We start from the raw sequence: 144,179 nt of genomic DNA, 5'->3' as shown, positions 1-144,179 counted from the left end.
ACTGAAAATCCAGAGTCAGTGTTTCTCCTGCAACCCGTTCCCTTTGTGCTGGATGAACGAACGTCTCTCCACATGCTCAGTTCTGAGAGATAAGTGTGTGTGACAGCCGTCCTTCACCTAGCTTGAAGGGAACACAAAGTTTCTTTTCAGTTGCAAACTCCACTCCATACATATATATGGGGAGGTACAAGCCCCAACTCGGTTTTACAGAGAAAAACGCAGGCGCTTCAAACCGGGACTAGGAACCCGACTGAGAAACCAGAGTCATTGTTTCTCATGCAACCCGTTCCCTTTGTGCAGGATGAACGAACGTCTCTCCACATGCTCAGTTCTGAGAGATAACTGTGTGTGAAAGCCGTCCTTCACCTAGCTTGAAGGGAACACATAGTTTCTTTTCAGTTGCAAACTCCACTCCATACATATATATGGGTAGGTACAAGCTCCAACTCGGTTTAACAGTGAAAAAGGCAAGCACTTCATACCGGCACTAGGAAATAGACTGGGAAACCAGGGTCAGTGTTTCTACTGCAACCCGTTCCATTTTTGCTGGATGAACGAAAGTCTCTCCACATGCTCAGTTCTGAGAGATAAGTGGGTGTGAAAGTCGTCCTTCATCCTGCTTGAAGGGAACACAAAGTTTCTTTTAAGTTGCAAACCCCAATCCATACATATATATGGGGAGGTACAAGCTCCAACTCGGTTTTACAGTGAAAACGGCAGCGCTTCATACCGGCAATAGGAAACAGACTGAGAAACCAGAGTAAGGGTTTCTCCTGCAACCCGTTCCTTTGTACTGGATGATCGAATGTCTCTCCACATGCTCAGTTCTGAGAGAATATTGTGTGTGAAAGCCATTCTTCAACTATCTTGAAGGGAACTCAAAGTTTCTTTTCAGTTGCAAACTCCACTCCATACATATATACGGGGAGGTAAAAGCTCCAACTCGGTTTTACAGTGAAAACGGCAGGCACTTCAAACCGGCACTAGGAAACAGACTGAGAATCACGAGTCAGTGTATCCCCTGCAACCCGTTCCCTTTGTGCTAGATGAACGAACGTCTCTCCACATGCTCAGTTCTGAGAGATAAGTGTGTGTGAAAGTCGTCCTTCACCTAGCTTGAAGGGAACACAAAGTTTCTTTTCAGTTGCAAATTCCAGTCCATACATATATATGGGGAGGTACAAGCTCCAACTCGGTTTTACAGTGAAAACGGCAGGCACTTCAAACCGGCACTAGGAAACAGACTGAGAAACCAGAGTCAGTGTTTCCCCTGCATCCCGTTCCATTTGTGCTGCATGAACGAACGTCTCTCCACATGCTCAGTTCTGAGACATAAGTGTGTGTGAAAGCCGTCCTTCACCTAGCTTGAAGGGAACACAAAGTTTCTTTTCAGTTGCAAACCCCACTCCATACATATATATGGGGAGGTACAAGCTCCAACTCGGTTTTACAGTGAAAACGGCAGGCACTTCAAACCGGCACTAGGAAACAGACTGAGAAACCAGAGTAAGGGTTTCTCCTGCAACCCGTTCCCTTTGTGCTGGATGAACGAAAGTCTCTCCACATGCTCAGTTCTGAGAGATAAGTGTGTGTGAATGCCGTCTTTCACCTAGCTTGAAGGGAACACAAAGTTTCTTTTCAGTTGCAAACTCCACTCCATACATATATATGGGGAGGTAAAAGCTCCCACTCGGTTTTACAGTGAAAACGGCAGGCACTTCAAACCGGCACTTGGAAACAGACTGAGAATACAGAGTAAGGGTTTCTCCTGCAACACGTTCCCTTTGTGTTGGATGAACGAACGTCTCTCCACATGCTCAGTTCTGAGAGATAAGTGTGTGTGAAAGCCGTCTTTCACCTAGCTTGAAGGGAACACAAAGTTTCTTTTCAGTTGCAAAATCCACTCCATACATATATATGCGGTGGTACAAGCTCCAACTCGGTTTTACAGTGAAAACGGCAGGCACTACAAACCGGCACTAGGAAACAGACTCAGAGACCAGAGTCAGTGTTTCTCCTGCAACACGTTTCCTTTGTGCTGGATGAACGATCGTCTCTCCACATGCTCAGTTCTGAGAGATAAGTGTGTGTGAATGCCGTCCTTCAGCTAGCTTGAAGGGAACACAAAGTTTCTTTTCAGTTGCAAACTCCACTCCATACATATATAGGGGGAGGTACAAGCTCCAACTCGGTTTTACAGTGAAAACGGCAGGCACTTCAAACCGGCACTAGGAAACAGACTTAGAAACCAGAGTAAGGGTTTCTCCTGCAACCAGTTCCCTTTGTGCTGGATGAACGAACGTCTCTCTACATGCTCAGTTCTGAGAGAAAATTGTGTGTGAAAGCCGTCCGTCACCTTGCTTGAAGGGAACACAAAGTTTCTTTAAAGTTGCAAACCCCACTCCATAAATATATATGGGGAGGTACAAGCTCAAACACGGTTTTACAGTGAAAACGGCAGGCACTTCAAACCGGCACTAGGAAACAGACTGAGAAACCAGAGTAAGGGTTTCTCCTGCAACCCGTTCCCTTTGTGCTGGATGAACGAACGTCTCTCCACATGCTCAGTTTTGAGAGATAAGTGTGTGTGAAAACCGTCCTTCACCTAGCTTGAAGGGAACACAAAGTTTCTTTTCAGTTGCAAACTCCACTCCATACATATATATGGGTTGGTAAAAGCTCCAACTCGGTTTTACAGTGAAAACGGCAGGCACTTCAAACAGGCACTAGGAAACAGACTGAGAAACCAGAGTAATGGTTTCTCGTCCAACCCGTTCCCTTTGTGCTGGATGAACGAACGTCTCCCTACAAGCTCAGTACTGAGAGATATGTGTGTGTGAAAGCCGTCCTTCACCTAGCTTGAAGGGAACACAAGGTTTCTTCTCAGTTGCAAACTCCACTCCATACATATATATGGGGAGGTACAAGCTCCAACTCGGTTTAACAGTGAAAAAGGCAAGCACTTCATACCGGCACTAGGAAATAGACTGGGAAACCAGGGTCAGTGTTTCTACTGCAACCCGTTCCATTTTTGCTGGATGAACGAAAGTCTCTCCACATGCTCAGTTCTGAGAGATAAGTGGGTGTGAAAGTCGTCCTTCATCCTGCTTGAAGGGAACACAAAGTTTCTTTTAAGTTGCAAACCCCAATCCATACATATATATGGGGAGGTACAAGCTCCAACTCGGTTTTACAGTGAAAACGGCAGCGCTTCATACCGGCAATAGGAAACAGACTGAGAAACCAGAGTAAGGGTTTCTCCTGCAACCCGTTCCTTTGTACTGGATGATCGAATGTCTCTCCACATGCTCAGTTCTGAGAGAATATTGTGTGTGAAAGCCATTCTTCAACTATCTTGAAGGGAACTCAAAGTTTCTTTTCAGTTGCAAACTCCACTCCATACATATATACGGGGAGGTAAAAGCTCCAACTCGGTTTTACAGTGAAAACGGCAGGCACTTCAAACCGGCACTAGGAAACAGACTGAGAATCACGAGTCAGTGTATCCCCTGCAACCCGTTCCCTTTGTGCTAGATGAACGAACGTCTCTCCACATGCTCAGTTCTGAGAGATAAGTGTGTGTGAAAGTCGTCCTTCACCTAGCTTGAAGGGAACACAAAGTTTCTTTTCAGTTGCAAATTCCAGTCCATACATATATATGGGGAGGTACAAGCTCCAACTCGGTTTTACAGTGAAAACGGCAGGCACTTCAAACCGGCACTAGGAAACAGACTGAGAAACCAGAGTCAGTGTTTCCCCTGCATCCCGTTCCATTTGTGCTGCATGAACGAACGTCTCTCCACATGCTCAGTTCTGAGACATAAGTGTGTGTGAAAGCCGTCCTTCACCTAGCTTGAAGGGAACACAAAGTTTCTTTTCAGTTGCAAACCCCACTCCATACATATATATGGGGAGGTACAAGCTCCAACTCGGTTTTACAGTGAAAACGGCAGGCACTTCAAACCGGCACTAGGAAACAGACTGAGAAACCAGAGTAAGGGTTTCTCCTGCAACCCGTTCCCTTTGTGCTGGATGAACGAAAGTCTCTCCACATGCTCAGTTCTGAGAGATAAGTGTGTGTGAATGCCGTCTTTCACCTAGCTTGAAGGGAACACAAAGTTTCTTTTCAGTTGCAAACTCCACTCCATACATATATATGGGGAGGTAAAAGCTCCCACTCGGTTTTACAGTGAAAACGGCAGGCACTTCAAACCGGCACTTGGAAACAGACTGAGAATACAGAGTAAGGGTTTCTCCTGCAACACGTTCCCTTTGTGTTGGATGAACGAACGTCTCTCCACATGCTCAGTTCTGAGAGATAAGTGTGTGTGAAAGCCGTCTTTCACCTAGCTTGAAGGGAACACAAAGTTTCTTTTCAGTTGCAAAATCCACTCCATACATATATATGCGGTGGTACAAGCTCCAACTCGGTTTTACAGTGAAAACGGCAGGCACTACAAACCGGCACTAGGAAACAGACTCAGAGACCAGAGTCAGTGTTTCTCCTGCAACACGTTTCCTTTGTGCTGGATGAACGATCGTCTCTCCACATGCTCAGTTCTGAGAGATAAGTGTGTGTGAATGCCGTCCTTCAGCTAGCTTGAAGGGAACACAAAGTTTCTTTTCAGTTGCAAACTCCACTCCATACATATATAGGGGGAGGTACAAGCTCCAACTCGGTTTTACAGTGAAAACGGCAGGCACTTCAAACCGGCACTAGGAAACAGACTTAGAAACCAGAGTAAGGGTTTCTCCTGCAACCAGTTCCCTTTGTGCTGGATGAACGAACGTCTCTCTACATGCTCAGTTCTGAGAGAAAATTGTGTGTGAAAGCCGTCCGTCACCTTGCTTGAAGGGAACACAAAGTTTCTTTAAAGTTGCAAACCCCACTCCATAAATATATATGGGGAGGTACAAGCTCAAACACGGTTTTACAGTGAAAACGGCAGGCACTTCAAACCGGCACTAGGAAACAGACTGAGAAACCAGAGTAAGGGTTTCTCCTGCAACCCGTTCCCTTTGTGCTGGATGAACGAACGTCTCTCCACATGCTCAGTTTTGAGAGATAAGTGTGTGTGAAAACCGTCCTTCACCTAGCTTGAAGGGAACACAAAGTTTCTTTTCAGTTGCAAACTCCACTCCATACATATATATGGGTTGGTAAAAGCTCCAACTCGGTTTTACAGTGAAAACGGCAGGCACTTCAAACAGGCACTAGGAAACAGACTGAGAAACCAGAGTAATGGTTTCTCGTCCAACCCGTTCCCTTTGTGCTGGATGAACGAACGTCTCCCTACAAGCTCAGTACTGAGAGATATGTGTGTGTGAAAGCCGTCCTTCACCTAGCTTGAAGGGAACACAAGGTTTCTTCTCAGTTGCAAACTCCACTCCATACATATATATGGGTAGGTACAAGCTCCAACTCGGTTTAACAGTGAAAAAGGCAAGCACTTCATACCGGCACTAGGAAATAGACTGGGAAACCAGGGTCAGTGTTTCTACTGCAACCCGTTCCATTTTTGCTGGATGAACGAAAGTCTCTCCACATGCTCAGTTCTGAGAGATAAGTGGGTGTGAAAGTCGTCCTTCATCCTGCTTGAAGGGAACACAAAGTTTCTTTTAAGTTGCAAACCCCAATCCATACATATATATGGGGAGGTACAAGCTCCAACTCGGTTTTACAGTGAAAACGGCAGCGCTTCATACCGGCAATAGGAAACAGACTGAGAAACCAGAGTAAGGGTTTCTCCTGCAACCCGTTCCTTTGTACTGGATGATCGAATGTCTCTCCACATGCTCAGTTCTGAGAGAATATTGTGTGTGAAAGCCATTCTTCAACTATCTTGAAGGGAACTCAAAGTTTCTTTTCAGTTGCAAACTCCACTCCATACATATATACGGGGAGGTAAAAGCTCCAACTCGGTTTTACAGTGAAAACGGCAGGCACTTCAAACCGGCACTAGGAAACAGACTGAGAATCACGAGTCAGTGTATCCCCTGCAACCCGTTCCCTTTGTGCTAGATGAACGAACGTCTCTCCACATGCTCAGTTCTGAGAGATAAGTGTGTGTGAAAGTCGTCCTTCACCTAGCTTGAAGGGAACACAAAGTTTCTTTTCAGTTGCAAATTCCAGTCCATACATATATATGGGGAGGTACAAGCTCCAACTCGGTTTTACAGTGAAAACGGCAGGCACTTCAAACCGGCACTAGGAAACAGACTGAGAAACCAGAGTCAGTGTTTCCCCTGCATCCCGTTCCATTTGTGCTGCATGAACGAACGTCTCTCCACATGCTCAGTTCTGAGACATAAGTGTGTGTGAAAGCCGTCCTTCACCTAGCTTGAAGGGAACACAAAGTTTCTTTTCAGTTGCAAACCCCACTCCATACATATATATGGGGAGGTACAAGCTCCAACTCGGTTTTACAGTGAAAACGGCAGGCACTTCAAACCGGCACTAGGAAACAGACTGAGAAACCAGAGTAAGGGTTTCTCCTGCAACCCGTTCCCTTTGTGCTGGATGAACGAAAGTCTCTCCACATGCTCAGTTCTGAGAGATAAGTGTGTGTGAATGCCGTCTTTCACCTAGCTTGAAGGGAACACAAAGTTTCTTTTCAGTTGCAAACTCCACTCCATACATATATATGGGGAGGTAAAAGCTCCCACTCGGTTTTACAGTGAAAACGGCAGGCACTTCAAACCGGCACTTGGAAACAGACTGAGAATACAGAGTAAGGGTTTCTCCTGCAACACGTTCCCTTTGTGTTGGATGAACGAACGTCTCTCCACATGCTCAGTTCTGAGAGATAAGTGTGTGTGAAAGCCGTCTTTCACCTAGCTTGAAGGGAACACAAAGTTTCTTTTCAGTTGCAAAATCCACTCCATACATATATATGCGGTGGTACAAGCTCCAACTCGGTTTTACAGTGAAAACGGCAGGCACTACAAACCGGCACTAGGAAACAGACTCAGAGACCAGAGTCAGTGTTTCTCCTGCAACACGTTTCCTTTGTGCTGGATGAACGATCGTCTCTCCACATGCTCAGTTCTGAGAGATAAGTGTGTGTGAATGCCGTCCTTCAGCTAGCTTGAAGGGAACACAAAGTTTCTTTTCAGTTGCAAACTCCACTCCATACATATATAGGGGGAGGTACAAGCTCCAACTCGGTTTTACAGTGAAAACGGCAGGCACTTCAAACCGGCACTAGGAAACAGACTTAGAAACCAGAGTAAGGGTTTCTCCTGCAACCAGTTCCCTTTGTGCTGGATGAACGAACGTCTCTCTACATGCTCAGTTCTGAGAGAAAATTGTGTGTGAAAGCCGTCCGTCACCTTGCTTGAAGGGAACACAAAGTTTCTTTAAAGTTGCAAACCCCACTCCATAAATATATATGGGGAGGTACAAGCTCAAACACGGTTTTACAGTGAAAACGGCAGGCACTTCAAACCGGCACTAGGAAACAGACTGAGAAACCAGAGTAAGGGTTTCTCCTGCAACCCGTTCCCTTTGTGCTGGATGAACGAACGTCTCTCCACATGCTCAGTTTTGAGAGATAAGTGTGTGTGAAAACCGTCCTTCACCTAGCTTGAAGGGAACACAAAGTTTCTTTTCAGTTGCAAACTCCACTCCATACATATATATGGGTTGGTAAAAGCTCCAACTCGGTTTTACAGTGAAAACGGCAGGCACTTCAAACAGGCACTAGGAAACAGACTGAGAAACCAGAGTAATGGTTTCTCGTCCAACCCGTTCCCTTTGTGCTGGATGAACGAACGTCTCCCTACAAGCTCAGTACTGAGAGATATGTGTGTGTGAAAGCCGTCCTTCACCTAGCTTGAAGGGAACACAAGGTTTCTTCTCAGTTGCAAACTCCACTCCATACATATATATGGGGAGGTACAAGCTCCAACTCGGTTTTACAGTGAAAACGGCAGGCACTTCAAACCGGCACTAGGAAACAGACTGAGAATCCAGAGTAAGGGTTTCTCCTGCAACCCGTTCCATTTGTGCTGGATGAACGAACCTCTCTCCACATGCTCAGTTCTGAGAGATAAGTGTGTGTGAAAGCCGTCCTTCACCTAGCTTGAAGGGAACACAAAGTTTCTTTTCAGTTGCAAACTCCACTCCATACATATATATTGGGAGGTACAAGCTCCAACTCGGTTTTACAGTGAAAAAGGCAGGCACTTCAAACCGGCACTAGGAAACAGACTGAGAATACAGAGTAAGGGTTTCTCCTGCAACCCGTTCCCTTTGTGCTGGATGAACGAACGTCTCTCCACATGCTCAGTTCTGAGAGATAAGCGTGTGTGAAAGCCGTCCTTCACCTAGCTTGAAGGGAACACAAAGTTTCTTTTCAGTTTCAAACTCCACTCCATACATATATATGGGGAGGTACAAGCTCCAACTCGGTTTTACAGTGAAAACGGCAGGAACTTCAAACCGGCACTAGGAAACAAACTGAGAAACCAGAGTAAGGGTTTCTCCTGCAACCCGTTCCCTTTGTGCTGGATGAACGAACGTCTCTCCACATGCTCAGTTCTGAGAGAAAATTGTGTGTGAAAGCCGTCCTTCACCTAGCTTGAAGGGAACACAAAGTTTCTTTTCAGTTGCAAAATCCACTCCATACATATATAGGGGGAGGTACAAGCTCCAAGTCGGTTTTACAGTGAAAACGGCAGGCACTTCAAAGCGGCACTAGGAAACAGACTGAGAAACCAGAGTAAGGGTTTCTCCTGCAACCCTTTCCCTTTGTGCTGGATGAACGAACGTCTCTCCACATGCTCAGTTCTGAGAGATAAGTGTGTGTGAAAGCCGTCCTTCACCTATCTTGAAGGGAACACAAAGTTTCTTTTCAGTTGCAAACCCCACTCCATACATATATATGGGGTGGTAAACGCTCTAAATCGATTTTACAGTGAAAACGGCAGGCACTTCAAACCATCACTAGGAAACAGACTGAGAAACCAGAGTAAGGGTTTCTCCTGCACCCGGTTCCCTTTGTGCTGGATGAACGAACGTCTCTCCACATGCTCAGTTCTGAAAGATAAGTGTGTGTGAAAGCCGTCCTTCACCTAGCTTGAAGGGAAAACAAAGTTACTATTCAGTTGCTAACTCCACTCCATACATATATATGGGGAGGTACACGCTCTAACTCGGTTTTACACTGAAAACTGCAGGCACTTCAAACCGGCACTAGGAAACAGACTGAGAAACCAGAGTAAGGGTTTCTCCTGCAACCCGTTCCCTTTGTGCTGGATGAACGAACGTCTCTCCACATGCTCAGTTCTGAGAGATAAGTGTGTGTGAAAGCCGTCCTTCACCTAGCTTGAAGGGAACACAAAGTTTCTTTTCAGTTGCAAACTCCACTCCATACATATATAGGGGAAGGTACAAGGTCCAACTCGGTTTTACAGTGAAAACGGCAGGCACTTCAAACCGTCACTAGGAAACAGACTGAGAAACCAGAGTAAGGGATTCTCCTGCAACCCTTTCCCTTTGTGCAATGGTGAACGAACGTCTCTCCACATGCTCAATTCTGAGATAAAAGTGCGTGTGAAAGCCGTCCTTCACCTAGGTCGAAGGGAACACAAAGTTTCTTTTCAGTTGCAAACTCCACTCCATACATATATATGGGGAAGTACAAGCTCCAACTCGGTTTTACAGTGAAAATGGCAGGCACTTCAAACCGGCACTAGGAAACAGACTGAGAAACCAGAGTAAGGGTTCTCCTGCAACCGGTTCCCTTTGTGCTGGATGAACGAACGTCTCTCCAAATACCCAGTTATGAAAGATAAGTGTGGTTGAAACCCGGCTTTCACCTTGCTCGAGGGGAACACAAATTTTCTTTTCATTTGCAAACTCCAATCCATAGATATATATGGGGATGTACAAGCTCCAACTCCGTTTTACAGTGAAAACGGCAGGCACATCGAACCGGCACTAGGAAACAGACTGAGAAACCAGAGTAAAGGTTTCTCCTGCATCCCGTTCCCATTGTGCTGGATGAACGAACGTCTCTCCACATGCTCAGTTCTGAGAGATATGTGTGTGTGAAAGCCGTCCTTCACCTAGCTTGAAGGGAACACAAAGTTACTTGTCATTTGCAAACCCCACTCCCGACATATATGTGGGGAAGTAAAAGTTCCAACTCGGTTTTACAGTGAAAACGGCAGGCACTTCAATGCGGCACTAGGAAATAGTCTGAGAAACCAGGGTAAGGTTTCACCTGCAACCCGTTCCCTTTGTTATGGATGAACGAACGTCTCTCCACATGCTCAGTTCTGAGAGATAAGTGTGTGTGAAAGCCGTCCTTCACCTAGCTTGAAGGGAACACAAAGTTTCTTTTCAGTTGCAAACTCCACTCCATACATATATATGGGGTGGTAAACACTCTAACTCGGTTTTACAGTGAAAACGACAGGCACTTCAAACCGGCACTAGGAAACAGACTGAGAAACAGAGTAAGGGTTTCTCCTGCAACCCGTTCCCTTTGTGCTGGATGAACGAACGTCTTTCCACATGCTCAGTTCTGAGAGATAAGTGTGTGTGAAAGCCGTCCTTCACATAGCTTGAAGGGAACACAAAGTTTCTTTTCAGTTGCAAACTCCACTCCATACATATATATGGGGAGGTACAAGATCCAACTCGGTTTTACAGTGAAAACGGCAGACACTTCAAACCGGCACTAGGAAACAGACTTAGAAACCAGAGTAAGGGTTTCTCCTGCAACCCGTTCCCTTTGTGCTTGATGAACGAACGTCTCTCCAAATACTCAGTTCTGAGATATAAGTGTGTGTGAAACCCGGCTTTCACCTTGCTCGAGTGGAACACAAAGTTTCTTTTCAGTTGCAAACTCCACTCCATACATATATATGGGGATGTACAAGCTCCAACTCCGTTTTACAGTGAAAACTGCAGGCACATCGAACCGGCACTAGGAAACAGACTGAGAAACCAGAGTAAAGGTTTCTCCTGCAACCCGTTCCCTTTGTGCTGGATGAACGATCGTCTCTCCACATGCTCAGTGCTGAGAGATAAGTGTGTGTGAAAGCCGTCCTTCACCTAGCTTGAAGGGAACACAAAGTTACTTGTCATTTGCAAACTCCACTCCATACATATATATGGGGAATTCAAGCTCCAACTCGAAATTACAGTGCAAACCGCAGGAACTTCAAACCGGCACTAGGAAACAGACTGAGAAACCAGAGTAAGGGTTTCTCCTGCAACCAGTTCCCTTTGTGCTGGATGAACGAACGTCTCTCCACATGCTCAGTTCTGAGAGATAAGTGTGTGTGAAAGCCGTCCTTCACCTAGCTTGAAGGGAACACAAAGTTTCTTTTCAGTTGCAAACTCCAATCCATACATATATATTGGGAGGTACAAGCTCCAACTCGGTTTTACAGTGAAAACGGCAGGCACTTCAAACCGGCACTAGGAAACAGACTGAGAAACCAGAGTAAGGGATTCTCCTGCAACCAGTTCCCTTTGTGCTGGGTGAACGAACGTCTCTCCACATGCTCAGTCCTGAGATAAAAGTGTGTGTGAAAGCCGTCCTTCACCTAGGTCGAAGGGAACACAAAGTTTCTTTTCGGTTGCAAACTCCACTCCATACATATATATGGGGAGGTACAAGCTCCAACTCGGTTTTACAGTGAAAACGGCAGGCACTTCAAACCTGCACTAGGAAACAGACTGAGAAACCAGAGTAAGGGTTTCTCCTGCAACCCGTTCCCTTTGTCCTGGATGAACGAACGTCTCTCCACATGCTCAATTCTGAGAGATAAGTGTGTGTGAATGCCGTCCTTCACCTAGCTTGAAGGGAACACAAAGTTTCTTTTCAGTTGCAAACTCCACTCCATACATATATATGGGGAAGTACACGCTCTAACTCGGTTTTACAGTGAAATCGGCAGGCACTTCAAACCGGCACTAGGAAACAGACTGAGAAACAGAGTAAGGGTTTCTCCTGCAACCCGTTCCCTTTGTGCTGGATGAACGAACGTCTCTCCACATGCTCAGTTCTGAGAGATAAGTGTGTGTGAAAGCCGTCCTTCACCTAGCTTGAAGGGAACACAAAGTTTCTTTAAAGTTGCAAACCCCACTCCATAAATATATATGGGGAGGTACAAGCTCAAACACGGTTTTACAGTGAAAACGGCAGGCACTTCAAACCGGCACTAGGAAACAGACTGAGAAACCAGAGTAAGGGTTTCTCCTGCAACCCGTTCCCTTTGTGCTGGATGAACGAACGTCTCTCCACATGCTCAGTTTTGAGAGATAAGTGTGTGTGAAAACCGTCCTTCACCTAGCTTGAAGGGAACACAAAGTTTCTTTTCAGTTGCAAACTCCACTCCATACATATATATGGGTTGGTAAAAGCTCCAACTCGGTTTTACAGTGAAAACGGCAGGCACTTCAAACAGGCACTAGGAAACAGACTGAGAAACCAGAGTAATGGTTTCTCGTCCAAACCGTTCCCTTTGTGCTGGATGAACGAACGTCTCCCTACAAGCTCAGTACTGAGAGATATGTGTGTGTGAAAGCCGTCCTTCACCTAGCTTGAAGGGAACACAAGGTTTCTTCTCAGTTGCAAACTCCACTCCATACATATATATGGGGAGGTACAAGCTCCAACTCGGTTTTACAGTGAAAACGGCAGGCACTTCAAACCGGCACTAGGAAACAGACTGAGAATCCAGAGTAAGGGTTTCTCCTGCAACCCGTTCCATTTGTGCTGGATGAACGAACCTCTCTCCACATGCTCAGTTCTGAGAGATAAGTGTGTGTGAAAGCCGTCCTTCACCTAGCTTGAAGGGAACACAAAGTTTCTTTTCAGTTGCAAACTCCACTCCATACATATATATTGGGAGGTACAAGCTCCAACTCGGTTTTACAGTGAAAAAGGCAGGCACTTCAAACCGGCACTAGGAAACAGACTGAGAATACAGAGTAAGGGTTTCTCCTGCAACCCGTTCCCTTTGTGCTGGATGAACGAACGTCTCTCCACATGCTCAGTTCTGAGAGATAAGCGTGTGTGAAAGCCGTCCTTCACCTAGCTTGAAGGGAACACAAAGTTTCTTTTCAGTTTCAAACTCCACTCCATACATATATATGGGGAGGTACAAGCTCCAACTCGGTTTTACAGTGAAAACGGCAGGAACTTCAAACCGGCACTAGGAAACAAACTGAGAAACCAGAGTAAGGGTTTCTCCTGCAACCCGTTCCCTTTGTGCTGGATGAACGAACGTCTCTCCACATGCTCAGTTCTGAGAGAAAATTGTGTGTGAAAGCCGTCCTTCACCTAGCTTGAAGGGAACACAAAGTTTCTTTTCAGTTGCAAAATCCACTCCATACATATATAGGGGGAGGTACAAGCTCCAAGTCGGTTTTACAGTGAAAACGGCAGGCACTTCAAAGCGGCACTAGGAAACAGACTGAGAAACCAGAGTAAGGGTTTCTCCTGCAACCCTTTCCCTTTGTGCTGGATGAACGAACGTCTCTCCACATGCTCAGTTCTGAGAGATAAGTGTGTGTGAAAGCCGTCCTTCACCTATCTTGAAGGGAACACAAAGTTTCTTTTCAGTTGCAAACCCCACTCCATACATATATATGGGGTGGTAAACGCTCTAAATCGATTTTACAGTGAAAACGGCAGGCACTTCAAACCATCACTAGGAAACAGACTGAGAAACCAGAGTAAGGGTTTCTCCTGCACCCGGTTCCCTTTGTGCTGGATGAACGAACGTCTCTCCACATGCTCAGTTCTGAAAGATAAGTGTGTGTGAAAGCCGTCCTTCACCTAGCTTGAAGGGAAAACAAAGTTACTATTCAGTTGCTAACTCCACTCCATACATATATATGGGGAGGTACACGCTCTAACTCGGTTTTACACTGAAAACTGCAGGCACTTCAAACCGGCACTAGGAAACAGACTGAGAAACCAGAGTAAGGGTTTCTCCTGCAACCCGTTCCCTTTGTGCTGGATGAACGAACGTCTCTCCACATGCTCAGTTCTGAGAGATAAGTGTGTGTGAAAGCCGTCCTTCACCTAGCTTGAAGGGAACACAAAGTTTCTTTTCAGTTGCAAACTCCACTCCATACATATATAGGGGAAGGTACAAGGTCCAACTCGGTTTTACAGTGAAAACGGCAGGCACTTCAAACCGTCACTAGGAAACAGACTGAGAAACCAGAGTAAGGGATTCTCCTGCAACCCTTTCCCTTTGTGCAATGGTGAACGAACGTCTCTCCACATGCTCAATTCTGAGATAAAAGTGCGTGTGAAAGCCGTCCTTCACCTAGGTCGAAGGGAACACAAAGTTTCTTTTCAGTTGCAAACTCCACTCCATACATATATATGGGGAAGTACAAGCTCCAACTCGGTTTTACAGTGAAAATGGCAGGCACTTCAAACCGGCACTAGGAAACAGACTGAGAAACCAGAGTAAGGGTTCTCCTGCAACCGGTTCCCTTTGTGCTGGATGAACGAACGTCTCTCCAAATACCCAGTTATGAAAGATAAGTGTGGTTGAAACCCGGCTTTCACCTTGCTCGAGGGGAACACAAATTTTCTTTTCATTTGCAAACTCCAATCCATAGATATATATGGGGATGTACAAGCTCCAACTCCGTTTTACAGTGAAAACGGCAGGCACATCGAACCGGCACTAGGAAACAGACTGAGAAACCAGAGTAAAGGTTTCTCCTGCATCCCGTTCCCATTGTGCTGGATGAACGAACGTCTCTCCACATGCTCAGTTCTGAGAGATATGTGTGTGTGAAAGCCGTCCTTCACCTAGCTTGAAGGGAACACAAAGTTACTTGTCATTTGCAAACCCCACTCCCGACATATATGTGGGGAAGTAAAAGTTCCAACTCGGTTTTACAGTGAAAACGGCAGGCACTTCAATGCGGCACTAGGAAATAGTCTGAGAAACCAGGGTAAGGTTTCACCTGCAACCCGTTCCCTTTGTTATGGATGAACGAACGTCTCTCCACATGCTCAGTTCTGAGAGATAAGTGTGTGTGAAAGCCGTCCTTCACCTAGCTTGAAGGGAACACAAAGTTTCTTTTCAGTTGCAAACTCCACTCCATACATATATATGGGGTGGTAAACACTCTAACTCGGTTTTACAGTGAAAACGACAGGCACTTCAAACCGGCACTAGGAAACAGACTGAGAAACAGAGTAAGGGTTTCTCCTGCAACCCGTTCCCTTTGTGCTGGATGAACGAACGTCTTTCCACATGCTCAGTTCTGAGAGATAAGTGTGTGTGAAAGCCGTCCTTCACATAGCTTGAAGGGAACACAAAGTTTCTTTTCAGTTGCAAACTCCACTCCATACATATATATGGGGAGGTACAAGATCCAACTCGGTTTTACAGTGAAAACGGCAGACACTTCAAACCGGCACTAGGAAACAGACTTAGAAACCAGAGTAAGGGTTTCTCCTGCAACCCGTTCCCTTTGTGCTTGATGAACGAACGTCTCTCCAAATACTCAGTTCTGAGATATAAGTGTGTGTGAAACCCGGCTTTCACCTTGCTCGAGTGGAACACAAAGTTTCTTTTCAGTTGCAAACTCCACTCCATACATATATATGGGGATGTACAAGCTCCAACTCCGTTTTACAGTGAAAACTGCAGGCACATCGAACCGGCACTAGGAAACAGACTGAGAAACCAGAGTAAAGGTTTCTCCTGCAACCCGTTCCCTTTGTGCTGGATGAACGATCGTCTCTCCACATGCTCAGTGCTGAGAGATAAGTGTGTGTGAAAGCCGTCCTTCACCTAGCTTGAAGGGAACACAAAGTTACTTGTCATTTGCAAACTCCACTCCATACATATATATGGGGAATTCAAGCTCCAACTCGAAATTACAGTGCAAACCGCAGGAACTTCAAACCGGCACTAGGAAACAGACTGAGAAACCAGAGTAAGGGTTTCTCCTGCAACCAGTTCCCTTTGTGCTGGATGAACGAACGTCTCTCCACATGCTCAGTTCTGAGAGATAAGTGTGTGTGAAAGCCGTCCTTCACCTAGCTTGAAGGGAACACAAAGTTTCTTTTCAGTTGCAAACTCCAATCCATACATATATATTGGGAGGTACAAGCTCCAACTCGGTTTTACAGTGAAAACGGCAGGCACTTCAAACCGGCACTAGGAAACAGACTGAGAAACCAGAGTAAGGGATTCTCCTGCAACCAGTTCCCTTTGTGCTGGGTGAACGAACGTCTCTCCACATGCTCAGTCCTGAGATAAAAGTGTGTGTGAAAGCCGTCCTTCACCTAGGTCGAAGGGAACACAAAGTTTCTTTTCGGTTGCAAACTCCACTCCATACATATATATGGGGAGGTACAAGCTCCAACTCGGTTTTACAGTGAAAACGGCAGGCACTTCAAACCTGCACTAGGAAACAGACTGAGAAACCAGAGTAAGGGTTTCTCCTGCAACCCGTTCCCTTTGTCCTGGATGAACGAACGTCTCTCCACATGCTCAATTCTGAGAGATAAGTGTGTGTGAATGCCGTCCTTCACCTAGCTTGAAGGGAACACAAAGTTTCTTTTCAGTTGCAAACTCCACTCCATACATATATATGGGGAAGTACACGCTCTAACTCGGTTTTACAGTGAAATCGGCAGGCACTTCAAACCGGCACTAGGAAACAGACTGAGAAACAGAGTAAGGGTTTCTCCTGCAACCCGTTCCCTTTGTGCTGGATGAACGAACGTCTCTCCACATGCTCAGTTCTGAGAGATAAGTGTGTGTGAAAGCCGTCCTTCACCTAGCTTGAAGGGAACACAAAGTTTCTTTTCAGTTGCAAACTCCACTCCATACATATATATGGGGAGGTACAAGCTCCAACTCGGTTTTACAGTGAAAACGGCAGACACTTCAAACCGGCACTAGGAAACAGACTGAGAAACCAGAGTAAGGGTTTCTCCTGCAACCCGTTCCCTTTGTGCTGGATGAACGATCGTCTCTCCACATGCTCAGTGCTGAGAGATAAGTGTGTGTGAAAGCCGTCCTTCACCTAGCTTGAAGGGAACACAAAGTTTCTTGTCAGTTGCAAACTCCACTCCATACTTATATATGGGGAGGAACAAGCTCCAACTCGATTTTACAGTTCAAACCGCAGGAACTTCTATCCGGCACTAGGAAGCAGACTGAGAAACCAGAGTAATTGTTTCTCCTGCAACCCGTTCCCTTTCTGCTGGATGAAAGAACGTCTCTCCACATGCTCAGTTTCGAGAGATATGTGTGTGTGAAAGCCGTCCTTCACCTAGCTTGAGGGGAACACAAAGTTACTTGTCATTTGCAAACTCCACTCCATACATATATATGGGGAATTCAAGCTCCAACTCGGATTTACAGTGCAAACCGCAGGAACTTCAAACCGGCACTAGGAAACAGACTGAGAAACCAGAGTAAGGGTTTCTCCTGCAACCCGTTCCCTTTGTGCTGGATGAACGAACGTCTCTCCACATGCTCAGTTCTGAAATTTAAGTATTTATGAAACCCGTCCTTCAACTTGCTTTTTGGGAACACAAACTTTCTTTTCAGTTTAAAGCTACACATTTGGAGTGACTTTCGTACATCTAGCACAGTTGAAACTTTTTTCTGGTGGAACCCTCACCCTGCTTTCTCAGACTTTTTCTTAGTGCCGATTTTAAATTCCTGCGATATTCAATATTAATGTGAGTTGGAGCTTTTACCTCCCCTTATATATGTTTGTAGTCTAGTTTCCAAATGAAAAGCATCTTTTTTCCCACAAAGCTTGGTGTTTTTTTTTTTCACACACACTTCTCTGTAATAATTGAGCATGTTTATTGTCATTCGTCTATCTAGCATTAAGTGAATTTTTGTCAATTTTAACACTTACTCTTTTTCTAATTATGTTTCCAAAACTGCTTAGACGTTCATGCAGTTTTCACTGTTAAATCGATTTCGAGTTATTACCTCCCAATACATATCTATATAGTTTTTTTCCAGTAGAAAAAACTATGTGTTCACAACATGCTTTGTGATTCACGGATTTCACACAAACTTTATTCTCAGAGTTCAGCATTTGAGCAGACGTCCTTTCATCTAACCTAAAGTGACTGGGTTGCAGTTGATTCACTTACTCTGGTTTCTCAGTTTGTTTTTTGTGTCAATTTGAAGTTCATGCAATTTTCACTGTAAAACTGGGTTGAGCTATTTCCCCCATATATATGTATGTAGATTGTTTTCCCAGTGAATTAATCTCTGTGTTCCCTTCAAGCTAGTTTATTGATGGCTTCCACACAGTCTGAACTCTCAGTACTGAGCAAATGGAGTTACGTTTGTTCATATAGGATAAAAAGAATAGGTACCACTAGAAACTCATACTCTGTTGTCGCAGTATATTTAATATTTTTGGTTTGAATTTCATGATGTTTTCACTGTATAACCTAGTTGAAAACTGTAACCTGCCAATGTATATTTATGTAGTGTGTTCCTCACTGTAAACAAACTATTTGATCCCGAGAAGATTTGTGATTTTCGGCTTTCACACACATTCAATTTTTGAAACTGAGTATATGAGGTGGGATTCGTTCATCTAAACTAAACAGAATGGATTCCTGTAAATACACTTACTGTGGGGCCTGAATATGTTTCCTAATTCCGGTTTGAAATTGATGCATTTTTCACTTTAAAACCAATTTGGAGCTAGTACCATCCCGTATATATATATATACAGTGTAGTTTCCTGCTGAATAAAACTTTGTTTTCCCAAAAAACTAGCTAATTGATGACTTTTACACTGACCTAAATCTCAGAATTAACATGTGGAGAGATATTCGTTCATCTAACCTTAAGGGAATGTCTTGCAGTAGATACGCTAACTTGGTTTCTCAGTATGTTTCCTAGTGCCGGTTTTAATTTCATGCAGTTTTCACTGTAAAACCGAGTTGGAAATATTACCTTCCCATATGTATTTATATAGTGTAGTTTTCCAGTGTAAAGAAAGTGTGTGTTCCAAACAAGCTAGTTGGTTGACGGCTTTCACACACACTTAACTCTCAGAATTGAGCATGAGGTGTGAATTTTTTCATCTAACATGAAGGGAATGTGTTGCAGTTGAAACATTTACTCTGGTTTCTCAGTATGTTTCCTATTGCCGTTTTGAAGTTCATACACTTTTCACTTTAGACACGAGTTGGAGCTTGTATCTCCCTATATATATAGAGAGAGAGATTAGTTTCCCACTGGATAGAATCTGAGTGTTCCCAAGTTGCTTGATGATTGACGGCTTTCACACACAATTAATTCTCAGAATTGAGCATGTAGAGAGACGTTCATTCTTTTAGCAAAAAGATAATGGTTTGCAGTAGAAAGAATTACCCTGGTTTCTCAGGATGTTTCCTAGTGTCCTTTTAAAGTTCATATATTTTTCAGTGTAAACCCGAGTTGGAGGTAGTACGCCAATATATATGTATATATGTAGTGTCGTTCTTCACTCTTTAGAAACTATGTTTTCCCTTCAAGCTAAGTGATGTTTTACATTTGCACACATTCATCCCTCATAACTGAGCATGTGTAGACGCTTTCGTTCAATTACGATAAAGGGAATTCTTTGCAATTGAAACACTTACACGGGTTTCTCAGTCTGCTTCCTCATGCCGGTTTGAAGTTCATGCAGTTTTCACTGTAAAACCGTGTTGGGGCTAGTACCTCCCCATATAAAATCATGTCATGTATTTTCCCCATGAAAAAGATTGTGTTTCCCCAACAAGCTAGGTGTTTGACGGCTTTCACACTCACTTACTCTCAGAATTGAGCATGTTAAGATACGTTCTTTCATCTTGCATAAAGAGAAGAGGTAGCACTTGGAATATTTACTCTGTTTTCTCAGTATGTTTCCTAGTGGCGGTTTGAAATTCATGCAGTTTTCAGTGTAAAAACGACTTGGAGCTATTACCTTCCAATATAGATATATGTAGTGTATTTCCCCACTCAAAGGAAACTATGTTTTCCCTACAAGCTAAGTTATAGTTTACATTCACCCTTATTCAACACTCAGAACTGAGCATGTGGAGAGGTATTCTTTCAACTAGCTTAAAGGGAATGATTTGCAGTAGAAACACTTACTTTGTTTTCTCAGTATGTTTCCTAATTCGAGTTTGCAGTTCATGCAGTTTTAACTGTAAAACCAATTTGGAACTAGTACCTCCCCATATATAGGTATTTAGTGTTGTTTCCCACTGAAAAGAATTTGTGTGTTCCCAAAAGTTAGCTTCCTAACGGGTCTCACACTCATTTAACTCTCAGAATTGAGCATGTGTAGAGACGTTCATTCATATAGCATAAAGGGGATAGTTAGTAATAGAAACACTTACTCTGGTTTCTTAGTATATTAACTAGTGCTGGTCTGAACTTCATGCATTTTGCACTTTTGAACCGACTTGGAACTAGTACCTCCTCATTTATATGTATGTAGTGTATTTCCCCAATCAAAAGTAACTGTGTGTTCCCTACAAGCTAAGTGATAGATGGCTTTCGCACAGAGTCTGCTCTCAGAACTGAGCATGGGGTGAAGCGTTAGTTCATCTAGGATGAAGGGAATGGGTTGCAGTTGAACCACTTATCTGGATTCTCAGTTGTTTCCTAGTGCCAGTTTGAAGTTCATTCAGTTTTCATTGTAAAATCGACTTCGGGCTAGTACCTCCCCGTATATATGTATGTAGTTAGTTCGGCACTCAAAAGACACTGTGTTCCCTACAAGCTAAGTGATAGATGGTATTCGCTAGCATTAAACTCAAAACAGAGCATGTGGACAGGCTATCGTTCATCTAGTATAAAGGGAATGGGTTGCACTAGAAATAATTACTCTTGTTTCTTAGTATGTTTCCTAGTGTCGGTAAATTTGCTGCAGGTTTCACGGTGAAACACTTGGACCTAGTACCTCTCCATATATATGAATATATTGTAGTTTTCCACTCAAAAGAATATGTTTGTTTCCAACAAGCTAGGTGACTGTCGGCTTTCACACACACTTAACTCTCAGAATTGAGCATGTGGAGTCTGGTTCGTTCATCTAGCATAAAGGGAATGGGTAGCATAAGAAACACTTACTCTGATTTCTCAGTATGTTTCCTATTGCCGGTTTGAAGTTCATGCAGTTTTCACTGTAAAATCGACTTGGAGCTAGTACCTCCCCATATATATATGTAGTGTAGTTCCCCAGTCAAAAGAAACTGTGTGTTCCCTACGAGACTAGTGATAGATGATTTTGCACACATTCAACCCTCAGAACTGAGCCTGTGGAGAGACGTTCGTTCATCTATGATGAAGGGAATGATTTGCTGTAGAAGCACTTACTGTGGTTTCTCAGTATATTTCCTCGTGCCGGTTTGAATTTCATGCATTTTTAACTGTAAAACAGAGTTGGAGCTAGTACCTCCCCATATATATTTATATAGTGTCATTCCCAACTCAAAAGAAACTGTGTGTTCCCAAAAAGTTAGGTGATTGACGGCATTCACGCACACTTAAGTCTCAGAATAGAGCATTTTAAGATACGTTCATTCATCTACCATAAAGGGAATGGGTTGCATTAGAAAGACTTACTCTGGTTTCTCAGTTTCGTTCCTAGTGCTGGTTTGAATTTCATGCAGTTTTCACTGTAAAGTTGACTTGGAAATATTACCTCCCATATATATGTGTATATTGTTTTTCTCCACTCAAAAGGATCTGTGTGTTCCCTACAAGCTAACCGATAGATGGCTTTTGAACACATTCATCTCTCAGAACTGAGCATGGAGAGAGGCGTTCATTCATCTAGGATGAGGGCAATGGGTTGCAGTAGAATCACTTAGTCTGGTTTCTCATTATTTTTCCTAGGTCCGGTTTGAATTTCATGCAATTTCCACTGTAAAACCAAGTTGGTGCTAGTATCTCACCATATAGATATTGTGTAGTTTCCAATAGAAAAGAAACTGTGTTTTCCCAACAAGCTAGTTGTTTGATGGCTTTCACACACATTCAACTCTCAGAATTGAACATGTGTAGAGGCATTCGTTCATGTAGCATAAATGGATTTTGTAACTTTAGAAACACTGCGATTTGTACGTATGTTTTCTAGTGCTGGTTTGAAGTTCATGCAGTTTTCAGTGTAAAATCGTGTTGGAGCTACTAGCTATCCATATATATATATATATATATATTTAGTTTAGTTCCACACTCTAAAGAAACTGTGTGTTCTCAACAGGATAGGTCATTGACCGATTACACGCACATTCAACTCTCAGAATTGAGCATGTGGAGACGCGTTCGTTAATGTCGCATAAAGGGATTGAGGAGCCATAGAAACACTTAATGTGATTTCTCAGTATGCTTCTTAGTGTGAGTTTCAAGTTCATGCACTTTTCTCTGTTAAACCGAGTTGGAGCTAGTACCTCCCCATATATATTTATGTCGTGTATTTTCCCACTGAAAAGAAACTGTGTGTTCCCAACTAGCTAGGTGATTGACGGCTTTCACACACACTCAGCTGTCAGAATTGAGCATGTGGAGAGGCGTTCGTTCATCTAGCATAAATGGAATTTGAAAGCGATTATAATGACCTATGTTGGTATTAAAACAGTAAAGGGAGGATTAATTTAGAGCCTGTATAGTTATGATCAGCATACATGACAGAATTTTATTTTCAGCATAAATTTCTTTTTTTAACGTTCAGAAAACTTAATTCTTTCCTGTAACTGGATATAGATAGTGAATGTTTTAAAGTCTTTGAGCAACTGCTTTAAACTAGAATTGTTACTTTGCTTCTGGTCTTTAACCTAAGGGAATATCCAGAATTCCAGTGGCAGTTCAAAGCAAGGGCCTGAAACTTGCCTATTACTTGTTTTAAGTACAGTAAGAATAACTGTATACTAGGGTACTGTGGATAACTGAAGGGCTGCTTGGATATGTTATATGTAAGTTATATTTTCAAAAATTATTAATATCATGAAAATCAATCAACCTTGGTGATCTATTTGGTATAATTTAATCTTTAATAATGTAAATTTTGATAGCCCTTTTATTTATGTAACTTATGAAAAATAAGTTGGCTTTATATAACTACTTTTTAAATAAATGATTAAATTTTGGGTTTTTTATCATTTGCTTATTAAAAATAGGATATTAATTACACAATATGTATTTTCCTTCAAGTTCATACATTTTTCCCAAAACTATCTTGACTTGTTTAGATAAGTTAACCCATAGTCTGATTTATTTTAAACACTCAGAATGTTCTTATGTATGTTGCTTTATTAGAGAGCAAGAATTCCTTATTATTTTTAATAAAATATACTTGCAGGAAACTATACTGGGATTCTTTCATTCACAGAGTCAAGCAATGATTCCTGTTTTGTTAGATCAGGTGTCTAGGTCTCTCAACTTCCAAAAGATTACATGGACAAAGTTAAAAACGCCATTAATGATCTACTAAGAAAGTTTATTGTGTTCCTTGATTAAAAGTATAAATATGGGTCAGCCTTAAATTCGGATGTAAAACTGTTATGAATTACATGAGTCTTCTCCAAAATTCTTTTTTTAAACATTTTTTATTGATTTATAATCATTTTACAATGTTGTGTCTAATTCCAGTGTTCAGCACAATTTTTCAGTCATTCATGGACAATAACACACTCATTATCACATTTTTTCTCTGTGAGTTATCATAACATTTTGTGTATATTTCCCTGAAAAATTCTTTAATTTGGGCTTTAAACCCTCCAGTAAAATACTGGTTTGAAGGAAGAAGAAAGTTGAGAAATGATTCAATCCAAATTCTATGGGAATAAACAAAGCTAAATGTTTCAGTCATTATTTGAAGCAGAACAGATATGTTTTCTGCACCATATGATTTTAATATTATTCATCTGAACATACGGTATAGACACCATGAGACCACAAGCCAACAAACAAGATGTCAGGTAAAGCAAGAAAAACAACTGAGGGGATTTTCTACTGCAAAATTTCCCCTAACTCGAACTGTAATAGAGAACAAATCTGACGCCACATTGGATCTGTTCCTTTAGTTTGAAGCACTGTGCCCTGTTTTCCAGGCTTAATCTTGCTGGCTCTGCACCTTTTGTAAAACAACGTTGCCTTTAGCCTAATACCTACAGGAAAGCCTATTCTTGGGGCTCTGACCTTTAATGATGTTAGCACTTCTGCATTTATGCAGGGATGGCAAGTTGCAAAATAGAGAATAACCTTTGTTTTGTTGGAGATTTACAGGGACACCACAGCCTGACACACATGGATGACTGCAAGAACAAAGAATGCCTGCAGCAAGAAGTTTGCACAGCCAACCACACTCCCTCCCCTTTTTAGCTTAAAAGGGGCCTGAATTCTGACTTGGGCAAGATGATTCTCCAGGACATTAGTCCCCCATCTTCTTGGTCTGCCAGCTTTCTGAATAAAGTTACTATACCTTGCTCCAAAACCTTGTCTCCTGATTTATTTTTTTATCGCTGTTGTGTAGCGAGCAGAACAAGTTTGGCCTCGGTAACAGAACCAGCTTTGTCATTTCGTCTGATGTGAAATCTCTCTGGGTGTACACGTGCTTGCCTGGTGGTGGTGGTGGTAGTAGGCAAAAATATTTCACTTCTCCTGATTTCAATAGGCTAAAATTTCCTGCTATTTAAGTCAACTCTAGACTTTTACAGAATCACCTGCAGATGTGCTTCTGGAAGCTAGAAAAATTCCAACAATGAAAATAATTGTATTGTCTCCAGACAAGATACTTTTCCTCAAAACTGAGTAGCTGTGAGACACAATTCAGGAGTACAGATAGATGCAGTGTGCTTCATTTCCCATGTTGTTCCAACACAATTTTCCAGTTATTTCAAAGTAAATTAAAATCAGTCTTCAATAGCAGATGCTCTGGCATGATACAACAATGTCAATTCCACATATTGAGCCAGAGCAGCTTTAGAGTAAATAATTTTATACCAAATCCTGCTTGATGTCCTGTCTTCTCCCTGGTGGCTAATTCCTTCTTCTGTCTTCCTAAAAGTTCTCCTGTTATGGGAAGTTAGCCTTTACTGTGCACATTCAATTGAGAAGACACAAATTAAATATAGGAGGGGATGACATGCATATTTAATTCTTACTTATACATAAATACAAACACACAGGACCTGTGTCTTGGAAGACGTCACTTCCTAATATGGGCAAGAGGATGGTCTATAGTTCAATCAATGATCTAAAAGCAGTTTTCTAGGATATAATAAAGCAATGCCTGAGTTATAAGACAGAACAACCCCTGGATATGAAACAGTGGCACCAATCAGTGGGGGCACATGTGTGCACACACACGCCCATGCACACAGAGCAGCCTTGGAGACACTCCATCTGTGCTGATGGAGCAAAGTCATGCTGGGGAGATGAGGAAAAAGTGCCTAATACAATCAAACCAGGACACCTGAGGAATGGGTCATAGGAGTCAATTAAATTTTCTGGTTAGCTGTAGGTCAAACAAAAACACTTTTAGTTTCAAACGTCATTATTAAAAATTTTGTTAAAGCACAGGAGCCTGTTTTCCTGCCTTGCTTAGTGTCATATGCCATATTAAACATGACAGATTCATGCTTCTCTGACTGTGGAATGGGAAAGGCCTTGCTGTCCTATTCTGAATATTAGTCTATGTTTTGCAGCACAGTGGATACTGAAAATGGGGCAATTTGAGTGAATGGGAATGGACATAACCTAGCAGTCATTGACTGTGTGTGATCTGCCAACTTTCTCCAAAAAGAAGGGGTAGCAAGCAAATCAGATTAATTCAGGGATCTTGGGGTGGGGAGTCGGGTGGGCTGACAGCTGGGTGGTCTCATGTAGCTGTTTTACTGTGTAAAATAGTGACTATGAGCCACAGTGACACATTGTCAAATTCTTGTGCCTGTAGCTGTGATACCTGGCCAAGTCTGTGCAGCCAATTTTATCGATGGTGCATAATGAAAATAACTAACCTTCCCTGAGGACCATCTTATGTGAAATCCATTCATTGTCTCACTGAATTCCCTAAGCACACTTTTTGGTACATAACAGTCTTAAAATATGAAGCAGGGATAAAATGAAGCTCTGAAGTGTTGAAGCCTTGCCCGAAATCATGCAGTTGGGAAGACGCGGTGCTGGGAGCTAAGCTTGAGCCAGACTACAGAACCTGAAGGGCCCAGCAAGTCCCCTCACCCAGGAACCTGGCCCACAGCCACTGCCAGGTCCTGTTCTGTTTCTATGAGTGCTCATGGGAAAGTGCCAGGGACTTAGCGTAAATATGACTTGATTAAGAAATTCAAACTGGGATAGCCTTTTGTTTGGGACTGCAACCTGGGAGTGAAACTGGCAGTGAAGTAAGGGAGGAAACAGCCCTGGTTGTAAGAACATTTCTAGGGAAGAAGGCTCCCTGATGGGCTGGCATGGGAATCGCTGTGGTTGTGAGCCCCCTGTTGCCCTGTGGGGGTGTGGGCAGGGAAGGAGAGAGACTGTTCAAACTGGTCATAGTCACTACAGTTTGTAAACAGCTGAGTTCTGGTCCCTCACAGCTCAGACACATGCAGGACATGAGGCTGCTTAGCTAATGACCAACAGTGGGTAGCAAAGGCCAAGAGTGGGGTAGGGAGGAGAGATGGGACCACCTTCTAGAAGAACCTCTGCCCCAGGGGTCCAGGAATGTAATGAATGATTGGGGATTCACAAAGGGTTTATATGACCTCATCAGGTAGTTCCTACTTTAAACTGAGAGTCTGGAATATATGGTAAAATACAGTGGAATGACTGCTCTTATTTTAGGTTCTGCAAAAACTTAAACAGATGGATTTCTATCTCCATTATACAAGCACTGCTGGGTAACCTTTAGAGCCATGTGAGGATCAAACGAGTGAGTACTTATTAATACTATTACCATGCTTCTACTGAATTAACACTTCTGCAACAGTATAATGGCCACGCTTCTTAACAACTGCCTCTGTAAGAGCTCTTGTAAGTCATAAATAATATTTATAAAGAAAATATATCAAAATAATAACAATTACAGTTACAACAAATATGTTGTTTATAGCGATGTCAGTGTTAGCATCTGCCTCTCATATTAAACAATGCCCAACACTGGATTCCTTAGGAAGTAATGCCAATGCATGTTTGGACTTTTCAAAGTCTTCAGCCCATGAAGACTTTTTACTCACATTGGTCCACCACAGCCAGAATTGCTGTTCCTTGCATGGTGGGCTGCCATGCTGCGATGTCCTGGGCTTTTTCTGGTACCATGCGTCTATACAGGGTAGTCAAGTTTCCACATACCCACTCTGATTTGCAATATATTGTTCTCCAGAGCCAACAGATTGGCCACTGGAAAGAGGCCACAGATAAGGTGGTGAACCCAAACTGAATACCTGTTGAAGGAATGGACACACAACATGGAGTGGTGGATGGATGGAAGGACAGCATCAATTCCTTTACTCCTGTAAAGAGAGAGGGGCAAATGGTGAACTAAATCCCAAAGAGAAAAGACATTCATGATAATAATAATGTTCAACAGTGAAAGAATCCAAACAAAAGGCAAATATAAAATCTCTCGGAAGAAGACACATTACAACCTGTTTCTTTCACGTATATACCCTTAGTAGGAATAACATACTTAAAAATCTTCAACCAATCATAGTTATTTTCTGGTAACAAACTTGGGAATCTTGAAGCATATTATTCACTCTCAGTGTTGAAATAATACAATCTTGGAAGATGATTTGTCATTGAGGATTAAGAAAAAGAATATTGTGGTTGTATATAAGAATTTAAAAAGGAATAAGGAATGTACTTTTGGGAAAGCTCTGCATAGAGAATGTTGGAGGAAATGCACTGAAAATAGGCAAGTGAGCAAGCTCCCTTGAGTCTGGGAAGGTGAGTGCAGCACATTCAGAGAGTCTATGAAGTTATTACAAGTCACAGAAAGGTATGCAATTAAAGTGTCTTCCTAAGTAAAATATCCTTCTTCAGGAATTTTTATCTTGATATTTCTATGGTCTGTGTGGTCACAGGAAGTCAAAGTTATGGTGGTGGCTTAGAAGTTCTTTTCTCTCTGTCTGTAATTTACAGGGCATTGCTACAGATGGGGCAGCAGAGATCTGCGGTAAGCTGTTCCATGGGGTGGGGGAGCAGTTAGAAATGATAAGGCCAGAGATCTAAAAGACTTTTAGACCCTAACTGGCAGACTTTTAAGTAAACTACCACAGGTATGTAACTAAGACAGTGGATGAAAGGCAAGTTTGTAGTCCCTTTAGTGTTACTGCTCAGTCAAGGGATAGGGACCACTCTGGCCAGGAACGGCAAGACCGTGGATTGGGTGGATGAGTAGGAGGAGCTGACATTTGCTTCTGACCTGAGAGGCAGGGGTGTGTTGCCGAAAAACCGACAGTGCTGGAAAGAAGCCTCATGTCCCCAGCCTAAAAGGAGATGTCATATTCAGGGAAGTCACAGAGAAAGAACCAGAGTTAGTGATGCCACAGGGTCAGCAGCGTGGCAGCAGTGATGTCAGTATCTGTTTCCATAACCCACCTAACCCTACATGAACAAGTCTGCCTACAGGGGGCGGGTAAGTATCAGAAAAATGTGGAGTAGGTGCAGCCACTGGCAAATTGGCAAGTGGACATCTTAATGAAATGCACTGCTCACAGTCACCATATTGGAAAGAGGGCCCCACACTGTCAGATCCCTTTCTAATTCAAGAGAAACTAGAAATTAAGACTTCATTAGCAATCATCCCTGTTCAAACCCAGAAAAGATATCATTTATAATGACAACCAAGGCACAGACTATTCAGAAATAAATTAATGAAAAATGTTAAAATGATTCTGATAAATGACTTAAAAAAGAAAAAAAATGATGATTGAATGAACAATAGAATGCACCATCCTCTTCAGTTGGCAGACTCAAATTTGGGGGACATAGAACATTTTTTCTCCAAAATAAATTTAGTATCTGAATGCAAATTTACTTAATAAACCCGAATGGATTTAAGAAAAATTTCTGAAAGGTGATCCTAAATTACTTCCAGAAATATACACAAATATACAAATAAAATAATGAGGAGAGATGTTTGAATTTGTAATATTAGGCACACTCTGGAAAAGGATAAAATAGGACCAACTGTAGGAGATATTAATCTATGGTCATGGAAACAGTATAGAAATAGTGCACTGAGAGTATGAATGAAATAGAATACATTTCAAGAATAGATGTGGATATTTAAGAGATTTTAGTAATATTATAAAACTGACACTTAAAATCAGTGGATTCAGGTACTGGTGTAATTAACTAAATCATTAGAAGGCCTGGTATATTGTCCGCACTTTTGACATTAAAATAAATTCCAGAAAATTTTTTAATTAAAAATAAAACACTAGAAATAACCCAACATGATTTAATCTGTTCAGATAGTCAAGCGAGAAGAACTTTCTAAAAAGCTTTTGGAACAAATACCAACAAGAGCAAAGGCCTAGCAACACAGCAAGGCCAGAAACGCCCCCTGTAAAACAAAACTGACCCTTGCCCAACCCTCTCTCACTGCCCTGTATTGCTCTCTGATACTTTCTATACTTTCTTCTTCCCTTTAAAATCCAGTATCTTGGAGAAGTGCCTGTGATGATGACTCCTCCAGGGCTCAGAGACCTGCATCCCCCACGGCCCTCACCGCGGCACTGAGAAAGGAGTTGCACTGCCTGTGGCTGCGTGTTTCAAACCAGTGGGCATTTTCAGCTCCTGTTTATTTGATTACCAGGTAGCTTTTGCCGTGGACAAATATTTTCCTCTCAGTGGAATGTTTTCCCCCCTTAATTTTTGTTTTAATTAAATAAATATTAAAAGCCCAGGCAGAAAAGTGTGTGTGCACATATGCACACACACAGATACACACAGATCTGTTTTTTAAAAGCTACCTAAGTGTAGTCCTCCTCCGCCTTTTCCTCAGTTTAGACAATTAGAGGTGGGCTTTAGCCCTTGCTTTTATGCCCCACACAACCCCCTTTCTCACTACGCTCCTTTTATTCAGTGTTCAAATCCCTCTTAAGCCAGGTTACAGCCTTCTCTGTGTTGCCTCAACTCGTTTTCTCTCAACTGCACTGCTATTCTTCTTTCTCTTGGTGGACCTCTCTTCTCCCATTTGCCATGTACATGGCCCTTTTCCCCAAGGCCTCGTCTTCAGTCCTCCACCTGGCAGGACTGAATCGCCCCCACAGCCTCACCCACAGCTCCTCTGAGCTCCTGACTGGTGAAACCAGCTTAACAATGGACATCACCCCTTAGATGTCCCATAGACACTTCACACTCCAAATGTCACACACAGAACCATCTCCTCGAAACCAGCTCCTCCCCTTACACTCCCCCTGCAGATCCGCTCTCTGGATGGGTCACTGAAAGTCAACTCAGCAGCTCTGCGGCCCGCCGCCCCGGTCCTGCAGTCCCCACTGCAGCAGTCACCACTTATGCCGCCCATGTCTCTCTCCTTCTGCCCACGGCCTCTCTGCAGGCATGTGCCAATTGTTGTCTGGGTTACCTGGGTTGGTCCCCGAAATATCCTTTCCCCCAAAATATGGGCCTCCCCCCAAAAATAGTATCTTCCATTCTGCTGCCAGAATAACCAGATATTCTGCAACATAAACATTATGCAATTCTCTTACAAATATTCCAATATATCCCTGCTTCCTTAAGGATATATTGAAGTCTAAGCACACAAGGCCCATCGTGACAGAGGCCTTGTGCACCTGATATTCCCACCTATGGATCCTTTGTTCTAGCTCTACTTGTTGTTCTTCAGTCTGGCCAAGCCACTTCATGCTGTGTACACATATATGTCTCTACCTCTCTGCATGAAGTGTCCACTCCCTCTACCACAAAATTGAGAGCTAACTTCCTTTCACCTTTCAAGATTCAGTTCAAATATTTCCAGCTCTAGGAAGTCCAATTTGTGTTCACCTGCTTAGCAATCCATTAACTACTTGCCATGCCTCGCCTGGCCTGGGAAGTGCAGACACCAAGTCTTACCTGTCTTGGTCTCCCCAGCAGTTGATGCAGTGTTTGGCATAGCAGTACTCAATGTTTGTTGGTTGGATAAATGAATGAATCAGTAAAGAGATGAGAGGTCTAAAATCGCCCCCAGTTACTCAGCTGCCATTTTGGAAAGTTTATTCTGCGGAGTTAAGGAAATGTCAGTGCAGGTGGTGGGCAGTCAGAACAGAGGTGAGGGCGTGGGGGAGACAGGCCTGTTCCTGGAGAGCGCAGGAGAGGAGTGGGTGGGAGAGCACTGGAGAGATAGGGAAAGGAGGGGGCGGGTGCAAGGAGATGTTGAAGAACAACTGATATTAAATGCAGTAAATTAAATGGAGAACATAATATATGAAGGGAAGATCAAGTTAACACAGCAAGGGTGGAAAAGGCATTACCAGAGATGCAGAGCTCTCACTTCATCCCTCACAGCATTCCACTTATGGCACCCGCCCTCTGGGAAGGCAGCGTCAAATTCTTGAGAGACTGGTGTTTGTGCTGTGGGTGCTCTAAGTACAAAACGGTATCTTATGGCTTCCAGATTTTAAGACTGATAGATTATTTCTCTTATGTCCCATGTCTGAGTTCTCAGGCAGCAGGATCATTCACTGGTGGGGGGAGAGATATTGTGGTTAACAACTCAGGGTTACTCTAATAATCTCAAAGGACAGTGGGGAATTCATGAAAACAAATAGAAGAGAAATTTCACTCAGAAAAAACCATTTGCCATATAGAACCTTGTGGGGGCATTGGGGGCAATGTTACCGCCACCTCATCTAATAGTTGTATGTGAGTGTGTTGAAACTCCAAGCTCAAGTCACTTAAACACGTAGGAGAACCAGGGTCCAGGCTGTGGTGCTCCAGACATGGACGGGAAGATGAAAATTCTGACTACTGCCTCCGACAGGATCACTACAGTCGGGGAGCACAATGGACATGGACACGATCATGCACCACCAAGACAAGAATCAAGTACAATTCATGCCTAGACAGGAGAGCAGATAATCTCTAAAAAGTGGAGGGGTCCCTGTCAAGGCTTGGCAAGAGTCCTTCCAGGCAGAAAAGCAGAGAAAGGTAATTCAGGCGAAGGAGACTAGGGTTGGTGGCTGCGTGCAAGGCCTAACGAAGCACGGGTGGAGGGCTCCAGGGTCATCTATCAGTAGCTGTTCCCCTTCAGCAGCTAAGAGGCATAACTAAAAGGCAGGTGGGGTGTCATTAATGATCATGGGGAAAACTGGGAGGAGGAAACTGAGGTCAGGAGATCACCACCAAAGGCAATTTATTTTAGAGGAACAAAAATAATTCAAAAAGCACTTGGAAATTCTATCTCCCATGAATGAAAAGAACACAAAATAAGTTTCACTCCAGCATTGAATACAGAATAACAGACTTCCTACTCTCAGAAATGGATTGAATTTTCTAATTCGTCAGGGATTATTTAGATAATAGGAAAACAAATAAATCTGAAAAATCTCTCTAGAATAGCTGTTACTCCATCCTGTTATGTAGGGTAGAGTTAGGCTGAATTATTTAATTGGTATTTTAATGAGACTATAAAGTTCTAAAAGCCCTATCAATTTCTCCCAAAAGCGTACAATTTTTCCTTTCATGACATTTATTTGACTTAATTAGAACAATAACTTTTTTCCAAGGCTTTTTTTGTGTGTGTTAAAATACCTAATGATATGCTGCCCCCAGAATGTTGTTGTTATTATTAATGCTGATAATACCCCCAATAAGACATATTTACCATTATGACTCATTTTGGAATAACAGGTCATTGGCTTAAAGTCCTTTTGAAAATAAGAAGAATAAACGAACATAATTTCTACACCAGGGACAGCAGCTGCACCCTTCATGGAACCTGGTCACTAAACACAGCAAAATCAAAGATGAAACTCAAATCAGACACCAGGCCACAAAGCATAGCTGACTGAAGATGCCACAATATGACCTTTCATTCACCGAGGGAACCAGATGCATTTCTATGTATAATGTATATTTTTAAAAGCAATTATTTTATATATAGAATGTAATTTAGGAAAAAGAAAACTCCATCTGTAGACTTATAAACAGGAAGCACAAAGGGTGCCTTTGCAGACAAGAACCTGCATGCATAAATGCAAAGCCTATTGACAAAAATCCTTTCCTGTCTCCTAAGTTTAAAAAAAAAAAACTACTTCAAGGCAGTGGTGAGCTGAAAGGTTTCAGATACAAAACGTGCACATCAACAGCCTTCTAGTAGATAAAAGTGCACCATGCATAATAGAAAAGATAACGTTTCCTATGGAAATCTATTTTGAGATGCAACAATTTAAAGGCAACTGAGAGCTCAAAACCAAGTTCAACCAAGAGGAACAGAGCCCAAGCAAATGTACGGAAATGGACAAAGACATTGGAGAAGGAGGGGATCTGTGTTCTACCGATACTCCAGATCAGCAAATTCATCCTGAATTCAAGCCAGTGATGTGTCATGAGGTCACTCAAGGAACCAGGCAGAAACCATCAGCCAGAAGAAATAGGAACAATATCAAAGGCAGGTGTGAGATGTGGAAGGGGTGACCCGGTGCACCTTGCTGCAATGAGGCAGGATGCGCTTGCGGGCTTTCTGTACAGGCTGACTGGCTCACATGACTCTGTTTAGAAGGATATCAGCCAACAGCTGTGCCACACGGGCTACAGCCTGAGCTGAGTCACATCTAGTAACGGTTCTGAGTTCATCCTTAGACGACATGACCAGAAGGATCTGAGAATCAATGGTGGAGACATATCTGAATAAGTATTCCATTTCATTCCTTGGCAGTAAATCTTCAGCTTTGTACAACATAAATATTGACAAAGATATACACAGGCACCCTATTTGAAAGCCTGACTGCATAATTGCATCTAATGGAAAAAAGCGGGCTCCGTTTCGGTATGCTAGGACATTGTTTGGCTTGGTAACCGATGCTTCTGAGACCCAAAGCATACTCTAGTATAACCGACAGCACAGAAATCTCCACTGATGACTTACTCATTTCAGGGTATTCATAAAATAACCCCAGTTTGCTCATGGGATACAGATGGTTTTCCCGTTCCCATCGTGGGTTGGTCTGTTCTGCTCCCGAAATTGTGGCATCATTAGATTCATGATCCAGCTGTCAAACAGATCAAATTATAAGGCAGGATATTATCAGACCAAGGTCATAAAAGTATTACTGATATCTCAAGCTGAACACATCATCTTCCCAAGAATTTAATTTCTTGTTTTCAGGATAAATTTCTTTTTATTGCTGCCTCCCTACCCTCAAATATTGTGAAAACTAGTCCTGACTACGTGCCTTGGGTTTACCAAAATTGTAACGACTACTACTACTTTATCTCCTACCTCCTTTTCAGGTGGGCATTTTAGCTTTTAGAAGATGCCTTCCCTCATTTGTCTTTTTTACCCCCACTTTTCTGCTATTATCCACCATGGCCTTTCCAGTCTGAAAATCGTCAGAGAAAATAAGTAAAAGAAAGAAATACAGGTTCTGTGAGCTGGTGATAAGTGCTGTGGAGGAAAATAAAGGAGAGTGAAGAATGTGTGCTAGGGAGGAGTGGGGATGGGGCAGTGACCTTTGAATAAGGCAAAGACGGGAGCAAAGGGGTTTGCAGAGAATGGGCAGAGGAAACAGTGATCACAGGCCTGGAGGTCCCTCACGCTGGACAGACAGCATGGAGACTGGTGTGGGCCACAGTGAATAGGAAATAAGTGGTGGTTTTGGGGGTGGAGCCTTAGAGGCTGCCGTGAGGATGTGGGCATTTTTCCCTTTGAAGGAATTGCGGAGCCCTGGAGGGTCACCGAGCAAAAAAGTGATACTCTAATTTGGATAGAACAGGTCCAAGACCCTAATATAAGCTGAACAAATCAAGGGCCAAAGAAGTGACATGCCACCTCAAATTCAGTGCAGAGCTTGAAAGAAACACAGCCTCGACTCGCAGCCCAATGCTCTGCCCCCTTCTGGATGCTGTCCCACAGAGCTGTCTCTAACGTTATGTTTTTTCCTCACTCAGAGGCTTGTGGGCCAACTGAATGCTTCCCCCTTTTTCAAATGGCAATTTGTCCTGAAAGGAAATCAGAGTTGGCAGTGAAACAAGGCATGGACCTGTAGCCTACAGAGCTGTTGTCTCTGAAAGCAACAGGTGGCACGTGGTTTACTCGTGGAGTTCAGCAGAAGAGACAGAGCAACAACAGACAACTTAGCATCTGGCTGAGCTTCGGCTGACAGCACTGCACGTTTGGATGGATTTCAAATTTGGACAGTGAGGCGGCTTCACACGAAAGGCAGGTGTATACATCATACATGCCCACACGTCTGTATGCATACACACGTAGACACACACAGAGCATATGATGTGACTTGTAAAGAGCTGCCTCTGCTTGGTTTCCCACGGCCTCTAATTTCAGCATTAACCTTTCATTGGCCATGCTCCCAGGTCTGCTACGAGATTTCTTTGCAATGGAACATGCCCTTCGCTTCACAATCTTTCCCCACTTCTTTCAATGACATTAGGGGAAGAGCAGGGAGCCCTGGGAAATGCTGGGGATATGGACTCGAGATACCGCTGAATCTGAATCCACACTTCATGGCTTGTTTGTTATTTAACTTTATTTACATTCAAAATGCAATTGTTGCAGATCTCAGAAGATGATTTACACTCACTGCTATGGCAGAATGTTGCGCTTAGTAGACTCACCACTGGATCCTCTTATTCAACACGTTCTTCCAATATTTCAGATATTACTGTATCACAAATGCCCATTTCTATATTTTGATATCTGCTTTTCAGTATAATTATCTTCCTTCTTTATTCTCTAAATCTTATGGTTTTAAAACATTTTTCTGAGAAGTGTTCCACAGGCACTTTACATATGATAATTTGATAAAGAGATCCTGGAGATCAAAACCACATTTAAATCCTGAGATAAACTCAACTGTGTCATATACATGGCTAGGTTTAGTCTGCTTACTTTGTTACTTTGTTTAGTAATTTTTGTTTCAAACAACAAGATCCTTCTGTATAGCACAGGGATCTACACTCAATAACTTTTAATAGCCTTTAGTGGAAAAGTATATGACAAGGAATATATATATATATAGTCCAAGAATTAAACAAGAATTAACACAATATTGTAAACCAACTATAGTTTCAACAAAAAAAGTTGAAATAAAATTGAGAGATGAAACTTCCACTGCCCAGGCTGCTATGAGGATGAAAAAATTCAAAGCAGGCCAGGTATTAGCAACCCCCCTGACACAGCAAAACCCCATGTGGGGTCTTCCTTTTGAGCAGCACAGGCTAACCGGCTGTGGTCACCTGTAAATAAGGTTGAAGTCACTTAGACCCTTGGCTTGGGATCACCGTGGCCACAGGGGTGGGGGTCACTGTAGCACCTACGAAAATGACGGGGCCAGCCTGCTGCTGAAGCCACTCCCCAGGCTGCAGCCCAGAGCGCTGCAGGCAGGTCTGTGGTCCGGCCGGGGGCGCACAGCTCCACAGCCCCTCGGAGCCCTGCAGTGCGGGTGGCACTGGGACCGCACTCGTCCATTACCCTCCCTGGCACCCAGACTCGGGATTCTCCTGGGGGAATTTTTCTCTGCCTCATACTTCCTGTCTCAGCCACTTGTGGAATCCGGTCCATGCCCCAGGGAAGAAGGGCTTTTACCCTCTGGGACCCAAATCCATCACGGTTTGGATCCAGAATGAAACTTCCATGTTAACTCACCTGGCGCTCCCTTCTTGTGCTGAACTGCCCTCCCCCGTCGATGGCATTAGGTCATATTAGAAGTCCCGACTTGCTTGTCCTTAGCTAAGACTCTGAGCCTCTTGCTCAGTGTTCCTGAGTGGAATCACTCATCTGTGGCAGAAAAGCTTGGGCTGTCGTCTACCCATCATTGTCCACGGTCTTTTGGGCTTTCTGTTGGTTTAAGGTTCTTGTGCAGGGATATCAATTTGCACATGAGAAGCAACTGTAGACATTTTAAAAAATACAGACACTGGATCCTCCCCCCTCTCCTGCCAAGGCTGGAAGCTTTCTCCCTCTAGCAGGGGTTACACAATCATTTGCTTGGGAATTGACCACACATATTGGCATAATCATAGTATATTGCCCTTTACTCTGTGCTTGCCACGTGGCATTTTCTACTTCATGTTGTCTTTGTACCTTCATTATCACATTTAATCCCTGCATTATAGATTATCACCATTTCTGTTGAGGACACTCCTACTTGCTAATCTTGAATACAAGTATCTTTGATTCTCTTAAACTATTTCATTCCTGAGTTTCCTGTTCCTGAATTTAAAGAGTGAATTATGGACGCATGTATTTAAGATTCTCTTATTATATGTATCTGACTCATCCTCTAACCAAATCATATCTGGAGAAGAGAAATTTTCTCTTTTAAACATTTGCTTTTTCTTATTATATAGTAGTGCATACACACAGTGGAAAATGTAGAAACATATAAAGTAAGAAAATTACAGCCATACATTATCTAAACACCAAAGGACTATGCTATGTCATTTTGGGCATTTAACTATTTTTCTTTATATTTTATCATAAAATTTCCCTAGGAAAGTTGCTTAACCCTGGAATTGTACTAGCCTTTTGTCCAGTACAGAATAACATTCCCAGAAATGACCCCAACATCAAAATAGTATGTGAGGCTGGGAAGGCCACAGGGCACTCAGCTTATTGTCTGAGTCCTACAAAGAATGCTGTTAATTCACTGATATTACGCATTCGATGCCTGTGAGTCATTCACTCACTCAGCTGGCTCGGACTGAGACCTACTTTATACCAGGTGCCGATCCAAGTGCTGGGGAGACCCCAGAGGGAGCCTGGATCACGGCATCACTGTCCTTAATTTGCTCCCAGAATCCTACTCAAGAACCCTACATGGGATAGGGGGGGCGGAGGCAGGTGAGATATGGTGAAATTCATTTCATTATGTTCCTTTAGACATATTTAAAAAGCATGAAAATAGTCGCTAATTTTGGTAAGTTTTCTTTTCCTTTCCTATGTATTTTTGAGGATGGGTATAGTTTTGGTGCAGCAAGAGTAATTGATAGATCTTTGGTATGTTAGGATTTTATATGAAAAATTAAGAAGGAAACTGCACTTATACAAAGAGAAGAGGCAGTGAGGAAAAAACAAGCCACCCTCGAACTTGGCTACAATTCAGAATTCCTGGTTTTCAAAAAAGGGAAACATAATTCAAAATAAATTCCCTAAATATTTTAGCCCATAGTAGAAATACATGGAGGGAAAGTTCAGCTCACTGGAACCTAGAACAATGTGCTTACTTAAGCGAAGGTATAAACAGACCACAGATACTATAATGCATCCTTTATTTTAAACTAGTTCATGTGAGCAAGTTTCATTTCACATAATTTGCTAAGTAACAGTTTTGGAAATATATCCTTCTTGATTGGTAAAAATAGCTCACGGATTACCAGATTCAACAAAATTTAGTATTAAATAATTTACTTATTTCCTTCAGGAAATTATTTTGGGTAATCTGAGTTAAGTGTTTCCTCTATCTGATCTATTACTTTTCACAGAGAAAAGTAGTATTATTTGCACATGACCTACTTTTACTCCTCTGGAAATATCTGACTGTGAGCTCAGGTTAAGGGTTGTCTACTGCACAGTAGGGAAAAAAAAGTTTCATTTCACAGCGGAGATCAGAATCATTTTTTTGAGGGGCGTGGTGAGCTGGGGGACAAGGGAAATGCCTTTGTTTCGAGACAGACCCCAGGAATCCACACTGAAGCTGAAAGATGAAGCCCTTGTGAAGAAATGTGGAAGGACACACTGACACGAAAATGTGTTCACTCTGCAAAAACAGAAAGAAAGAAAGAAAAAATAATTTAACTGCCCTATAAAGAGAATGGACAGAAACTTGGTAATAAGGGAGAGAGAAGGAAGGTTAAGAAAGGGAGGAGAAACAATGAAAGGAAACTTGGATGCGGTGGGCAGAATACCAGGTTTCTGGAGCCTACAATGAAGGATGATAAGAAAAAAAGTACAGTTTAAAAAAAGTTACAAAGTTTAAAATAGTTTAAAAATTAAAAAACAAAGTTAAAAAAATAAAATTTTATAGTGGCATGGAAGATTTTAAAATGATGGAGGTTTTTTATTTCAAAATTCAAGTTGTTTGAGTTTCTCCCCCATGCTACAAACAACAATAACACCTGCTTGTGTAAGTGGTTTTGGGGGACACCACAGAGAGGGACGAGCTCTGCAGTTAGGTTGGCCAGGAACATAATGCTGGTGTGGAAGGCAAGACAGAAGAGAGATCAACAGTTTCATGAAAACAGATACTCAAAGCCAGAAATTATCTTAAAAAGGTTAGTGTGGTAGGCAGAAAAATGTTCCCCGCCAATATGTCTATGTCCTCATCCACAGAACATAGGAAGAGGTCAGATTCCCTGGCAAAGGGGCCTATGGTTGCAGATGTGGTTAAGGTTGCTAACCAGTCGACTCTAAGAGAGACCAGCTGGATTATAGATTTGGGCTCAGTGTAATCACCAGGGTCGTTAAAGGAGGAAGAAGGAGGCAGAAGAGGGGAGAGAGGAGAGGAGATCTGACCACAGGTTCAGAGTCAGAGGCACACAACCATGCTGACCTTGAGACAGAGAAAAGAGGTCACAGGCCAAGAGACGCAGGTGGCCTCTGGAAGACAGAAAAGTCAAAGATACAGTTTCCCCTGAGGCCTTCAGAAACAGCCGTGTCAACACTTTGACTTCATCAGGCTTCTGCGTTCAAGAACCCTACAAGGTTAAATTTGTGTTGTTTAGTGGAGACTTTTTCTTTTTCTTCCTACTACCATGATGTTTGGGGATACTAGTTACAACAGCAACAGAAAGCGAATACAGTAAGCTCCTTGAAATGTTCAGAAATTGCAGATAACACTGGACTGTCTACTTTGATGTGGGATTGGGCTTATGTGAAAATCGAAAGGACAGTGTGACCTTTGCTAACATCTGCTTTTCTCATTTTTAGGAAGAGAACAGTAAGTCAAAACCTCTGTTGTTATTAATTTAGACAGTGTCTCTTAAAACATTATGTAACCCTGTGCCTTAGGACCCTAAGAGAGTCTCTGTTCTTAGAAGAACCTGGATTCAGAGAGATAGGGTCTTACATCTGAGTCCCACAGTGGTCTCTTATTGGCAATGAGAGCTTGGGCAAATCAGTTACCCTCTTTAAGCCACAGGATCTTCATTTACAAAAGGAAGATAAGAATAAGGATTGTTTGGGTGATTAAATTGTACACACACACACATGCACACATACATATATGTACAACATTTAATACAGTGACTAGCACATACTAGGCACTCAACAAATTCCTGTTATGGATTTTTAAATGCATATATAAAAGGAGGAGAAATTTGCAGGAAGTTGTAGGAAAACTTAGTTCATGGCCCCAAAAAGGGCTCTGATCAGTCAGTCCCCAGTGCTGTGCTAATAAGCAGAGACTATAGCACTTGAGGATTTATGTTAAACATAAAAAGGAAGGTATTTAAACATAATTATTAAACAGCAGGTACATTTATAATGTTGGCTGGATCATCTTATCTGGAGAGCTTTAATAAGCAGAGAGTCTCCCCTGTTCTAGAGATGGCCACGCAGGAAAATGACGTGGGTGGGTGGGCCGTTCTCACCCCAAGATCACATGACTGAGTACTCACGGAAGTAACACCTCTTGTATGTTATTCCAGATGGACTGTCCTCCCATGATTATTGTCAGCTGTGTCATCAGTTCAAGGAGACAGCCACTTGAGTCACACTGGAATATTAGAAAGAAAATCTCATTTAAATTTTGGATAGCTCTAACATGAAATAAAGCCATTATTTTATGCCTAAAATATCTAAGGAACAGAGAGTAAAGACACTCTTCATTGGGCAACTAAGAGAAAACCTGAAACAGGTTAGACTGTCAGAACACAAAGCTGTATTCACACCTCTTCATTTCTGTATTTTTACAGCCAATACACCAGATCTCACAGATAAGTCACAAATCTGCCCTTAAAGAATGTGTTGTAGAAACACGAGGAGTAGTAGTTGACAAAGTGGAACAAGAACACCTTCATGGCTGGGTTGTTCTCATAGTCAGTCTGATCCTTGGGAGCTCTGCAGCTAGAATAAAGAAAAGTTAAGTCTGCAAAATTGTGAACGGCTTTGAGACCCTAATCAAAGCCACGGACACATGAGTTAACACGCTAAATATGTATATATATATATATATATATATATATATATATATATATATATATATATATATACACACACACACACAATTCACACTGTTTTCATATCAGCTCTTTTGAATTTCTTAACATATCCACTATGTTAATTCCAACTGTACACATTGTTGTAAGAGTTTCTCCCACTAAGAACGAAATATCCCACAAGGCAAAAAAAAAAAGTCACCCGTTCCTTAAAATTTATAAGCACAAAAGTATCTAATGGGCAAGAAATTTCCTTTGTCAGGTGTAATTTGAAAGAAAGCTACTTCTAAACATCCTGCTAAATAATATTCTCTTGTCTCCCTGAATGGCAGTAAGGTAGGACTATTGAAGAAGACAAACAAAACACGGGGCAACTTGCTAGAAGCATTTGGGGAACATAAAACGGGTCATCCTTCTAGTTCAGAATTTGAATTGGTCTTAGTATTTTCAGAAGATGACAACTGAGCAGACCACTGGGAGAACCACCCAGCCACATGCAACGTGTGGGAAGCACTTAACTTAGGCCGCTAAGCCGCTGGGTGGGATACAAGCCAGAGAGAAGAAACATTTATTATAGAAGTCGCAGCTGATGAGAATAGAGCTACACTAACGGGAACAGCATGGGGGGAAGACATATAACAGTGTGATTACTTGTCCTCTCCGTAATGCACAAGCAAATCTGCCACTGGAACCACGACCCTCTTCCACTTATTTGCAATACAGAGACTCTTTACTTTCAACAATAGGGTACATTATCTAATGTAATTGAAATTATTATTAAGCACTGACATATTTACACAGAGTTTGGACATTCTAAAGCTTCCTTTGTCCCTTTTACTAATGCAAAAATGGAGCTAATTCACTTCTCACATAGGCTAGAGAAAATACGTTTACACTTGAAGTTAACTAAAGACTGTAATGTACTGCAATTGAAGTGCTTAAAAGATAGTCTCTGTTTTGACCTGGTTCTAAAACTAGTGTAGAAATTATCTCAGCTGCAGGAGGACCTTACCAGAGTCAGTCATCATGATTGCCACTTTCTCATATATGGCGTTCAGGGTCACCATGATGATAAAACTGATGAGGGAAGCAGTGATGGGTGTGGCCCACCTGCACAGTCAGGTACTTTTGGATTGGGTCTGTTCCATTCAGGTTCTTGGGAAGTTTTGCAGAAAATACAATGAACACTGAAAGTCCTTAGACAATGATCCCAATAACTGAAGCAATGGTCAACAGGACCTGACAACCCAAAAACCCAGCAGCATAAGACTCACTAATGATCGTATTTTTACACAGAAAACTTGCCCCCAACCCAGCTTAAACAGAAAACATGCATGTGTTGTAAACCTCACATAAAAGTGAGAAGTGATATAAATCGCACGTAAATGCCATGAGACGTGAATATCAGGCATGTTAAATTTTAGGGGAGGAGGAATGAAAGATGTCAAAAAGAATGAGTGCATCCAGTAATGTAACATGCTGACAGCAGGAGCAGCTGTGTGCAGGGCATAGGGAATATATGGGAACTCCACTTTCTGTGAATTTTTCTGTAAACCTAAAACTGCACTAAAGAAGGAAGCCTGTTAAGTATATTTTAATGGGTGAAAATGGGGTAACTGGTGGCATGATATTTTGGAGGGAAGTCTGTGATAGCAGAACCAATGAAAGTATCCCTTCTACATCTGTAGAATTACTTAGGTTATGAACTAGTTGTAACCCATGAAGGGGATATGCTTCCTTTCAAGGGAGAACCTATCACTGATTCAGGGGTCAGCAGGTGCTAGCTATCGTCTTCATTCTGAATAAAACCAGTGAAGCTGTGGACATGCCCTGAGGGAAACAGTGGAAGTGACAGCAGGTCTCTGCTGATGAAAGCTTCACATGCTTTTCATACTCCTTGAGATCTTAAAATGGCAGGTATTCCTACTCCCTGCATTTACATAAGTTTTATGTCCCTGATCCCCTGTAGTTCTGACTGTGTGGACCCAAGGGCAGCGGGGGTGTCTGAAGCATAATTTGCACGTGGCTGATAGGGTTTCAGTTCCTCACTTGGCAGGTTTTTTCCTGCCCATTGAAGAATGCACATTAAAGATCCCATTTTTAAACTGTTTTCCTTCCATCTACCTTCTTGGTCATAGTCCAGAAGCATGTACTCAGTGTCCCTGGCTGCTCCTGATGACTGCCCCAGACAGAAAGCTACAAAGAATGTGAATTTCAGGACTAAGTGAACCACATCATGTTATTTACAGTAACAGCGGGTGGCTGGCTTGCACCTGCAGGGGAGAGCAGAGGGAGTGTTTACAAGCCCCCCCTGGAGCCACACTCCTGCATCTGGATCCCAGCTCCGATGCTAGCTGTGAGGACTTGTGGAAATTTCTTAACCTCTAGGGGCTTCAATCTCCTCACCCATATAATGGGAGGATAATAATAGCAATTTATAGGACCATTGTGATGAGTCAATTAGTTACTAATTGTGAAAACAATTGGAACATTAACCGCAGGCATGTGAAAAACTCTACCTAAGTATTAGCTATGAATATGGTGACCAAAGTCTTTTTTTAATTATTATTATTTTTTTTTACATTTTTTATTGATTCATAATCATTTTACAGTGTTGTGTCAAATTCCAGTTTTCAGCACAATTTTTCAGTCATTCATGGACATATACACACTCATTGTCACATTTTTTTCTCTGTGATTTATCATAACATTTTGTGTATATTTCCCTGTGCTATACAATGTTATCTTGTTTATCTATTCTACAATTTTGAAATCCCAGTCTATCCCTTCCCACCCTCTACCCCCCCGTAACCACATGTCTGTATTCTCTGTCCATGAGTCTATTTCTGTCCTGTATTTATGCTTTGTTTTTGTTTGTTTTTGTTTTTTAGATTCCACATATGAGCGATCTCATATGGTATTTTTCTTTCTCTTTCTGGCTTACTTCACTTAGAATGACATTCTCTAGGATCATCCATGTTGCTGCAAATGGCATTATGTTGTCGGTTTTTATGGCTGAGTAGTATTCCATTGTATAAATATACCACATCTTCTTTATCCAGTCACCAGTTGATGGACCAAAGTCTTAAAAAGGCGTTTTTCTTAGTTTTTAAGCCATCAGTTTGTAGAGAAAGCATTTTATTTTCTCCTCTACTCTCTTTCATCATCCTTTCCTTCACAGTTAAGTCTTCATGCTTGTGAAAGGAATAACTTTTTGGTGTGTGTGTGATTAAATGTGAAAATTAGTTAAGGCTGAGAAAAATGTATTATAGAAGGTATATTAAGCCTTCCTCTCTTGTACAGCACATATAGGCCATTTAAATAGTATGCATTTTTTAAAAGTCTGCATAATAATTTTTTAATTATGTATTAAGTAAACATAAAAGTTAAGAATCCTTAAATGCTTACTATTGCCTCAGCACACATCTATTTTTCAAAATCCTCACAATTACCCTGTGGGGAAAGTAATATTATATCTCTTTTACAGATGAGGAAATAGAGCCACGTGGAAATGATGCAATTTACCCCAAATGAAGCAACTTTTATGTGAAAGTACTGAAATACTCAAAGAGCCCAAAGACACACTAGCTGTATAGCACTGTCTCCTACATGGTCTGTAAAATCAATTCTAATTCATTTCAGAACTTTTACAAACTTGAAACATTTCCATTTTTCTTCCAAGCACTTAATGGGTTCAATATTTCTTAAGAAACAGGAAAGCTTTCCATTCTCCTTCCTTAAGTTTCTTATTTATCATCTTTTCTGATCATAAATTTAACATTTGCTCATTAAAGAAAATTTGAAAGCACTCAGTAATGGACAGAGCTTCTGTCCTGTATCTGTCCCCAGTCTTAGAAGAGGACCCAGAACTTGCTTTAGGATAAGTAACCTCCCTTTCGTTTTTAGTCCTGTGATTTAACCTCGATTGACCCACTCTTTCTGAAGCACCAGAAGTAGATCTCAGTTGGTTTAAGACAAATAATACCCCTCATTGTATTGGCCTCGCACATGATTGGAGAATTGGCAAATAACCCAGGAAGAGCCACTATTATGTGAGGAGATATGTGCTGGTGGCCATGTGAATCATAAGCTTCCTCTATCAAGAGAGAAAGGGGCCAAAAGGGACCTGTCTTGGTTTGGATGGATGATCTGGGATGCTGCGTGCCTAGAAGCATCATGCTGAGACATCTTTGGACACAGAATGAAGACAGGACAAAAGCAGCCCTTGACATCATCTGGGCTAGAGTATCTCTCCTTGACTGAAGCCAGACCTCAGACTGGAGGTTTTCATTTACAGGAACCAATAAATCCCATGCATCCCCATTTTTTGGTTGTTATTTAAACACATTGGAGATTGATTTTGTCACCTGCAATCAAAAGACCCCAACTCTGAAAATGAATAAAAAATAAAATAAGAATAATTGCTTCGACCTTTAGACATAATTCCTTCAGAACGGTGCATAGTTTGTATATTACAAATCATTTTATATATTAATTTTATCCTCAAATCTATCATAACACTTTGACATGTCATAAAATATTTTCATGGACACACTTTTTCATGACTGCATACTATTCTACTTTGTGCCGGGTTGGAAGAATATTTTGGCTGAGATTTTATATATATATTTATACACATACATATAAAAGTATGTCTGTGACTTGCATCCATACTGACTTTTCCCTGCCATTTTGAAATAATTCCTGATTAAAAGTTTTTCAAAGCTGAATTAGTGGATTAAAACATATGAGTATTTTTGACTCTTGATATCAACTGCTAGACTGCTTTCTAAGAAGGCTTGAGGAGTACACCAGAATTTAACACAGCATTGTAAATCAACCATACTTCACAAAAATTATCCAGTAACTAGGCATGGTATTGGTGATCACTGGCATTTCATCCTCATAAACAGAGCTGTGTCACTTGAGAGGTGGAAAACTATTTCATTTTGATGTGCACTGAGTGAATTACCATTGAAGTGTGACATCTATTTTTTCCTTTGTGAATGTGTGTTCATCTTTTCGGCCTTCTGCGCTCCTGAGATTTTTTGATGTTACCTTTGAAGTGATCTGAACTCTCTATGTATTGAAGGAATTAGCCCCTGGTCGGATTTGTAAACAAATAACATCCTCTGGTGTTTTGTTTAAAATTAGGATGCTTCTGATGCATGGAAATCTTTGTATACTTTCCTCTGAAACTTACTGTTCATCTAGAGGCTGTATACTCATCCATATTTATTTCTAGTTTTTTTTTTTCTAATTGTGTTACTTTTTAAGTGTTTCTGGAATTTATCACAATATATGGTTCACTGTATGATTTCAATCTTTTCTTTTCCCCCCAAGTAGCTAACAAGTGTTCTATTCACTGAATAACCTTTATTTATCTCCCTGATTTGTAATGCCTTCCATCTCTTATATTAAATTATTATTGATATCAGAGCCCATATCTGGACTTCCTGCCCTATTTTCTAATCTGGCTATTCTTGAACAAGTAAAACTCTCATTATCTTATTAATTATTATATTACTAATATTATTTTATTCACAATAAACCCAAAAGAATTTTATAATTTCTGATACTTTGGAGATATGATCTTTTAATCTAGAATCATGTGATTAAAGCACCTTTTATACCTTTCAGTAGTTTTTACTTTTATTTTTTGATAGTTCCTACTATCCTTTTGTTAGGCTATTTTTGGATATTTTACCTTGGCTGTTACACTTGGAAAATTTTAGAAATCTTAATGCCTCCAACTGGTCTCTTAATCAGACCCTGGAGAATCCTAAACCACTGATCTGATTTGAACAAATGAGGTGAAAAGAATTGGGTGAAGCACTGTGAGCAGAAGAGACTGTGGAACCTCCAGAGTGGCACCCTGCATTGGCTCAGATGTTCTCTGGAAAAAGTTTTCTCTATGAGACTACATAGTTCCCAGCTTGACTTTCAGTTTTCTCAGCATTTCACATTAGATTTTAAAAGTCTGTGGCAGGTTCTTACCCAGAAATAGAGCACTTGCACAAAGGGTTATATGTATACACTTTCCCCAGGTGGTAAAGGGAACACGCTCTTCTTCCTTATTAAAAAAACAAGTTTAGTCAATCAAGGGATTACACCAATGAAATGATATTTTTCCTAACTGGTCACTAAATCCTAAACATAATATAAAAAAATAATAATTTTCAGACATAGCCTCATTGTTTGTAAGTGCATGGGTTTTTTTCTGTTTTTTTTTTCTTTTTCTTTTCTGTTAACGATGTCAAACGCACAACAAAATATGTACAGTGTTCGTTTTAATACTATTTTTTGAAAATTCACATGTGAACAGTAAACTGTTTCCCTGCCATGGTCTGAACACCTGACCAGGCCAAGCTTTAAAGCTCTATTCCTTAGCTTGCCTTTGATTTCAGAAGTGACGGTAGTTACAGCTTAGAGTCTGTGCAGGACAGAAAATATCACAGCTGTCTGCAGCTAACTGGTCTCTACTGTGTGTTTCTTGGTTGAACTTTATGTGTTAATTAGCTACAACTATGAAGTTTAAGAATTTCCATTTTAGAGTTTATATTTAGAATTTTTTAAGAGATGAAATCAGTAAGACTCAAGATTTACCTGGATTATAAAACCAGATATAGCATAATAATAGCTGTAACTAAGTACATGGCCCTTCCTCTCTGCCAGGAGGCCTTCCAAGTAGATTCTGTACATTACTTCGACCCGTCTTTACCACTGTCATGAAGAAGCAACTCTCTTATTCTTATTTTATAGGAAACAATGGCACAGAGAAGTTAAGTTGTCCAAGATCACTCAGGAAGTAAGCTGCTGTGTTCAAATATGAATTTAGGCAACTTCATTCGCAAGATCTCACTACCACGACGCTGGCCTCTCTAAACAATGGAGCATGCTTTCGCAAGTAAAGTAAAATACTTCAAATAAAAAACTAAAAAAAAATAAGGCAATTTTTTAAATAAGGAAGAATGATAAAGTTAAATGAGTCTTCATCTTCAATTTTTCAACAAGCATGTTTCAATGAAAATTTAAACTTATTAGTTGGCAATTTTAAATTTAAACTTGGCAGTTTAAATGACCAAAAAACTTTTCTTCAGTATTTTTTGTATGCTGCCAATATGATAAGTTTTTGTTTTTCAGGACTCAAAAGCATTATGAACATCTAATTTTGTCTTAGTTTCAGCTTTCATCTCTGAATGTACAGTCTTTCACCAACATACGCTTTTACCCACATCTTCAGTTGTAAACAATGGGAACTATTCATAATGGGGATTATTAGAAGCTTATTACATTGTAAAAGACCAATGTCACTTTCTATTGGTAGCTGAACCTCATTTTTGTTCATTTATAAAAAGAGGAGTTTGACCTACTCCCTCCATATCTTTTCAGTGCCAACATTCTGTAGATCTGTGATTCAATTTATTAAATCAATATTTGGAGACATTTTCAGATGATCCTAGTAAAAGCATTTTTTTCCCAAGAGTTATTCATGCTCACAACCTACTGTCCTGTTGCTGCTGACCGCAAGCACCATCAGCTCTAAATTATCTCAGCTGATGGAAAGAAGCAATAATACAGATGACTCAAAAATCATCTTTTCATAGCTCTGGAATGTTGATACAAAGATATATAGTTTTATTTTTTTTAATTTTGCAGCAGGAGTGGCAGCAATAAATTTACATTTCCAATTATGTAAAATGCCTAGCTCAAACACTGCTTAAATACTGATGGCACCTCAACAAATGTTTCCCTGCTTCTTCTACCCTTTCTCTGACTTTAGGATGAGAGTCATGCTTCTTTGTGCACATCCCAATAGGAAGGGGGAGCAGTGACCGGGACTTAGTTCAAGACAAAGGGGCACCTAGTCTACGATGAAAAGGAGGCCGCAATAATGAAGGTGCATGTGAAAAAATGGGAGTCAACTATAAAAACCAATTTGTCTTTCCTTCTACATCTGTGTCATTGCAGCTAATTTATATTTTGCATTTTTTATTGGTGTTATGAAAGGATACAGATCAATGCCTCTTTTCATATACACTTATACCAGTCTTTTTCTTTTCCCCTTTTTTCTGTTATTATGAAGGAAGGACCTCACTTCCCTTCTGTGTCCACCATTCCAGGCAGTGCTCCTTCAACTTGGCTGCACATTAGAATAACCAGAGGAGCTTTAAAAACTTCCCTATGCCAGAATGCACCCCAGGCCACTGAGTACCATCAGAGTTTGCAGTGATGGAATCCAGGCACCAACATTTTTTAAGGTCCCCTGGTGATTCCAACATGCAGCCAAGGCTGACAAGTCCAGAAGTAAACACACTAAAGTGCATCTAAACAGCACCCGCTTTTCCTGGGTAATCTCATCTATCTCCACCTGGGGACAACGTGCCTCCTATTCTGGCCAGACTTGTTCTTCCTGCTCAACCGTGTCCCATTTGTACTCAAGCACTGCCTGGCGCCGATTCCAGAACTCCAGAAGTAAGGTGACTAACAGAGAGAGAGAACAGCAGAATGTGGATCTTCAGTGATGACTGATGCTTCAGAAATCTGTACTTAATATTTATTACACTTAACACTTTGGTAAATGGTTAATAAAATCACATTTTATTTATAGGCGATACTAAAGAGAAAAATGAGTTAATACCTTTTTTTTAAGAAAAAAGAAAATGAAGATAATTTATTGAACTTTTGGAAACAGACAAGCTCTCTAGCTCAAGGGAAAGGTATTAACGTGATGGTCAGAGGCAGGTGACTGTCTGATGCTAAAGTACCTGCTTCCAGCATATTATGCCCACTAAAAACACAAATATCGGGGGGAAGGGTGGGTATATCTCAGTGGTAAAGCACGTTCTAAGCATGCACAAGGTCCTGGGTTCAAGTCCCATTACCTCCATTAAAAAAATTAAAAAAAAGCACAAGTAACTGTCACAATTTAAAAGCAATGCACGGTGCACCCTCCAAGCCTTCTCCTCACATCACTCTGTCTCTTCTGTCCAAAGGATCTGAGGGTGGGGAAGGGGATGAGAATACTTTAGTAACCCCTGCATTTCTATTTTCCACCACCCCAGTCACACAAACTTAAAATAATATTCTTAAATATGGAAAACTGCCATTTTCCTCAATCATCGGTAATTTTTAGAAATCATCATTCTGTTTTAAGACTCGTAATTTTAAATAGTAGACAAAAACAACATGAAATGTTAATTGAAAATGTGGCTTCAGGGTGAATCCCCTAAGCCCTTCTTCCCACCAGACTGTTACCCCTAGGCCCCAACTCTAGAGAAATTGCAGAATAACCACTGTGTCCTCCACCATTGTACCTGAGTCTCTACAATGCTCTGAGAATAAAGAGGAAAAAGACACAGTCCCTGCTTCCGGGAGCTCCTAGGTGCACAGGACTCATTGTGAAATGATGGCTGAGGAGGCGTGTTAAGAGGGCTTGGATAACAGTCAGCAGAGGGTGCTCGGGGCAGGGAGCCGGAACTGTAGCCAAGGCTCTCCCAGAGGAGAGAACCACTGTGGTGAGCTCTGAGATGCCCTAGAATTGATCAGGTGAACTTATAATGTTAAGGCCATTTCTCCCTGGGGAGCTGCACATGCAAAGGAGGGAGGCCAAAGAGAGCCAGGTCCCTTCCAGGAACTGCAAATAGTCTAGAAGCGAGCACAGGGTGTGGGAGGCAGGTGAGGCAACCAGGTGGAGAGATCACAGGGGCACATCACAAAGGGCTCTGTGTGCCTCCAAGGTAGAGGAGACATGCAAAGTGATCTAGAAAGAGACAAGATAGAGGCAGGGAGGACTATTGGCAGGTTCATGTGAAGGCCTGCTGAGGCCCTGCCAGGAGGAGAGAGAAGAAAACATTTCAGCAGGTGGACGGATTGGCCACAGGTGTGATGGAAGGGCAGGAAGGGGACAAAGATGCCGACCAGCTTTCTGGCTTTGGCAGTGTCTAATTTATAATGCCATTCCCTGAAATAAGAAAGGCAGGAACCTCCTAGAGGAAAACATAGGCAAAACATTATCTGACATACATTTCAAAAATTTTCTCCTAGAAGAAATAAAAGCAAGAAAAAACAAATGGGACCTAATGAAACTTACAAGCTTCTGCAGAGCAAAGGAAACCAGAAATAAAACAAGAAGAAAACCTACGGAATGGGAGAAAATTTTTGCAAGTGAAACCGACAAAGGCTTGATCTCCAAAATATATAAGCAGCTCATACGACTCAATAAGAAAAAAATAAACAACCCAATCCAAAAATGAGCAGAAGACCTAAACAAGCAACTCTCCAAGGAAGACATACAAATGATCAAAAAGCACATGAAAAAATGCTCAATATCACTAATTATCAGAGAAATGCAAATCAAAACTACAATGAGGTATCACCTCACACCAGTCAGAATGGCCGTCATTCAAAAATCCAAAAATGACAAATGCTGGAGAGACTGTGGAGAAAGGGGAACCCTCCTACACTGCTGGTGGGAATGCAGTTTGGTGCAGCCACTATGGAAAACAGTGTGGAGATTCCTCAAAAGACTAGGAATAGACTTACCATATGACCCAGGAATCCCACTCCTGGGCTTGTACCCAGAAGGAAATCTACTTCAGGATGACACCTGCACCACAATGTTCATAGCAGCACTGTTTACAATAGCCAAAACATGGAAACAGCCTAAATGTCCATCAACAGGTGACTGGATAAAGAAGACGTGGTATATTTATACAATGGAATACTGCTCAGCCATAAAAACTAACAACATAATGCCATTTGCAGCAACATGGATGCTCCTGGAGAATGTCATTCTAAGTGAAGTAAGCCAGAAAGAGAAAGAAAAATACCATACGAGATCACACATATGTGGAATCTAAAAAACAAAAACAAACAAAAACAAAGCATAAATACAGGACAGAAATAGACTCATGGATAGAGAATACAAACTTGTGGTTACCAGGGGGGTAGACGGTGGGAAGGGATAGACTGGGATTTTAAAATTGTAGAATAGATAAACAAGATTACACTGTATAGCACAGGGAAATATACACAAAATGTTATGATAAATCACAGAGAAATAAATGTGACAATGAGTGTGTATATGTCCATGAATGACTAAAAAATTGTGCTGAACACTGGAATTTGACACAACCTTGTAAAATGATTATAAATGAATAAAAAATGTTAAAAAAAAAGAAGGGCAGGAAGAGGGGCAAGTCATGAGAGGAGACAACTGATTCAGTTCTGGCTGGGTGCCTGTGGGCTCCAGGAGAGATGTGCAGTAGGCAAATAAAAGTCTAGAAATCGGGAGAAAGTTCTAGGCTGAGCCAAGTAGTTTTCCTGTTTCAAGAGGCTAATTGGTGTGAGTGGACAAGCTCACAAGAGGTGTATAGGGATAGCTCTCACCCTCCTGCATATGGGATGCATTTGGGAGCCTTTAAAAAATAGTGCACCACAGCCTGGAGTGGGGCCTTTGTACTGTTTATTATTTTTTAAATACTTCTTTTATTTTTGTGGGGAGTATTGAGCTTTATTTATTTTAATGGAGGTACTGGGAATTGAACCCAGGACCTCTTGCATGCTAAGCATGTGCTCTACCACTAAGCCATACCCTCCCCACCTTTTTTTGTTTTTAGACGTTAGCTCTACCCAGCAGTCAGGGTTGAGAATCAACCTGCAGAGAGCAGAGAGCCTTGGGGTTAGAGAACAAGGAGAAGCTGCCCAGAGCCCTGTAGACCCCACCAGGGGCAGCCGGAGATGCAGGGAGCCTCGGAAGGGCTATGAGGAATGTGAACTCAACACTCCCCAATGGCAAAGACGTCAAACATGTTTCAAGCACCCACTTCCCAGCAGTGTTTGTTCTGACTTTACTAGTATTCCAGTAATACTGAGTGAGAATAGAAATTATCTGGACACAGGGATCAAATTCAAATGCTGATTATGACCATTCTTAGTTGCATGATTACTGATTAAAAATTACTCGTCTGCCACGTGTAAAACAGGGGACCTAGCACAGTGCTCGTGGGCTGCTGTGAGCGTAATGAAATGACATCTATAAAGGCGCTCCTGACTCTCAGAGGTAATTGCTACTATTGTCCCCATTTGGGACACCAAGAAACAGAGGCACAGAAAGCTTCAAACATTTGCCCAAGATGAGGGTTGAGGTCAGGAATCAAGCCAATGACTTCTTGGATCCAGAGCCCAGGATCTTCTTACGAACAACACGGCACTGCCCAGGCTCCCTGCTTCAAAACCAGCCTCCCTTTGGCTCAGTTCCATGGCACCTGCACTGCACAGATGTCCTCACTGCCTGCCTGCCCTCCCGGTGTCTGACCCCAGCACTCCTCCCTCTGTCCCACACAGCGCTTCCTTGGGCACACCATCGCTCACGAGGCCATTGCTGTGGCTACTCGGATGTTTACACGGAAACGCAGGTGGCAGCCCAGCTTTTTGCTATACATGCTGCTGTCAGTGGAGGCAAAGAGCTCACAGTTGGTGGGGGAGGCCACTTGTGGTCTCCTCCTTGGCTGGAGAGCTGGATGAAATCCAGTTTCCCTTTGCAACTTAGACATCCAGCATGAGAGATATGTAAGGCCATCTGGCCTCTCAACATAGAAATGATGCCCCCGCAGTCGTTCTTAACATTGTAATCTCCTGGCTCCACCAGGGAGCACAGGCCATGGCCTGTTGTCCACCAAGTTTTGTTTCCTTGCACAACAGCTACAATGGGGTGAGTTAACACCGGACCAGAAAATCTACAAAGCCCTCGTGTACTATTTCCTGACACTTGCAGGTCACCAAAATACCCCAGATCCTCCAAGTAAACAACTAGTAAGAGGAACTGAGCTGGCTCGTCTGTCAGACCCCTGATGGCAGGACTGATTTGGCCTCTCCTGCTCTCGGGATGATCCGTTCTCCTTCTGTGTGCCCTTCCCCGAGTGAAAGGGACTGTTCTTTGTTTATGGGCTAGGGAGTATTTATGGCTGTCTGACCAGAACCTTCAAAAGTAGAGCTCTTGGTGAGAGTGGAAGCATGGCACCCACGTCTCATGAGCTCAGCTACTCAACAGCCTCATCTAGCCAAGACTGTGGCCAACACCAGGGGTCCATGCTGTTGAGTGTTGGGTCTGGAGAGCAATGCCTTCGCCACTGAGAAGCTGCCCCACCACTTGTGACCTTGTCCCCATTGAGGGGGAGGTGACGCATCCATGGGATGAAAGCCGCGAGGGCACTAGGTGACTGTGGACCAAGCTGTGACTGGCTGGTCCTGCCCCCCATGTGACCCATGTTATCCTCAAGTGCAGAAAATCCCCAAAAAGACCCCTGCTTGAGTGAATGGGTCACCTATAAGCCAACTGTTCTTGAGCCGCCTAAGAAGCAACACAGTATACACAGTGAGCCACCCACTCACTGAAGTCCCCAAGGCTCACAGCTCCCTAATGTGACACCAGGTAATCCCAGCAAACAGAAGACCCTTACTTTATAATTGACTTGAGAATTCTACTACCAACACTGCCTTCCACCTTCCACTTATGAAGTTCTTTCCACTCTATCCCCTGCTCTGCAATTGTGCAATCAGTCCAGAGCTCCTTCATGAGACAGGAGGGAAGGGGGAAGGGCACTGCCATTAAAAGAATGGCACAGCCATTAGCACCGAGACGGTGGAAAAGTCAACTCCCAGTAGATCTTGAGCTTCAATACATACTCACTGAAATACAGCAGGATGCTATATGGCACTCCCACAGGTGCCAGGACAGGTTCAAGGCTGACCATGAAAGGTCAAAGGGTGAGTGGTGGCCCAATTTCTGGTAATCGCAACACCTTCCCCAAAGCGGTTGGAATATTCCTCCCACTTATTAGCATATGAAGATACTGAGGGCATAAAAACTAACAACCACACCTCGTGGCTGCTCTCTCTGCTGAGGGAGACAGCCCACACTCTGTCTGTGGAGTGTGTATCTACTTTTCCTTTAAACTGGAGCACCCAACCCTCACGCCTCATGGCCTTTCTGTTGCCTTCTGAAACAGCCCACTCTGTCTGTGGAGTATATATCTCTCTGAATAAATCTACATTTACTGAATTGTGGCTCTCTCTTGGATTCGTTCCTGTGCAAACCAAGGACCCACACATCACGAGGTGCATCTCAGGGACCCAAATAAGACCTGGGATACGGCCATCCTCTCCCCCACATTTTCCTGTATCATATATTCCTTCCCAAAGGATCTCACCTTGTGCACTCCAAAGTAGACGGCACGCATGTGTCCTGACGTGGATCTGCTTCTGCGTTTATCATTTCTTATGTCCACTAGAACGTCATCTTCATGAGGACAGGGATTTGGTTCTGTTCACAATGGAAGCACCAGCACATGACAGGTGCAGAAGAAGTATTAGCTGAATGAATGAGCTGTGGGAAGTCCTGGGAATTCAACCTGGAACTCCTAGCCACTTGGGCCCCAGCTCACTCCAGTTGCTCCCTCCTACTCATGGCTGACCTCTTGCCACCACTCTCTGCTCTGCCATCACCTGAGCCTGGATGAGCTGAGATGAGCACACACCACGGAGAGCATGGTGAATGGTTCACGTCGTTGCAACACACTCGCCCTCTGACTGCCAGGGGTTACTTAGGATGGACAAACTGAAGGGAGCACCATGTGCACCGCCCTAACCTACAACTCACTTGAAGCACCAGGAATGCACACATGGGAAGCGCAGGCCCTTTCCAACCTAAGGAGAGGGACTATGGGTGAGAAGAGGGTCTCTGTCAACTAACAGTCTCTTTACAAGCCCAGTCTTAGAAAAGCTCTTTAAAGACACTTTTGGTATCTTCCTTGTGTTTTGGTAATCCCTCTAGATTTTGTCATTTTAATCTATGCATCAGAAATACAGATGCTCTTGAAATCTCTATTGATTTTCAATGAAGAAAATCCTCAATTTCCTTCTCTGCTAGGAAAATTACTGCACTTTATATAAAAAAAGGCAGCTTCCTTTCATGAGTTTCTATCTTCAAACACCTAATTTCACAAGAATCAGTGAAGCAGGACATGAAAATCTCGCTGTGCTTTATCACCTACTGGTGGGCAGGAATGAAATGAATGAGTACTGATCTCATGAGATGGGAAGGCTGGGGCTGTCTTATTCCTGCTACAGATGGAAGGGTCCATATCTGTGAAGGGGAGGAAGGACCAAGGATGAGAAACCAACATTTTCTAACCCATTTCTCTTTTTCAGAGTCTCAGACAAAACGCTGTGATTTTATAAACAAAACAAGAACATCTGCACCCTTTTAAAAGCACGCTACAACTTTACTACTACACATGGCACTCTGTCATTGACCTAAAGGCGAATGACAGCCAAGAAATTTGCGGGGATCTTATTCTGTGCTCATCCCTTTTGGTCTTTGGAACCTCAGGAAGTTTGCCTCCTCTCCCTGAGTGTCGTTTTTCTCATCCTTCAAATGGGAGTGTAACAGTCATTCATTTGCTCAGTGTCCATTCGACAACAGGAGACAGCTTATGAAAACAATAATAAAAAAAGCAAAACAGCATTTCTGATCTGTGCTTCTTCCTCCTCCTCCCTGAACATGAACTTACAGGCTAAAATGGCATCTTTCACTAAATCCCGAACGTAAGGAGCAGTTCTGATAAGGAAGTCACAGGACTGCAGGTGTAACCGAGAAATGACCCAGTGAAAAAGAATGAGTTGCCAGCAAATCCTCAAAACCCGTAAGGGTGCAAACCCTGGGAGTTACAGCCATGGGTGGGAGTTCCTTAGTTCCCCATTTCACAAAGCCGAGAACTTTGCAGGGCCCATGAAAGACACAGATAACCCAGTAAAACCACACCATGTTTTGGAGTACACCGGGGCCACATTGCTGCTGACCTGCACTGCTGTGTGTCCCAGAGCAAGAGCCCTCGGCGGGGGTGACTGTGTTTGAGGCTGGACAAGAACTTCCTGTTCTGTCTCTTTTGCTCTCTCTCTTCCTGCAATAAAACAACTGGTAGGACTCTGGTGGGGAGCACTGCACCCACATTCTCTGGGAAACCACACACCAGGCAGCTCTAGCTGATCTGAGAGAGGACACGTCAATGAACATATATACACCAAAGTCAGGCAGAAGGCTGCCTGTGGCCTTGGGAATCCAAACTAGCTTGTCCTGTTAATCAGGATATTACACATCTAAAGAAAGTGTGCACCAGATGAAGACGATGCCTTAGACAGCGTCGGTGGTTATGTCCAGCAGTGTCTAAGGACAAGTCATGCTCTGGTAGATGGGAGCATTTTGGTTGCTTTAAGAGTTTGCTACTGAAGGGCTGGGACATTTCATTGGGACTTGAAACTCCAGACCTCTTTACTCACAAAGGCAGACAAGTTAGGTGAGCCAGGTCAGCCTTTATTCCAACTTCCTAACCAAAAGGCTATGAGGTCGAAAATATATTTCTCAGACTCTTCCGCAACAAGGATTCCAGATGTGGCTTTAAAAATTCCCATCAGAGACTGAGATTTGCAAATATTAACTACTATATATAAAAATAGCTAAAAAAACTAAATTTCTTCTGTATAGCACAGGGAACAATATTTAATATCTTATAATAAACTTTAGTAAAAAAATATGAAAAGGAATTCATACATATATATGTGAATATGAAAGACTGGAACATTGTGCTGTACATCAGAATTTGACACATTGTAACTGACTATACTTCAATTAAAATATATATATATATATATATATATATATATATATATATATATATATATAATGCCCATCAGCAGCATCTGAGTGTCACTGAAAGAAGAAACCCAGATGAATGGACGCTGAGGTGGTGGGATGAGCTACGTTATTTTGCTGGGGTGGATGCAGCCTGCATGGCAGAGATCTAGAAGGAATGCTCACAACAGCCACTCACTGATCTGAAAGTGAGTTAGGTTAACAGCTTTCTGAAATCCTCACTGTCCCTCCTGATGAGCCAAGTGTCTGGCGTTTCTCTGGAAATCACTAGGTGCAATCTGGAACTCAAAGGTAAAAATTAAAAACTGCAGTCAGGTAGCAAAGAGACTGGCAGGACGCGTTGGACAAAAGTAGGTCAGAATCAACAAGGAATGGGGAGGGGATAGAATGTGTGTTGAGGACCCTGAATTCAGGGGTGGATTGTCTATGTTGAGGACTCTGAGTCAGTATGAGTAGATAGATTTGTGTGGACTATGGACTAAAATGGTGGCCATTGTTCAGATAAGTGTGATTTGGAGTATATTTATTTGAGGAGGGTTTTTTTTTTCCCCTTCAACATTGATCATTTCTAGGGAGCAGAATAATACTCTGCCACACAACATCTAAGTGCAAAAGAGATGCTATGGGATGATGGTGGTATGAAAAATTTCAGTACTGCAATTTCAAGCTTTCCTTAATGAGGTGCACAGCAGTAGGTACTTAAAATAAAATAAGGTACTTATATTAAAGACATCATCATATGTACATATCCTTTAAGATACACATATGGTGCTATAAGTGGGCCTGAAATGTGTTCTGCATTCTAAAATCCGATGAAATAAAATCAGTAGTTCAATATGCCTGTCGGCTCTAAAAACATGATGTAGCTCATGATCACAGAAAGCAAGATCAGCTAGGGAATTTGAGATTTGTCATTTCCAGTGTCAAAGTTAATATTTTTTGCTTTACTTAAAAAGCATTTTTTAATTAGGTCTGTCAGCATCCATTGGTATACGGGGTTCAGTAGATGTGTTCAGATATTCCAGACAGTGAATCAGAGCAAAGACTGAGGTTTAGACAGTAGTTAAATGCCTCACCCGTGTGATCAGCATCCACAAACTGCTTTACTGAAAATCCTTAAAAGTGAGAACTTCATTAAAGCAACGATAAGTGAGGGGAAAAAATAGCTACAGACTAGTGGAAGTTTTATAACGTGTAAAAATGACAAAAGGCTATTCATGAGCATATTTTTAAAAACCCCTACACTTTAATAAGAAAAACAACAATCTGACAACAGGTTGTACACTGCTGTAGGAGAATCCATGCAGATGGACTCTTATGTGAATGGGGCTGGAGCTGTAGAATTAGTTAGTCTTGCAAGTAACTCAGTTAAACACAAATGCAAATGGGATACACTTCTAGAATATCTGAGGAAATATCTTGGAAAACTTACTCCTCTATGAAGCAATGACAATGGCAAAATTTGTCAAAATTAACCTCTGTAGAACTCTGGAAATTAAACCAAGACTTCCAGCAATCCGGGGAGTCTTTATTTGAGAAAGAAAAACAGCTAAATCTCCATAAAGATAGTGAGTTTTGAGGCATTGTAACTTGATCTACCCCATCCCTGTATCCTCACCTAAATGGTGGCCTTTATAAGCAATAGTCTCACAATCAAGGTAGGGGCAGAAGTGATTTAAAGTTACCCAAAAAATCAGCCCCCAGAGAGCTGTCACTATGTGACCTGTCACAAACTCATGCTGTGCAAACAGCCTGTCCCCAGAGTGTGTGTGGGAAAAAATCAGCAGTGAGTATCTAACATTACAACTGCCTGAGGCAGTGGGACCAGTAGAGGCTAACTAGTTGCTGACTAGGAAACTTAGAAGGCAAAATTGAGTAATGAGAAGTTCTGGGGGTGAAGGTAGGGTTAAAAAGCTCCAAAAAATTCTGAGAATTGTAGAAGGCAATATACATGTGTGGCACATGGCAAGGAAAGATCTGAGAAAATCCTAAGCCTTCAACACTGGCTGAACTTGAGGTTCTGCATAAGCAAGAACTAAAGGCTACGGAAGAGCTGCTGACTGCATGCTGGTGCTGAGGGCATCCCTCAGCATGTGGACACACAGCCACCTGGCAACAGCTCAAACGATTGGCTCCAGGCATTGAAAGAAATCACTGTCCAATTATTACTACAGTGATGACAACTAGGCTTTCTTCACACACACTGATCTCATGGTCATGCATGATAAAGAAAACAGACTTTAAAGAATTTGTTCAGGAAAGTAACTAAATAAATAGCTGCAGCAGCAATGACAATGGAAGCAACAATAAACCCTTGAGATGAGGAAAATCTGGCTTTCAGATCTGCCACATTGTAATATTTTAAATGTCCAGTTTTCAACAGAAAATTAGAAGATGTACAAAGAAACAGAAAAGTTTGGTCATAACAGATGGGGAAAAAGTAGTCAATAGAAACTCCCTGAGGTAGCCCAGACACTGGACTTACTAGACAAAGATATAAATAAGCAATTACACACATGTTCAAAATACTAACAGAAACCATGCCTAAAGGATTAAATTATGTGCACATCTCATTGTACAGAGAATATCAATAAATAAAATTTATAATAAAAACCAACTAGAAATTCTAGAGATACAAATATGACTAAAATAAAAACTTCAATAAGAGGTTTCTCTGTAGATATGAACTTGTTGGAGAAAAAGTCAGTTAAATTAAAACTACTGAAATTATCCAGTCTGTGGAACAGAAAGAAAAAGGAATAAAAAAAAAATAGAACACTGTGTCAGAGATAGGTGGGACACCATCAACAATATCAATACACACATAATGGGAGTGCCAGAAGGAGGGAGAGAAAAAAAGGGGCAGAAAGAATATATAAAGAAATAATGGCTGAAAACTTCCCAAATTTGATGACAGCATTAATTTGTACATCCCAGCAGTTCAACAAACTCCAAGTGCTATAAACGTAGAGACATCTAAAATAGGCACATCAGATTCAGTGTGTCAAAAGACAAGAATAAAGTATCTTGACAGCTGAAAGAGAAAAGTGGTTCAACATATAGAAAGGCTCCTCAGTAAGACAGTTGATTTCTCATCAAAAACCATGGAGACCAGAAGGCAGTGGATGGTATCGTCAAAGAGATAAAAGGAAAAGACTGTCACCAAGTATTTTATAGCCAGCAAAATGATTCTTTAAAAAAAATTAAAGGAGAAATTAAGACACTCCTACAAAGACAAAATCTGAAAGAATTCATTGCTAGCAGGCCTGCCCTACAAGAAATACTAAGGATAGTCCAGCAGGTGTAAATGAAAGGACACTTGCCTGAAAAATAAAGAGCACTACTACATGAGTAAAAAAATAAAACAGTATAAATCGAGTATTACATGTAAATGTTTTGTTCTATTTGATGTAAAGGACAACTGCATAAAACAATACTTATGAAACTGTGTAGATGAGCTTATAAATGCATAAAGGTGCAATTTGTATGACAGTGACAGCATGAGGAGGGGGAGGGAAAAGACTGATACCAAAGCAAAGTTTTTGTGTACTGTTGAAATTAAGTTGGTATTCATGTCAACTAGATTGCTTTAAAACAAGATGTAAATTATAATCTCCAGGGCAATGGAAGAGAAGGAGGAGGAGGAAGAGGAGGAGGAGAAGAAAAAGATAAAATAAACAAATTAAAATGACACACTTGAAAATGCTTACTTTGTACAAAAATGTGTAGTAATAGAGGAATGGGAAAAAAGACATATAGAAAGTAGACAGCAGTTGTAACTTCAATCTGATAAGAAATTACATTAATGTAAATGAATTAAACATTCTAATCAAAATACTAAAGGCAGAAATAAATGGAATAGACAATAGATGAACAATAGAGAATAATCAACAAAAGGAATAGTTGGTTCTTTGAAAAGTTCAATAAAATTGACAAATTTTATCTAGTACTGAAAAAAAAAGAGAGAAGATTCAAATTACTAAAATGAGAAATGAAAGGAAGGATGTCACTACTGCCCTTACAAAAATAACAAGGAATGTAAGGGAATACCATGGGTAATTATATAGCCAATACATGAGATAATGTAGATGAAATGGATAAATTCCTAGAAGGACATAAATGACTGAAGCTAATTCAAGGAGAAATAGAAAACTCAAATAATCCTACAGTAAGTAGTAACTGAAATAGCAATCCAAAACTTTCACACAAAGAAATGCTAGGCCCATATGGCTTTGTTGGTGAATTCCATCAACTACTTAAAGAAAAAACAAAAACAAAAACAAAAACAAACAAAAAATGCTTCACAAATTCGTCTGAAAATAAAAAGGTGGGCACACTTCCCAATTCATTCAATGAGACTAGTATCACACTGATACGAAAACCAGACAAAGGGATCACAAGAAAACTAAAGACTATCTCTTATGAATATAAATGCAAAAAATCCTCAACAGAATACAAGCAAATCCAAAACAGTAACATATAAAATAGACCACCATTAAGTGGGATGTATCCAGGTATGCAAAGGCAGTACAACATACAAAAGTCAATTCATGTAATACACCATATTAATAGAATAATGGATAAAAACTAGGAATAGAACTTCCTCAACTTGACAGAGAACATCTATGAAAAACCTGAAGCAAAGATCATACATAATGCAGAAGCACTGAATTATTCCCTCCCAAAATCAGCATTGTACTAGAGGTTCTAGTCAAATCAATCAGACAAAGAAAATAAAGCCTCTAGATTAGAAAGAAAGAAATAAAACTGTTTTGATTCCAGATGACATGATATTATATATTGAAATCACAAGGAATCCACAAAGGAAAAATAGAAAAGAAAAAAAAATCCTCTTAGAATTAATAACCCAGTCTGACCAAAATTGTAAGACACAGATGAATATATGAAAAGTGATTACATTTCTATTCAACAGCAGTGAATAATCTAAAAATAAAATGAAGGAAACCTTTTCATTTACAATAGCATCAAAAAGAATAAAATAATTAGTAATATTAAGAAAAAATATGTGGAATACTGAGAAAAATATCTGAAACTTGTATATTGAAAACTAAAATACTACTGATAGAAGTTAAAAATGACCTAAAATAAATGGAAAGCTCTTCTGTGTTCATGGATCAGAAGCCTTATTATTGTTAGGATGGCCATTGTCCTCAAAATGACCTATATATTCAATGCAGCTCTGGCTTTTTGGCAGAAATGAACAAGCTGATCCTAAAACTAATATGTAAATGCAAGATACCCAAAACAGTCAAAACAATCTTGAAAAATAACAAAGTTTTGAAGTTTCCAAATTCAAAACTCACTAACAAAACTGTGATCCATACAGTGTGGTACTTGCAGAAAGGACAGAAAAATAGATTGAGAGAAAAGAACTAAGAGACCATAAACAAAGTCTTACATGCAGCCATTTAATTTTTGACAAAGGTGCCATGACAATCCAATGGGGAAAAATAATCTTTACAAAAATGATGCTGGGACACCTGTACATACACCTGGAAAGAAAGAAAACTGAACTTTTATCTTAACACCATTTATGGAAATTAACTCAAAATAAATCACAGACCTGAAACTATAAAACATTTAGAAAATGAACAATGAGGAAATCTTCAGGACTTTGGATTACAAATACTTGTAATATATGACACCAAAAGCACAAACAACAAAAGAAAAAAATCAAGTAAACTGGACTTCAGTGAAATTAAAAACTTCTGTGCTTCAAAGGACTTCATCAAGAAAGTAAGAAGACAATCCACAGGATGGATGAAAATATTTCCAAAATTTTCCCTGATAAGGGACTTTTATCCAGAATAGACAAAGAAGACTTAAAACATGACAATACAAAGACAAATGTAATTAAAATGGGCAAAGAATTTGAATATATGTTTCTCCAAAGAAGACATACGAATGGGAACTAAGCACATAAAAAGATGTTCAACATCAGTAGGCATTAGGGAAACAGAAATCAAAATCACAATGACATACCACTTCATACCAACTAGGATGACAAATATATATGATATATGATATATAAATATGAATCTATAAACCCAGTAATAAAAAGTGTAGATGAGGATTTGGAGAAACTGGACTCCTCATACATTACTTCTGGACATATACAATGCTTCAGTCACTTTAAAAGCTATATTAGCAATTCCTCAAAATGTTAAAAGCAGAATACATCCCAGCAATTCCATTTTTTGATATATCCTGAAGAGAAGTGAAAATATGTGTTCACACAAAAACTTGTCCATGAGCATTTACAGCAGAATTATTCATCATCAACTGATGGATGGATAAGCAATGTGGTGTATTTATAACTACGGCATATTATTTGAATACAAAAAGGAATTTGGGTATTGATATATGCTACACTATGGATGAGCCTTGACAACGTCACACTAAATGAAAGACGATAATCAAAAATGGCAGCATACTGTATGGTTCTACTTATATGAAATGCCTAGAACAGGCAAACCTGTAGAGGCAGAAAGTAGAGTGGTGGCTGTTGAGGGCTAAGGGAAAGGAAGGTTAGGGACTGACTTACTAAAGGGTACTGGTTCCTTTTGGGGGTGATGGCTACACAACCCTGAAATGTACATAAAACCCTAATGCACACTTTCAAAGGCTGCATTTTACGGTATGTGAATTATATCTCCATAAACCTGTTATTCTTGAAGCTGAGCCCACCTATGGAGCAACTGACACAGCACTGACTGTGGCATCCGAACGGGGAGTGACCCACCCGCCCACCGCGAAGGAGAGCAGCACCTGACCCAGTGTTGGAGGGGTGCAGTCTTCTTGCCAATGGACACTGTGAGCAGCACAGATGAGGGGGCCAACAGAGCAAGCTGAGTTCATGAAACAGGGAGAAGACACAAAGACCTCTCAATAAAACCATTAAGAGCATTCAGTCTCTAGGAGAACACATCTTTGTTTTTAAAATCTTTTTATACCTGTTTTATTTTCTATTAGCTTTTTAATCTTTACTTTTTAAACAGTTCTATATGTTTACAATTCTCATTTCATTTTTAATTCTCTTGGATTTGATCTGTTATTGATTATTCACAGGTTTTAAATATTGTGTTTTGAGTTTTTTCTTCTTTGCATTAAGGTTTTAAAAAGACATCTCAACTCGATTCCTATTCTTCTTCAACTTGCTCTTCTATTATTGATTATACACTGTTTTCAAACCTTCTTTTCCTCCATTCTTTTAAAATTCTATTTCTCTCTCTCATTTTTAAGTTTTATTCCAGCATAGGCCTTAGATAGATAAAGAAATAAACCCCTTTAAGGGCCACAATAGATAACTGATACTCCTTAAGCCACAGTGCCAGAGAGATATGAGCAGTTGAAGAAGCAGAGAAAGTATTCCCAATTAAAAGAGAAAGAGAAATCCCCTGAAAGAATGATCAATGAAATAGATATTAATGGCCTATTAGATCAAGATTTCTAAAAAGAAGTGATTGAATTACTGAAGGAACTAAAAGAGATAGTATTTAGAGACATAAAATATGTCAAAAACAAAATAGTAGCTATAAAGAAGAGCCAAGTAGAATTGGTAAATTCATTGGCTGAAATGAGATCTGACCTAAAGGCAGTACAACTCAGGCTAGATAATGCAGAGGAACGAATAAGTGACCTAGAAGACAGGACAACAGAAAGCACACAATCAGAACAGTTGAGAGAAAAAAATAAAAAACCATGAAAACAATATATGGAACCTATGGGATAATATAAAGCATGCCAATCTATGCATCATAAGAGTTCCAGAAGGGGAAGAAAGAACAAAGGGGATGGAGAAGGTATTTAAAGAAATCATAACTGAAAAATTCCCAAACATAAAGAAAGAATCAGACACCCAAGTACAGGAGGCTCAGAGGTTCCCAAACAGGAAAAGCCTAAAGAGACACACACCAAGACATAACAAAATCAAGATGGCCAGACTGAAGGATAAAGAAATGATCCTAAAGGCAGCAAGAGAAAAACAAAGAGTGAGTTACAAGAGATGGCTCTCAGCTGATTTCTCTACAGAAACACTGTAGGCCAGAAGGGAGTGGAAAGATATATACAAAGTCCTGAATGAAAAAACAGATGCAGCCTAGGATACTTTCTGCAGCAAGGCTATCCTTTAGAACAGAGGGAGAGGTAATGAATTTCACAGAGAAGAAAAACTAAAAGACTTTAGCAACACTAAACCCATGCTAAAAGAAATATTGTAAGGTACACTCTAAATAAAAAAGAAGCAGGATGATACAGAAATGAGAGCTCATAACTGGAAAGGTGATAACTACCATGAATTACAAATAGAATGAACATGAAATTGTAAAAGAAGACATCTAAATCATTGAGTGGGAGAGGGAAGCAAGAAAATATAGAGTATTTTTTCTTTCTTCTTTTTCTTAAATTTTTCGTTCGAGGTAGGATGGGTTAGAGATTGCATTACTATCTGTTTAGTACACACAGTTACAGTAATTGCTTAACAGGCTTACAAAAAAGTGTAACCACAAGCCAAAAACTTACAAGTGAGTAACAAAAACTAAATACAATCCAAGATAACAGAAAGGAAAATTACCATACCACAAAAGGAAGAAGAAAGGAACAAAGAAGAAATATGAAATCAACTGCAAATAAAAGTTCAAATAGCAATAAACACTCATTTATCATTAATTACTCTAAATGATAATGGACTAAATGCTCCAGTCAAAAGACAGAGTGGCAGACTGGATAATAAAGCAAAAAACTTCAATAAACTGCATACAAGAGACACATTTTAGGGAGAAGGACACATATAGATTGAGAGTGAATGGACGGAAAAGGATATTCCATGCAAATGGAAACTCCAAAAAAGCAGGTATAGCAGTTCTGATTTCAGACAAAATAGACTTTAAAACAAGGGCCATAAAGAAAGATAAATAAAGGCATTTTATAATGATTAAAGGAGCAATACAAGATGAGGATATTACAATCATTAATATATATGCATCCAACATGAGCACCTAAGTACATAAAACAACTACTAACAGAGATAAACGGGGAAATTGATGGGAATACAATCATTGTCAGAAGTTTTAACACCACATTAACATCACTAGACAGATCTTCCACACAAAAAATAAATAAGGCAACAGAGAAATTAAATGATACAATAGAAAAATTAGATTTAGTGGATATTTTCAGAGCATTACAACCCCCCAGAATAGGATATACATTCTTTTCAAGTGTGCGTGGAACATTTTCTAGGATTCATCATGTACTTGGTCACAAAAGAAGCCTCAAAAATTTTAAGAAGATAGAAATTATCTCAAGTATCCTTACTGACCACAATGCCATTGAAACTAGAAATCTCTTCAGAGAAACAAAGCATAAAAAAAAGGAAAGCATAGAGATTAAACAACATGCTATTAAAAAAAAAATGGGTCAATGATGAAATCAAAGTTGAAATTAAGGAATACATTGAGACAAATGAAAATGAAAACAACCACAAAAAACTTATGGGACAAAGCAAAAGCAGTGCTAAGAGGAAAGTTTAGGGCGATACAGGCCTTCCTCAAAAATGAAGAACAATTTCAAAAAAAAACAATCTAACCCACCAGTTAAAAGAACTAGATACTGAAGAGTAAAAACACCCAAAAAGTCAACAGAAGGAAGGAAATAATTAAGATCTGGGAGGAAATAAATAAAATAGAGATTAAAGAAATAGAGAAAATAATCAATCAAACCAAAAGCAATTTTTTGAAAGAGTAAATAAAATCGAGAACCTCTGGCCAAACTCACAAAGAAGAAAAAAGAGAGAGCACAAATTTGCAAAATAAGAAAGGAAAATGGAGAAATTACAACAAATAACATAGAAATATAGACTATCATATGAGAATATCATGAAAAACTACATAAAAAAAGGGATAACCTAGAGGAGATGGACACGTTTCTGGAAACATACAGTCCACTAAAACTGAATCAAGAAGAAACTGACCACTTGAACAAAATGACCACTAGGAATGAAATCGAATTAACAATAAAAAAAATCCCTACAAATAAAATCCAGAACTGGACAGCTTCACCAGGGAATTCTACCACACATACAAAGAAGTACTCATACCAGGCCTTCTCAAGCTCTTCCAGAAGATTGAAAAGAAGGAATATTCCCAAACTCATTCTATGAAGCCACAATCACCCTGATACCAAAACCAGGCAAAGACACCACCAAAAAAGAGAATTACAGAACAATATCACTGATGAACACAGATGCAAGAAAAGTCCTTACCAAAATACTAGCAAATAGAATTCTACAGCACATAAAAAAGATTATACAACATGCTCAAATGGGGTTCATCTCAGGGACACAAGGGTGGTTCAACATATGCAAATCAATCAATGTAATACTTCACATCAACAAGAGAAAGGACTAAAACCACATGATCATCTCAATAGATGCATAAAAGCTTTTGATAAAATTCAACACCCATTTATGATAAAAATTCTCACCAAAGTGGGTATTGAGGGAACATAACTCAACATCATGAAAGCTATATATGACAAACCTACAGCCAGCATAGCACTGAACGGTGAAAACCTCAAAAGATTCTCACTAAATTCTGGGACAAGACAAGGATGCCACTATCACCACTCTTATTCAACATAGACTTGGAAGTCCTGACCATAGCAATCAGGCAAGTAAGAGAAGTAAAAGGGGTCTAAATTGGAAAAGAAGAGGTAAAAGTGTTACTACATGCAGATAACATGACACTATATATAGAAAACCCTAAAAGGTCCACACCAAAACTACTAGAGCTGATCGAAGAATTTAGCAAGGTAGCAGGTTACAAGATTAATGTTCAAAAATCAGTTGCATTTCTTTACACTAATGATGAATCAACAGAAAAAGGAAGTAAAGAAATAAAACACTTTAAAATAGCACCCAAAGTAATAAAATTTCTAGGAATAAATCTAACCACAGAGGTGAGAGAATTTTACACAGAAAACTATAAACCATTGGCGAAGGTAATTGAAGAAGACTTTAAAAAATGGAAAGGTATCCCAAGCTCTTGGATTGCAAGAATCAATATTGTTAAAATGGTCACACTGCCCAGGGCAATATACAGATTTAATGCAATCCCTGTAAAATTACCCAAGACATATTTAATAGAACTAGAACAAATCACAATAAAATTTATATGGAACCATCAAAGACATCGAAATTCCAGGGTATTACTGAAGAAAAAAAAGAAAGAGCCTGGAGGAATAACTCTCCCAGACTTCAGACAATACTACAGAGTTACAGTCATCAAGACAGCATGGTATTGGTACAAAAACATACATATAGACCAATGGAACAGAATAGAGAGCCCAGAAATGAACCCAGAAACTTTTGGTCAACTAATCTTCGACAAAGGAGGCAAGAATATACAATGGAATAAAGACAGTCTCTTCAGCAAGATAAACATAAGACAAGATACAATAAACCTCCTAGAAGAAAATACAGGCAAAATATCTGACATACATCTCAGAAATGTTCCCTTAGGGCAGTCTACCCAAGCAATAGAAATAAAAGCAAGAATAAACAAATGGGACCTAAAGAAACTTACAAGATTCTGCACAGCAAAGGACACCATATGTAAAAAAAAAGACAACCTACAGAATGGGAGAATATTTTTGCAAATGAAACTGACAAAGGCTTGATCTCCAGAATATATAAGCAGCTCAAATGACTTAATAAGAAACAACCAAATAACCTAAACCAAAAATGGGCAGAAGACCTAAACAAGCAATTCTCCAAGGAAGACATACAAATGATCAATGGGCACATGAAAAAATGCTCAATGTCACTAATTATCAGAGAAATGCCAATCAAAACTACAATGAGGTATCACCTCAAACCAGTCATAATGGCCATCATTCAAAAATCCACAAATGACAAATGCTAGAGAGGCTGTGGAGAAAGGGGTACCTCCTACACTTCTGGTGGGAATGCAGTGTGGTGCAGCCACTGTGGAAAACAGTATTGAGTTCCCTCAAATGTCTAGGAATAGACTTGCCATATGACCCAGGAATCCTGCTCCTGGGCATGTATCCTGAAGGAACCCTACTTCAGGATGACACCTGCATCCCAATGTTCATAGCAGCACTATTTACAGTAGCCAAGACATGGATACAGCCTAAATGTCCATCAGCAGATGACTGGCTAAAGAAGTGGTATATTTATACAATGGAATACTACTCGGCCATAAAAACTGACAATTTAGGGCCATTTGCAGCAACATGGATGCTCCTGGAGAATGTCATTCTAAGTTAAGTAAGAACGGTAACAAGGAATAAAGACAATTACCCACAGGTACAGTTATTTTGATTAAAATATCCACACAGAAAGCAAGTCACCCCCACGACTGCTGCCAGGAGGAGCATCTGAGTGTAATAGCCCAGCCAAGCAAAGTAGATTCTGAACTTCTCTCCTTAGAATTTCCTGCAGAAAGACAGAAGGAAATTTCAGAAGACACAAATAATCACTCTGTAGCTTCATCCTCATGTTAATTTATTTTTTTCTTTTTTGGGGGGCATAACTAGGTTTATTTATTTGTTTTTAAATGGAGGCATTGGGGATTGAACCCAGGACTTCATGCATGCTAGACATGCACTCTACCACTGAGCTATACCCTCCCTCCATCATATTAATTTCTGATTCTAAATCAAGGGGGCTTTAAGTTTAATCCTCCGACTCAATTCACTCTTAAAACATATGCGTTTTCATAGCAGCCCCCAAATTCTACCGTGAAATAAGAAGTGTTTTATGTATCATAGAAGTACAGATCACTGGCTCACCTGCTGAAGAGAGATAAATGAGAACAGAGCAAAGGAGAGGACGAGGCTGACTCCAGAGCAGATGCAGGGGATCATCACCACTCACTGGACAGTCTGGCACATTCAACAAATCCCCCCAAAAATCATTCTTAACAGGCTTGACACAAGTGGACATCAACAAGTGGCTCAGTCATCTGCTCCTGCCTTATCTCGGGAATGTCCCTGGAGCAAATACATCGTAAACCACAGATAATAAGGAAATGGCTGATAATGATAACAACTGGGAGTGCAATGTCTGTCTGACAAAATATTTATAAAACTCATTGTGGGAATGGGAGAGGGCAGGAGGGATGTGACTGAGGAAGGCACTGCCCTGTATTCTTTGTATCTAGCACGTCTGTTGTTCCTAGGTTTTAAAACCTCTTCTCAGTTAACCTGGAGTAGATGGAACAGGCCAGGGAGGCAAGATTAGAAGAAAGGAGGCAGGGCATTAAGTGGTGCCAGGCTGATCCTAAAAGGGAGACCGACACAGACAGGCAGACACAGAGAGTTTAGGGATGAGGCGGAACAATGAGACGGCGGCTCAGGTGTGTCTTGCTGTTGCTGAACCTTCCCTCAACTGGCTCACTGATGACTCGGCAGTGCTGGGTAAAACCTGTGGATTTCCTCAGCTCTGAGTTCTCTCTGAGGCTTCCGGCTCAGTCTGGAGCTGAGATGAGTTCCGTGGGCTTAGCCTAAGGGGGACTCAGCTCCGAGAATAGCCTGGAATCCTGGAAAACTTCACGCAGGAACCCCGGAGGCTGGACCAGCACTCACAGGGCTGCTGTGAGACCAGCTCCATAGTCAGAGCCCTGGGCATGGACCATTCCATGGGGAAAAGGGCTGAGCCCGATGCCAAATCAGATAGGAGCGAAAAAGTGTGTTCATTCTCATGTGACTGGGCTTTGTGGCCTGGCTCACGGGTGGCAGGCTCAGGATGGTGTCTGGCAGAGAAAACCCTGGCAATGGGTTTGAGATGTCTTGGACTCTTTCTTGTTAAGCTTTTTGTAATACATTCTTATCAACTATCCATCCTGAAAATGCCAAATTCAAAACTGAAAGAATGTTAGAAGTTGCCTGCTCTAACTGCCCAATGGTAAACACACCCTGCTACAGTTAGAGAGCTGGTCAGGCAGCCTCTGCCTGGATATTTACAGTGACGGGGAGTTCATTACTTCCAAAGGTTACAAGTCGGCAGGAAGGTCAGACAGAATTTTTGAACCTTAAACAGATATCTGCCTCCTAGTCCTTGCTGAAAGGCAAGGAATAATGAGGATCCCTTCAAATGTAGTTTTGCCTGATTGTTATCTCTCTCTGTCAAAAGCACCCCAATTTTTTTTTCAAAATTCAGCTTTGATTTCTTTTTATCAAAGTAATGCCATACATTTAATAAAGAGTCAAACAGTTCTCGAACACCGATTGTAAAAAGGAGCAGTTCCCATCAACCGCCCCATTTCCTGGCCAGAAACAACCACGTTCAGCTCCTACTGCTGACTCTTGGAATACTTACTCCCTTTCTCTGACTAATATCCTTGTAACACAGCCTACTGACTTTTTCAGCTTTATGTATCACCTATTTAACTTTCTATTTTGGAAAATGAGGATTCAGCTCTCTTTCAAACCCCATCTCATCTACACACCCAAACCTTCATTCTTCCAACCTTTTGATACAATTACATTATAATTTTCATCAGCTCAGTATCCTTGATTTACATTATTATTACTCTGTACAGACTATTCAAAGCTGTAGCAATTTGTGCTAGTCTTACCTTTTCTTCCCTACTTCGTTTTCCTGGAGTTAATAATTGTCTTGGTTTTTCATAGCTTAGATTTCTGTGCACTTAATAATTCAACCTCAGACCTTCTCTTAACGAACAACTTTCACAATACTTTCCAATACATTGTCTACAAATTTCATCTCCTTGAATAAATCTCTTCAGATCTCCTTCCACATGGATTAACGACATGCTAGTCTTGTCACAGAGCTCATGGGGCCACTAGTGGGAAGTAACATGGGAATACATGGACCAGGATCAGGGAAAAGATCAACATAATTGCCTTAGCAATACATACTTAAAATAGTAGGAAAATTGTTTTCTTTACAAACACAAACACACACACAAACCCCAAAAGCCCATAAAGAATGATTAAAGAGTGGTCAAACCCATTGCCCTGCCTTCAAATTCTGTATAACATAAAACAAAAATAACAGAAGGAAGATATCATATAAATATGAATCTCAAGGGGGATTGGGTACACTCAGTGGCAGAGTGTGTGCTCAGCATGCTTAAGGTCCTAGATTCAATCTTCAGTACCTCCATTAGAAAAAAAAATTAAAAAGAAAAAAAATGATCAATTTTAAATATTTACATATTAACAAATATCCTCCTTTAAAACTGTGTTCTAAAGGATAACCCGGGTTAAGGAGAAAGTACCTCTTCATGACTGTGATCCTGCTGATAATTGAGGGAGGAAATTAGAGTATGACCACATGAAATAAAATTCCTTATGAAATAATGATCCCGGGTGACAATCATTATTGGCTGCTGTCATCACAAAAAAGAGAGTCGAATGTAATATTATGTACCTTATGACAGGAGTACAAAACTTCACATAACAATTATTTTTGCACAAAGTTGAACCTCAATCAGATCAAGCTTTTAGGGGAGGATTAAATCACTTAGCTAAAGCCAATACATAGGATGGAGAAACAAGTCTAACACCATAGGGGAGAATGAAATCAGCCAAACAGGAAATAGAGAAACCCCTCAGCAATTTCAAGGAAAATGAGAAACAGGAAAATTATAGATTAGAACGCACTTGAGAGATATGCTAGCTGCAATGTCTGAATCTTGTCTGGATCTTGATTTCAACCCCAAAACTACTTAAAAGTGTATTTTTGTGACAAGCAGGGAATTATTTTGTAACCCTAAAAAAAAGGAATATTCCAATTTTATTTGAAAGAGACCTTGTCATTTCACTAATGAAAGGTTAAGCTATGTAGGATTGTCTTCAAAATGACCCCATAGTGGGGGAGGGGAGGAGATGGAGATGAAAGATGCAACAACAGTGACTCTGAGTTTATAATTCTGGAGCTGGGTGACTGATAACACCCAGGCAGGCTGGCTGTACTGTTCTCTCTATTTCTGTACATGTTTGAATCTTTCCATAAAATGTGAAACAACAAATAGACTTCAGTGTTTTAAAACCCTCACTTTGAAGGTTAAGAGGTTTGCCCAAGTAGGTGGGCACCTGCATGGGGCACTGAGATAAGAAAGAACAGACACCTGGCTCCAGACCGACCTGGGGCTACCTTGACCCTCCTCTTCTCCTAACCATCCACAGCCAGCCCATAACTGCATCCCGTCAGCCCCACTCCCCAAATGCATTCCTCATTGGCTCCCACCATCTCTCAACTGGCCCAATCCAAGAGCCTCCTACCTGGCCTCCCTGCTTCCTGGGTCCCTGCCATACATTCTCCACATTATCTTTGCAAAATGTGAGTGAGAGAAAATTACTTAAGTGCTTAAGCTATCATGACTGCTTCTCACTGCGCTTAGAGTCTACACTCCTTTCCGTGCTCCTGATGCCCTTCTAAACCTCGCGTCTCATCACTCTCACCAGCGCTGGCTCCAGTGTCTCCACAAACCTGCTGAGCACATTTGTGCCTCGGGGCCAATGGACAAGCTGCCTCTATTCCATGGGTGACTTTTCCCAGATCTTCAAATTCCAGCCTCCTTATCGCCATCTCAGCTCACATGTAACCTACTCAAAGATAGCTTTCTTAACTCACTTCCCCCCAAGTCTCCCATCTCAACACTGTGTTATTTCTTCATTTCAATCTGACATTGTTTCCTTATTTGCACGATTATTTTTGTTTTCTCGGTTGTCCTTGGCCTCCATCCCCCCAGCAGCCTTGCCCAAACAGCATAAGCCCCCGGGGAGCAGCCGGCGCTGGTGCTCTGAGAAGACACAGCCTGAGCGCGACATTACAATCACGTGGTGTAGTGAAACGGTGTCGAACAGCAGATACAGAAAAGCAGTGAGAATTTCTCTCTTATTTTATAATTTAAATGAAATATAACATTTACTCCTATGTAATGAAGAATTTGGTAGGTCTTTGTTCCCAGTTCCTAGGCAGCAACCGCTAAAGCCTCGAAATTTCCCAAGATAAGAGTGTCTTTGCTATTCATGGTGGAACCTTGGATGGCTTGTGTTCATGAGATGACTCAGGATGGGGACTGGCCAGCCAGAGACACCAACCATGTGATTAGAGGAGTGGGGCTTTGAGCTTTGTGACAAGTGAGTGGCCACCAGGAGAGGAAGGGGCTCAAAATTTAGGGCTAAGGAAAGGTTTGACTTACAGTTAGGGTTTGGGTTAGCCATGTCGGTAGTGACCCAATAAATCATGGCTTTGTAATAAAGCCTGCAGTAAAAACTTGGGGCAACGAAGCTCAGAGCTCCTGTGAGCTTCCTGGTTGGTAACACTCTTGGAGGACTGTCACACTCAGATGCCATGAGGACAACCCTGAGCCCTTCCCACTGGGGTGCTCTCCACAACAGCTCACCTGATGAGACCTAAGGGCTGCTGCTTGTCTGTGCTTCGAGGAGGAGCCCATTCCCTGTACAGAAGGCCCTGATCACTGGGGCAGCTGAGGTCCTCTGACGGAGGCTGAAGTGGCACTGGGAATCAGAAGCAAACAGGTGAGCGTCACTGTCACAAAATGTTCACATGTTCTGTTGATAAAATTTGGTGCTAACACTTCATGGTCATTTGTAAATAAGGGGCCCTCACTTGCCAGGAGGGATGGAGGTACCGTATAATTTTTCATAATTCTCACCCAGGATTAATATTAACCCCTTGAGGGTCATTTGCAAACGTGGGTGGAAAGGAACGCTTGGATGTCACAGTCCTGGGACCACCGTGGGTACCTGGTGAGAGCCTTGCAGATGCTTAATATTCTACAACCGGGCCAGTGTTCCACAGCAAAAATCTAGTCCACCCAAGTGCCCAAACTGCTGCAGTGGAGGGACACCTGATGGTCCAGCCCCCTCTTTGGACACCCGGAGGAACTTGGACCCTGACAGGTTAGGGGCAGGGTCAATTCTAAAACCCAGGCATTTTTGTCCCCACAATTCAGTAGTTATTCGGTGACAGCACATGGAATATAAACAACAAAGTAACTTGACATGATGTTATATATTTAGCTTACTCAAGAAACAAAGTTTAAATCCAGTCATTCTCCTTCCCACCTGACCTACTTTCCTTTGTCTTGTACTAGCACCAGATTATTACCCACCCAGCCTTAACAAGGGTCCTGACTCCACTTACCTCCCTCCCAAACACCACATGAGATGATTCCTCAGCCTGGATGTGGGACCAGCAATTACAAGAAGCTTTAGTGGAAAAGAACTGGTTATGCACAGATACCAACTAAACACTGTAGATTCCTGGTGTCCCACAATAGTAATCATGACAGCTGTTTGCAAGTGTCCCCAAAGTTCATTTAAGACTCTCACTGCTAATTTTGCTGGGACATAAATATGAAACATGTGGACTGCTGGGCTGGACTGCTAAGCTGGGTCTCTAATCCAGGAAGCTCAGTGTCTGCTCCCTGCACCCAGCTCCCTGTTCTGTTCATGCATATGCATCAAGAAGCTGTTTAGTGTCCATTTTAATATCTTAAACAGTGCATTTCAATATTGTCTTCATCCACAAATACGTGTACCACATAGTAGTAATGATCAATCTTAGTATTTGCTTTCTTTGGTCTTAGAGAGTCAGATAAATGGATAGCAAAGATAACAAAGTCATAGAGGGCTATAATATAGTATTTCCTTTATTTCAATGACAGGATTTATTTAAAGAGCTTAGATATAACATCCTTGCATTTATGGCATCATTAAGCGTCTGAAGCTGTTACATTATAAAAACTTCATTTCTAGCGAGATGTTATCAGTTAGAGAAGAGCTCCTAAATTTGAGGGGTTGCTGTCATCTCAGACAGAGTCCCTAAAAAATGTCAGCAATCTGCAGTATTGCCATCATGACAAGAACCCAGACAGATGAAATTTGGAAAGCCCTGTGGCTTTCTAGTGTACAGACATAAAATGGTATTTCAGAGGGAAAAGCCTGAATTACAGAAAGTGATAAATGAAATGGTCTAACATGCATTTCCCTTTCAAAGAACTAATATGTCTTTTGTCGATAATAACATCTGTCAGTAATTATGAAAAGAGCTGACAGATGCATAGTACTTAATATAAGCCAGGGCAGTTGTATCACTGACACAGATTCATTAATCCCCATAGCATCTCTACGAGGTGGGTACTACAATTATCCCCATTTTATTGGTGAGGAACTTGATAGACACAGAGGGTAAATGACATTTACAAGGTCGACAGCGAGAAACCAACACAGGTGTTCCAGCTTGAGTCTACGCTCTTGGCCACTTCTCTTTTTTTTTTTTTTTTTGGTGGTGGGGAGATAATAAGGTAATTCTGGTGGGGGGTGGGGAGGTAATTAGGGTTATATGTCTATTTTAGAGGACGTGATGGGGGCTGAACCCAGGACCTTATGCTTGCTAAGCATGTGCCCCATCACTTGAGCTGTGCCCTCCCCTCTAGAGTCTATGCTCTTAGCTGCTAATCCTCACTGTCCCACATGGTAACTGTGGGGGAAGTACAGTTCATTCATTCACTCGTTAAACTCAGCCTTCCCGGTGCCTGAGATTCAGCAGTGAACAAGACAACATGTTTCCTGCCTTAAATGAGCTTGTCGCCTCCTGATATATTATCTTCATTTTACCCAGGAAGAAACAAGGTCAAGAAGATTAGCCTTTTCCTGTTAACACCGGAGGATACATGAGGTGCTTTATTTCAATTCTGCCATTTGACTTACACCATGGGGAGGGAAAGCTGCCTTGCAAATCCTGGAGCTCACAAACCTGTTAATCCTGAATTTTTTTTAACACTGTCCCTTACTTGATACTTGATCTGAGAAAGGATGAAGTAAACCTAAAAATGTTCTAAGAGAGCTTGTGGCTTATACAAGGTAACTAACCAGCCACTGTTTACTATCCTAACAGGAATCTGTAGGCATATTTCTTTTCTTTCTCTTTTTTCCTTTTTATGGGCAGCTTTTAAAAACCAAATCAAACCAACCAAACCAAATCACTGATAATTCAACAGCAGGTTCTAAATCACCCCCAAGACAGCAGCTAAACTCGGTTTAGACTTACAATGCGGTTTCTGGTGGTTGGATTGAAGAATGTATCTCTATCCTGAATATAAAAGTCTTTCATGGAGCTCTTCTCAAATAGGGCAATGAAAAACTCTTGTTCCGGTTGTTGATACTTTCATCCACTTGGAGGACTTTCATCAAACAGCGGAAGTTATCAAAGGCTGAGGACCGGGTTTTCAAATCATTGGGCTTCAGAGGCAATATTATGTGCAGTATCTCAGCGTATGTACAGAACACCTCCCACAGGGGGTGTACTTTTGCAAATACAAGCTTGTCATCCAAAACCTATATTGGGAGAATGAAAACACAAACCAGGAAAATATTTTCACATTTTTAGTATACAGATTTTTCCTACGTTGCTGGTAGTTAAAGCACTTGTGCAAACACACACATATGTCACACTGGTAAAAGTGAAGATATAATAAAAATAGATTTGCAATACATCATACATTTTTGCCTTAAAGATAATTTCTTTGTTGAAATTACTGAAAAGTTTTTTAAATTCCTTACAGTTCCTTTATAAAATAACCAATGTTTTAGATAAAGAAAAGCAAACTTGTTAATTTTTAGTCCAAATTAGTAACTAAAAATAGAAACACCAAAATATTCTTTGCAGTGGTATTGTAATGACAATTTTTTAAATTTCTGAAACCTAGAACTATTTACATATCTGTTCAATATATTGTTAAACAGCCATTAAAAGGGATTTAAAAGATTTATATTTATTGATATGGAATATATAATAAAAGGAGAAAACAAAAAAAAATGTGAAATAATAATTTTCCTTTTTGGAAGGGAAAAATATCTTCATTTGAACAAAAGAAAGTTTAGAAGGATTTTATGATCCTTTATATATAATTAAGGTACAGATGGTTTTTAATTCCACTGTTCTTTCACTTTCAATTTTGGGGGTAACTTTTTATAATAAAAAAATCTTTAAAAAGGTTCTTGCATAAATACATTAATAGATATATTTATGACTATATTCTCTGGCTATTAAAAAAGATCTCCTAGCTGTGGATCTGAAACTTACATTCCATAATGCAGATTCTGACTGACTCGCCTCCCAGCCCACAGCAAAGGCACGGCTAGTGTGACATGTTTCAAATACCATTCCAAGGAACATGCAGGCTCCCAGCCAATGGCTGCAAGGGGACTGACACTGATCTGGTTGCTCCCAGCTGCAGACCATCACAGATGAGGTTAGATCCACAGGCTCATATTTTCTCTGTCAAAAGAAATCAGAAAGTGCTAGGCTTTTACTTACACCAGGGAACAAGAATTTGTTCTTTTATGCAAAAAAATAACAACAAACCAATTTGAACCTGATGAAAAGACATTTACTCAAAACAGCACAGTAGCAATGAAGGTGCTCTGGCAGACAGGGACTTGTTGGATTCCTGTGAGTGCTGGACTCCTCACATGGAATTTCCTTGGCACTCCAGAAGGCCTGTGGTTGTCCTCATGGGTTTGTGGCCATAAGTGGCGCACAAAAGTCTCTGGCTTTGCCACAGTTTCAAAGCCTTTTTGGCTTATGAAAGGTTTTGCCCTCAAATGGAGTTTTCTTGAGTCCAGTCACTGATGTCATTTACCAGAGTTACAGTCCAGATCTGATATTCTAGACTCTTAATATCTTGCAGACATTCAAATGGTTCAGGTTTGGATGTGTATTCACCTCTGCAGGCCTGGACCAAATCCGATAAAGACACCCGGACAAGTTCAGCAAAATACAAAGAAATTTTTCTCTCTGCAAGACTGAAATGTCTGTGAAGCTATAAAAACATCTGCACCTACAAAAATAGGGAACCAACTCATCAATAACATATCTATCCATAATGCATGGACATTCAAAATAAATACTGTATCTACTCCTATTAAATTCTATCTTGCTTTTGCCAAACTGTGTCCTAAACTGAAAGGAAAGTAGGTAAATGTAGAGAATTTTTTACCTTTCAAGAGAAAAAGGAACCCTCCTACTCGGTTGGTGGGAATGTAAATTGGTGCAGCCTCTATGGAGGACAGAAAAGAGGTTCCATAAAAAAATGAAAATAGACTTCCGTGTGATCCAGCAATCCCATTCATGGATATATGTTTGGAGAAAAATTTAATTCAAAAAGACACATGCACCCCAATGTTCACAGCAGCACAATTTAAAATAGCCAAGACACTGAAACAACCCAAATGTTCACTGACAGATGACTGGATAAAGAAGTTGTGGTATATTATATATATATATATATGTATATATACATGTATGCATATATATACACACGCATATATACACATGAACACACACACAAATGGAATACTGTTCAGCCACTAAAAAATAAAATAATGACATTTGCAATAACATGGATGAACCTACAGGGTATTATGCTAAGTGAAATAAGTCAGAGAAAGAAAAACAAATATTCTATGTATTAACTTATATGTATATCTAAAAAATAAAACAAATTAATGACTATAATAAAACAGAAATAGACTCACAGGTACACAGAACAGACTGGTGGTTACCAATGGGGAGAAGGAGAAGAGGGGAGGCAGGAAGGGGTTAGGGGATTGAGAGGTAAAAAGTACTAAGTATAAAATGGATAGGTTACAGGGCTGTATCATACAGCACAGGGAAATATAGCCATTATTTTATGGTGACTTTAAATGGAATATAATCTATAAAAATGTTGAGCCTCTGTTTTGTACACCTGAAACTAATATGATGCAAATCAACTACTCAATTACAAAATTTTTAATCAAAGTTTTCTTTTCATATTATTTGCAATAAGTTAGAAGCCAGCACTGTCAACAGAAACATAGTGCAAGTCACAATTTTCCAGTAATCCCATTTAGAAAATAAAAAGGAACAAGTGAAATTAATTCCAGTAATAATTACATTTATCCCAAAATATCCAATATATTATCATTTCAAAAGTGTGATTGACACTTTTAAAACTTATTAATAATATTTTACATTATTTTTGTTGTACAAAGTCTTGAAAATCTATTATGTATTTTCCACTTATAGAACATCTCAATTCACAATAGCCACATGTGGCTGGTGGCTACCATACTACACAGACCAGATTACACCATTCACACTTCTGATAAATTAACTGCTCTTACTTATTTAAAAAACTTGCAGAAAAGGGTTTAGATATTCCCTCTATCAAACAAAGCAACCTTGACAGGTGGGGATTATTTTCATTATAAAGTGAAAAATAAAGGTAAGAGAGCCATGCTTACATGTATGTTAAGGTAACAATACCTTCTTAATTCATTCAGGACTTTACAATCTTTCTTCATATGCCAAGGATTCACTGTCACTGCGCAATGTTTTTCACTACTATCATCTTTGTGATTGAGAGGCTTCTGATGACCCTGCTTTGTGCTTCTGTACATAAAGTAACAAAACAGAGAAAAAGACCTTATTAAAGATAATTTAGGGGGGAGGGTATAGCTCAAGTGAAAGATCATGTTCTTAGCATGCACAAGGGCCTGGGTTCAATCTCCAGTAATTCTTCTAAAAATAAAATAAATAAATAAAAACCTAATTACCACCCCCCAGCAAAAAATTAATTTATTACTTTAATTAAAAGTTTAAAAAAGATAATTTAGTGCAGGCTTATCAGGCTACAAGAGCTACAATGAATGCCCCCACCCATTAATTTAGAAGAAGTCTCACAGTATTTCTCAACATAAAGGCTAAAATATAATTGAGAACACTTCCTGATGGTCAGCATCATTTTAACAAAAATGTAGATAATTACGTCCCTGTTGTCAAATTTCTGTCAGAGTTGGGCATGGAACATTTAGTTAGTAAAAGTGATTTTGCAGCTCTCTTTGAAAGAAATGCTGAGAAATGATCTTTTCTGTTGGAAATTAGCCTGCTTTTAAATTCTTCAGTAGGCATAAGTGTTTACAAACCAGGCAGGAACTGGATTATATTTTACATATACTTTAGAAACTGATTTGAATTTTGCCCTCTACCTGCAAGGCTATTTCTTAGGTAATAACATAAGCAGGCCACTATACTAAATTTTGTTTCCCTGTTTGCTTAATCCTCACAACAACTCTGTAAGCTGCTATTATTACCCCCATATAACAGATAAAGAGCTTGAGGCAGAAAATAATTTGGGTAACTTGGTAAATGGTGGAGCTGGGTAAGACTGCAGCCAGTCTGACACTCAGGTCCATTCTTCTCACCAATGCCTGATACTGCTACCTACATTCAGCAATGACCGCTAATTTCATATTTAAGTGTGTCATTTCTAAAAGTGCAAAGCTATATTAGTACTGCTGTGTAAATTATCCGTTTGAGATGTGATTGCCAAAAAAAAAAAAAGAAATAAAATCAGGGTGCCACTGAGGGGGGGCAAACTGCATATGGACGGACACAAGGGGACTTTGTGAGGACAAAGTTGCACAAATCTAGAAATAGTTAAAATGGCTGACTTGTACAATTATAATGTGTGAATTTTATGGCCTGTAAATTACACCTTAATACAGATATTAAATTAAGAAACTGGGATACAAAATTAAGACTAAAACACATATATAAATCACACAAAGAACAACAGGCAAATATCATTATTTACTGCACCATTGTCCTTGATGCAGCTTCCTATCCTCACCCATTCCTGAAAGGATGATTCATTTTTAAAATAGTCTTTTAATTTATTCAGCAAATAATTTTTGATTGCCTACTATGTACCCAGGACTAGTCTAGGCAGTTGGAATAGATAAATAAACAATACAAAAGTCCTGTCCTCACGGAGCTTTGTTGGAGTCTAGCTGGGATGGGGGTGGAGATGACAATTCACACAACAGAGCAGCAGAGGAGGTGGCATGTTAGGAAAGAGGAACCATGGAAAAATCAAAAAAGGGCAAGGTAAAGAGAGTTTAGGGTATGGGATGAGGGTGATGTTGTATTAAATACCAGAGCAGGCCACACTGAGGACTGAGGTTAGAACTAAGACTTGGAGGTGAGAAGTCCCAGGTGGACGGAATAACCATCACCGAGGCCAGCGTGCACTTCGCATGTTCCAGAATGTGGGCACGGCTGGAGCTGCGGAGAAGGGTCAGTGCAGATCCTGTATGGCCTTGGAGGACGTTGTAAGGACTGTGGCTTTTACCCAGAGTGAAATGGGGAGGCACTGCAGAAGGACGACACAATCTAACTTAGGTTTTCGAGGCTCACTTGACTGCCAGGTGAGAATAGTCGAAACGGGTCAGAGATGAAAGGAGGGAAGCCTCTGAGAAGGGCTGTGCAGGAGGAGAGGACAGTGGCTCAGGGTAGGGAAGCAGCAGTGGAGGCAGGAACCATGGTGAGAAGTGGCTGGGTTCTGGATATGTTTTAAAGGCAGTGTTAAACCAGATCTATTGACAGAATTCATGTGGTATGTCAGTGAAAGTCAGAATAACTCCAAGTTTTTTGACCCAAGCAGCTGGATGGATTAAGTTTCCACTAACTGAATGGGGGAGGTTGCAGGAAGAACCAGTTTGGGGTGTAGGAGAACAAAGAGCTCAGTTTTTACACATGTTGCTTTTAAGATATCAGAGTTTCAAGTGAAGATGTCAAATCAGCAGAAGATTGTAAGAGTCCAGAGTTGGAGAGAAAAATTCTAGCAGGAGACAGAAATGTGGGAATCATGGGTCACACAGGTGGCACAGGAAGACATGAAACCCAGGTACTCAAACATTAAGATAACCTGGCATTAACCATAGAAGTTGTCCTTGAGGGCCTGCCTACTAGGTGTGGATATCAGTCCTATTTCCTGACCACTCGAGTTTTAAAAAGCAACTTACAAATTAATTCGTGCAAGACACTGCCTCCAGTGGGTGGGTCCAGAGCTGGAGTGGGAGAATTGGATGGTGCACACTACTCCCTACAGTAGAATGTGTGTGTGTGTGTGTGTGTGTACACATGTGTGTGTGCGCAGGGGGATGAGATACACCTGGCTTAAGAAAAAGAGCTAGTAAGTCTAGAAGCTGAAAGATGAAAGAACATCCAGATATGGTAGAGGGAACAGGGGAAACACTGTGTACTGTAAGACATATCCCCATAATGCCATTTCCCACCATCCTTTCATCAGGAACACAGTTGGAAAGGGGGGAATTATGTAGATACGTGTGATGTACACAAACTTTCTGAGTATGTAACACAGAATATCTACATATGTAGCAAGTTAGTGATATTTATATATGCTTCAAGTTTAAAAACAAGTTCACAACAGAGGGAAAATAAAATACTGAGGAGTGGTAGAAGTATCATAGAAGGCCTTTCAATGCTCAGAATGGAAGCAAAAGCAGCTTCACCCAACAAAGAACATCAATAAGAGTCAAGAATGTTTATATTTGCTTAAGAAATTGAGAGTTACAACTTCCTGCTTTAAAGAATTAACATAAGACAGATACCACACTATAAGCAACGCCTATACTTGAGCTTTCTTAAAGCTATTTTAGTTCCTGCTTGTTCTGATGTACTCCAGACACTCTGCAAAGAAAACCTTCTATTCAAAGGCTTAAAGGAATAAAATAAGAAATAACACTGCATTCTTTTCAGTGGTCTCTGTACTGAAAGTCACTTGCAAATGCAGCACCCTGCCACAGGTCCACATTTTTAACAATAAAGACCTTTGCGCAATTTTTCAATTGCTATGTGACTTTGGGTCAGTCTCTCACTAAGAAGCAGAATGGAGTACCAGAAAATGACACATCAGGTCTAAAACTACAGATGTGGGAGATGAACCTACACCAGGAAACAGCTAAGTGGGAGGGTAAGGTTTACCTTTTAAGTTACCGTAAGTGCAGTTACACCTGCTCCCTGCTTCCCCTGTGAAGTGAAGAGCTAGTCTTTTCCAGAAAAGCTCTCATTCTGAGAACTGTCTTCTTTAAAATATTCGGAGATTCTCTTTTAAGGTTCTTGCACTTTTAAGCCTTTCCCCAACTCTACATCCTATAACAAGTGTAAAAATTATCCTATAGCCTATTGTTACAGAACATACTCTACAAAAGCTGAGGTTTCCCAGGGTTTGGATCCCAGAACTCTGCTACCAGATAATCCTAAAGCTTTCCTTCCATAACAGACTCTTCCGCCAATTCCCAGCTGTGGGCAAATTCGGCTTCTCAGATCAGGTAACTTTCTAACTCTGCCTACGAACACTCTGCTGCCAGTAAAGGAACTCTCAGACAGAAAGCACACAATGCCCCTAGTGAGGGTTGCCTCCTTCAATCAATCAAGATGCCATCACCAAGCAAATATTTAAACCTACTGCAAAACCTCTAAAGACATCTTACAAACAATATAGTTTGTATAGATGCATACTATTTGCTCTGGAATAGTGATTTCCAATGGAAGGAACAAAGGACCACATGACCCAAGCAATTTTTTAAAACTGCACATAACCATCCCTCTTCACGTGAGGATTCAGGCAAGACGGTCTTACAGGCCTAGGTGTAACAGAATGACAGCACCTCTAGGAGTAGGTTGAAAAGCAGCGAGGTAGACTTCTAGTGAAAGGGGGTGATGTAATAGGCCCCATCGCCCACTTACCTACCAGCACAGGACAGTCATCTCAGATCGAGAACAAACACTTTGGGAAACAGAGGTTGTTTATATTTTTATGGTATTCTGGTGGAAATAATGCCCTGAGTCATGTGAAGTTGTGGCTGCAAAATTGAACAGGGGACTGGACATTTTCACATTCAGGACAAAAATAGCCCCTGGATAGCCACCATATCTGCTCTCCCCTTTGCCTGTTCACCCCAAAAGCTGCAGGACTCTCCTGCTTGCAATGACACCCACCACTTCTCACAAATTCTTGCCAAGTTCACATCAGCAGCTGGTGGTGTCAAAGTCACCATTTGTACTGCTATGAAGTCCCTCCATTTCTTTATATCCCTTCTATTTTCTCTGTTGTCTTCCTAGCTACACTTGCATTCACAAGATAGTTACCGCACTAACATTGCCTCTGTAATCAGTCCAGGATATAGGAAGTAGAGATTCAACTGTAACCAGTCCCAGAATACTTGTCATGCCACACTAGTGTCCCAAAAAATACTCTGGCATCCCTCATCTCACTCAAAGAACCACTGCATTACTTAGAGGTTGTAAAATTAGAGGGCTTTCTCTACTGGGAAACACTGTGGCTTGTGGTAGAGTTGTGATTTCAGTTTTTGCAACTACTTACAGGCAAAAAGACATGGCCCGCAAATTTTCTTCAAGCGTTTGGTATTTAAACTTTCATTAGATACAGAGCCGGTGGACTAACCGTAATCTATGAACATATGGTCATATTATCAAATAATGTTCATGTCTACCTTACAGACATGTAAGAACTTGGATTACACCTGCAAGCCTCTAGGACTTTAGAATTAGATGTGAAGCATCCTGTGAGATAAAAAACCTCCTATCCAGTCACAGAACACAATTATAGACAACATGACACTAATGTCACTGAATACATTAGTATAGTCCATGTATGGTTAAGTTTCATCTCCAATTTCTCAGAGCTGGAAAGGAGATGTCTAGAAAAGCTGGAAAAGCCCAATTACCAAAACAGCTCAAAAGTTAATGCAGACTCCTGCACCTCCCAGAGCAGAGGGCGGAGGGGGCATTGCCCAACACTCTGTCCTCCCCCAGGATGTGGCATGTGGGGAAGCAGGCAGGAATGGGTGGCTGGGACTCGGAGGTGGAGAGGTGATGAAAGCAAGAGTGGAACTGCTCTGGTCCTAGAACAACAGAGCTGTAAAAAGCTCGGCTTCAGTTCAACCAACTCCCTCTCCCACTTTCCCTCCCACCTACGTGACAAACAGAGCACAGCCAGGCACTTTCTGCCCATGACGGTGACTACTAGTAGGAAAGGGACCAGGATAAAAGCATGTCCTATAAAAGATCAGTCTGATTTCAAGGCTATGTTATAAACAATGAACAGCACTGTCAGAGTGGGACACTTGTGTGGCGCTCAAGTAGGGAGGAGGAGGTTGAGGATCCATTTCCAGCACTTCCATGTCTTTTATCACTCCTATTTCTGACCTTTCCTTTGCCACTTTTTGAAGCACTGCCATCACTGGCAGGTAAAGGGGCAGCAATGTGACTTGGCCGTTTGGCTGATGGGGCTACATTTCCCAGCAGTGGAATGAAAAGGCACTGGAAGAGGATCAGCTGGAAGATGTGAACTGCGGTCCTGGCCTGTGCCAAACACTAACCAGGTGACCCTGGGTTAGGCTCTTAGTCTCTCTGGGCTTCCGGCTGTTTACTTATAAAAGAAGGTTTTGTCATTGCACAAATATATCCAATATGAAATGTAACATGAAAGTCAAACATAATGACATCTCACCTGCTTGCTTCAGGGAACTGTACAAGCACTGAACACTATGTGAATGTAAACACAGTCTTAAGAAAACTATTGAGGTAAAGCACTAAACTGAACATGGAGATAAAGTTTTATGGATTTTCTTGGCTTTCTTTTTTAATTGCAACACTGAATTAATAGTTATTAGCTATAATCCACACCACCACCACTGCGAATAAATAAAGAAGGTAAGCACTGCCTGGATGCCTGTTATTGCCCGATGCTAAGCAGGGTGAGGGGTATAAAGGAGGCTGAACAAGTGAGTCTTCTCCAGTTACCAGCTAAGTGAGGAGACACATTGGAAACCACCCAGGAATGGTACCAAGTCAGTACTCAAATCCAAGATTACAGACTACTGATCATAAACAGTACAGGAATACAAAGAGGAGCTAGAAGTATTTGGAATAAATAGGGAAGACTCTATGAAGGGGATGGGGCTCCAACTAGTTCTCAGGGCAATTCTAAGCTGTTTTAACTGAGGACTGGATAGGAAAAGGCTGGTGACTCCTGGTTTTTAATAAGGCACAGGTTACCCTAGGAGGCTAAGTTACATAATGATTGGAACAAATAAGGTAAGTCCAAAATGATGAAGGGTCGAGACTCCCTGGCTGAGATCTGGTTGTGTTAAGTCTTTGACTTGACTGTAGATGTGGGAGCACCAAAACTGTAGGTTGACTGAAAGGGGGGGAGAGAATATCCAAGAATTCAGCAGAAGGAAAAATTCATGTATCAGGGATGAAAGCTCTTCATCAGAGTATCAGCAATCAGAATAGACACTTGAAACCAAAAACATACAGTTCAAGAAGCTGACAAAATGTGGAGGGTGGTGAGAGAAAGATAAATCAAAGACCACTCCAAGCCTTTGTGTATTCAAGACCGAAAGAATGATTATCCCACTGAATAAGTGGAGACGCTGCAAGAAAAAAGATTATGAAATCAGCTTTAGACATGTTGAATCTGACGTATGAGCTAAGAGTAGGCTTTCTCTAAGAAGCTCAAAATTCAAAACTGAAGCACAGATGTTGAGTACAGGCTTAAGATGCAGATGGACAAGACATGATAAATCTCCTAAAAGAAAACATAGGCAAAACATTATCTGACATAAATCTTAGCAACATTCTCCTAGGGTAATCTACCCAGGCAATGGAAATAAGAGAAAAAATAAAGAAAAGGGACATAATTAAACTCATAAATTTCTTCACAGCAAAGACAACCATAAGTAAAACAAAAGGAAACAACAACCTACGAATGGGAGAAAATATTTGCAAATGATACGACTAACAGAGGCTTAATTTTCAGAATATATATAACAGCTCATACAACTTAATAACAAAAAAACAAACAACTCAATCTTAAAATAGGCAGAAGACCTACACAAGCATTTCTCCAATGAAGACACAAATGGCCAATAGGCACATGAAAGAATGCTCGATATCACTAATAAACTGAGAAATTCAAATCAAAACTATAATTAAGTATCAGCTCCCATCATTCAGAATGGCCATCGCTCAAAAGTTCATGAATGATAAATGCTAGAGAGGCTGTAGAGTGAAGGGTACCCTCTTACACTGCTGGTGGGAATCTAGTTTGGTGTAGTCATTATGGAAAGCATGGAAATCCCTGAAAAAACTAAAAGTAGACTTACCCTATGACCCAGCAATCCCACATCTGGGTATATAACTGGAAAGAACTCCAATGTGAAAAGATACCTGCACACCAGTATTCACAGCACCACTGTATACAAGAGCCGAGACATGGAGGAAAGCTAAATGTAGCAACAGATGACTGGATAAAGAAGTTGTGGCATATTTATACACTGGAATACTACTCTACCATGAATAGGACAAAATAAAACCATTTGCAGCAACATGGATGGAGCTAGAGATCGTCATTCTAAGTGAAAGCAGCCAGAAACAGAAAAATACCAAATGATACCACTCATATGTGCAATGTAAAAAAAGAGAGAAAAAGACACTGTGAACTCATCTACAGAACAGAAACAGACTTGCAGACTTAGTAAACAATCAAGGTTACCAGGGAAAGGGGATAGGAAGGGATAAATTTGGGAGTTCGAGATTTACAAATGTCAGCCACTATATATAAAAAGAGATTTTAAATTAAGTTTCTTCTATATAGCACAGAAACCTATGTTCATTATCTAGCAATAACCTATAATGAAAAAGCTGATACAGCCACCAACTGAGGAAGCAGGAGAAGAAAGGAGAGTTAGTTATGCTGGGCTAGAGCCCACTTCTAAAATCCTTGTCAGCCACTGAGGCTGCCCCGAGTACACTGAGCTTTCCTCCCAGGGACAGGCTGACATGACATGCATCCTGCAAACCTGGGGCAGCAGAGGCCGTCCCCAGGTCTGGCCCTAGGGGAGATGGGAGCAAGTCCACCTGCTCCCCTTGGGGCAGCACCCCTCCCTGCAGCCCCCGCCACCTGACTGCACCACGCCTGCTTCTCAGGAAACCACTGACTTGAAAACAACTGATCCACGAACCTGGGGCAGCGGCAGGGAGATGGGCAGCGACCTGGCAAGCTGGTAGACTTGCCCCCATCTCCCCCATGGCCTGTCCAGGGCTCGGCCTCTGCTGCTCCAGGCACGGTCCGCAGGTCAGCCTGCTCTCGGGAGGAGGGCACGGTGTGGTTGAAGGCAGTGGCGGGTTATGGGGTCTGCCCATGGGAGCCCTTGGATTTGCTTCAAACTCCCCAGCGCATGGCCTGAGCTTGGCCTCTGCTGCCTCAGGTTCGTGGAACTCAGGTTACAGGTCAGCCTGCTCCTGGAAGGCGGGTGCTGTGCTGTCAGGGAAAGGCGGCAGCTGCGATGGCGGGATTGGGGCTACCCTGTGAGAGCGCGGGGGTTGCAACAATTTCCCGCTGCTGCTGCAGCCATCCCAGCACACTCATCGCACCGAGCCCATCTCCCAGGAGCAGACTGACCTGTAACCTGAGTCCCACTAACCTGGGTCTTTAGAGGCCGCCCCCAAGGTCAGGCCGCAGGTAAGATGGGAGCAAATCCATGGGCTCTCATGGGGCAGTCCCCATTCCATCCGAGGCCCCGCGACCGCACCGCACCCACCTGCAAGGAGCAGGCCATCGTCTGAGGGCCAGTCGGAGATGCTCTGGAACCGTCCGGCGCCCTCCCAACTCCCGGGGCTGTACCTGCTCTCCTAAACCCGTGTATAAGCGGCGGCAAAAACACGGTGTTCAGGAACTACTAATACCGGGGTTACCACGAACCTAACGGGACGCGAGGCCGGGACCTCACCTCCGCACCCCTCCCTGGGCGCCTCCTCAGCTGCACAGCCCAGGCGTCCCCCGCTGGCTCCCCGAGCAGCGCGCCCCCACCAGCGCCCTCTTAACTGTCCGGCAGCGGCAGCCGAGCCGCGGGCAAGCGGCGGCCCAGGCCCCAGGCCGTGTTCCTCTTCCAGGAGCTGGTCCAGGAGCAACCGGCTGCCGCCAGCTTCCACGCGTTCTGGGTGGGTTCCGGCGTCCGCGCGTCTGTCCGTCTGCGCGTGCGCGCCCCTCCTCCTCCCGCCCGCAGCGCAAACTGCTCGGGTGGGTCTCCTGCTTTACCGGCCCTGGCCGCTGGGGCCGGGAGGAGCCAGGTGGGGCCCCTCCTGCTTGTCCCGCCGGGTCTCCATCCCCAGAGCCTTCACCCAGCCACCGACTGGGTCCTGGCATTGAACTAGAACCACGACTGCCCTAGGCCAGGCCTCACCCACCCAGCCCCACTTTCCCTGCTCAACTTCCCCTCCCTGTTACTACCCTCCCACCACTGGCCAGGCCCAGTCTCCCACCAGACCTTGAAGACAGGGCTCCTTCTCCTCACACCATGGTCCCTGCCCTGACACTCCATCCTGCTAGGTCCTAACCTATGGCCCCTACACCCACAAGCTTACCCCTCATGCCTCAGCACAGGACACCCAACATCCTGAAATTATCCCCCTCACCTCTCAGCCAGGTCATTTCCACTCTGATCGGGCCCCACACCTCTCAACCTGTACCCCCACACCATGGGATCCCCTTAAATCTGAGTGCACCCCTGCCCTGAGCTCACTCACTCACCCTTCACCCTGTGGTTGGGGTGGGGAAATCCGTGCTCCAGTAATGATGACTACTGCCACCAGTGGGGGATCGAGCCTAGTGTGCACCTTCAGAGTTAATGTCTGAGGCTACAGGGTGAGGCAGGCTGGGATGAAGGTGGTTCCAATTCCTGCCTTGGCACCCTGATCCCCGCAGCCTGTGCCTGAACTGACCTGATGGGTCAGGTTGATCCCAGACTGCCAGCCACTGGCCTTGGGCTTTCGGTGGTTGATGGTCCTGATGGTGATCTGGACTCCTAGGGCGGAGGCACTGGGCACGCGGACCTTTGGGGTGGGGGAGTTCAGAGTATGCACTTAATCCCAGGGTTAGACATCAGATGGTGGGCTGTGTGCATGGGGCTTTGTGCATGGCATGGACTCAGCACAGGTGGGTGCAGGGAACTTGTTCATTCACACCAGGCCAGAGGGAAGAGGGAAGGGAGCTTTTAAAGTGTCAAAGTGAGGAAGCCAAAGCTTTAGAGCAAAGTAGGAAGGTGCACTGGCCAGGCCACCATGGATCTTGCCGCAACGCTTGTCCCTTGCATCAGGGGAGACTGGCAGTTGACTGGCCAATGAGACATCCCCTGCTGTGGTATAGTTTACAGGCAATTGAAGGGATTTTGAAAGGTAATTTTAATCCAATAATTTTCAGTTTCTCTGTGGTAGACTAGGTCCAAAATCATGGTGAATCTGGCAGGGATCCTGCCTGAAATCCAGCCTGGGACAGTGGAGGACCCACCCAGGAATCATCCACTTAGCTCTCACCAAAAGTCACTGTAATAGAGAAGAACCAATCTGACTCCATATTGGATCTGTTCCTTTTCCTTTAACCCTCTGCCGTGTTATCTAGGCTTAGACTTGCAAGCTCTGCACTTTTTGTAAAACAGTGTTGCCTTTAGCCTGAAATAAACAGGAGAGCCTATTCTCAAAAGTCTGAGCTTTAAGGATATTAACACTTTGCACTCCTATAAAGATAACAAGTTGCAGAATAGAAAAAGTTTGTTTTGTTGCAGGTTTTGCAGGAACACCATGATCTGACCCACGTGGACAGCTGCAAAGGATTCCAAGAACAAAGAATTCCTACACCAACAAGTTTGCAACAACCAACCACAGCCCCTCCCCTTTTTAGTAGAAAAGGAGCCTGAAGTTGACATGGGGAAGATGGTTCTCCAAGATATTAGTCCGCCATTATCTTGGTTTATAGCTGTTTACGTAGACCAGGTCATAGTGCCTCTGTAAATCCCCTAACAAAACAAAAGTAGTTTTCTATTCTACAACCTGTTGTCTTTATATAAGTGCAAAAGTGTTAATATCCTTAAAAAATCAAAGCCTTGAAAGTAGGCTCTTCTGTATATTTAAGGCTAAAGGCAACATTGTTTTACAAAAGGTGCAGAGCTAGTAAAACTAAGCCTAGAAAAGAGGGCAAAGGGTTAAAGCCAAAAGGACAGATCTTCTATGGAGTCAGATTTTTTCTTTTCTATTATACTATATTCTATTTTTGTTTTAAGTATATAAGAATAAAGTTTAGCCTTTTCCCATTTTAAATTGTGCAATTTTAAGGAGCATTAATTGCATTCACAGTGCTGTGAGACCAGCACCACTTGTTTCAGACTATTTCCTTCCTCAAAGTAAAAGCTTGTATACAAAGAGCACCCCACGTCCTACCTCCCCTAGCCCATGACAAGCCCTAATCCCCTTTCTCTCTCTATGTCTTTACGTATCCTGGAGGTTCCCTATCAGTGAAATCGTATAAAAGGTGGCTTTTTTTTGGTTTGTCTGCCCACATATCTTAAGTAGGGACGGGTGAATTATTTTTTTTTTTGTTTTCACGTGAATTAGCATTTTTGTATTTTGAGAGGAAAGTCCAGATGGATTAAAGATGAGACGTACCAAATGAAGCCCTTTTAGTAACTCTGTGTATAATCTCGGGGTAGGCACTGCTGTTCTAACTGTGAAACCAGAGCCAGAAGGGAGATGCTTAGCTCTTCTTGTGGCAAAATAAATCCAAACAAAAGCAGAAAACAAAGGCCAAGAAAGACAGCTGGAAAGACAAACCACAGCCTGGAAAAACCTTTCCTCATGACCCAAGATCGGAAAAAAGCTTCACATCCCTGTGGTCCAAAAAGCTCTTGAAGCCCAGTGTTCTGAAAAGAAACAAAACACACAGAGTCAGTTCCAACGAGAGGCAGTGCAGGTGGCCGGTTTGTACTGGAGATGCTTGACCTCTCAGGTGAAGACACAGGCAGACAGACAGACTGCAGAGACAGCATTGGCCACCATCACCCTGGCAGGTCTTTAGCCCGGTGACAACCAGCCCTGGTGACAACGTGAGCAGGCAGAGGCCCCAGGAGGTACCCTGGAAGGAAGAGCAAATGGACGCTCCTCTCCGGCAGAACAAGGTGTAGGATGCATCAAAGTGCCACAGGTGCATCCCTTCCCTAGCAGTGCTGAGCCTTAGAGAAGATCCCACCAAAGTGCTTGCACAATTTTCAAAGATAATGTTTCTTCAGTAACATGAATTCAAAATAATCAATATGTCGTCAAGGGATTTTCAGAAGTGACCTGCCCTGGACCCGTACAATACACACACATAAATACACACATATACACATAAATATATACACACATACATACAGGAAAAGAGACAGACAGACTGAAACACAGAGAAGCAGGGGGAGACAGAGAAACAGAGAGAGAGACAACTCAGAGAGGCACTGAGAGACAGAGACAGCGAGAAGGAACACTGGAGCTGGTAATGAGTGGAACTCACATACATTTTCACAAGTAAGTCTATGTGTCAGAACCTGGTCCCAAAGTCGATCCACCCTCCAGGGGAGGGTGTGGGGATCCCACAAGGGTGTGGGAACAGAAGGCAAAAAATAGGAAGCCATTGTGGGGCCGCCCACCACAGAGGCCGAGATGGGACACTGGGCCTGTATGTCAACATGACAGAATGACCTAGGAGGTTGTATGCCAGAGCGGACGATGTCAGAGTTGTATTTAATTTCAGTCTCACGACTGGGAGCGGGGAAGCAAGCAGCAAGGAAAGTGACTTTCTCCAGACCCCAGGGCAGACCCTGGCCTGTGTGGGGTGTGCTTTGCACTCCACCAGCCCTCTGTGGGTTCCTTCCTTTGCTGAGTCTGTGCACGATCTCCCTGTGATGCCAGCCCGTGGGGGTGACAGATGCAATAGGTGTTTCTAGGTCTAGAGACAGGATGGCTTCTCTAGGAAGCAGGGGCCAGAATGATCCCCACTGTGCTGATGGGGGATTGGGGAGACCCTGAGAGGCACGTGGCTTGTCCAGGATGATAACACTGCTGAGTAGGGGGAGCCAGGTCTGAACCCAGCTGTGTCTTCAGAGTTGCGGCACTGGTTGCATCCAGGACTCCCCAGGGCTATGGGGGGGGCTGAGGTGGTGTCACTGTGTGTGGACATGGCATGGAGTGAGAAATGAGAGATTGGAAGCCCAGAAAGGCCCTTGAGGAGCTTTGTGTCAGGAGGAAGCTTGGAGAAGTGGACCCCAGGAAGTGACCTCACTTCCCTGGCAATAGAGCCCAACAGAACTTGGAACCGAAGTCACCAGGCACCCGCTCTGTAGAGAAGTCCCTACTCAGCTCACCTGGTTGGAGACAGAGGCATGTTCTGCTGCATCCCATTATCCTGAGGCCACAGGCCCCGGAAAGCCCTCAGCGAGGGTCTCTACCAACGCTGCCGGCACTGGGTCAGGTCTCACCCAAGGCGCCTCTGGCCTTTTGGCCAGAGAGACCCAAAGGTAACACAGGGAGGCCCAGGGCAGGCCCCCCAGGCTGGGCCACCACTCAGATCCCATCCAGGTAGCCACACGGCCCCATCCTGCCTGGTGGAGGTGGAGCAGTCATGTTGGGGATGGGTATCTGCCTCAAGAAAGAGCAGGACAGAGGCCTGGGGGCCCGGTCACGTAGACAGCCCAGGACAAAGCTGGCTGGCTGGGATGTGGAGAGCCGGGGAAGGGTCCTGCCGCCCGAGGTGGAGCCCATGCTCTCTGGGTATGCATTTTCCCTCCCGGATGTCTGAGCTGAACAAGGTTCCGGTCTGATCTAGCAGCAGAGGGTAGAGTCTACAGAATCAGGAGTGTTCCTGGCCGGGAAGGACTCTGAGACTTCCATGCTGGGTCAGCTGCTGGTCACTATCATTGCAGAGCCAGATACCACATGTTGAAAAGAAGCTGATGAATAAGAACACCAACGCCCCCTCCCCAAGTGAAGGACTGGTGTGTCACTCTTCTGAGGGCCAGCGCAGACTCCTGGTGGGTCTGGATATGGAGGGGTCCCCACCACCATGGCCCACAAATCAGTGGGGCAGGCCTCCGACCCAGACATCACCCAGGGCTCTCCCAGGGACCTACCCGGGGCTGACGGGTAGCTCAGCACACCCTGGTCTGACCTGGAGCACCGTGCCCACCTCACTGCAAGTCAGGTGGAGGACCAGAAGCCCCCGAAGCAGAGACCAAAGGTCAAAAAAGCAGGGCTGGTGTACGTGTGTAGGTGAGGGTGGGGCGAAGGCTGGGCCACACAGGGAGGTGTCCCTAGAGGCTACTGTTGGGACCAGAAAAAAGAATGGCCTCAGAACACCTGTCTGGAAAAATTCAGTCACAGAATACATCCTGTGGGCACTTTCTGGGTGGGAGCTGTCTGGAAAGCTCTGGGAAGATTTCTGTCCTTGTAGAGGCACATGGAAAGGGAGGCAGGTGCGTAAATTTTTCCTCTGTCACAGCATGAGATCTTCCACAAGACTTAAAACTCTCTCCACTTCCAATAGTTACAGAGGAGGCAGGGGCAGGGGAAGATGTCAGAGACCAAAAATGGGACGAACTGGATCCAGCAGGAGACCTCGAGCTCCCTCCTGCCGCTCCTGCAGCTCCTCCTGAACCTGCGTCTGCAGCTGGACTGCTGGGCAACGGAGAAACAGTTCAGGCATCACCACCACCTGGGGTAGAGCCCCCTCTGCACCCACCCACACCTTCTTCTCCAAAATGTTCTCCAAAATTCCACCGTCAGTCCCCCCACAAACTTGACGTCCCTTCCGCTGGAGATGTTTTTGTTTCATTTTCTTTAGTTTCCTTTGCTTGTTTCACATCATTTATGACATCCTTTATTTTTCTTTTTAGAGTTTCATGTAATAAAATGTAGACTTTTCCCCTTTTAAATTGTGCAATTCAGGAGCATTAGGGGCATTCACAATGTTGTGCGACCATCACTACCATCTAGTTTCACACTATTTCTTTCCTCAAAGTGAAACCTTGGATCCAGAGCATGCACTCCCCTCCCTCCTCACCCAGCCCCTGACAACCCCAAGTCCTCTTTCTCTTTGCGTGTCTTTACCTCTACTGGTTGTTCCCTGCCAATGAAATTTTAAAAAAGGATTTTTTCCTTCCTGCCCACATGTTTTCACCTGGGGCTGAGGATTTTTGTTTGTTTTCACTTGAAACAGCATTTTTATTATTTTCAGGGGATATGCAGGGGGATTAAAGATGTGATGCACAAAATGAAGCCCTTTTGGTAACTCTGTGCATAATCTCAGGGTAGACACTGCTGTTCCCCCTGTGACACCACAGCCAGAAGACACAAGGGAGATGCTTAGCTCTTCCTGTGGCAAAAACAAAACCAAACGAATCAAAAAAATTAGTAAAAGCCCAGAAAAATTGCTTGAAAGGCAAACCACAACCTGGAAAATGCATTCCTCATAACCCAAGGTTGGAGAAATTTTTCCCATTCCTGTAGTCCAAAATCCTTTTGAAACTCAGTGTTCTAAACAGAAACAGAACAGACATGGGCAGTTCCAATGAGAGGCAATGCAGGTGGCCAGTGTGTGTTAGAGATGCTTGACCTCTCAGGTGAGAACAGAGGCAGACGGAAACACTGCAGAGACAGCATTGGTCACCATCACACTGGCGGTTCTTTAGTCAGGTGACAACCAGCCCTGGTGACAATGTAAGCAGGCAGAGGCTCCAGCAGATCCCCTGGAGGGAAGAGTGAAGGGACGCTCCTCTTCAGGAGAACAGGGTGCAGGACGCATCAAAGGGCCACAGATGCATCTCTTCCTCAGAAGATCTGATACTTACAGTTCATCCTGCTAAAATCCTTACACACCTATTCAAAGATGCCTTTTCAAGGGTGTTCATCACAGCACTGGTTGAAACAGTCGGAATTAAAGCAACAATAATATTGATGGAGAGGGGATGGGGTCCATTCGTTCTGGTTCATGTGGATGAATGAATGCTGTTCAGTTGGAAAAGTGGGTGCCTGGTCTCAACCCAATGTCAAGGGAGGCCTCAGGGTGGAAGTATGCAGACCCACTCTCTGCATCCAGGGTCCCATCTGCACGACCACATGTGTGTGAAATCAATATAGATGGAAATTGATCTGATTGTGAGTGTGTGAGAGACAGAGATGGAGAGAGACATACTGAGAGACACAGAGACTGAGACATAAGCACCAAATCATTCATGACAGACACCGCTGTGGGTGGGAATTACAAATCACTTCTTTTTTAGGCAATATTTCAATTTTTTGTACTGTGTCTGTATTACTCTACTAATTCTAAAAGGATTAAAATCCTATGCTAATGTGACCCATTCATTACTCATCTATGGAGTAATTAAAGTACATTAATCCTATTTTTAAAAGAATTTAAAGCCTTCTCAGGACTCAGTTCCATTTCAGCTCAGTGGAAGCAGAGGTTCTCCAGGAGGTCGTGTCTCTTCTGAATCAGCATCCAATACAGGTGAGCAAGAAGTACCCGACTTGGACACTGAAGACTACAATAGATGAGAGAGTCTGTTGAGAGAAATTAAGTCCTAAATTCAAAGAGAATAATCCCATATTCATGGAGCAGAAGGCTTCATTCTACTAAGATGACAAAGGTCCATGAATAGATCTAAGGATTCAAAGAATGCCTACCCAAATCCCAGGTGGTATTTTGCAGGAATTGACAATCAATCTAAAATTCACGTGGAAAATCCAGGGGGTCAGAATACATGAGTGAATCTTGAAAAAGAAGAACAAAGTTCGAGGAATGGAAAGTCAGATGGAACCCACGGTTAATACAAAACCTCTTTAAGCTGAAGATAACTGAGATTCAAAAGATGCAGAAGAAAACCTGTCATGGAAGCCAATTCTCTCCTTTCCCTTTTCCCTATTAAGTTAGGTTGATAAAAAAGCCTTTAACTTTCACCATTTAACATGGTAGGTACTTTTCTGGTTGGCTCCTGCGTGTGTATAAATAAAACGTTTCTCTCGTTCATCTCCTCTTTACTTCTGTGGGCTCTTTGGGAGGGACTCTGGATTATGGGGACCTGCTCTTTTCTCACCTTCTTTAGTGACATCTTTTGCCCATGGTGAAGTTCTTAAAAAAAAGAAAAGTCTCATTGGTTTTGGGTCAGATTTGGAACATGTATACCTTTGGAGACCCCCTGGAGGAACAAGGGGGTTCAATACTGCCTGGAGAATTCACTTGTCAAAATGCCTAACAAGACGCTATTTGCAAGGTTTGTTTTTTTTTTTTAAAGATTCTTACCCTAAAACAAATCCCCTATCTAAACCTCTTGGATGATCAAATATAAAGAAAAAAGGAGAATCATGTCTGGCCTAAGAACACTTGCTTAACAAAACAGAAGGACAGAATCAGTTTCAGAGCAAAAATTAAAATGCATTTATACCATCAACCCTCCCACCCTTTTGTACACTGTCCTCATGTAATCTGCCAGATGGCCCCCTGGAGAAGGCCCTTTGCCCGGAACTCGTGCTCATTTTCAGAGCTCGGCCAAGCGGGAGGTTGGTCCCCAGGGCCTGAGAGGGGCTATGTGTGAAATCTTCTCTGCTGAGACCCAGTGGGCTGAAGGGAACTGTGTTCTCTGAGGGAGAGAGAGCACACCGAGCCTCTGTGGAGGCATCTCTGAGATCCTCCCAAAGGCACACATCTCTAAATCTGGACACGGGAATTTTTGATTAGCATCTTAGTTGGAAATCTCCTCCTGGATAGAAAGAAGCAGATTCAAGATGTTGCAATTGGATGGGCAGGTCGGCCTCTCGAATTAGTCGATGAGGAGGACACGCAATTCTCTGCAGAAGTAGGAACACCCATCCCTGCTCGGCTGACGTCATGTACAGAGAAACAGACGCGACTCTAGGGGGAATTCAAAACCCACCAACCTTTCTTACCGACGTCAACATCCCCACTTTATTCTCCTGTCAGGTCTCTGCACAAAAACTGTGGCTCATCCCCAAATATCACATACCCATCACCCTGTACCACTCTGTGTCTGTGTCCAACTCGAGCATTAAGGCCTGTGACCGTTACTGTTAATTCGTGTCCCCCTTTCTGCCCGTCTCCCGCCATCATCCCAGTCCAACCTCGGTGTCTCTCTCCAGGTCAGCAGTACTCTTCCCACTGGCTTCCCATCAGCTTACCTTGTCCTGCTTCCATTGCTTATTCCCCATACATTACCCACAACGGTCTTATTAAAGTATGAATCAGATCAAGTTGTTCCGCATTGCAAAATACTTTTGTGATTTTCCATTGTATTCAGAAGGATATCCAGAGTCCCTACCAAGGCCCTATGTGATCCGGGCCCTCACCGATCTCTGCAGCCTCAGCTCTCACCGTTCTGCTCCAGCCCATCTTCACCGCCCCGATGGTCCCCACCAGGACAGCTGCGTTTCTAACTCCAAGTCTAGTACTTACACTTCTTCCGGCCTGGGAGGCTTTTCTTGTCTGTTACATACGTGGCTTATTCTTTTGCTTTATTCAGGACTTTGTTCAAATTATTTACCCTCAGAGAGGACTTATCTGACCAGATTATTTAGAATAGCATGCACATATTTCCTATTCAAACATTTTCCCTCCTAAAATGCTTTATGTTTCTTTGTGGCAATTATTAGTACCTGGTAGTACATCATATATTTATTTGCTTACTGGTTTACTGTCTGTCTTTCTTACTAGACCTATATTCATGGAACCACAAATAACTGTTTTAACCAGTAACTTTCAAACCACCTTTAAATGAATTCTTTTATAAGATGAGAATTTCAGAGGCTTCCACGGGTTGCTTAGGGGAAAAAAGAAAAAGGATTCAGGTTGAAATAATTTATTAAAGACCTGAGAGTTGGTTATTTATTTTATACATAGTAGTGTGTACCTGTTAATCCCAAACTCCTAATCTAGCAAAAGACCTAGCTGACTACTATTTTTAAAGGAATTTTTTTTCTTTTTAAACTGGGGTTGTTTGAGATCTCTTTTCTTCTTCATTATTTTTCTTTTTTTAAAGATTTTTTCTTATTTTTTTTTACATTGAGGTTCCACAAATTGAATCCAGCATGTACTCTACCCCTTGAACTATACCATCCCCTCCAAAGACAATTATTTTTATACTTTGACAATACCATATTGAATTAAGATTTTTGTTCCATTTTCCATTCATAGAGTTTATAACTGAGGGAGAGAGTCAGAGGAAGCCCTGGGCCAACCCTTCCTTCTCAGCGGGTCACTACACAGCAGAGGAGCTTGGCTGTCTCCAGGCCCAGCTCACCTTTCTGCTCTGAGGGCCGACTCAGGCCACTTCTCTTAAAAGCGGTGTGTTAGAAGCAGCAGAAAGCCAACTAGCGAGCAACAATGACAAAACTGACCCACCTGCAGTTGGACATCATCTGCTCTGAAACGAACCTCTTAAATTTCTTCTTATTAGTGGATGGTTTTCAAAAATATTCCCAAGGAGATGAATCTCACTCCATTTTTCTGGATTTCTTAGGCCTTCTATGACTTTAACTGCAGGCTTCATTTTCTGCACAACATCTGCAGGGAAGCCAGGCAGAAAACGTGAACAGACCCTGCAGGCCGCGGCTGAGGCCTCCCGTCAAACACCCTTGTTGTGCAGAGCCTACGTTCATGGGACCAGTTTCATTACTGCTGTAATTAGTTCTTGTCCAAGTGTCCCACCGGAAATGTTTCTAGATAGAACGTGGCCTGACGCAGATGAGCAGTGGGGATGTGGGGTGCAGATGACACACAGACTGGAAGGAGAAAAGGGAAATGTTTCTTCAGGCTTCAGTTTGGAAGATTTCTGATTTTTATATGGACATTAAACTTGGTCAGGCTGAAGCACCATTTGCTCTAAGACGGGGTGATGTACACGTATCCCTACAACTTCAAAAAATATGTTGAAGCTGGGCGTAACAGCCTAGGGGACAGACAGCTTTGAGTGACACCTCCGTTCCAGGATGCCTATGATCTAGGGCTCACAAAGAGGAAAAGAATACACATATTTTGCCTCTGTAGTTCTATGTGAAATTATTTTGACCCTTGCCGGATGGTGTAAGATCAGAGAGCATGTAGTCTTTCGTACATCGCAAAGACGACAAGTCTTCTTGATGAGTCAGCAGACTGTTTCCGATGGCCCGGGGTCTATGTCAGACATTAGCTGTCTAGACAAATACCACACAGCCCCCCATCCCTCAAGGAGATCACAGTGTGTCGTGGAAGGGAAAAATTTAAATAGGTTTTCAAAACAATTTGGTAAGAGTCACTTTGCATCATATATACTATATGTTCAGAGGGGCTCTTGCACTGCCTGGGGCTGTGTTCTAGAAGGTAGGGAAGGTGTCAGAGAGGAAATGCTTTCTGCACTGACATCTGACGGATTCCAGCAAATCTCTAGACCAGGAGAGTGCGTGGTGGGGACAGGATTCTCAGCAGCTTGCGTGTCTTGTGCAGACCCCTGGTCATGTCTAAGAGCACTTTGCACTTAGGGAAGGAAGGTCAGTGAGGCTAGAGGCTGTGAGGAACTAACGGAAGCTGAGGCTGAAAAAAAGCAGCAACGAGGTGATGAGAAGGTGTGACGTTAAATCAGAGAGCGTGGACTTCCTCACACACGCAGCGTGGAATTCTTTGCGGTTTTAAGGAGGAGAGTGACACAGATTAGTCATTAAAAGTGAGCAAAGTGGATTGTTCACTCTAAAGTACAGCACTGGGGAGACTAGAAAGGGGTGGGAATTAATGCAGTGGGGAGCGAGGAGCAGGGACTTAGTTGGGGGACATTAAGGAATAGAATTGTAGTACTGATGGGGGTGAGGGAGTGGAAAAGTAAAGGAAAACTCCCAGATGTTTGGCACAGAAAAGAGATGGGACAGTGATGCCATTGTTTGAAAAAGTAAAACTAGTTCTGGGCGAGTGTAAATCCAGACAAACAGAGCTTGAGATTTTTATGTGCTAACCAAATGTGAATGTCTACTTGTCAATTAGAAATATATTTCTGGGACTGAACTGAGATGTCCATGCTGGAAAAGATTTGACAGTTAATCATTGGACAGAGAGCAGTTGAAGCCATGGGAATAAATGCCACCCACTGACAGTTTACCAAAGAAAAGGGAAGGAGGGCACTTCTGGTTCAGAAAATATGGCAGACCAGAATCTTGAAGACCCACTCACTTAAGACACATAAAAACGTAGGACAAAATGCTGCCAGTGTTTTCCTGTTTTTTTTTTTTAAGGGCACGTTTATTGTGGTATGATACCTGTACAATAAAATACACATATTTCACATGTACTACTTGGTGAATTTGATAAATGTCTACACCCAGAAAACCATAACCACGATCAAGATAGCTAACATTTCCATCACTCCCCAAGAGGGGCACTTTTCGAATCCCCATATTTATCCCTTCCCATCCCCTTCTCTCCCTGTGAACCGTAAGTTTGTTTCTCTATGTCTGTGGGTCTGTTTATCTTCTGTATTTAAGTTCATATGTTTCTTTTTTTGATTCCACATATAAGTGATATCATATGGCATTTTTCTCTTTTTCTGGTTTACTTCACTTAGAATGACTATCTCTACGTCCATCCATGTTGCTGCAAGTGACATTATTTGTTTTTTCATGGCTGAGCAGTATTCCATTGTATAAATATACTACTACTTCTTTATCCAGTCACCTGTCAATGGACATTTGGGTTGTTGCCATGTCCTGGCTATTATAAATACTGCTGCTGTGAGCATTGAGGTGCATGTGACTTTTTGAATTAGAGTTTTCTTCTGACATATGCCCGGGAATGGGAAGGCTGGATCATGAGTTAAGTCCATTTTCAGTTTTTAAAGGAACCTCCACACTGACTTCTCTAGTGACAATGCAGCCCATCTTGTGAAAGCAGAGCCATGCTCAGAAAGTAATGGGTATTTCTAAGGGCCAGACATGAAGTGCAGTGAGTGTGGCCTGTTCAAGAATCAGAGGGCAGTCTGCCAGGGCTGGAGGAGAGTGACAAGGGAAGTGTGGTACAGGTAGGAGTTAGACCATGTGGGGACATGGCAGGCTGGGATAAGGAGCCTGGACTTCCAGTAATCCCTTGGTAACCATGGGGCACTGGTTCCAGGACTCACCCTGAAGTCAACATCCATGGATGCTGACGCCTCTTGTATAAAATGACATAGGACCTGCATGGGACTCATGTACATCCCCCCATCTACTTTTATATATATATACAAACTTTTTTTATTGAGTTATAGTCATTTTGCAAAGTTGTATCAAATTCCAGCATACAGCACAAGTTTTCAGTTATACATGAGTATACACATATATTTGTTGTCACTTTCTCTTTCACTGTGTCCTCCTGTGTACTTTAAGTTATCTCTAGATTACTCATGGTATCTAATACAATATGAATGTTATGTAAGTAGTTGCCAGTGTATGGCAAATTCAAGTGTTGCTTTTTGAAACTTTCTGTTTTTTCAACAATATTTTCAATCCACCGTTAGTTGAATCTGCTGGATAGGGAGGCCCTAGATATGGAGAATCCCCAAGCTCCTCCTTCCCACATCCTATATTTTCACTGCAAGCACTGAAGGGGTCCAAACATAGAAGAGACCCATCTACCTGCTGGAAACCCTGAGGAATTCCGTCAGCGTATGTAGAGCAGGAGAGAAGGTTTAGGGCCAACTAGTGGGAAAGGAGGGCCTGCCTGGAGAGGATGGAGGAAGGACAGTAGTGGAAGCCATCACGTACTCTTACTGGAACTAGCTGACAGCAGTGAGGGACGCCAAGGAACTGGGTACACGTCACGTGTGGGGCGATCCTGGCCACCAGGTGCAGGGTTCACATAACTGGGACCCAGTTTGCAAGATCAAAATAACAAGGAGGCAAAGGGGCTGCCTCAGTCCCAGGATCCTGACAACGGCCACAGCGACGTGACCCCAGCTAATGCGGTTCCCCTAGTAAGCCAGAAAAACGAAACTCTGAGCCAAGATATTGCAGATTCCACTGCAGCCACATGGATAACTAGATCTCTAACCTGACAAAATGTAACCACCAGAAACAGGAATCTTTCCTTTTCTCTTCCTTTGGAACTTTGGACAGGGAGTCACAAATCTTTGACGGGAACCACCTATAAACCAATAGAGAGCTCACTTTTTCAGGAATAAGCATGGAGAAAAAGAGTGGGGTGATGGTTTAAAGCAGAAGTCAAAGTTGAAGCCCATCTGAGAAATGGTAAAAACATGTTTCTCAATGAATTCGAGTTATGGCAAAAAGAAGGAGGAAGGTTAAGGAAATCTCTATTAATATCCATTCACCATAAAAGACTAGCCAGCCATAAAAAAGACAACACCTTAAATTAATAATTTTTTTTTTTGGTGATGAAAAACAATGCCTTAATTTAAAACAAGGCTTGGGCCATCAACAACACTCTGAGAATTGTTGACGAGGAGAACATAAATCTGCATATAGATATGTAAGTGTTCCAAGTCCACCACTCAAAAACAATTAGTCAATCATGTGTCCAGTTGATTGGGAGATCCCAATAAGTAAATAACTCAAAAGTGGGAAAGACATGGGATTAAATAGTGGTAGTGAGCAATGAAATCCAAGATGTATATACCTATATTTTCTTTGTTAATGTAACAAACTTAAAGCAACTGTCTAAAAAGTAGTAACTGGAGCACACAAACACACACACACAATTTAGAACAACAGAGAGGTAAAATATGCTAAATTTATCATTATTGAGGAACAGGATCTAATAGATTATTTCATTTTTGAGACTCTTATAGGAATACTGGTCCAATTGCATAAAAATTTATGAACTTAGAGGTGATTTATAAAGATTTAGAGAGAATTTTCTTTAAGAGGCAATATAGCTTCCAAGTCACTGAAGAGAAAATTAACAATAAAAAAATTAATTAATCTAGGTAATATGGAGTAACACTGACCATATTTACCACCCTAAAATAAACCACAAAATGGATAAAATATATGAAGCAATGATTTTTAAGACACGTGGAAACGATCATCCACTAGGACCTTGCCTTGCCACCTCGATACCAAGGCTCCTAGGCCTCCTACTGCCATCACAAAGGATGTCCACCAGGAGGCGACATTTCCTTCCTCTGCTCCTACTGCAGAGCCAGTCCTGAGCAGTCCTTTTCCAGGTGTTGGCAGGCAGCTCCCAGAAGTGCTCTCGTGGGCCTTGGTCCCTTTTGGCCACCAGCAAAGGGATCAAGGATGAGCAGTGAGCCTCCTTCCTCATCCAAGACCTAGGAAACTATCTGACTTCTGAGCAGCCCTTCACTCTTGTCTGCTGTCTGGTACTCTCCACCCGGCTTCCCGAGTCCCCGGCACGGGCAGCCTGCACACTGGCCACAGCCCATCAGAATCTGTTCCCCCGCCAAGAGGCCACGCATGATCATGAGCAGGGCTCCAGGCCTCTGGAGCAGTGCGGCTTGGACTGGGTCCTGGCCCTGGGCGCGCGAGCTCCATGCCCTTGGTTGAGTCAGTCAACATCTCTAAGCTACAGTTTCCTCATCAGTAAAATGAGGACATAATCAATATGGAAAAAAAACAGAATCTGAGGGGGACTAAATTTCTGGTGATTGAAGATAATTTTAATTTTGATTTATACAGCAAAGGACATCATACAATTTTTACTACATCGTATTTCTAAAGGACAGCTTCTACTATTAAAAGTAATGCATGCACGTACACACAAACACACGTGCAGACACACTGGCTCTAGTCCACATACATCCCCACGGGCACACACACATGGAGTCATGTACCACCCACACACCCATAACATACGCACAACCACACACATCCTCAGGCGCACACACACACATAAGATACAGAACCACATACATCCCCAGGTGCACGTGAGCACACACAAACACACAGTCATGTACAACACACGTCCCCAGGTGCGCGCGTGCACACACACACGTCTTACACACTTTGGCGTTATTCTAAATCAATTTACAATTGAGGGTCACAGTGTCCATTGTTTTATCCACTCAGAAGGTCCTGACTTTGGAGCGTGAAGCAGGAGCTCTCCTCTCTGGAGATGGTCTTTACCAATTACAGTCTCAGTAGAGCCAACATAACTGCTCTGGACCTTTGGAAGTGCAGGCCAGAGCATACCTGGGAGCTCACATCCTGTACATGTAAACATGTTAAGTGCAGTAGGTTCTAAAGTCCTGCCTTTACAAATATACGTTCATTATAAGGGGGAAGACCAGGTTCAAATTTAGAATTCCAAGACACAGGGGAGTCCGGCAAAGAAAGTGAGCGTGTGGGGAGAGCTGATTCCCAGTCTCTGACCACTAGCCTGATCCTTTTCTTCCCAATGCTGGGTCCATCCCTTGCCACAAGTGGCCTTGGATGTTCACAGGGGGACACTCAAAACTCACATTCGGGATCTGCTCATACCCTCCATACATACAGCTGCCCTTTGGCCTCTCTGTGAGTCCTGGGAATCTGAGCTTCCGGGAGAGCCGGTGCAGGCACTAGGAATGGGTCAGGGGCTGCTGAGACAGGGCATCTGGGGTCCTGGGCTTCTAGAGCATGGGATGGAGCCAATGACCCTGCCCCCTTGGCCCTGCTGACTCCACCCCATGGAGGGCGTGGCCAGAGGAAGTGTCAGGGCCAGAGGGACCCTCTGCAGTGCAGGACCCAGGGCAGCGGGCCCCCTTGCCAGGGTCTAAGAGCAGAAGGCCTAAGGAAAGGTCTGAAGAGGCTGTAAGGTATCTTCATTCCCATTAATTAAACAAAAATAAAAGCATACCACAGGCGTGAGTGGAAAGGGATTTGTTAGAACAAGGGAAGGCACTTGCCAAGGTCTGGCCATAGAGGGCTGGTGGGTTTGTCAGGTTGATGAGGAACCAAGAGGCTGTTAGTCCCTTCTGGGTCTAAACACCTCTTGAATTCCTCCGGGTGACACTGAAATGCAGTGAGACACGGAACTCTCTTAAGTTGTTAAAATCTTCATGGTGAACCATTCAACTCTCTCCTCATTCTTGGCTGCGAAAGCACAATAAACACAGGCCAGAAACTCATCAGCCTGTTGGTTGGTTCACTATCCGTCTGGCGCCTCCTCTTGTAGGAGCCTTTATCACATCACCCAGGGCTGACCCGGCTCAGGATTATAGCTGATTTTCCGCAGGTGGCATCACTTGCTAGTGACATGAAGCAGGCACATTAGCCACCTCCCAAACACTGAGGCTCCTCCTGGGAGGAGCCTTCAGACCCCCAATCCAGCCTCTGCACCACGATGTTCCTTAGTGTCACTACCGGTTTGCTGCCTTGGCCTCTAGCTTTGACCAGATCCTCGCCAGATTGTCGATAAATATCACCCATATACCACATCTAAGCTTGCGGTCCAGATGTGACCATGGTTCTTATTTTCTTCCCATCGATGGATTGTTTGATCTTTGTGTAATCATGTCGACAGCAAGGCCAGTCAGCCCTCTTGAGGCCTCCCCGAGCCGCCTCTGTGTATAACTGTCCTAGCACCCCAGGGGATCGGGTCTGAAGCCTGGCACTCAGACACGAGGATGTCAGCTGGAGAGACAGGAATCCACTCCTGCTGTGGCTTCTGCTGTGGCTCAATGTGGCCATAAAAACGGATCCCACAGGCCCTGACGTCACTTGACTCACTGCAGGGATGCTCCCACACTGCCGCATTCCCCCAGAGACTGAGGGCTTTCTGCTTGTTCCGGAAGGCCCCACCCCCGAGGGGACACTGGGTCCAGTGGAGCGTCCAGCCTGCTTCCCCGCCAGCCCTTAGGGCCTTTGTGGGGCCTGGAACATCAACTAACCTCCCCTTAGGGACCCCTTTGTCCTTTGCAGCCAACAGACCTAGATCATAAGCACTTTAACTCACCTGAGGGTGTTTTCCTCACTTCAGGGGCAGTGAGGACTGGGCTTCTTCACACTCCAAGTGCCCCCGGTCTGGATGCAGACAGTCTGGCTCTCCCCCCAGTCCTGCAGGTTCCGGCCACACCTCCTGCTGGTCATGGAGTCTGTGCTGTATTCTCTTCCAGGACAACAGGTGCACTCTGCCCCCCGCCCCGTCCCCACCAGCAGTGGCAGAGGTGGAGGACAGGCGGGTGAGCTTGGGCCTGAGACACTGCCCTGAAATCAGTGCCCCAGAGGCCGCTGGTGACTAGAGGGACCACAGGGAAGAAGGCAGCATGGGATGGGAGGGGGAGGAACGTTCAGGATAACGAGATGAAAAGGGGAACAGATAGCACCGTGAGGACCTCGACCATGAAAGGGAAGAAGATAGACAGTGACAGCTGGAGCGGTGTTGGCATTAAAAGCTGCGGGCATTTTCATTTAATTTTATTAATTACCATTACATATAGTGACATATTTTTATTTGATTAAAGATTAGGTGCCATGTCATATAACAGGATATAGTATATTATTTATTAAATAATACATAATAGTAGATATACTAGCATGTTATGTTCTGTTTATTTATTATCAGATAGTATATAATACATATGTAGTTATTTATATACATAATATATAATTCATGCATCTATATAATATATAACACATAACAATGTAGGATTATGAATATTATATTTTATAACAAGATTACATAACAATAATGATGTAATATTATCCATTGTATATCTTGGCTCATGACACATTCTCACCTTAGGTGCCTGTCAGAAGTATTTATGTATTAAAATTAATATTATAAGAAACAGTTGTGAACCTGTCACCCAGCACCAGAACAGGACTATTGACAGTGACATACTGTGTCCTATCCTGCCCTAGGCCTCTTCTCACAGGAAGCAACCAGCATCCTGAATCCTGGCTTACACTTGCCTTGTGTTACTTTCACACACACAACATTTAAGATCAGTTAAAACAAATGAACTGCAGGTACATGCAACGAAGTGGATGCATCATACACCCTATGTTAAATTGAAAAAGTAAGCCCAAGAAGGTAGCCTATAGTGTGCTAAGCTTTTAACTGTGTATATATATGTCAACTAAACTCACTAAATTAAGAACAACTACAGCTAGAGTCCAGGTGGGAGAGGGACAGGTAAAAGGTGAGGTGAGCAGATTTGCTGCAGGTGAGCGAGTTCCCCTCAAGTAACATGTCATTCTCTCTGAAGCAGGAGGCAAGGCCATCTGCTGGGAGTCAGGGAAGAGACAGAGGGAAGCTTAGAGGTGTGCAGAGAGCATAGAATGTTGACACCACTGTGTGGCAAGTGGGGAAATGTGCTCACTAGAGAAATCCTGGAGGATTGCCTGGCAGTGGCAACATGCTGGGCATTGATTTGTAGTCTTAGAAATCTGTGCTGGGAGAGCCTGCTGCCTGCAGGCTCAGAACAAATAGAGCTGGGTGAACCGAGATGGAAGTCATCCTGGTGAGGAAATGAAAAGATCAAGGGTCAAGGGGGTTTTGTTTGTCATAAAGAGAGTGCTGACTGTGGATGCAGAGCTGGAAGGTGGGGAAGTGGAAGTAAGAGGAACGTGGACAGGTAGGAAAGCAGAGGAGTCAGTGCATGATGCCCCAGTGAGGGTGAAGGAGGGCCAACGAGGCTGGTGGAGAAGCAGCTGGATGGCTAGAGTTGGGCACATAAAGGAGAGAGGCTGGACCTGGGGTGGAGACACGCCCGGGTATGAGCCCGGGGGTAGGGTGAATGGGAGGTGTCTGGCTCAGGCTGACGGAGAAGAAGACCCTACAATGACCATACTGGGTGGTGGAGGGAGAATCAACATTGACGTCTTGATGGTAGGCGGTGAGGCAATACAGAGTTGGTGGTCCAGCTGCTCCTGACTGAGGCAGATGAGCAGGGAGGCCAGGGTGGCAGGCACTGCTAGGAATGGACTGGGTTTTCCAGGTGTTCCCAAGAGAGGAGGAGAAATCACCTCATGGGGGAAAGTGAGCACAAGGAGGTCAACCCAGGCTCCTGATCAAACGGAGAGTGTGAGGGGGCAAATCGTCAACTCCAGAGATGGTGGCCTAGGAAGCAGGGACCATGGGTGAAGTGAGGGGACACTCAGAGAAGAGAGAGAGATGAGTCTTCTGGGTGTAGGGGGAAGAGAGGCCCCAGGACAAAGGAGCACAGGGGCACAGTGATGAGGATGGACTGGCTCTGTTGTGACACTGCAGGAATGGCTGGATCTTTGTCCTGAGGGCTTAGTTTGGGGGGGCTACTGGCCTCATGAGGGCCCCCCTCTCAGCAGCCTGGACAGATGCTCCCGCTCCTGATAGCTCTGTGGCCACCACTGTTCCCGGAAGGGCTCTGCCTCCATCTTCTATCAGACATTCCTGCCCAGTCCCCGACTGCCAGCGAGGGAGCCTGGGCCTCAAAGCCGTTTGCCGTGGAGGGACACAGGCTCCTTGGAGAAGCAGGCTGATCTTATTTTTCTCCGTAACCCACGGCCTAGCAAAGCGCCAGCCTATGGGTGGGCCATTCAGGGGCTCGGATACTTCTTAAATTAACTCAAAGCAGTAGAATAGCAGAGCTGGAGGAAGTGACCACTGAGCTCACAGAGTTCACTGCCCACACCCCCATTCTACAGATGAAGAAACAGAGGCCAAGCAGCCAAGGTCATGCTGCTCTTTAATGCTGGCCTCTGTTGGGCATACCAAGTGATGAGCTGCACTGAAGGGCCTGAGAGGGGGCTCTGGGGTCAGACAGCTTGGGTTCAAGTCCCACCCCTGCCATTTACTAGCTGTGTGATTAATGACTGTCCTTCCTGTAAAGTGCCACCTCATTTGTTTGTCATGAACACAGAGTTCCTTGAACAGCAGGACAGAATTCTTTAAAGGTTTGCTGTTGCTTTTGTTACTATTATCACCAAGTGAACCCTGAAATGAAGAACAAAGACAGCAAGATTTTTTATTTTAAAAGATTTTAAAATACGATGATGACTGTTTGATTTAATCTATTCAAGTTTGCATTTGACCATTATTAACAACTGCACAATGGATGACTTTTGAGGAAATGTTACTTCATGTCTTTAATTCTCACTAACTACACAGGCTATTCAACAGGAAGCAATTTTTTTTCCAGGAAGAGGGACAAAAAGTTAACAATATCTCTGTACCTCTCGGTTCCCAGTGAGTTGGTTGTGATCTGTCAACCCAACTTTGGGGAAATGCCCGCTCCTCCTGGGCTCACTGCACTGCCACGTGGCCTCCAGGGGGCGATTTACCCCCACACGAATCCAGTATCTTGGTTCATATCTTTGCTTCAGATCCCTCAAGGACTGCCCATGCACCAGGGCCCCATCTGCCCCGCCAGTCTCACCTGCTGGCCTCCAGGAAACTATCCTGGGTCTCAACCATCCTCTGTTCCTATGCCCGCCCCACTACTCTTCATTTTGTCCTTCAAGTGTGGGCTCCTGTGGCTTGCCACCAAGCAGGGGTCTCCCAGTCCTCCACCTTGGGGAACTGCATCGTCCTGCACAGTGCCTAGCGAAACTGTGTGGAGGCCGGAAGAATACAGAACAACAGGTGCTCAGAGGGGCTGCCTTTCCCACTGCAGGGGCCCTGGAGAGCTTTCTCCCAGCTGGTTATTCACAGGCGCTGAAGCTGTGGAATCTCGATCTTACCAATTTAAAGGGCATCATCACTAATTACAAAAGAAATCATTTTTTCAGTAGCAAAAGGAGAAAAGACTTTGTGCCCCATGCCCCCATCTTTCTTCCTCCGCCTTCAGAGGTGATTCTCACTCTCTGGGCAAGGGTAGAAAGCAACAAACAGAATATTATTTTTCAATGATTCTTCTTTCCCACTCTGAAGATTGCATCCCAAGACTGATGAAGGCTAGGATGGTTTGGCTTCCCTGTACTGAGTATTCAGAGGCTCAGGGTGGAGGGGGTTAGGGAGATAATTCAGCATTATGGAACCAAACAGAGACATTAAAAGGTTCTACTCTAAACAGAAAGGAAGCAGGATGCTATAGAAATGGGAAAACCATCATTGGAAATGAAATAACGAGTTACAAGACAATAAACATGAAGATGTAAAAAAGAAAAAGTATATCAAAATACAAAAAGGTGGGAAAGGGAGACGGTAGCAAGAAAAGATAGATTTTTTTCTCTTTCTTTTTCCTTTTTCTCATTATTCTTAGGATGTGTTGGAGCCTACGTGATTATCAGTCTAAAGGAAATAGATATGATAATGGGTTGATATACTTCAAAAATAGGGTAACCACAAATCGAAAGCATATAATAGAGTTGAAAAAAAAAAAACCAAAAAAGAAACAAACTCTAAATGGCTTAAAGACTTAAACATTAGACAAGACGCTAAAAAACTCTCAGAAGAAAACATAGGCAAAACATTATTTGACATATATCTCAGCAGTGTTTTCCTAGGGCAATCCACCCAAGCAACAGAAAATAAAAGCCAAAATAAACAAATGGGACCTAGTTACACCTATCAGCTATTTCAAAGCAATAGAAACCATAAGCAAAATGAAAAGACAACCTATGGAATGTGAGAAAATATTTGCAAAAGATGAGACTGAACATGGCTTAACTTGTAGACTATAAAAATAGTTCATACAACTTAATAAGAAAAAAAAATAAACAACCCAATCCAAAAATGGGCAGAACAACTAAACAAGCAATTCTCCAATGAAGATATACAAATGGCCAATAGGCATATGAAAAAAAGGCACAATATCGCTAATTATCTTAGAAATGCAAATCAAAACTACAATAAGTTATCATCTCACACTACTCAGAATGGCCACCATTCAAACATCCACTCACCATAGATGCTGGAGAGGCTTGGAGAAAAGGGAACCCTCCTACATTATTGCTGGGAATGTAGTTTGGTGAAGCCAATGTGGAAAACAATATGGAGATACCTCAAAAGACTAAAAAAAGACATCATTTGATCCAGCAATCCCACTCCTGGGCATATATCCAGAGGGAACCTTAATTTCAAAATATACCTGCACCCCAATGTTCACAGCAGCATTGTTTTCAATGACCAAGACATAGAAGCAACCTAAACGCCCACTGACAAATGACTGGATAAAGATGTAGTATTTAGATATAAAAGAATATTACACAGTTGTAACAAAGAAGGAAATAATGCCATTTACAGCAACATGGATGGACTTGGAGATTATCACACTAAAGTGAAATAACTCAGACAGAGAAAGACAAGTAACATATGATACCACTTATATGTGGAATTTTTAAAAAAGATACAAATAAACTTATTTACAAAACAAAAACAGACTCACAGACTTAGGAAACAAACTTAGGAGTTTGGGATTAACAATTACAAACTACTATATGTAAAACAGACAAACAGCAAGGATTCACTGTAGAACACAGGGGAAAATGTTCAGTATCTTGCAACCTATAATGGAAAAGAACCTGAAAAAGAATAGACTATGTATATGTACAACTGAATCACTATGCTGTATACCTGAAACTAACAAAACAGCTGTATATCTGAAACTAACTAAACATTGTAAATCAACCACATTTCAATTAAAAAAAAAGATAAGCTCTAAATAGCTGTATTCAAAGAAAATCTTCAAATCTTACCTCCTACAAAAAGTAAAATGGGAAGCTTGAGCAGGACCAAATTATACTGAATGAGAGGTTACATACCTTCTCCAGCACGTGGCCCATGGTACACATACATCGTGTTTTCCTTCAGGTAAGAATGGCCCTTACTGCCCAGGGAGCGAGTCCTGCTGGGACAAGGCCTCTGTGGCAGTGGCCTCCTTGTCATCGCTCCATCTCACCAGAAGGCCAGGGTTTTCAGAGGGGAGGGAACACAGAGCTCATACACTTCAGATATATTTCCTGAGAAAAACTGTGGAAAGACCAAATTCACCTGCAGTGCAGGAAACATGAGCACGGCCCCTAAGCAGACTGACAAACCCGAAGCAAGACGGCCCGATGTTCACATCGGAACCAGAACAAAAACCGTCTGGCCCCAGTTAAATGATCACCATCTCACCTGCAATGAACTGTTCGTACTCATTGTCAGGGATGTTTCTGTTGAGACTTGAGAGATCAAAAAAGTCAGACCAGGGAATCCGGACCTGGTGGATGTCCAGGCTCTGCTAATGGTAGAGGCGGCCCCAAGGGGGTATCACCAGCACCGACTCTTCCATTTTCAGCAGGGTCTTCAGGAAGAAGGCGATGTGGATACAGACGCCCCTACGGAGGCTGAAGCCCTCCGGAGGGTTGACATAACACAGAAGGTACCTGGCAGGGAGCAAAGGAGAGCGGGTCTTCAGAGCCAGGTCTCTGCACAGGAATCCCGGTTTAGATAGAACAGATACAATGGGAATCTCTGCACAGCACATGGCCTAGACTCAAGACACGTTCAGCAGCTTCTGGTTTGTATAGTGGAGGCACTGCCCACCGATCTCTGTGTGGCCAATTATTTCGAGTCCGGGAGCACATGCAGAAGACATCTTGGCATCTGTCTATCAACGCTAAGCACCTGACTAGTACCTGAGCACCCGTTCTCCAGGGAATCTCAAACTTCTTGGCCTAAAGACCCCTGTACACTCTTAAATACTGAGGACTTCAAAAGGCTGCTGTTTATGTGGGTTAAATCTATCAATAGTTCCTGTGTTAGAAGTTAAATAAGAACTTTAAAAAATGCTTATGAGTTCACTTAAAAATAATAACAACCTACTACATGATACCATTAATACTCTTAAGCAAAAAATAAGTATATTTTTCTAAACAAAAATCATTAATGAGAGGAATAGCAGTGATTTTAATTTCTGAGAATCTCTTTTGGACTGGTGAGAGCTTAATTCTATCTGCCTCTACATTACCTGTTTTGTGATATCACAGACTAGGTTTTCCCTGGAAAACCCCACAGGAAACTCGGGAGTGCAAGAGTGTGCAAAAGGCAGGTGACTTCCCGGCGTTCCTACGAAAATAGTCTTGCATCTCAGGGGCCTCGGACTCACTTTGATAACTGCTGCCCTACCCTAGGCGAGACTCTCCTACACAAGAGCCAGGCAAGTGTCCTGGCTTCTTTAATGAGTTACCGCAGCAACACCCCTCCCTTCTCTGTGTTAATGTTTCCCACAACCTCCATTACTGCAGATGAGGATGTAATCCTCAACTGAGGCCTCTAATCCCAGAAGACTACCAACCTTGAAAGGGAGGGCCCATCTACCATCTCTACACCCCGCACAGTCTATTTTGAGTCAAGCCCTAGATAACTGCTAATTGACACTGACCCTTGTCTTATTCCTGAGTTTTAGCGAAGGACCCAACATCTGGATGGAACTGAAATTTCCCTGCTGATATACAAGGCTGATAAACCACCCTATTCCAACATCTGACTCTGGGGCTCTTCAAAACGCGGGTAAGGCCCCGCTTCATAAAAGACGGGTCCTCCACCTGCCCTTCCCAGGGGTTCTGGGAGGCCGCGGCCACGCAGGGCTACCCGGACTCGCGGTCCAAGCCCCAGAGCCCGAGGGGGAGGAAAGCCGGAGGCTGTGCCCCAGCCCTGTCCCCTCCGCCCCAACCCGCTCCCCGGCACCACAGCCCTCCCCGGCCGCCACACCAACCCGGATCCCACCCCGGTCCATGTCCACTGGCCCCGCCAACGGCGCTGCCGTACGTTTACCGTCTGTGAGACGCCGCCCCAGAAAGGATGTCGGCCGCCGACTGACGCGGCCAGAACTAGTGGCCCGGCCAAGCAAGCCGCCATCCCCAGCAGCAAACACCGCCATGGTCCCGGGCAGCTGCACACTTCCGGAGCCCGCTGCCTGCCCCAGAAGCGCACGCCAGCCCGCGAGGAGCGCGGCGTCTTTATCCATGGCAACGCCGCGGGGCCCTCCCCTAGCGCTTGCGTCTGCGTCCTCCCGAGGCTAGACGTGCGAGAGCAGAACTTTCGGAGCCAATGGGAGCAAGGGCGCGGCCAGGACGGGGGTGGGGGGAGGCTTATGGGGCAGCTGGGTGGGGCCGGGGCGGGCGGGGCCGCGCGGAGGTCCTCAGCTGCAGGTGGCACCGGCCGGAGGCTGGGGCAATGCTGCCAACAGTGGGCGGGGCGGCGGGGCAGCGGGGCGGGGGCACCCTCACCTGTCTGTGTGCGGGGCTCAGCCTGGGCTCCGCGGCCTCCGCTTGCACCGGAAGTGGACCCAGGCTACCGGTGGGCAAGATAGAGGACTGAGCCCAGGCAGGCACGGCTGGCCAGGTAGGGCACCTGAAGTGCAGATCCGCCAGGCCGGCTGCCGGCCTTGAATACGCGCTGCTAGGCAGTTTCCAAGAAGACGGGATCTGTCCCAAGAGGGGAGGTAGGGCAGGGTGCCAGATGCCTGGTTGGGTGCGGTCTTACAGGAGAGCCACGTTGAGAGGGTGCAGAGCAGCCCCTGTGTTGGCGGGGCTAGGAATTTGGGGTATAGGGTGGGGATGATGTGTGCCATTCCCTGTGGTCTCCCAAAGAACTCGCACCCCCAAGCAAAGGACCCTGCTCCCTCCACCCTTCACTGCATCCCCTGCCTTCCCCAGCACCACCGCCCCTGCCCCCGGAGTGTCCCATGACCTCTCCCCACACCAGGCACCGTCCCTGTTACAGGTACTTATCTCCTGGTGGTTCCAGCCCAAGGGTGGGGGCTGTATCTGACCAGTTAGGATGCCTGGAGCCTTTGTATGAAACCTCAGACTATAATGCAGGCGTGCACAGAGGCCCCTCAAACAGGATTCCCTGCATTCCCTCCCCACCACGCACCCACAGCGCAGCTGCCACACCAGGCCAAGCCTGCTGGAGGACCGCTGTTCCCTCTCCACCTGTCCCTGATCAAGAGTGCACCGCCCACACTGCTGGGTATTTAGTGGGCCTTAGAAGAGCAGCTGGTATTTTCATGGACAAATATTTGCTCTTTTGGGAAGAGTTGAGTGCAAAGGGATGTAGGGTATGCCTTTTCTGTTGTCCTGGAACTGGTGACTAGGATGCAAACTTAAGTCAAAGCAGTTTTTAGAGAGAGCCGCAATATATCTTACCCAAAGATCACTGTTCCCCTACAAAGGCAACACCACCTGGCGGGTGGGGTCCTGGTCCCTCTTTCTGGAGGTTGGGCTTTGCACCCTCCAGCTGGGACAGAGCCCGAAACAGCTCTGAACACGCTCCAACAGGCTTTCCCAGCACAAACTGCCTTTATTTTGAATCTGGCTGAAGGAAGCAGCTGAGAAATCTGGGTAAATCTTCCTGGGTGTAACCATGCCTTTTGTGCTGAATGAAAGAGCGGCTCTCCACATGCTAACAGCTTAGAACTGAATGTGTGTCGAAGCCTTCATGCATGTAGCATGTTGGGAACAGCGTTTCATGGTGAGGGGAACTCTATAACTTACATGTGTATGGGGAAGCCCTCACTCCAACAGGGTTTTCCTGCACAAACTGCCTTTATTTCGAAATTGGCTCTTGCTGAGAAATCTTGGTAAGTGTTCTTAAGTGTAGCCATGCCCATTATGCAGGATGAAAGAGCGGCTCTACACTTTTTCACATCTCAGAGATGAATGTGTGTTGAAGCCGTCATTCATGTAGCGTGTTGGGAACACAGAATTTAGTGGTGAGAACTATGTAAATTACATGTCTATGATGAAGCACTCTCTCGAGCCGGGTATTCCAGTGCATACTGCCTTTATTTCGAAACTGGCTTCTCAGAAGCCTGTGGTCTCCACTGCAGGTCTGTCTCCAAACCCAGGGCCAGCATGGTAACTCTGCTCCCCCTGTCTATTCTGGAAGTTCTAGGTGTCCTCCATGGCCCTTCCACCATTATGTTTTTGGAAAACCCCGCAGATGGAATGGGCCTGAGAACAGGAGAGCTGGATGCCAGAAGCCACTGCCCAGTGTGAGGCTCCTGGGAGGGGCATCTCCTCTCCGTGGGCTCTGATCTAACCTCCCCTCTCCCCCACCCCCACCCCTCTCCTCCTGCATTTCCTGATTGATCCCTGGATAATGGTCCATACCAGGAATGACCTGGGAGAGGTTTTATGAGTCTTTAAGTGGAAAAAAAAAAGAAATCTTTAGACAAGTTACTGAAAGTAACTTCCAGCTTTACCGGGAAAGACCTCATTCCAATGTTTAAGGCTAGTTGACAGGGTGTCAAATTGCTTAACCACTCACATCTGAGCAAGTGCTACCTCTCTCTCCAGCTCCCCGCAGCATCCACCTGTGGCAACTTGGCCAAAAGAAGGCAAGAAAGCTGTTTCCACTCGCCAGCACCAGCGTGGCTTTGGAGTCAGTGGAGGCTGAGAGAAAGAGCCCCGCCCTGAGGTTTGAGGGGCCTCCAGCCACAGCCAGAGGAGCGGGGGTTTTCAGAGTGGCCCAGCAGGGAAACCAGGCAAGGCCACCTGGCCCAAGTCTTCCCTGCCCAGAGAGCCCCATGAACTGCTATGGGCCACACTCCCCATTTGGGCCCCCTGCAAAAAGTTACCACGGGAGCCACACCTGAGAAGGCAGAAGGACAGCCCTTTAGCCTGGGGTCCCAGCAGGTGTGTCCTGTGAGACCTGTGGCCACATAAGTTACTTGTCTCTCCAGGTCACTGAAGGGACTGTGCTGGGCATCTTGGTGGTCAGGGACATGGGAACACCTCTAAACTCTGAAGAAGGACAGAGAGACTCTTCCTGGAAGCAAGGATTCCAGGGAGACACCTTGCCCAGAACTGGGGGACTGTGTCCTGAGTAGACCCCTGGGAGGCAATGTGGGGCTGTGGGGTCCTCTTCTGTGAAGGGAGCAGGTGAGTTTTCCGGGGGTGGGGTCCTGCTTTGTCCAGACATGTCCTTGTGTAAGACTCATTTACAAACACCTCCAAGTCCACCTAGGGGTGGCCCCAGAGGTGGGGGTAGAGGAGGAGAGTGAAGGGTGCAGACTTAGGGCCCCCTGAGCCACCCAGGGAGCCAAGGGTCAGTGGGAACATCTTGGGAGTCTAGTGCAGGGGTGGAGGACGAGCACTAAGAACATGCCAAGTCATGCAATAAAGTGACCCATGACCACGAGACACAGGTGGCCGTACACCAAAAGAGGCAGATAGAAATTTAGACCCAGGATCTGAGAACCTTGAGAGGGGCTGGAGGGTCCCAGGAACCCTCAGGAACAGCTCTTCTAGGGGCACAGACATCCCAATACACACATTTCTCATGGAAGCTTTTTGGGGTGCAGAGTGAGTTACCAGGATCCTGAACTTAGTATGGAATCCCACCCCCTTGTTCATCACGGTACCTGGCAATAAATTGCTGTCATTTGTCCCTGGACATGCACAGGGGAGCTGACTGCTGTGGGGGTCACTGCAGGACTAGAATCTTCTGGTGTCTGCTCTGTGACCACAGAAACCCAGGGGGATTTCTCAACGGGGGAACCTGGAGACCATGCCTGCAAGGACCACCCTCATGGGATGGCCAAGGAGCTCGTGGTACCCAGGTCACCAAGTGACGAAGTTGTGAGGTTGCCTGGGGTATCCTGGGGGCATGTAGATTTCTGAGGTCAGCACGTGGGCCCAGCACTGCTGGATGGTCTGCACAAAGAGGGCCCTGCCCTCCTGATGATGGCTCTTAACACCTGCAGGGAAACTGCTCCCAGGGCTCCTGGAGGTCCATATTGAGAGTGTCCTGCCAGCCTTGTGGGGTCACCTTCCCCTGATGCAGAAGCAGACCTCTCTCCCTTGAGGCCCAGGGGACACCTGGCTCAGGTGCCACCTGTGTGCCCTGGACACGCAGAGCCCCAGAGCTCTGGCACAGCCTGGGGTGTGGTGGTGTCCGGGCAAGAAAGGCCCTGGGAAGGGGGTCATTCAAGGGCAGAGGCCACTCTGCAGGGATGCTGGACCTGGCAGCAATGCACTGCTTCAGTACTCCCTTGGGTTGGGTCTCCAACCTGTGGGATGGAAGGGCCACTCCTTCCTGCGGTGCAGTCGGGGGAACTAGATCCATCGTCAAGGTCAGCCCTGAAAATGGAGGCTGCGCTACCTCCATTCCTGGAAAGAAAATCAGTCCCCTCCAGTCCAGGTGATTCAGAAAGTCATTCAGCAATGTTCGGGGCCTCCACTTTAGGCTTTGAATTAGAGCTGAGCGGCTTAGGAGGCCAGATCCCTGTCCGTGGCTCCAGGAGCAGGCTTTCTGCTGGGGGACAGGATCCTCACAAACACCTGTGTCTTTGTGGGACACTCCCCTCTGACAAGCTGGGAGGCAGGGTGCAGTTGTGGGAAATCGTGTTTACATGAGCAGAGGGCCACCATGTGGTGGGGGCACAGGAGACTGTGAGAATGAGTCCCACAGCCTTTCTGGAATCAAAAAACTGGCAAATGTGAAAAAGTGCATAATTTGTTTTATTGAACAGGCTGCTTATGTACGTTTGGAGGACCAGGTTCAAGGACTCAGCATCCCTCCAGGACAATAGCCTCAAGAGAAGAACAGACAGAGCAGGAGGAGATCTGGGGTTTCTCCCAGGAATGAGGTGGAACAGGGATTTCTGCAGATTTGCAAGGAGTCCCCGACCACTGAGCATGGGGTTACAGCCCCACGAGCCCCTGTCATGTTTGGCTTTGGCTCTGGTTCTGGCCTGCTCATGTATTCTTCCAGCAGAGTTCCAGAAACTCAGAGGGTGGAATTAGAGGGGCTGCGTTTGGAACCTAGTGAGGAGTTGGAGGGTCCTTTATATTGAGTCCCTTCATCCTAATCACCGTAGCTGAAGCCCAACACCCCCCAGGCCCCCATGGTTGCCGTGGAGGGAGAACAAGCCTGGCAGGCGACCTAGGGGTCCCACTACTGTGTCCTTCCCTTGTCTTCATTCCCTTTCACCCCGGAAGGTGTGATTGTCTCGTGTCATGGTGGCCTCCACAATGTCCCTCCCAGTAATCTCTCTTCTCCATCAGGTGGGGTTCCCAACCCCGCTCAGCCTTCTCTGCATGGATGCTGAAGGACCAGGCCCACCTGAAGTTCTGAGCTCGAGCAGTAAGGTGGAAACAAAGAAACCAATGGAAAAAAGAAGCAAGTGATTGTGGCAAAGCTCCCCACCACAGAGAAGCTGCCCTGAGTGGAAGGGAGAGTGTGGGCATGCCCGTTTGTTTCCTATCTCCCAGTGCTCTTAGCTTTCTTATTGCCTACCTGCATGGTTACAACAAAATGATCTGCAAAACTGAAAATATTTACTCTCTCGCTTTTACAGAAAAGGCTGGCCAGCCTCTGGTCCGGTACCAGGCAAGAGATTGGAGTTCCTTTCCAGTTTGGAAACATCTTGGCAGGCCCAGGTTTGCAAAGGTCTTTAAGAGTAGTTACGGAGTTTTGCTTTTAAACTTTTTTACGGCTGTATATACTTGTGAGATGTGGTTGTGATGTATAATTCTGAGTCGGGATTTTCTCAAACTGTTTCTCACTTCTTATACCAGACATTCCTAAATTCCAAGTGGAACTGCATATTAAGGAAGCCATGGAATTTAGCAAAAGGATACAGATCTCATTCCCTTTTAAGCATCGATGTACCTCCATCATGGCAGTATTTGTTATGTGTTATTGATAGGGGAACTAAGTAGTAAACAGATTAATAGAAAATAGGGGATTTTAGGTACACAGGTTCATCTTTTCAACATTGTTTGTAATATTTGCAGTTTAAGATGACCATTCCTGAGAAACAGGCAGCCTCTTAGAATGAAATAGCATTTCCTCTGAACCATAATTAATTTTTATTTTGTAGACAGCAGGAAGGGTAATAACACATCACACATTTGGGGACGTCAAAGAGAAAATGTAACTTTCTGGGAGCGCACTCCCCCGCCTCCCCCTGCCCTTTTTACTGTCCCATTCTCCCTGGAAGGCTCTTTCTTATCTTCTGCTCATGGCTCCAGTAACTCTTTCTTCCTCCTTGTTCCTCAGCTGGTAAGGTTAGTTTTCTACTTTGAACAAGCAAACAAGCCAACAGAAGAGAAATTTCACAAGCAACTCCCAGCACATCCGCTCGCCTTCTGATGCCTGTGACCTCACTCTCGGTGCCCCACCGCTTATTAAAAGTGGCATCGAAAGCCAGTCCCTCCAAAAGTCCCCGAGGCCCCATCCCTCCCATCTTCTCTGGGTTGTCACTCCCAAAACCATCCTCTCTTTCACTGCCTCATCTATTTTGTTCTCCTGCTAGTTGGCACCATCAGTATATAAACGTCCATCCTCTTAAACCAACAGCACTCCTTGACCCTAATTCACCCCCACCAATTGCCACCCTGTGTCTTTGCAGCAAATCTTTAAGGAGTTGTTTAAACTCACTGTCTGCATCTTCTCTTGAGCCATCCCCTTTTACACCCATTCTGGCTTTTCGCCTGATCCCTCGCTCTATGGAAACTGCCCTGTCAAGGCCATCAGTGACCCCATGTTGCTAAATATAGTGGTCAATTTTGACTCCTCATCATGCTTGGCCCCTCGGCAGCATTTGACCCAGCTCTTCCATCCCTCCCACCCCGTGTTCCTGCTTCACTCAACCTCCAGCCCATCTCTCTGTCTGTTTCTGCTTTTGGCCTGCTGGCTGGTCCTTTGCCAATGTCTCCTGTTTTTTCCAAACATATACTGTGGGTGTTCCCCAGGGTGGGTTCCTGGGCCTCTCCTCTCTCTCTCTGCTATTCCTTTGGTGGAAGCAACCCAGCCTTGGAAATTGGCATGCCATCAATTTCTCGATTTCCCCAAAATTCCCTGATTTCCCCTTTCCATCTGAGCCTTTATCCCTGAGACTCACATCACATTCTTTTCCTTTCATTCATCTTGCTTTCACATTCATACATATGTTCTACTATGAAATTACTTTTCCAAATTTTGAATCAGTACATATATATCATGTAAAATGCTCAAATATGTATTATTTCCACTAAGATGCTAATTCTACCTTAGAACACTTCTGCACTTCTGTATTTATGTGAATAAAGCGAATAGTATTTCTACAAGCCTCATAGTTAAACACTGTTAGTTTGGGGCTATTATGTAACATGAAATAATGGTACATCAACATAGTCGTTTTTCATTTATTTTTATGTAACACCGAGATGAGGTTTTTGCCCTGAAGACTGGTTTTATTGAAATTTTACCTACGTTACGGACAGTCAGTTTATGTGAAAGCCCTCATTTCTCCCCTTTTTGATATATGCTCCATTTGGCTATATATAACATATAACTTGGCATGAAACAAAATTCCCAAATCATTCACATAATACAATTAATATGTTTAATTATATTTTTTAAATGTTAAAAAGAAAAAGAAAACAGATTCCTCTACCTATTAGGCACTTCTGTGGCAATATGTAACACACCCCTTAACCATGACATTGAAGAACTGAGCTGATACCAGCCCCTTTCCACCTGCTCAGCCCCACCTTTTCCCATCCCCTTTCCCATCCGGAGAGGACATCCCTCCCATTGTCCAGGCCCAGATGTTGGAACCATGTCCTTTCTCTCTCTTTCTTTTACACTCACAGACAGCAAATCCAGCTTGTTAGAAATTTCTGGATATTCTGTCTTAATTAAATACCTACTCTCTGCTCCCCGCCCTCCTAAGAGCCACCTTCAGCCTTTCCTGGATACCAATAGCCTTCTGTTTCCATCTTTGCTTTCCTACAATCTCTCATCCACACAGAGTCAGAGGGAGCCTGTAAAAACATACATTGGGGGTGGTGGGTGTTGCTCAGTGGTAGGGCGCATGCTTAGCATGCTTGAGATCCTGGGTTCAATCACCAGCACATTCATTAAAATAAATAAATTACTTCCCCCCAAAAAACACAAACACAAAAGCATAAGTTGGACTACATCACCCCTCCCCTCAAAACTCACTAAACGGGTCACCATGTCATTAGGAGCCAAAGTCGTCACAAAGGCCTCAGGACCCGGCGTGCTCTGCCTCTCTGCCCACACTCTCCCCCTCACTCTGGGGGCCTCTGGCTCCGGCTCTTCCTTCTTCCTCCGGATCTATTCTGCTTCAAGTTCATTACTCCGTGAGATCTGCCAGGATTGCCTTATTCTCTCCTGCCTGCCTCCCACCCCACCGCCATCACCCGAGTTTGCTCATATCACTCTTTTTTAAAAATTTATCCAAACTCTTGCTACCCCAACATGCTGCCTGTTTCCTCTGCTAAAATTCTGAGACCCCAGTGTTGGGGAGTCATGTCTATTTTGTTGACTGATAAAGCCCGAGAGCCTTGGGAACGGTCTAGTTAGGAGATTCCCGTATGTAGTAGGAGCTTATACATATTTGCTGAATGAATGTAGATGCCCTGGTCCAATCCGATGGAGCACTTCTGTGACGTGCTCAAAGAATAACTCTCCTTTCCACCTGAGAGGGGGTGACAACTTCCCTGGTGATTAAAGGCAAGAATTTTTTGCTTTATGCTGTTAACCTTAGGCGGGGAGACTGGGGGATCTTCATATATATTTTTAAATTTGGTTCACTCTGCAGTTGGTCTTTGGTCTCTGTATAATTTTGAGAAACTCTTTATGAGTGATCATTCTTTGATCAGATTGAACAGGTTCCAGGGGGAAGGACCAAGCCTGTCCCATCAGCCATTCTATGTGTCTTGTCCTGGGACCCAGTGGATGCTCAGCATGTAAGTGAACCGACAGGAGTGAGTGAAGAGATGGGAGCATCTCATTATTGTGGCGGATCTCTGTCCAATGCCTTGAGATTTGGGGAAGGGTTTACGAGTGCAGAAGGGAGAGGTCAGGTCCTCTGTGCTTTTCCTGAGTGCCCTGGCCTTACCCATTCCCCCAGCCCCCTCTGGGCAGCCAAGCCAAGGAGCTGGGCCACCAGGGGTTGTGCTGAACAATAATCCACCTTCACCCCAATTCCGGGGGTAGGTACACATGGTTGTAGACACTGGAGTCAGGTCCTTGGAGGAATTCCTCACCGAACTATGTTTTGGACCTTTTATTTTTCTCTAGAACCTCCAGCTGAAGAAGATTGTCTTAGACACATGAAAGTTGAGGACACCTTCTGTCCCCTCGCAACCCAGGTGGGGCTGGGAGTCTGCTGTTTCTATAGCCGGTGGGCTCGTGTTGATTTGGGCATCCCTGTGCCTGAATTCCTGCAGTACACTCGGTGGTAAGGATGGGGGTGCCTGGCAGGGAGGGAAGCGGGTTGGGAGACTGTACAGCTGGGCTGATGTTAACCTGGGGTGAGCGGGAGCTTGCTGATGCATGGCATCTCGGGGCAGGGAACTCTCCACACTCAAGAGGGGTTCCCACTCCCGCAGGGTCCCTTTGATCAGGGTGCTGGGCTGTCAGGGGACCACAGGGGTCCCAGTGAGGATTAGGGTGCCTTCAGGCAATGGGAAGTGTGGGGTCCAGTGGCAATTGAATTAACTGTGCACCCAAACCCAGCCCCCACCTCTTTCAGCCTGTTTCCTAATCTGCAAAACTGGAATGTTATTAAACATCTCGCGGGGTCATTGATGGGCTGGGACAGACTAGACAGTCAGGAGCTGGAATTCCTCTGTCCCCTGATTGTTTGCCTTCTTTCTGACTATTTGCTCTCACAAGCTCAGTCTCTCTGTCTCTCGCTCTTTCACTTCTAAGTTTCTCTCATGCTCTGGTTTCATTTGATTTCCAACCACCGCCCCTCCCCTCCGCCAAACTCCAGATGAGTGAACTTGATTTCTATGTGTCAGTTCCAAATTCCCAGGAAAGATGCTCTGTCACCCTCTGGATCTGCTGTCCAACCCATGAGTTGTGGCCAGAGGAGCGAGTCCTTCTGGGACCAGCAGAGGGTCTCTGCCCAGCCCCCAGCCACCACTGTGGGAGCACATAGCTCTCCGTGGAGGAAGTACTGGCTGTGACCTTGTGTCACTAAGTGTGAATTTATGTCTTCTCTTGAACCACCTTCATCCTCCTAAACAAAGATGAAAATTAAACACTCCCGGGATTTGTGTCATGGAACACTCAGGGTGGGGGCTAATGGGGCTGGAATTTCTGCTGTATTTAAGGGGCTACACTGAATCCCCAATGAGAGCCTGCAAAGGGAACAGCACCGGCCCCACCCGGCACTTAGGGCGCTGAGTCTGCGTGACGGTGAGCCAGGCTTCTGACCACAGCTCAGGGGTCTGGTCTGACCAATTAGCCTTTGAAACCAACCAGCTTTGGATTCCTCAATCCCACCCTGAGGTTTTACCTGAACCATCAGCTTCTGTATCTCTGAAGACAGATGCTGAGGACCCTTCACGTAAGCCGTTCACACAGCCCTGTTCAGGCCTTTGTGCTGCACGGTCTGCCCGGCGAGCTGACCGAGGTTGGTATTTTACTGATGTTAGAAGTAGTCTGGTTTCCCGATGTACTGTTTCACTGAACAAGCAACAGAAGCCACTTCTCGCTGATAAAAGCAGAAAAGGGACATAATGAAAAGATACTGGGAGGGTGTGTGGAGTGGCCAGGACCGGAGCCAACCCAGGAGCTGTAGAAGGGGTTAGGGAGCCCCAGGCACCAGGCTGGGAGGGGTGCTACCGGGCCCCCTGCCACCCCAGAAGGGACCCCCCTCCACCCGACCCTCCACCTCACTCACTGCAGGTTCATGTCCCGGCAGGGCCAGGTCACACTGAAGCCACCAGCACACACCTCAGTTGGGGAGCTGGCCCCGTCTGAGCTGCGGGCGTGCCTGGTGTGGGGAGAGGCCCAGTTACAGGAAGGCAGTTCCCCTACTGTTCCGAGTTAAGGTGCAAGTCAGTGCCCATCACTCAGGAGAGCCAGGCTGGACGGACCTCATTGTGGTGACTAGGCTGTCTGAGTTCACTTATTACTTTCTACGTTTGAAGGCCCTGGAGGGAGAAAAAGTGAAGGTTCTAGTACTTATTTTGTGTTTCCCACGTACCAGGTGTGGTAAACAAGCCACTTCAGACAAGGCCCGGAGCAACCACGTAAATAGGCCACGGAGCAAGTCGTGCAGTCAGGCCTCTGTGGTCCCGAAACCCGTGTCCCCATCGGCTCCATAGTTACCAGTGGAAACTAGGGGGATTTATGGGACTGTGTGCTCCTGTGAGGGCTGGGATATGTGTGTTTAAGTCCACATCTTCAGAAACTCGGCTAGAACCACAGCCACTGATTGCACGGTGGCAGAGGAAGGGAGGATTCCAGCCTCTGGTCCAGCTCGTGTGGAGCTCAGAAGTTCTTCCTCCTGTCCTGAAAATAACACCAAATCTGAGGGAGCTGCAAACCCACTGCTCTTCTTAGATCCCAGAAGACTGAGGGGGAAAGCTGCTTCCAACCCAGAGAGGTTGCAAAGGGAACAGCGGGCAGGCTTGGAGAGTCACAGCTCCCAAGGCAGAACCTGCTTTTGTAAGAACCCCGGGGGCAGGCAGATTTAACAGGTCCCTGAGGCCAGCAGGAGGCTCAGTGTGGGGAAATCAGAGTGTGACAACTCCAGGGGGCCAGTCAGAGGGGCCCCATGCTCTTTTTCATGTATTTTACATCCAGGACCGTGTCCTGTTCTCAGAATGAAGGTCAGAGGATAACTCCTCATGCTTCCTGCCTGGAGAGGAGAAAATAACTGTATTGAAATACACCCAGAACATTCTGTTTCATTGGGGGAAGTTGTTTTTTGTTTGTGTTTTTAATGAGAAATTATTTTACCAGAGCCTAACCAAGCTGGGAGAAGGGAAATCCCTTCTGTGTCACCCAAATTGGGGTGGGGGGAAAGAGACACACTTGTGGAGGTCACAGCTCAGGGCACAGGCTCAATGAGAACTAATCACAGGACTGCAGATGCCCTGCTCTGTCCCGCTCCCCCAACACCTTACCTCCATGTCAGTAGGGCCCGTGTGTAATAACAGGAATAATACTAACAGAAGTAAATGTCTCAGGAGTGTCTAGGGAAAACCCAAAGACAGCGGGGAGATGAAAACAAGGACACACAGGCTGTTTTAGCCTCTCACACCAATAGCTGTAGCAAACTACACACAGCCCAGCCCCAGTAGATAAACAGACAACCTCACAGAAGAAATTATTTATTTTGGTTCTCTTACCCAGTGCATTCCATGGTGCATCCTCGCCTAGAATTGAGTGGAAGCAAGTCCATCTCAGAAGGGACATAACTGAAGAGGGATGGCTTCCCAGACTCTGAGGGGCAGAGAGAGCACCAGCCTGGGTTAGAGAAAGGTGAGGGGTGGGGTAGGGTGTGGGCTGCCTTCTTCCCCATATAAGGAACCTTCCTGAGGCCAGCACAGTAGGAGGGAGGGCCATGGGGTGGAAGCAGCCAGACTTCATCCTGAGAACTGTTGGGATGCCTCAAAGGGACCATTCAGGTGCCCAAACTGGGCCCTGATTGAGGGAGCCAGTCGGTCTGACTCAGATCCCAGGACTGAGGTGGGCTCACAGCAGGCCGGTATTACTTGGCCGGATCCATTTCACTTCTCCGAAGCCCTGTGTAAAACATGAAGCGTGGAAGCCTGGTGAGCACAGCTCTGCCCTCAAGACCGGTTTCAACTCCTCTCTTCCCAGAGAACAGCATCTCTGAACCCGTCCTGGGTGACCTCACAGAGATCACCCTAGTGGCCCAGGCTAGTGACCGGGAACATGTACCTTCCTGCAGGCAACCCCTGACGTCCACTGATGCATCATATACTGGCAAAGAGTGAGTCACTGTGCATTGGTCTAACAGCAGAGACTCTGCCAAAGGCCCAAGAGGTGGTGTGTGGAACATGCAGGGGTGCAGGAGTGTAAGCAGTGCAAAAGTGTAACTGGTGACAGGGGTGCAGGGGCTGTGGAGGGCGCAGGCATTTCAGGGGATGTGGGGGTGGAGGGATGCAGAATTGCAGAGAGTAGCAGGGGTGCAGAGGCGCAGGGAGTGTAGGGATGCAGGGAGGTGCTCAGGGACCTGGCCAGGATAAGAAGGCAAGTGCACATCCTTGCAGTCAGCCTGACCCCGGTAGGCTATTGCAATGCTTTTGGGCGGCGGCGGCGGCGGTGGCGGTTGGGAGGCTGCCCGGGCAAGCCGATCTATTTCTTCTCTTCCCTGCAGCCTGGCCTGGGGTGGGGCTTGGCCGCCGGAGATTCGCCAGATGTCGCACTCCAGGTAAGCTTGCTCCTGGTAGGTGGGGCGGTTAGGTCAGAGGGCGGTGGCAGCGGCAGAGGGGCGGAGCGGGTCTACCCCTGGTGAACGGGTGGAATAGCTGCCTTGTCCCGGCTGCTGGGCCTGGGAGCGGCCTCTTCTTCCCCAGGTCGCCGGACACTCCTGTCCCACTCAGCTTGCTGAGTGCGGAGTGGGGGCGGGACCGTTAAGGTGCGGGACCCACGGGGGGAGGGAGGCTGCCGCGGGGGAGCCGATCAATTCGCTCCGCTCTCCCCGGAGGCGGAGCCAGGGGCGGCTTCTGCTGCCCTAGAGGCGGGACGCGGGTCTCCAGATGAACTTGCTCCTGGGAGGCGGCGGCGGAGGCGGCAGGGGCAGGGGATGTGTTCCAGGGAGTTGCTCCATTTCTTCTCTCCCCCACGGCCTGGCTTGGGGGCGACGTCTGCCGCCGGAGATTTGCCTGAGGTCCGACTCCAGGTGAGCTTGCTCCTGGGAGATGGGTGCGGTGCGGTCATGGGGCTGGTAAGGTGGTGGCTGCAGGCATAGGGAGGCTGCCCCGGAGGAGATTGTGGATTAGCTCCATGTCTGCACCGCGTGGCCTGAAGGCGGCCTCTGCTGCTCCAGGTCCCGGGACACCCCTGTCCCACTTTGCCTGCTGGGGGCGGGAGGCAGGGTAGTCAGGGTGCAGGGGTGGCGGTGGTCGGGGGCCTGCAGTGGGGGAGCGGCCCATTTGCTCCCATCTTCCCCGCGTCTTGTCCTGGGGGCGGTCGCTGTTGCCCTGTGTTATGAGACGCGTGTATCCTAGTCGGCCTGACCCCGGGAGTTGGACTTGGTACTTTGGGGGTGGTGGCAGCAGCGGCAGGTTTTCCCATGGAACTTGTCCATTTGCTCCCACTTCCCCCCATGGTTTGCCCTGGGGGCAGTCCCTGTTGTCCCAAGTTCGTCGGACGTCCATCTCCAGGTCAGCCTGCTCCCTAGAGAAGGCCACTGTGAGGCCATGGGCAAGAGTGGTGGCTGCTGCGGGGGTAGGGGCTGCCTTGGGGAGCTGGTGGATTGGCTCCCGTCTCCCCGATGGCCTGGTGTGGGAGTGGCCTCTCCTGCCCCAGGTCACCAGACGCACCTGTCCCACTCAGCCTGCTGGGGGAGGGGCGCCCTGGGCGGTGCCTTTAAAGTGCGGGGGTGGCGATGGCGGGGGTAGAAGACCTGCAGCGCGGAGCCTGTCAATTTGCTCTCCTCTTCCCCGCGACCAATCCTGGGGGCGTCCTCTGCTGCCCAAGAAGCCGGATGCCCGTCTCCAGGTCAGCTTGCTCCTGGGAGACGGGCCCGATGTGGTCGAGGGGCAGAGGCAGTTGCGACGGCCGGCTGCCCCGCCTAATGGGGCCACTTCTCCTCTCCCCTGACCTGGCCTGGGGACGTCCTCTCTGGCGCAAGATTCGCCTGACACCCCACACCTGGTCTGATTGCTCCTGGAAGGTGGGCGCGGTGAGATCAGGAGGTGGAGAGGACAGGGGCTGCCCCTGGAGAGCTGGAGGATAAGCTCCAATCTCTCTGCAGGCCTGACGTGGGGGCGGCCTCTGCTGCCCCTCGTTTCCAGGTCACACTTCTTCGCGTCATATTTCCCCGGGGTTGCGGTAGGGTGCGGGGGCGTCGGGGTGTTGGCGGGGGTATGGAGCCTGCCGCTCGGGAGCTGGGGATTTAGCTCCCATCTTTTCCGCAGATTGGCCTGAGGGCAGCCTCTGTTGCTCCAGGTCGCAAAGCAATTTCTCTGACAGCTTAGCCACCGGAGGTGGGCAGGATGGGCTGAGAGGGCTGAGGCAGCCGCCAAGGCAGCGACGGAGGGGGCTGTCCCTGGCCAGCTGGTCAATTTGTTCCCATCTCAACCTTTGCTGCCCCAGTTCCGCAGAACGCCCTTCTCCAGTTTATTCTTCTCCAGGGAGGTGGGCGCAGTGCATGCAGCCCGAGGTCTGGGCTCTCCCTTGGGAGGGGCAGAACTCTCTTGTTCTCCTTTGTCTTTATTCTTCAGCGAAGTGGTTACTGGACGCAATTCTTAATTCTGAGAAAGTGTAGCCTGTGTTATGGAAGAGCTGCTGGACAGTGAGGTTTCTGGGTGGATTTTCACATCAGCTGATGCCCCAGGCAGGCAGGAAAGCTATTACTCAGAGCTTCTTAGTCTGGGGTTGGTGATGGCCCCGCCATCCTCACCATGCTTTTTAAAAATGTGTTACTCCCCTCTTTTTCCTAGGTGACATTTTAGGTTATTGGGTCTCAGATTGCTGGCACACTCATCCCTGTTCTCAGACATCTTTTATACTTGGGTGAAGTGATAAGTAGGGGAAGATGATTTACTGAAAGGTACGAATACTTAAATTCGCATTAAAGCTACATTCTGTCAATCTTTCTAAAATGATTTTCCTCTGATTCTAAATCCACGACCTAGTGAATGTTGTACTCCTGTGTAAATCATTGATCTTCACATCACATTTGTTGAGTGGTCAACGAGATTTTTTAATTAGATTATTCCTGAAAGGAAAAGTTCAGGCTTTTCAGAATTCCTTGTCTGATGTCACCCAGGCAGTCACAGTAGAAGACAGAGCTGATATAAAAATCCCTCAGCTGCCTGAACTGCAAAGCTTCTGGGATTACTGATCCCTGAAATGCAGGTGACTCTTGATGATAATCTGGGGGATGGTTTAAATGATCAGATTCTTCCAGTCCTATAAATGGGTTCCGTGGCCCCAGCCCCGGGAGAACTGGACATAAGGGCCATATCGTGTGTGGTGGGATGGGAAGGCAAGGTGTAAGAGCTGGAATCACTGAGATTCCACACTCGCTAAACACAGACTCCAGAGCCTAATTGTTGTCAGGTTCTGTTCTGGATTTGAGAGTGTGTTCATACATGATTCTTGCCCTTCTGGAGTCACTGCCTGGGTGGAAGTAACCTTTACATAGATCTGTGGAGGATGACATTTAAGTAGATGGGCTGTTATGGTTCTCAATGTGCCCAGGCTTGCTCTTCCAGGCACTCGTGGGACTAACGCGAGTCATGTTATTCACTCATTCACTGATTTATTACCCTTGAATTGATCACTCGTCCCACAGTAAGTGAAACAAGGTAACAGGAAGCTGAGTTTTGTCCCCTCTCCTATCACTGATTGTTTTTCAGTCGGGCGCCCTGCGTATGCATTGTGAAACGGTGGTATTTCGTGCCCAATGGGGCAGCACTGTCAGTTCTGAGAATCAGGGGAGACACATGGGTAGGACAGCACCCTGACACACATGGCACCCACCATCCCGTGAGACAGAATTGTCGATGCTCAGGTGACCCGATGTAGACTGCGGTGCTAAACCTGAGCCTGTTTAGTTATCCTGGTGGCTATGAAAATACAGACTACCAGTCGCTACCTCTGGAGACTCTGAGGGTGTGCACCCCAGAATTCTGCATTTTAAGAAGCACTTTAATGAATCCTGATGAAGAGATCTGAGTGTCCCACGGAGAAACACTGGTGTGCGAGGCACCAATATTGAGGATTCTCAGGGAACGATGTCTTTTTAGGATGGTCCATGGGCCCTCACTTTAGACTTTTGCCTTGGGTTTAATTGTATGTGTTCAGAAGTGATGTCTTTCAATTCCAGTGCATGTCAGCATGCTCTGTGCAGGGATTTACTCTCAGTAGATGGCAAAAACTATGATTCTTCATGTCACCGAGCTACACTGTGAACGATATTTTATTTTGGTTTTCTTTGTAGCAATGCAGAGTCTCCCGAGAAGAGATTTAGACTCAACAGCTTTGTGTCAGACTTTGGAAGACCGCTGCTGCCCAAGGTGTTCTCTGGCAGTGCAATGACGAATCTAGGTCCCTCTTTCACTGCTACATCAATGAAGTGGACCACTTGGACAAGGCCAAAGCTGGTATCCTTACCATAGCCCTTTACAGTGTTATTCGGCTCCAGGAAGCCATCAGATGCAGCAGGTGGCCAGAGGAGGAGCCGAACAGACTCATGAAATGTGACATCCCCAACTTTATCAACACGGACCAGAACTCTGCCTTTGTGGAAGATGATTTCCTGATTTTGTAACTACCGATTGTTCTAGAAAATAAGCCAGTTGCCCAGAACTCACACAAAGACTTGAATTGAGAAACGTGCTATCTCAGGTATCTTTCTGAAGATGTGAAGTCTGTCTTTGTATGGAAGGAAGTCCCCTTTCACAAAACTGAATGTGTTTGTGTCTGAGAGAGGAAAATGGAGACAGAAAGACGAAGAAGCAGAAGAGAGCCCCCTCAGAAGAGATCTAGTTAAGGTGAGTTTTTGTGCCTTTAAAAAACATTTGGGGTTTTAGGGGGAACAAAGTATTTACACTGTCTTATTCTCCTCATTGGAAACCTTGGCCCCTTCGTCAGAGTCAGCGGCCTTGAACGGGGGTTGCACGCTGCGTTTCATCTGGCACTGCGACTTCCACGCTCTGCCTTTAGCACGTTGCTTTGCCTGTCAGGGTTGCCACCCTTTTAACTGTAAGGTGAGGAGTCTGGAGTAGATGATCCACCCCAGCTCTGCTGTTTTGCAAATTTCTGATTTCGTATTCGGATGAGTCTGGGATACACCCAGAGCAGTATAAACCAGGCCCTACCTCCTGCCTATTGCTGGGGCATCCCTCAGGTCTGTGCCTTCTACTCAACCCTTTACTGAGCCCAGCTTTTGTCAGGAGCCCAAGTGCCTACCGGGATGGCAGGGGACTTGTCTTTCGTGGTCACGGTGGCCAAGAATTCTATTGGTGTGCTGAAACAACTCTTCTGAGATCCTCCACCCACCCCTGCTCAAACCTAATGACAGCACTACGGTTCCTTTCCTAGGAGGAGGATCAATCCATGGTGCATTTTATGACAATCCTGTCCCCAGGGATGCACGGAAGTTTATCAGCTGAGTGAGGGGAGGTGCCTCTGTGTCCCTGTATCTCTGTCTGCTGACAGTTCGCTGCCACCGGCTACTGAACAAGAAAAGTGCTATTCACCATGTTGTGTGTTTTCCAAATGTGTAGGTGATGGTCTTGTGGCTCGTGCGTGGGCTTTGATTTGGGATGGTGAAGGGCTTATAAATACCTCATCAACATGTATTCGAGGTGGCCTGGTGCCACACAGATTTGATTCATGAAGGCATCAAGCCTGCACACTGGTTTGGAAACAACTTGGTTTTGATCATTCACACTGCATGCATGACTCGCTGCTAATCTCTGGGTGGTTTTTTCATTTCAGATTTATTCACCCCATGTCTTGCTTAAGCTGAAAAATACATTTATTTCACCAGAATATTCTCTGATTCTTTGTTTACACACATCCAGTTTTTTTAATTCCTTTAAAAATGATTCTGTGTTTATAATGCCTCCTAATTTCTATCATCTCTATGTTACCAGTGGCCTGAGACATGCGCCAGATTTGATGCCGGAACAGTTCAACCAAAAGAAATCCCTTTGCTGTAATATCTTTTGAGGAAAATATTATTCTTTAAGGCTCTAACAGTAAATCGTAGAAGAAAGCATGGAACATTTCTTGTAGTTAATACATGTTCATGCGAAAAGAAATGATATTTTCATTAAACAATGTTGATTTTAATAACTTTTACAAATGTGAACATTATTATTCATAATTTAAGTAACCAGATAAAACCACAGTTATTTATTATGAAGATTGAAAACTATTTACACGGTCTCTTAATTAGAAGTAGCTTTATTAGAAGACTGAAGGGTATTTAAAAGATGGAAAAATACCCATGATGACACCATCATTTTTATTAACTAAATATCAAGAACTGTGCAGGGATAAGATTTAACCCTCTGCAAACTGCCAAGTTAGCATGAGGTAGTTTGTGGATGCTGCCAGAGGACAGGACACTCCCCCAGGATCAGAGACAAAGGACTTCCTGCCAGCACAGCAGGCAGCCTGTGGTTCAAGTTCATATTGGTTCCTGAGTTCCTTTCCTATTGCTGTTGTAACAAAGGACCACAGACTCAGTGGCTTAAAGCAATACACATTCATCTTCTCACTGTTCTAGGGTGCAGTAGTGCAAAGTCAATGTCAGTGGGCTAAAACCAACGAGTGGCCAAGGCTAAGTTCCACACCGAGGCTCTTGGGAGGGATTCGTCATCCTACCTTTCCCAGCTTGCAGAGGTGCTCACACTCCTTGGCCCAGGGCCCTGTGTCACTGTGACCTCTGCTGCCACTTTACATCTCTGTCTCTGACTATATAGATATAGAGGAAGAGTCTTCTACATCTGGTATGGACCCTTTTTCCTACATGGACATTGTATCCCTATTTATGTGCAGATGAAAACCCCTTCCCTCCAGGGTGCGGTGGCATCAGCTCACAAGATGACCACTCTGGGCTTTAAGTGTCCTCTTTGTATTGTCATCAGGGAACTTCTCTCTCCATAGTTAGCTCTGTGTTAATTTGTTGTTATATTTTACCCAGAATTACTGAAAGTTTTACTTAAAAGGGATCCTAATTAGCTCTGTTTACCTGTTTCCAGAGCTGAAAGCTTCAGTTCTAGAGTATCAGTTTGATTTTTCCTAAAAATACATTCCAGTATATTTCTCTGGTGAAAGTCTCTACCCTGTTATCTATTCTCCCATCATTTCCTTATTTTCTTGAATATATTAAAAGTATTTTATAGCCTTTATTGGTAACTCTGATGCCTACATCACCTGGGGTTTGCATCCTTTGTCTAATGCTCCTTATTCTCATGTTATCTGTCATATAGTCTGGACATGTTGCATGTCTAGAAATTCTTTATTACATGGCAGACATTGCAAATGAAAAATCCATGTTATCTTCCGTGAGAGCTTTTCTACCTTCCCGTTAGGCAGACAGTGTGAGGGATTGATCATGTCACTCCAATCAGGCGCTGAGGTGGATCAGGACTAAAGTGCCTTTTTTCTTAAAACAGCTTTGAGGTATACTTGGCAAAATAATTTTCACACGTTTAAAGTGTACAGCTTAATACGTTTTGACGTAAGTATATCCCCAAGGAACCATGACCACACTCAAGACAGTGAACATACCCATCGCCCACAAAGCTTCTCTCCTGACTTTTGTTGTCCCTCCCTCCCTCCCCGTCTCTTCCCCTGGGAACCATTGATCTGCTTTCTATCACAACATATTGGTTTGCATTTTCAAGATCCTTATATGAATGGATTCATGCAGTATCTACTCTATGTTGTCTGACTTCTTTCATTCAGTGTAATTATTTTGAGAATCATCTGTGTTGCTGTATTAATAGCTTATTTGTCTTATAGTAGAGTATTGTTTAGTGCTGAGTTTTTACTGAAGAGTTTATTGTGAGCAGTGTTTGTATAGACCATCATTTCTTTCTGCATATACTTCTTGATGGATGCATGGGTTATTTACAACTTGTGCTATTATAAATAAAATAGCAGTGAATATTTGGTTACAAGTCTTTGTATGGACATATGCTTTTCCTTTCTAAAGCACCAGATGAGGAATGTCTGGATTATATGGTACATAGGTGTTTACCTTTTTAAAAGAATCTGTTAAAGACTTTTCCAAAATGGTTGTACTATTGTAAATTCCTCGTGGTGTGTATCAGTTCTGGTTGCTCTACTTCCTTGCCAGCCCCTTGTAAGGTCAGTCTTTCTAACTGTATTCATTCTAGTATGTATGTGAACTAGTATCTCACTGTGGATTTTAAAAGTATTTCTCTAATGACTAATGACACCTTTAATCAGCATCTTTTCATATGCTTATTATCCATCTGGATATCTTTACTGAAGTGTGTTTTCTGGCCTCATTCATTCAGGTGTTTGAATTATTATTGAATTTTGAGACTTCTTTATTCTGGATCAGATACAAAGAGAGACCTTTATCAGATATATGATCTGCAAATAGCTTCTGTCTATGGCTTGTCTTTTCATTTGCTTAGCAGTGTTTAGAAGAGCATTGAAGAGTCTTCATGTTCATAAAGTTCACTCTATCAGTTTCTTTTTAAAATAGATGATACTTTTGGTGTCATAGCAAAGAAAAATTTGCCAAACCCAAGGCCATAAAGCTTAAGCCTATGCTTGTTCTCCTAGCTGTTTTATAGTTTTAGATTTCCTATTAAGATCTATGATCCATTTTGAGGTAAATTTTGTATATTTTGTGAGGTGTGGATCAAAGTTCATTTTTTTTTTTGCGTATCACTATCTAATTGTTCCAGCACTACATGCTGAAAAGATCCTTTCTCCACAGCATCCTTTTTGAGAATCAATTGTCTGTATAAGTCTTGGTTTAGTTCTGAACATTCTATTGTGTTCCATTATTCTATTTTTCTGTTTTACACCAACACCATAATTTCTGATTACTGTAGCTTTATAAAAAAAGTTTGAAAATCAGATAGTGCAAGTCTTCCAACTTTGTTTTTCTTGTTCAAAGTTGTTTTGGATTTTTGGGATCCTTTGAATTTTTATATGAATTATAGAATAAGTTTTTAAATTCCTTACATCCTGTTCTGCCAAAATTCCACCCATGTCTTTGGCTGTCTCCAAAGCCACATTTTCTGAAGAAGTCTCTCTAGATCCCAGGTGAAAGGAATTTCTCTTTCGTCTGTGCTCAAATCACATTTGATATTATTTGATTACATTTAATCATATTTGCCTGTATGTACTTGTCTGATCTTTCCAGCCATTTAGTAAATCTCAAAAGATTAGGAATCTTGACTTGGTTCCCTCTGTGGGCTGAGAAACTAGTTCTATGCTTTGCAGGAGTGAGCCCTGCAGTAAGAGGTATCTGCAGCACACATCTAGCTCATTGCTTGAATATTGTCAAGGAATTCTGCAGATTTAGAATTGTTTATTGATTGTTGTCTCCAAGACGGCTCAGTCTTTTTTATTTCTATTGCTACTGCTGCAGTTTCAAAGAACAATGGGCTAGTTATTTTCCAAATATCAAATCATACTCTAATTGTGTTGTCACGCAAATTATGTGCTGCTGTGTCTTAACAACCTGCTTAGTGTTCACAGGCTCCTTCACTCATGGAAAATTTGGGAGAATGTCATATCCTTAGAGATAGCAATGCTGTCTTTGGCGACCTGAGCAGCAGTATCTGAATTCACTCCTGCTGTTTTTCCAGTGTCCCCTCTAGACCTCCTCCAGCCCTCCATGGGGGGCCCTGCAGTTCTGCCCTAGAAAAGCCTGTTGCTTCTCAGGAAGACTTCCCTATGAAACATAATCATGTCCTTCTTGTGGGGACATTCAGTCCAGAGACCTGAAAGCAGGGGAAAATGTTTAGCCTGCTTTTGGTAGAACCTAAATTCTTCCATACTTGTTAGAAGCAATTTCAATGAGGAAACTGTTTTGGCATCTAACAAATCAGCATAAATGACTGATGAGGAAGATCAGCTTCCCCATCCCACTCAGTCATCATGTTGATGTGACACACACATTGGCAAACATTTTCTCCTGTGAGCAACGTAAAGTTCAAGACGTTATGAATGGCTTTTTGTTTTTATTTCTTAGTCTTTCCACATTCACTGTGTCTCGTGAGATTATATGAATCCTGCTTATTTTCAGCCCAGCACTAAACTTTTTAAAAGGATCACGTGTTTAAAAGGCTAGTGGACAATTTTTAGAAGACAGAAATCCTTAGATTTTGGTCCCAGAGTTGAATCTTGGTTAGTGGTGAATGAAAATTCCCGTTAAAATTTTAAATTCAGTGATATAAAGTCTTAAAAATAGTTAAATATTAGTCAATTTCATTAAACACTGTAAGAGTTATTTACCTTTAAGCCTGTTTCTGGGGCAATTTTGCAATGATTCCCTCCCTTTATCGATTCCCTCTTTATCAGAATCCTTGAGAGGCCCCTGTCATCATTGTCAGTATCATCATCATCATCATGGAACTGATTCTTCTGGAAGATTCTAGGAAAATAAAGAGATGGACGGGATTATGTGTAGGTCAGCGTGTGCATATACAATAAGAACAGCTGTCAGACATTAGATGCAAGATACCCATTTCATTTAGGGGAGAATGTGGTCATGAAATCCTGATGTGGTGAATGAAGGAAGCGGTGGGAACAGGATAGTCAATGGAAAGGAGGAGGAAGTGAGTGAATTGGAGAGCATAGATCCTTGGTTAGTTGATCAGCACATTGGTGAGAATGAGGGGAGTGTGATGGCAGAATCATGTCCCTCCCCGGCCACAGGGTAGCCACCTGTGACATGTTACTGTACATGGCAAAAGGGATGACAGATATTTTAGGATTAAAAATCTTAGAGGATTTCTGTCTCCTAAATTGTCTATTAGTTAGCCTTTAAACCCATGGTACATTATTATAGATTAGTGCAGGGGCACAAATAAAAAGGATTCATATAATCTCACCAGACAAACTGAATGTAGAAAGGATAAGGAAGAAAAACAAAAAGTCACTTATAAGTGCCTTGAACCATAAATTGCTCATGAGGAAATGTTACACAAGGTGAATGTCACAGCCACATACATACTGCCTGAGTGGGATGGGACAAGGGGATCCTGAGATGAGACAATAGGGTGAGTAGTCTGGATTGTCCAGGTGGGCTGAATGTAATCACAGGGGTCCTTAAAATGGAGGATATTTCCCAGCTGAGTTTAAAATCAGAGGGAGGTGTAGCGATGGAGCAATGTTCAGAAAGGCTGCTGACCATGAAAATGGAGGAAGTTGAGGGGCACAAGCTAAGGAAGGTGGGTGACCTCTGTAAACTGGAAAAAAAAAAGGAAACATTCTCTTCTAGACCCTCTAGAAGGAAGGAACCCTGCTGGTATCTTGGATTTATCCCAATGAGAACTGTGTTGGATCTCTGACATCCACAGCCATAAGCTGATAAGTCTGTGCTGGTTTAAGCTATTAAGCTTATGGGAATTTGTTACAGTGGTAATAGGAAAATAACATAGTGAGCGGTAGTGTAAGGGATTAAAGGTCTAGGATGGGGTGTGGAGAGAATTCTGACATTTACACCTAAAAAACAACCAGGTGAAGTGGGAAGGTGTTTTAAGGAAGACCTACCTGGCAGGGCTGTCAAGCAGACTGGAGTGAGCGAATCCTTGGAGTTAGAGGAATCAATTAAACCTCACAAGGAAAATAAGAAAGAAAATGTAGCAGGGCCTCAGTGTTAGTAGATGTAGGAATGGAAATGGGCAGAGAGATATAAACATTATTTTGAAATTAGCTACAGGTTTGATGACTGCATGTTTGGGAGAGTTAGCCGATGTGTGGACTGAATGCATCCCCTCAAAATCCATATGTCGAAACCTCATCTCCCAGGGTGATGATATAGGGATGCGGGGCCTTTGGGAGGTGATTAGTAGGATAAAATGAGGTCATGAGAGTAGAGCCCTCATGAATGGTATTAGTGTTCTTATACAGGGCCCCAAAGTGCTTGCTTCTCTCTCCTCTCTGGGCCATGAAGATAGTGGGAAGACAGCCATCTTCGAGCTGGCAATCCTCTCCCAGATACATTGACCTTGAAAGCCTCAGCCTCCAAACCATAAGGAATATGCTGGTTGTTTAAGCCACCCGACACACGGTAATTTGTTACAGAATCCCAGACTGACGAAGACAGTGGAGAATGCCACTGCGTTTTGCACTGATTGCCTGGAGAATGCTGAAACCCAGGGAAGTGGGCAGCACAGACGTTTACTCATTTAATCCTGCCAACACTGTAGGGGATAGAGTCTACATTTTCCTCGCTATTTAAAAGGTAAGGAAAAAGAGGCACAAATAATAACAATGACAACGACAACAACAACAACAACAGCAACAATAATTTGTCCAAGATTCACACAGAACTCCCTGGAGGGAGAGTGAGAATTAATACTTATGCAGGCTGGCCCCAGAGCCCCTGCTCATAAATACTAAGTCAGATCACCTTGCTTATTTAATCAGTTTTTTTCAACTGTGATATGAGTGTACTGTGTCCAGTAACTTATAATTTCAAAATACCTCACTGTAAGGGAAACATTAGTCGCAGGCATTACAACCCACAGAAAGCTAGACATACAAAAATAACTTGTTAGGGCAAGATAACCAATAATGTTTTTAAATATTATACCTGCTGACCCTTTGCAATAAAGTGTTTATTTATAATTCTGTCTGGCTACAGAATAACATCATAATCCTGCATGTGGCTGGTGGCTCTCATGTTGGACAGCACGGGTCTAGAGAATTTAAATGACTTGCCCAGCCTTGCCCAGGAAGCTCGTGGTGGGATCAGAGCTATAGTCTGGGACGGTTCCTTCCTATCCAAGTCCCTCATGGAAGTTTAGAAGCTTCTCCTTTGGTGCCCAGCTGTCTATCCGTACTTATGACATCTTGTCAGGTGCCCCGGCCTGCTCCTGAACATCAGCCAGAACCCACTTCTGCTCTTTTTTGGCCAGGTAATACCTTCTAGCAACTTCCATTGCCTTCTTGGCATCAGTTTTTACATGGAAGGGTAGTGGCTAGAGAAGGAAATGTGTCCACATGACAGGTTTTTCATAAATATAGTAGGAGTGGTCAAGAGAAGAAAACCTCAGGAATACGAGTGGAAGCAGGTCATTTAATATACCAAATGCGTACTTTCAATGTATGTTTGTGTTTCCGAGTCCACGCTTGTTCTACTCGTGCATTATAGGCCAACACATCAGGAGACAAGGATTTGGGGCAAGAAATAGCGGCTTTAATTTGTAAAGCCAGCGGAGAAGATGGTAGACCAATGTCCTGGAGAACCATCATCCCAAGTCAGAATTCAGGCTCTTCTTATATTAAAAAGGGGAAGCGGGAATGCTTGGTTGTTGCAAACTTGGTGTATGAATTCTTTGTTGTTAGAATCCTTTGTTCTTGCAGCTCTTCACCTGGGTCAGATCCGTGTAAACCTCCAACAAGCAAATGTTATTTTCTATTCTGTATCTTATTATCTTTATACGAATGGAAAAGTGGTAATATCCTTCAAAGTCAGAGCCTTGAGAATAGGGTCTCCTGTATATTTCAGGATCTAGGCAACATTGTTTCACAAAAGGTGCAGAAACAGCAAGACTAAGCCTAGGAAACAGGGCACAGGTTTAAAGTCAAAGGAACAGATCTAATATGGAGTCAGATTTGTTCTTTCCTATTTCAGTAGTGCCATGGAGAAGGCACTGTGGGCAGCTTTCTGTAGGGTCCTGGAGGCTTTCTCTCTCAGCCTCTGTGCGCCTCTATTGAAAACCCGTCATCGCTATCTGGCCTGCTGGAAAACCAGTCCGCCTGTTTTGCCCTGAAGTTGTGTTCTGTTTATAACTCATCTCTACTCCTTGGAAAACAACTCAATAAAAACTCAGTTGGTTTCCCACCAGCCCTGAGCAGGGGTGAGGGATAGCATGTTATTATTTTATAAAAAAAGTATATAAAAAAGTTTTAAAACAGCACTGGGCACATAGGAGAGAGACAATCAATGCTTCCTGGCTTAAATCGAAAATGATGACTCAGTGAGTCTATGGCTGCTGTATTTGCTGAACTAGTTACTCCTTTGCTCCATTACACATTTATTTTACTGAAAAAGAAATATATGCATATGGTTAAAAAAATTCAAACAGAGCAAAAAATACTCAAGTGAAAGAAGTTTTCCCTCATCCTCTGTTCTTACACGCCTCCCTGGAGATGCCAATGTTTACAATCCTTTGTGTGCTTTTCCAGATATGCTATGCAAGTTCCCACCAATGTATGTAAATTCCTTTAAAGTTTTACTTATTTTTAACTTTAAGGGATTTAAATCCTCAAGTGGCTTCTGCCACAGTAATAGAAAAGAAGAAATCTGACTCCATATTAGATCTGTTCCTTTGACTTTAACCCTGTGCTCTGTCTCCTAGGCTTCTTCTTGCTTGTAAAACAATGTTGCCTAGAGCCTAAAATATACAGGAGAGCCTATTCGGAAGGCTCTGACCTTTAAGGGTATTTAACACTTTTCCAATCATATAAAGATAACACGTTGCAGAATAGAAAATAACGTTTGTTTTGTTGGAGGTTTACAGGGATCTGACCCAGGGAGATAGCTGCAAGAACAAAGGATTCTAACAAGAAGGAATTCCTACACCAAGAAGTTTGCAAAAACCAAGCACATAGGAAAGCAGCCTGAATTCTGACTTGGGGAGATGGTTTTCCAGGACATTAGTTTGCCATCTAGGTCTACAGAAACTTGCTATTCCATGCCCCAACACTTGGTCTCCCAACTTACTGGCCTGTCCTGCACTGAGGAGAATGAATTTGGACTCAATAACACTTCTACCTACCTAGCAAGTTGGACACTGGGACTGAGGGCAGCTCTCCCACACACAGGGGCCTACGGTGAGCCCTTGATTATTCCCCGAAGTTGG

General features: G+C 43.6%; 6 long non-coding RNA genes across 7 annotated transcripts; 4 read left to right on the top strand and 2 right to left on the bottom strand.

Annotated features, from left to right (window-relative positions):
* Positions 1–40,770: 40,770 nt before the first annotated feature.
* On the bottom strand, positions 40,771–71,059 carry LOC140691507 (uncharacterized). The gene is made up of 3 exons (XR_012067211.1): positions 70,859–71,059; positions 70,368–70,502; positions 40,771–40,868 (listed from the first exon to the last, which is right to left on the bottom strand). It is a non-coding gene; the product is annotated as an uncharacterized lncRNA (long non-coding RNA).
* Positions 71,060–78,127: 7,068 nt separating this feature from the next.
* On the bottom strand, positions 78,128–81,487 carry LOC140691502 (uncharacterized). 2 transcript variants are annotated; one of them, XR_012067204.1, is made up of 3 exons: positions 81,378–81,487; positions 79,152–79,346; positions 78,128–78,403 (listed from the first exon to the last, which is right to left on the bottom strand). It is a non-coding gene; the product is annotated as an uncharacterized lncRNA (long non-coding RNA). The 2 variants fall into 2 exon arrangements; XR_012067205.1 differs by lacking the exon at positions 81,378–81,487 and adding an exon at positions 80,068–80,127.
* Positions 81,488–95,160: 13,673 nt separating this feature from the next.
* LOC140691504 (uncharacterized) lies at positions 95,161–96,614 on the top strand. The gene is made up of 3 exons (XR_012067208.1): positions 95,161–95,326; positions 95,732–95,839; positions 96,352–96,614. It is a non-coding gene; the product is annotated as an uncharacterized lncRNA (long non-coding RNA).
* A 22,628-nt stretch (positions 96,615–119,242) lies between these two features.
* LOC140691500 (uncharacterized) lies at positions 119,243–125,808 on the top strand. The gene is made up of 6 exons (XR_012067202.1): positions 119,243–119,318; positions 121,157–121,273; positions 121,692–121,866; positions 121,985–122,066; positions 125,301–125,387; positions 125,722–125,808. It is a non-coding gene; the product is annotated as an uncharacterized lncRNA (long non-coding RNA).
* A 13-nt stretch (positions 125,809–125,821) lies between these two features.
* On the top strand, positions 125,822–129,834 carry LOC140691501 (uncharacterized). Its single transcript, XR_012067203.1, has 5 exons — positions 125,822–125,881; positions 126,976–127,063; positions 128,794–128,922; positions 129,265–129,397; positions 129,785–129,834. It is a non-coding gene; the product is annotated as an uncharacterized lncRNA (long non-coding RNA).
* A 296-nt stretch (positions 129,835–130,130) lies between these two features.
* Positions 130,131–133,849, top strand: LOC140691509 (uncharacterized). Its single transcript, XR_012067213.1, has 3 exons — positions 130,131–130,309; positions 132,075–132,184; positions 133,580–133,849. It is a non-coding gene; the product is annotated as an uncharacterized lncRNA (long non-coding RNA).
* The last annotated feature ends 10,330 nt before the right edge of the window (positions 133,850–144,179 follow it).

This window comes from Vicugna pacos, chromosome 35, assembly GCF_048564905.1.
Source record: "Vicugna pacos chromosome 35, VicPac4, whole genome shotgun sequence".
Classification (NCBI taxonomy): domain Eukaryota; kingdom Metazoa; phylum Chordata; class Mammalia; order Artiodactyla; family Camelidae; genus Vicugna; species Vicugna pacos.
The sequence above is the reverse complement of the archived record's forward strand: the minus strand, read 5'-3'. Positions and strand labels throughout refer to the sequence as shown.